The sequence below is a fragment of the Babylonia areolata genome, chromosome 17, assembly GCF_041734735.1.
Source record: "Babylonia areolata isolate BAREFJ2019XMU chromosome 17, ASM4173473v1, whole genome shotgun sequence".
Lineage (NCBI taxonomy): Eukaryota > Metazoa > Mollusca > Gastropoda > Neogastropoda > Buccinidae > Babylonia > Babylonia areolata.
In genome coordinates, this window is record NC_134892.1 from 18214853 (window position 1) to 18359031 (window position 144179).

At 42.1% G+C, this 144179-nt stretch overlaps 3 protein-coding genes and 1 non-coding gene across 5 annotated transcripts; 2 read left to right on the plus strand and 2 right to left on the minus strand.

The window, feature by feature from the left end:
• Positions 1-2731: 2731 nt before the first annotated feature.
• On the plus strand, positions 2732-9652 carry LOC143291704 (uncharacterized). The gene is made up of 2 exons (XM_076601727.1): positions 2732-4182; positions 6831-9652. The coding sequence occupies exons 1-2, from the start codon at positions 3167-3169 to the stop codon at positions 7399-7401; spliced, it is 1587 nt and encodes a 528-aa protein (XP_076457842.1). The 5' UTR covers positions 2732-3166; the 3' UTR covers positions 7402-9652.
• A 7305-nt stretch (positions 9653-16957) lies between these two features.
• Positions 16958-29255, plus strand: LOC143291705 (palmitoyltransferase ZDHHC3-like). Its single transcript, XM_076601728.1, has 8 exons — positions 16958-17773; positions 19787-19946; positions 21065-21174; positions 23854-23915; positions 24376-24463; positions 25383-25455; positions 26703-26811; positions 28288-29255. The coding sequence occupies exons 1-8, from the start codon at positions 17454-17456 to the stop codon at positions 28365-28367; spliced, it is 1002 nt and encodes a 333-aa protein (XP_076457843.1). The 5' UTR covers positions 16958-17453; the 3' UTR covers positions 28368-29255.
• Positions 17329-17401, minus strand: Trnar-acg (transfer RNA arginine (anticodon ACG)). Its single transcript has one exon. It is a non-coding gene; the product is annotated as a tRNA-Arg (tRNA).
• Positions 29256-39654: 10399 nt separating the features above from the next.
• On the minus strand, positions 39655-105554 carry LOC143291706 (amyloid-beta precursor-like protein). Of its 2 annotated transcripts, none has more exons than XM_076601730.1 (11): positions 105408-105554; positions 97125-97274; positions 94958-95081; positions 82179-82394; positions 55090-55349; positions 54449-54544; positions 53766-53918; positions 52141-52369; positions 48251-48361; positions 46116-46342; positions 39655-45561 (listed from the first exon to the last, which is right to left on the minus strand). In XM_076601730.1, exons 1-11 carry the CDS (start codon positions 105459-105461, stop codon positions 45289-45291), a joined length of 1893 nt encoding a protein of 630 aa, XP_076457845.1. In that variant the 5' UTR covers positions 105462-105554; the 3' UTR covers positions 39655-45288. The 2 variants fall into 2 exon arrangements, with proteins under 2 accessions (XP_076457845.1, XP_076457844.1); XM_076601729.1 differs by having other exon boundaries at positions 48224-48361.
• Positions 105555-144179: the final 38625 nt, after the last annotated feature.

Consider the following 144179-nt stretch of genomic DNA (forward strand, 5'->3'; position numbering starts at 1 on the left):
ATTTTGTGTGCTGTCCCAACAGATAAGCTCAAAGTCCTTGCAATGTCATCCACTGTCACCCTTCTGTCAGACTGAATGAGGTCATTGACTGATTCGATCACCTCAGGAGACCTCACTTCTGTAGGCCTTCCAGGCCTGTCTTTATCCTCAACACTGCTCCGTCCTTCTTTAAACAATTTAGCCCACTTGTAGACATTTTTTCGGCTGAAACATGTGGCACCATACACAGTTGACATTCTCCTATGAATTTCAACTGGTTTGCACCCTTCAGCAACCAAAAACTTGATAACTGACCCCTGTTCAATCCTGGAGCATGCTTCTTGGTCGGCCATCTTTGTTAATCGCCAAAACTCTCAAAGTTTTTTTAATCTGCAAAACAAATTAAATCCATGTGAAAAAGAAGTAAAACAAACCCCCCCCCACGCCCCCCCCCCCCCCCCCCCCCCCCAAAAAAAAAAAAAGAAGTAAGCTTCTATCTGTATTAGAAGTCCTTATACCGAAAAATTCACCTTATTTATTGAATGACTCTCGTACATATGCACATACATACACACGCACACACATACACATACACACGCACACACATACACATGCACACACATACACACGCACACACATATACACCCTCACACATACATATCATGAATCAGATACATATGCATTCTTACAAATTGTGTCGCAACCTGTCCCAGCGTAACGATACCATGAATGGTGACTTTGTTGGGGTATGTAAGTTAATAACATCAAAAGGGCGTGTTTTGTATCAGTGGAACAGGGTTTTTTTGTTTGTTTGTTTTTTTAAGTCATACACACAGTATCAGTTGTCACGGGTTTGTTTCAATGTGTTCACAATGCTGCGGTAAAGATTTCTTACTAGTATTCATCCTTGGGCTGTTAATTTGTGTCCTGGTGCCGTCAGTATAAATGAATACCTAGCTCACCTTAATTATTAATTTATCCCGTCAATGGCACGTGACTCACATGTACACACACACCCACATACCCTCACCCACCCACCTACACACACACACACACACGGGTGACGCTCACAAATCTAAAAATAATAGATGGATAGCGAATACCTTCTTTGAGCCCCTTTGCAAAGCCAGTGGAAGTGTTCAGCCATTTTGCTTCTCGTGTCAGTACAGCACGAAGCGGTGACTTCATATCTGTAGCTGAGCGCTCAGCTGGCTTCACGGCAAGCTTTCACTTGCTCGCGGCGTTAGTTAAGCTGACATTCATGTGTGTGGGTTTGCGCCACGAGTCACTGGTAGATAGACTATATATTGGCAGATTTCAATCAAGACACAACATTTGGCATGTCGCAGGGGCAAGCATAACACGATATCATTGAAGATACACAGTTACAGTTCAGAAACTACCACCAGTTAGCAGACGACTTGTCAACGGACTCAGTGACGGCTGGATACGAGAACAAACATGGCGTCCGGTCAGTGGCTTCAGCTTTCCTGGCTAATGAGCTATCCAGGTAAAAAGAACAGTGGGTGACGCTGTTTCAGGAACATCGATCGAACAATGATATCACGCACCCACTATGACTCAACACCGTGTTTCAAAAACAAAAAACAAAAAACCCCAAAAAAACAACAAAAAAAACAGTCGGCATGTTATTCAGGTGTGTGGGTTTGCGCCACGAGTCACTGGTAGATAGACTATATATTGGCAGATTTCAATCAAGACACATTTGGCATGTCGCAGGGGCAAGCATAACACGATGTCACTTGGTCATCACTGACTGATAACACACACACACACACACACACACACACACACACACACACACACACATCCTGGGCCCCCTCCCCCCTTTCCCTGTGAACGCCCCATAATAATAATAATAATAATGGTATTTATATAGCGCTGAATCTTGTGCATAGACAAATCTAAGCGCTTTCGCACCAGTCATTCTCACGCACGCATAACTCCACTGAAAACAGGAGAAACTAAAGACAAGGAAGAGGCAGGGAAGGGGGGCTATTTTGGGAAGAGGTGGGTTTTAAGGCCAGACTTGAAAGAGCTGAGTGTGGAGACTTGACGAAGCGAAAGAGGAAGTTCATTCCAATTGCAAGGTCCAGAGACAGAGAAAGAATGGCGGCCAACAGTCGAGAGTTTGAATCTCCCTACCCCCTTCACCACCTAACACCAGTCTTAGTGAAATGACGTAAATCGACGAACACACACAGACACACTGAGACACATACAGAGACGTGCGCGCGCGCACACACACTGACACACTGACACAGAGACTCTCTCTCTCTCTCTCTCTCTCTCTCCTGCAGTCTAACCCGTTCACTCTCATTTCAAAGTTATAATTATGTACAAAAGTGGTTTTACTCTTGAGGTTCCAAGCTGATGTCTCATGCATGCTCCTCAGTGCAGCAGCAATTATCTGATTGAGCCTTCCTCCCTCACAACAGGTTTCAAAACATTAACAATCAAAACAAACAAACAAACATACACACATACAAACAAAACAAAGCAAAGCAAAATTAACGCTGATGAGTTGTTTCACGTGCCGGACAAACTGCACAGTTCTACTTTTCGTGTGACTCGATTCCTCAGGAATGTACGAGTCAGATCGAGACTGTCCTTAAAATAGACCATGTATGACTGAGACATGGGAAACACCACCAGTTTGCCATATATGGGCACATGACATCATAGAGCGTGCGCGAACGTTCCAGGCGGCTCGTGTAGGATGAGGGAGCGAGAAATCTCATTGGTGCTTTTCTGGTTCGTATAGAAACAGGAAAACAAACAAGGAGAAACAAACTCACGCGAGTTGCTTCTCATTCATTCACAGGCTCAATCTAAACCGGTTGAGTGTTTATCTTGAAGGCAGTCGGTCTTTCGACAAACTGTGTTCAAACCAACAAGTTTTGTGTTCGTCAGCGCTGACTGATATTTGCTGTTGCTCAGTCATCTTTTATATTTGTCAACAGCTTATGCCAGTGAAAGAAAACAGACTAAAAAGTGCTCTGATCGTGATTGCTGAGCTAAAATCGTGTCGCATTTGGACGGAAAAAGAATTGACTCAAAGGCCGACTCATTCCCTTACACTGGTGACACAGGAGGTTTTGGTCAACACAGTGAATGAGTGTCGCTTCCGCCCAATATATTTGGTTCATCTGACGACTTATTCAGAATGAGTCTGTTTGCCGACAAGTGGACTTCGCCATTCAGCAACAACCCTTTCAGGTTGGACGACTTTTACACCACTTCATTCGGGGAGTTTAGGTTGGGATCGAACTGTTCAATTTTCAAAAAACAACCAAAGGTGGAAGAAGACTGTCAACCATTAGAAATGAAGCTGAGAAACGGTTCTATGTTCACTGATCGAGGATTTTACGATCATTTTGATTCCATTTTCCACGACCGAAGCAGACGATACGATTTGAGATCAGCTGCCTCTGACTCCAGCAGACGGTCGCCCCCACCGACTGGCAAAGGGAAAGAGTACATAATTCCCATCAAATTCAAAACGTCGACACAAGATGCAAACCAAACGTCCAAAAATTCAAGGACGGAATCGGCTTCAGCTGCTTCGAATAGTTCGACACCAAGGGCTGCATCAGGACGGGCGATAGAAATTCCGATAGTGGTGGAATGTCCCAGTCCATCTCCAAGTACTAAAACCAGACGGGACAAATCTCGCTCGCCGATTTTGTTGAAAAGTTCTACAGATCCGACGTCAAGCTACAAGGTGTTGACGCCAACAACTGAAGAAATCGGGGGTTTACAAAGAAAAGACAATTCTGGTGATGTTGTATTGGATAGTGATGTCTTCTTCGTGAAATCATCGCACGCTGATCCACAAAAACAGTCCCAATCCGTGAAACCAGAGTCGGATATTGAAGTTGTTGAAATCGAAGATGATGATTCCTTTATGCGATCTCTTCGTCGGAAACCTCTTCGTCATCAGCAAAATTCATCATCAATATCTTTACAAGGACCTGTTTTGGTGAACCGCCGTTCGCGTATCACTGCAGCTAGCACCAAGAAGCCGACAACATCACCTGAAGATAACTCGGTCAACAACAGGGACGAAAGAAGCCAGTCACAGAAAGAACCAGAAAGTAAACGACAATTGTGTAGTCATCCAGGACGATTTGACGTGACAGCAACACCTTCATATCCCATCTACGATTACTTGAAACCAGAGTGAGTACTGACGTGACATTTTCATCAACTATGATTATGTGTGCTGGGACACGGGCATGTGTGTGTGTGTGTGTGTGTGTGTGTGTGTGTGTCAGTGTGCGGTGTGCCTGCGTCAGTGCGTGCGTGTGCGTGTGCCTGTTGGAGGGGCACTGAGGGCGTAGAACTATATATGTATCTACCGGTGTGTGTGTGTGTGTGTGTGTGTGTGTGTGTGTGTGTGTGTGTGTGTGTGAAAGAGACTGAGGTAGAGACAGTGTTATTACTCCACACACGATTTGGAATTTTATTCAGTTTACTCCTTGCTCTTATTTAACTCTTATTTTGATTCATTTTATAGCAGTAAGATATCATGTGTTGGCCTTCGATATTCGTTCAGTCGGTCTGTTTGTCTGTTTCCAATCACTATGTTCCGAACCGCACAGACAGACAGACAGACACACAACTTGAACACACACACACACACCTCACACACACACACACACACACACACACACACACACACACACACACACACACACACACACACAGAGAGAGAGAGAGAGAGAGAGAGGAGGGGTCCGACAGTACTTATGTAATTAATGACTCATCAGGGAAACGCCTACCCACAACTTCGATGGGTTGGTTGATTAAGGAACAGATTACTCCCAAGGGAGTGCATGGCTCGATCAGTTTATATATCTGCATAGGTCGGTGAACTCAATTAGCCGTTGCCATGATAGTCACGGTCACTGACTTACCGCTGAAAGTCAAGTTGGGGTCAGTCTGAAAACATACGCTGGTGATGAGTGTGATGAAGAGCTGAAAACAAAATGCATCATGCACATGTGCACACGAGAGAGCGAGAGAGAGAGAGAGAGGGAGAGAGACAGGGAGAGGTGAGGATATTGGGGAGAAAAAAGTGAAATGTGTACCTGGCTTAGTATGTGTGTGTATGTATCAGTGCGTGCGTGTGTATGCGCGCGCGTGTGTGTTTATGCGCGCGTGTGTGTGTGTGTGCTTTTATTTTCTTTCTAAGTCTATGTGTCTGTGTATATGTGCGTATGCACGCATGCCAGTGGGTGCGTGTATGAGCGTTTTTCCCTCAGTTTCCAGTCAACGTACCAAACCCATCATACTACATTTTATCTGTTCCATTGGTATTCTTTTCTCTTTGAAATTAAGCCGATGTCTGGAAGGAGGGGGATTGGGAGGGTGTGTGTGTGGAGGGGGGGATGGTGCAAATCGTCCCATACTTCTTGCCCTTCTATCTGACTTATTTACAGGGTTCACAAAAAATGAAGGAACACTTGGGAAATTGCACAGTTTCCATCTTGGGGACATAGTGAATTGATGTTAAATTTTCAGCAAACAGCGGTATATGTAGGCAATGTAATTAGCACCAGTCATTACTAGAGGTTCTTCCTTGTACGTGCACTTAATTTTTTTACAGTGAAGATTCACAGTCATCGTTTTTAAACCACTGAATAATTGAAAATGTTCGGCTGAAACATTGAAATTTGCGTATTTTCTATCTGTTCGTGGTGCAAGTGTGCCTGAAACAGCCAATTCAGTGTGTTCTCGATTAATGAGAGGGCATTTTGTAGATCATATGGGTATGCAGCCTGCATGATTTTAATCATTTTCAATTATCTTTTGACATTTTATTAAAACCTGCATGCTTTTATGGAGTGGTCTTTTAACTGTTGTCGTCTGTATTAGCTTTACTCAGCTTTGCTCAGTTTCTGACTGACTGACTCACCCTCCTTCCCCCGGCCACCTCCAGTCACCTCTTCCCCACCCCCTCCCCTTTTCCCCGCTTTAAACACCTTTAACACAAAAACAAATTCATGTTTCGGAAGTGAGGCAGAACGACTGGGTTAGAGAGAATACGAATACGAAATGCTTTATTCAGATTTAGGCCTGAGCCCCTAACAGAAGGGGAATTCCTATATAAATCACACAGTAATTTTTCCAATAAAATAGTGTCAAATATTTACTCTTTATATGATTATTGTTATGAACATTAATTTTATAGTTTATACTATAATCTAAGTTATAGTTGTGCGCAATCGTTTCAGTTGATTCTAAGCAGCATGGGCTTTTATATATCTTAGACTGAATATATATATCATCCTTACATATATAGTCATGAAGAATAGGACAACAAAACATAAAATGAATTTCATCTTTTGAATAAAAACGACACAGTACTTTATCGACTCTTCTAGAGAGTGACGGAGAGAGAGAAGGGGGGAGGACAACATACGTTCGCCTACTGGTACTCCTGGCAAGACAAAGGCTCACAACATCTAACCGTTGATTTTTTTGCAAATAAATCAAGTCAGTGTATTGTACCATTCAATGCTGTTTGTGTGCGTGCGTGCGCTGGTGTGCTTATTTGTGTGTGCACACGCTTGTTCTTGAATGGTGTGGGGTCTATTTGATGCATGTATGTTTATGGATGTATAGCTTTTTTTTCGTTAACGCCACCAGCTCTCTACGTCGGAGGTGTGAGTGTCAATCTGCACTGCTACCACTACCACCACCACTACTGCTGCTGCTACTACTACTATTACTACTACTAAGCTTCGACTGTTATCATTATCATTGTTGCTGTTGCTTAATCATTTATTTATCTGTTTATTTTCGTTTGTTTTGATGTCCACCAGACTCGCCACCCAAGACAGACAGATCGACTACATACGAGGAGACGGCAACTGCTTTTTCCGAGCCATCTCCAAAGCAGTGTACGGCTCAGAGGCCTATCACCCCGAGTGCCGACAGGCCGTGTGTGACCTGATCCACGCTCACCCTGACCTCTTTCGCCAGTACATTGACCACAGCAGCATCACAACGCACATCATCGACATGCGCGTGATGGGCACGTGGGCCACAACCTGTGAGATATATGCTGCGGCCGCCTTGCTGGGCAGAGAGATCTATGTCCTTGCTCCTTCCCCTTCCAGTGACGCCCAATATCATTGGCTGCTTTTCTCGCCGCGCTCTCTCACGGGGCCATCGATTGGAGGAAGCTTGCGTCGGCAGCGGGAGGAGGAGGGTGGGGATCGTGGGGATCCGTGTTACGTGACGCTGTGTCACACCAACGCCAACCACTACGACCACATCACGCCAATAGCCGCCTGCTGCAACTGCCAGCTGCCGGTCCCCAGACTGAACGGCGTGTCCACGGTGCTGGATCTGACCACGTCTGACCAGGAGGAAATCCTCAGAAAGGAGTGACGTCTGACCAGGAGGAAATTCCCAGGAAGGAGTGACGTCTGACCAGGAGGAAATCCTCAGAAAGGAGTGACGGCAAACACCCTGTAATACACAGACAAAGTATGTAAAGAGCCTGAAAATACAGACTGGATAAAGAGAGAGCGTGAAAATACAGACCCTGTACATAATTATGATATACAAAGAGCCTGAAAATACAGACACTGTGTTTACAGATTGGAGGCACTGTGACAGAAGCAGTGAGGCGTTTTGACGTCTGATCCAGTGTTCACCATTGATCAAGGTTCAAGGCCCCGTTTTGGCATGATATTGGGAAAGGCGCATTACTGTTGATATTTTCTCCATTCCACTCAGGTGTCAATGGGTTGTGGGTACTTGACTTGGGTTGGGGAAGGTTAAAACGGTGGGAGGGGAGGACTGGATCCTATGCCCAGCCCTTGACACAGTGGATGTGAATGCACTGCCCAGATGGCAGTATGCGATGGGACCTTCACCCTTTAACTTAGAGCATTTGTCTAGAGTCTTGGTGAAGGACGTGTGTCAGGTAGCTGGGAGAAACAAGAGGTTTACGGAGGACGGGGGTTTAGCAGTACAGTTTGTTCATTGGTTCAGTGACATTTTGGATCTGATTGCAATGAATCTTAAATGAATGAAAGGCCACAGTCTTATGTATGACCTCAGACTGCGAGGGAGTGAGAGATATATTTTGTATGATCATGTCACCAATTGTGAAGAGCTGAGGATGAAGGATTGAAAGATACAGTTTGTATGTGCGCGATGGAGAGTTCATGACACAGGAGTGAGAGAGGTAGGCTACGTTTAGTTAAGGAGGGTGAAACTGAAGGAACGACAATTTTAGAAACGTTTTTTCGTTACTCCCTTTCATAACAAACAAGAACAACGACAATTTAATGCTGATTAATTGTTCATACCATTAAAGCTGACATGATTTTTGTGATATACGGGAAATAAAAGAAACAACACAAAAAGCTTTATTGTTGTTGGAAACAAATGCACCGACAAAAAATATGCTAAAAGAGAAAACAGTTTATTAGCATTGGATGATGAATACCGAGGAGAGATTTTTTATAAATCAAAATATGAGCTGCGTTGTTCCAGGATGGACCTGAGATAAAGTGAATAACCAGCGCGGGCAGAACAATCAATGAGCAATGCTCTGTTCATTAACCCGTCAGTATAAAGTGGGACATACCATCGGATCATATTGGAGCTCCCAAGCGATAATAGATATGTTTGATGCACACAGCTGACTTAACACCTTTGAAATTGATTTGACATGGAGTTGAAGACGGTATACATACTTTAACTTGATTTTGATTTTACGTTTATTGAGTGAGTCGTGGTAGAATTGGTGCATTTAACTTTGTTTTAATCAACATTTACCTTGTGTTCTCTTCGACCGGTTTTAAGAACTGACGGCGATCAGTCCTGTGTGCTGGGCGGGTCATGAGCAACATCGTTTGATTTGAATTGATTCGATTTGATTTAATGCATGTGTGTTAGTCAAGGTGAAAAAAGAGCTCGGAAGAAATACTTCAGGGAAACAGAGCGAAAGATTATGATTCCGCTCTCAGCCAGGGATGGTTTCTGAAAGAATAGTGTGTGCGTGTGTGTGTTTGTCTGTGTGTGTGTGTGTGCATGTGTGTGTATGCGCACGCATGTTAGTGTGTGTGTTTACATGACCACGCCCATGCCCACTTGTACTGAAAGAGATAACTTATTTTGTCTGTGAACGGGTATTGAAAGGCATTGTTCTGTATAAAGTGAATGTAATATAAATGTGCATGCTTTTCATGTTCTTATGATGTATGCACAGCAACCGAAGTCATAGATGTAATTTAATGGTTATTTATTTTTTGATCTTCCATTGTTTCACATTGATGCCATACGGGTGTGTGTGTGTGTGTGTGTGTGTGTGTGTATAACACCTTCAAGTGCCCTGAAGATTATGCCGTGAGATTTGATTTTATGTTGGAAAGATAGGAGCAGGGGAAGTGTGTGTGTGACAGTGTGCGTGTGTGTGTGTGCATGCGTGAGTGCGTGTGTGAGTGCGTGTGTGAGTGCGTGTGTGTGTGTGTGTGTGTGCAAACAGATGACATTGACATATATATCGGCTTTCTAGTTGTAGACTGTGATGCTAGGTCGCTGGGCTTCAATCGTGTTTTCTGTGATTATCTGGTCAGCCGGTAAGTGTGTCAAAACATAAAATGTGCAAAAATAAAACTGACCTGGCCAAGCATTTTGTGTATGTCATTATTCTGTTTTTCGTTTCGATCCTTTTTGTAATCGCACTGAAAAACAAACTTGCCTTGTACCCGATACACAGGTGCATGCATGTAGTGTGCCTGTGTACACATATCTTGCACATTTCTGAAAACATAAAATTTTGAGTGGGAATACGTTAAACTTAACACTAAAAATTCCGAGAGAGTAAACTGACTAATAGCATACACACAAATGCACAGTTGCACGCATGTCAGGCCTACACAAGGACGCACTCACACGAGTACCGCGCGCACACACTCGAACTCGAACTTTAAATAACTAGGCCATTCTGCCGCTCTCAAGCAGAAATATGGAGAAAGGAAGTTTATAAAAGCACACAGTAATGATTGACAAACATGGATGTCAGAGATACTGATATACAAAACTGAGCACATTGCAATGATGTCTCTGATGTCAGAGATATACAAAAGCACATAGCAATTATTATTGACAAAAAAAATATGGATATCAAGCGTGGAAGTGGAGTGGGGGTACAATCACACATTGACAGAGAAAATGACAGAGAGCGAGAGAAGAAGATTTTGAATCGGTACAGGCCACACAATCATATTGTCGAGTTTACACACGTCACGGTTTCTCCTTTGCAGTCTCCACAACCAGTGGAACAAACCAGCTCATGCTTTCGTCAAGTGCACTGTGCAGTGCCGCAACCAGACTTAATGTTGAACACTGAGACAAGCTGCATCATCGCCGGGAAACATAGATTGTCTGAAGGCCATTCTGGGACAATAATGCTTCGAACAAGAGATAAGTGAACCCGGTTGTTTCGCCGGCTTATCGTAGTTGGAGAGGAATGATTCTTTCGATTCAAAATACACCATGTCACATATCATAATCAAGTTGATTTCGACACTCATTTTGCCATGTCTTGGTGGGTGTGCAGTATCCTTAGTTGTGGTCATGTTTCAGTTGCTTTGCCTGTGTTTCCGAGACACCGTACTCAGAACAGATCTCTGTCAGCTGCCCGTGTAGGTGGATCCACACTGTCAAGGAACTTTGTTCAGTGAGACCCACCATCTAAAATGAAGAGTGCTCTTTCTCGAGGTAAGCGGGAGCTGCACGGATCATCAGCAAGTTCAAATAATGTATTGTCTGCAAACGAGGACCTTTTTGCTTCTCGAGGCAACCTTTATGCATCAAACCGGCACTGCACGATATTGAACACTGACTGAAGATTTTCAGGCATGCTCTGTGCAACACTCAAGCCGGGTATACGTACCAGCATCTGGAACAACAGCAAAGGATCAATATTGACAGGCTCTTCTTTGACCCCCACAACCGGTTCTTTGTCTCCGAGAGTGACCACTTTGGCCTAAGTCTTTTCTTTCATTTCTTGTATTGTCACGGTTACCAAGAACACTTCTGTTGGTTTTGTGGTCCCGGCAGATTTTTTTTTTTTTTTTTTAAATACCAATTTCTCTTTAGTTGACTGAATCAGCACTGACACCAGGCTCCATCTAAGACTCTGCCATCGATATTGACTAAAGTAACTATGTTCTGCAGCATCAGCTGAAATGGATATCCTTTCAGCAAACCAGAAACCCGGTAGGAGTACAAGTGATCAGGGTCGAGGTCTCACTTCAGTTATGACTTGACTTGACTTGACTTGACAACGGTTTAGGCCTCTCCCGAGGCCTGTTCGTGTTCCAAAAAAAAACCCAAAAAACTATCACTGAATTGGTTGCATGAGTGACGAGCGCGGCTAGAACAAATCAGTTGCTCTGACAAGATGGGTTGTACAGACCAGGTAGGCCCCTCCAGTGTTTGTCTAGGCGGCTCTTGAAGGCGTTGACTGACGGCGCCAGGACCACGGAATCTGGGAGACCGTTCCACTGTGTCACCACTCTATTAGAGAAATAGTTCCTCCTGACATCAAGGCGAAAGCGTTGTTTCTGGAGCTTTCAAGTGTTGCCTCTGAGGTTTCCACTGAGTGACGACTGGAACACTGGCCTCTGTAAATCATAATGTCCATGGAGGTATTTAAATACTTCTATCATGTCCCCTCGCAGCCTCCGGTGTTCCAGACCTGGCAGCCCCAGTAGTCTCAGTCTCTCGGGGTAAGGCTTCTCTTTCAGTGAGCCCAGGAGTTTTGTTGCTCGCCTCTGGACATCCACGATATCACTACATAGCGTTTTGTGAAACGGTTGCCAGACACAATGGTCATATTCCAACAGTGGTCGGACGAGGCTCTTGTACAACTGAACAAAAGTTGTCTCAGTCAGAAAATCAAATGATCGCCTTATAAGTCCAACCATTCTGTTTGCTTTATATGTCAACTGTGCAACATGCTCTTTGAAACTCAGTTTGACATCAATGAGCACTCCCAGGTCCTTTTCACTTACAGTCTCTTTCAATGTCACCCTTGTACTGTTGCCCTCTTCATTTTTGCTCGTCATGTAGTATGTTGCCTCTGATTTCTGCCCCCCCCCCTCCCCAGTTTCATTACGCTGCATTTCTGTGGATGGAACTTAAGCAGCCACGTGTCAGACCAGTGCTGGAGTTGGTCAAGGTCATCCTGAAGATCTTTTGGTCCCGTCTCTGTGTCACTTCTGTTGAAGACTTTGGTGTCATCTGCAAACATTTTTACTGTGCTCTTTACTCTGGCTGGGAGGTCGTTGATAAAAACAACGAACAAGATTGGCTCGAGCACGCTCCCCTGGGGGATGCCACTGCTCATGTGACTTCCTGTGACTGCGTGCCATTGACAATAACATGCTGCTTCCTGTTGGTCAGAAAGTCCTTGATCCATCCCAGCACTTTCCCCGTGATACCATGGGCTGCGACCTTTGACAGAAGTCTACGATGGGGCACTGTGTCGAATGCTTGGGTTCACTGAATTTTGATAGCAACCCCTGTTGGTGACTGCATGTTTGAGTCAACTTGTGCATGTGCAGGCGTGGACAGAAGCCACAGTGAGCGTTGTCTTCCTTCAATCGTGTGCTTTTTGTTCACTGAAAGACTTGCTTCATTCTGGGAAATTTAAACTTTTAACTGCTTTAGTCACCATTGAATCAATGTGTTTCTTCCAGTTTAGTTTTGAAGTAAATAGGATCCCAAGAAATTTTATTTCCGACTTGAAAAATATTTCACGTCCTCCTAAAAAAATCGTGGTAGTTTGCTGGGATTATAACCATTATTAAAGAGGATCAAATGTGTTTTTTCTACAGAAAACTCAAAACCATTTGATTGCATATAGCTACTCAGTCTATCGAGTTCACCCTGAAAATGTTTCTGTACATAATTGATGTAATGTAGGCTTGTCCTTTTCCTCAAGGATATCTGAATCCATATAGCAATATCATCAGCATATTGAGCCAGCTTGGTAGATGATGAAAAACATGTATGTAAATCATAAAGCATAATGTTGAACAACAATGGAGAAATAATGGAACCCTGCGGGATTCCCATGTTTATAGGCCTAGAGGTTGATAAAGTTACTCCCACTTTTGCCACAATATATCTCCCACTTAAAAAGGATTTAACATAGTCATAAACATGACCCGACAGACCAATTTGTTTCAGCTTAAATAACAGTCTGCTATGCCATACTCGGTCGTAAGCTTTAGTAAGATCGAAGAAGGACGCAAGGATACTTTTCGCTTAGAAAACTGTTTTTTAATTTGGGTAGTGAGACGGGTCAGATGATCAATTGTAGATCTTCCTTCCCGGAATCCAGTTTGAGCTGACGGAATTATGTTATTTTTGTCACAGTAATATACCATTCTAATATTTACAATTTTCTCCATGACTTTCCCAACGTGGGAGGTAACCGAAATAGGTCTATAACTCGAAGCTTCTGTTCGAGGTTTACTCTGTTTTAACACAGGAGTTACAATGGAAGTTTTCCATACCTCAGGGATTTGTCCACATTCCCAGTACTTTTGAAATAATGTATGTAATATATTTATCCAGTTTTCTGGCAAATGGTTTAACATGGTGTAAGATACTACATCCTTACCAACTGACACATTTTTGTTACTCAACAAATGAATAGCGTTCTTGACCTCCTGTAAAGTTATTGCCGAGTTGATTGCATTATCATTTTGTGGGGTAGGATCTCTATATTTGTCACTGATTTCTTCTTCCTCTCTTAAAGTCTTTTGTTTAGTTGACAAACTATCCACACTACCTGTTTTAGAATACAGACAAACAAATTCTTCAGCCTTCTCTTGAGGGGACAGAAACTCTTTATCTTTCGTTTTAATAGGATAGTCTTGCAGAACAATGCCTGATTTCATTTCTTTCATTTTGGCCCACACTTTCTTCATATCCTTATGGTCAGATACTTCATTCAAACAGAATTGTGACCAGTATTGTCTTTTTTCTCGGGCTATGATTCTATTCGCCTTAATTTTCGTGTAACACATTTCTTTATGAGCGGCTTCTTTTACATCTTTGTCAGGTACTTTTCTGAGTCTTAACCATGTTAGGTATGCTAGTTTCTTTGTATTTACAGCCTCTGCACATGCATCATTCCACCAAACATTTCCAGAAAAAGTGTCACTCCTCTTTGAACCTTTTTTGGGAATTGCTATTTCAGCAGCTCCAATAATTGATTTTTGAAAGTTGTTATAAAAAACATTTAAATCTTCACAAAAAATTTCACTTTCAGAAATGTTTGTAAGATAGTTTTGAAATGTTTCCCAGTTTGCATATTTGTAATTGAATTTTGGGATTTCGTCTTCTCCGCTGTATTTAGATATATTACAATCCTTAAAAGACAGTGTGATTGGCACGTGATCACTGCCTAGTGGATCATCCCTAGTATCCCACTGTGCTGTTAAAGCTAGAGATGGTGATATGAAGGTTAGGTCAAGTGCCGATGCTCTATGATGAGCCACATCTGGGATACGTGTAATCCTCCCATCGTTAAGTAAATGCAACGATGAATCAACAATATTTTCAACAAAGTTAGGATGAGATATTATTGACAATCACTATCCCAGAAGGGCGCATGGGAATTAAAATCTCCCCCGACGATCCATCTTTCTTTTGCGCAATTTAATGTTCGCAACCAATTTGTATTTTGCTTACTTGGACCTTTGGGATAGTAGACTGATGCAAAATGTATGATTTGATTGTTAGAGACATGCAATTTTACAAACGTAGCTGACATCTTTTCAGTATAGTTTGAAATAGGAGATGGATGGACACTTGCGTAATTCAAACCACACTGCACGTAAATAGCTGTACTAATCTTGTCAGAATCTTCGCTTATATGATAAACCGGAGGATAATAATAACCTTTCAGATTCGGTAATTTGTTTTTAGTAACATTTAAGGACTGAAGAAGAATATGATGAGAGTTTTCAAAAAGGTAAGCACGCAGATTATCAATATTTGTACTCAAAGAGCGGGAGTTCCATTGCAAGACTGATAGATTCCTACATGTTATTTGCAACTTCTTAGTCATTTATCAGCTAGAATGAATCGTAGAAAAAATATCATTAGATAATGAGATATCCGAATTTAAAACTAAGATAATGATAGATAAAGGGCCTTATACTATCAAAATACAAGGTGATGAGGTGTTCTTCATGTAGACAATGTGATGACTGATTTGATGCAATGTTAGGTATTTAACAAGATGTAGTTTTATCTCCTCGGATGACGACGTAAGAAGGTCTTCATATAGACCAGTCGTTGTCTCCGCTGATGACGACCTCTGGTAGTCATCATACAGTCCAGGTGTTGTCTCCCCAGATGGCGACGTCTGGTGGTCGTCATGCAGACTAGGTGATGACTGCTTAGATGGTGATGTTATGTATTTATGTGGACTAAGTAAAAATTGTAAGTCACTCTCCTTGGGGACAAGACTCCAAAATTCTTTTACATTTAGCGACATCTCTCGTAAGATCAAGATTGACCTACGGTCAAGAAATTTTCTTTTCTGCTCCGCCGACGTTTCTAAAGAAGCTGCGAATAATTGACAGTAAAGCTGTGAAACTGGCTTTAGGGGTACCTGTGCATACTAAGACCTGAGAAGCCTATAAGCTTGCGGGTATTCTACCACTAGATGAAATCAGAAAATTAAGTTCTGCTAAATACATTGTGAGATGTACAGCAGTGGATGATTTTGAGGAATTAAATATTAGGTCTGATATTGATTTTCCAAAAAATGCACAAAATAATTCAAATCTACAAACCATTCGCACATATGTGTCAGATATTTTAAATTCTTCAGACATTGATTTGCATGATATGGCACCTCGTGTTCTGGTGCCACCTGTCCCTCCCTGGGAGTTAACAAAAGCAAACGTCAACATATGTGCTTCTGACACAACAAAAGGAGAATCTCCACATATAATAGCAGCATCTGTCAGAATTGAATTAGAAGAAAATTTTGATTATCATTTAAAAGTTTACACTGATGGCTCGGTCCTGGATGATAGCAGTGCAGGATCTGCTTTTGTCATTCCTGACCTAAAAACAGAAAAATAATATGATTTAGGTAAGGGACATTCAATTTTTACAGCTGAATTGGTGGGCATCCTTATGGCTTTAAATCATCTTGTTGATATACCAATCATAGTAAGTAATATCCTATTTTGTGTTGATTCTCAGTCTGTCTTAAAAAAGTTTGCTCTATTTTGAGAATAATCAAAGAGAAGATTTATTGTTTGAAATTAGGTATTTATTGCACTCCCTATTTGTGAAGGGTACAAATGTTGATTTTTGTTGGATACCATCCCACACTGGATTGGGCAGCAAAAAGGGGAGCAAAAAATCATATAGTTAGTATAAAAGTATATTGCCCATTGTCATACAAGGAAATAAGCAATATACTAGAAAGAGACTTTTATAGGTGCTTGAATTCAAGTCTAAAACCTCGTCAGTTGACTCTCTCAGACTTTGGTCCGATTCGCAGACCAATTCTGAGTTTAGCTCTCAGACTATTATCAAATTCATTACGGACCAAGTATTGTCCTAATGTCAAGTGCATATGCTTTAGTAACCTGACAATTGAGCATATAATTTTTCACTGTGTTTTGATGAAGCCTTTTGTACACGAAAGTGTGTCTTCACAAGTGACTGAGAACGTTGATGTTTTTGACTTTTTGCATTCATTATCAGTTGTTTCGCTTGTCAGTTTAACGACTTCTCTTTTACGAAGTCCTTTTTAAGTAATTTCCTGTAACTCTTTTTGCATTCATTATCAGTTGTTTCGCTTGTCAGTTTAACGACTTCTCTTTTACGAAGTCCTTTTTAAGTAATTTCCTGTAACTGTATTTAGAGTTGTTTTGTTGTTGTTTTTTTTCTTCCAAATTTCACCCACATTTTTACCCTCATTTGCCCAGTTTCTCCCAACCCTCCATTCATCCACATCTCCCACCCCTTCTAACCGATAATACTCAGATGTATTCATAAATACTTTAACAAAATGTCTTCAATCACCGATATGTGTGACGGGACATTAAACAAAATTCCTCCTTCATTCTGGGATGCGGGGTTCGTTCCCACGGTCGGCCGGCGGCTGCACCATCACGTCCCTGATAAATCCGACCATGTCGCGTGGTTTTTGTTTCTTTTTCGTTTTTAATTGGTATATACTGGTAAAACAGTGGGCAATACAAAAACGAGTTAAACGGAAAAATAATATCTGTAAAAAAATATATGTATATACGAGCCTGCCAGGATTCGAACCTGGAATCTTCTGATCCGTAGTCAGACGCGTTATCCATTGCGCCACAGGCCCTCGCTAGAAATCTGTACTTTTTTTTTCTACATAAACATAATAATTTTGCAAAATGTTTCACGTATTTTTTGCACGTTTTCTTTTACTGTGCGATATATTTTGGGAACCGTATAATGAAAATGATGGATATATTGTTGAATACATGTTTTATGATCAACGGAACCTAAATTTACAGTCATCTTTGCAGACGATTTTTAAGGGAGGCTACTCTTACTCGTACCCTGAACACCAAGGGGACGAGCACATTGCGAAAATGGTTTCTTTCAACAGGAATGATCCTTGTGGGGTTATTTGTGTCATCGTGACTTATGCAGCAATCCTATATGCGGACTATGTGATAGTTAGACACCTCATTCCTGTTATGTCCCACACGTAAGCGAAAATGATATTTTGATGCTGCATTTTTATCAGTACATACGTCATAATCATTACTTTCTGTCGCATTGTTGACTCTCATGCTCATTGCCAAATAAAACAGTTGATATGTCAGTAACATAATTCTTTATAATACGTTACGGGGGTATATTTTGTCAGTTGTACCTGGTTGATCTTGTTGAAAACGAGACAAACTTACCAATAAAAATGATTATGAACATTATTTGTCATTGATGTCATAATCCCGAAAACATTTTATTTGTTACATGAAACTTCAAAACGTTGTTTTTTGTGTTTGTTTTTTTAACTATTATTTTATTTCATGATTTTACAAAAATAGATTAATGGAGATAAAAGTTCAGTACTGGTTCTGATTACATTCGCTTCACATGTGTACTATTACTGTAACTTGGCAACAGTATTGTGAAACCAGCATGTTTCCTATTGTTGATTCATGTAAACAAAGGTATTAAGTGAGTTATTTAAGTCCTGATCTTACTCTTTTCAGTCTTTATTTATTTTATATGAATACGGCACATGATTTTAACCATTACTCCTTGTGCTACCTATCAGCTATCTTATTTGTTAATAAGGGGCACAGAAAAATAAACCAATTTCCTGAAAAAAGGAAGCACCAAGTTCGTTTCTGTTTTGAAAAAAATGTTGAATGAATTATCATTATTATTATTTTTCTTTTCTTGTCCTTGTTTTTATGTATATTTTGCTGCCCTGTCAGTATCACCCACACTGTTTCAGTCCTCCATACACAACCACACCCTGGTTCATTTGCTGGCAGTCCATAGGGAACTGACGCTGTTAGGTTGCCAGAAGGCCACACACAAGAGGAGACCCTTTACTGCTGTCAAGTCACTTTTGTGGTGTTTAGTAGTGCCTGCTTTGATTAAACATACACAGAACACCACCTACTAAGCCCCTTCTGATAATCACTAGGTGTCAGAGCCAGACTGAGTGAATTTCTTCTCAAGAGTGGAGACTGTCACAGTGTCCCTCTGATGACAGTCCTCAATATGATCAGTCTTCCACTATCAGATGGAAGACCTTTACAGGAACTATCCCCAAGATTTAAATTGGAGGGGTATCGAAACTAAAAGACGATAAAATCTTGGACATTTTTTTCAACATTGATGATGAATGAGGATGATGATTATAACAATACAGATGCAGAGGTCCATTTTAAGTTTTGGATGACTTTACAATTGAGTCTGAACTATATTTTTCCTTTCATAAAAATTGTATCCAGTATTATCCAGGCAAGAGAGGTGCAGATGCCTTGCAATGTGGGTCAGAAAATTTTACATTCCTTAAGATGCAGTGAACTGTGAGGAGGATGATAATTGACAGTGTGGTCTCAATCTTCCTATTTGAGCCCATAGCACAATCAGCTCTGGATAAGAGCTGGCCACAGGCAACCCCCCCACACCCCCTACACCTCTTCTGGGACTTGAACCAGCATCCTCCTAGTCATCAGTCCATGGCACTAACCACTTTGCCATGGTGGCTGGTCATATGATTTTCTCCTCCCTTTGTCTTTTTGTCATTTCCCCAACATGAGTATAAAATGTAATCACCCAGTCTTGTTTTAAAAGAATATGGAACCTAAAGAAAGGCTGTTAATTTGTCCTCCAAAAATTGCCCAGCAGACAGAACTTCAGAAAACAACTAACAACCTGTGTTTGTTTTGATTATTTGATTTTAAAAAAAATATCAGTGCTTAGTGTTCATTTAGAAGTTTAACACTTCACTGCTGTGAAAGATAAACGTCACACAAAGATAAGCATCACACACACACACACACACACACCCCTAACCCCCCCCCCAAAAAAAAAAAAAAAAACAAAAACAAAAAAAAAACACCAACACACACACACACACAAACAAACAACAACAAACCCACACATACATGTTTATCCTTGGCTTGACAATTAGCTTGAAAATAAAAGCTATCCAATTTCAAGCTAAGACATTCAGTTTTAAAATTGATTATTTCAGATTATGGGGTGCTATAAACGCCGTCATCTTCAACGTCATTGTGTTTCTCATTGCGGCATCTCACCTGCAGGCAGTGCTGTCAGACCCTGGGGTGATCCCCCTTCCCTCCGCCAGCATGGACTTTTCTGACATGCACTCTCCCCAGCCACCAAAGGAAAATGTAATGTTCAGGATTTGTGTTGTGTTATGTTGTGTTGTGTTGTATTATAATATAGTGTGCTGTGCTGTGTTGATATTGTAATGTGTTGTAGCGTACTGTATTTTATTGCATCACATTGTATTGTGTACAGTTGCCAAAGGAAAACATAAGGTTAAGGAATTGTGTTGTACACACACACACACACACACAAACATACATACACACACACACACACACAAACACACACAAGCAAACAAAAACAGACACACCGTGGTGTGCACACACACAGACACACACACACACACACATGCACGGACACACCGTGGTGCGTGCACACACACACGCATACGCACACATGCACGGACGCACGCACACACATACACACGCACACACACACACACATACAAACACATATTTTCTCTGAATCGTTAGAAATAGAATGTATGTAATTATAGAATTTATATAATTGAGTATGCACAGCAGATGTTTGCCTTTATAGATCTCAGATTGTTAAAAAGGATGTGATTCTTAAAAAAATTCTATCATTCATTACATGTGCAAACATTTATCTTCACTGAATAATGAGATAACGATAAGAGGCAACATTTGAATTGCACTCAATTTTGGGTGAACTGGAAAATGTGTAGACTGGTTTTGTGGAGATTTATTTATAAATCAGTTGGAATGATGGAATGATGTTGATGTTAAACGATGTATGAGTAAAAAGTGTTCCTTGCAAGGAAAATAAAGAAAACATAAAAAGAAAATTGAAAGACTTATTTAAAAAATAAAAAAAAGACAGAAAGACCAATAATTCTTAAATTGAAATAGTTTGTTCAACCGGTTGACTGCTGCTGACAAGTTTGCTCATCAGTGAAAGGTAGTGATCTTATGGATATAAGACAGAGCTTAAAGGTCAGGACACCATTCACCATTCTGTATTTAAACTTCTTCCTCTTGAGAGTATGCTACCTAAGTTCAACAGCATCAAATTCAACTCCATCATTCAAATCTGCACAAAAAGCGGAATATGCAGTTAGAACATACACCTCACTGGTCTGATTTCACCCAGGTTCAGCAGTCAAGGGGTTAAACTGTACATATCAGTCATGAATAATCTTATCCTGCTGTTATTACAGATGGACGGATGGACAGTGTGCATGAAGTGTGAAACGTACAGACCTCCCCGCGCTCATCACTGTCGTATCTGTCGTCGCTGCATTCGTCGCATGGATCATCACTGTCCATGGTGAGATGTGCATCAGGCTGTGGGGAGGGATTCATCTTTTGACTCTGCTGGAGTTCCAAATGATGAACTGTGCTGCTGTTGAGTATTTGCATCAGTGAAGGGCTGTCACCTCAATGAGATGAGACAGAGCTTACAGGTCAGGGTGTCAGTGAAGGGCTGTCACCTCAATGAGATGAGACAGAGCTTACAGGTCAGGATGTCAGTGAATGGCTGTCACCTCAATTAGATGAGACAGAGCTTACAGGTCATGGTGTCAGTTAATGGCTGTCACCTCAATTAGATGAGACAGAGCTTACAGGTCAGGGTGTCAGTGAAGGGCTGTCACCTCAGTGAGATGAGACAGAGCTTACAGGTCAGGGTGTCAGTGAAGGGCTGTCACCTCAATGAGATGAGACAGAGCTTACAGGTCAGGTAGTCAGTGAAGGGCTGTCACCTCAATTAGATGAGACAGAGCTTACACGTCAGGGTGTCAGTGAAGGGCTGTCACCTCAATGAGATAAAGACAGAGCTTACAGGTCAGGTAGTCAGTGAAGGGCTGTCACCTCAATTAGATGAGACAGAGCTTACAGGTCAGGATGTCAGTGAAGGGCTGTCACCTCAATTAGATGAGACAGAGCTTACAGGTCAGGGTGTCAGTGAAGGACTGTCACCTCAGTGAGATGAGACAGAGCTTACAGGTCAGGGTGTCAGTGAAGGGCTGTCACCTCAGTGAGATGAGACAGAGCTTACAGGTCATGGTTTCAGTGAAGGGCTATCACCTCAGTGAGATGAGACAGAGCTTACAGGTCATGGTTTTGGTGAAGGGCTGTCACCTCAGTGAGATGAGACAGAGCTTACAGGTCAGGGTGTCAGTGAAGGGCTGTCACCTCTATGAGATGAGACAGAGCTTACAGGTCAGGATGTCAGTGAAGGGCTGTCACCTCTATGAGATGAGACAGAGCTTACAGGTCAGGATGTCAGTGAAGGGCTGTCACCTCAATGAGATGAGACAGAGCTTACAGGTCAGGATGTCAGTGAAGGACTGTCACCTCAATGAGATGAGACAGAGCTTACAGGTCAGGATGTCAGTGAAGGACTGTCACCTCAATGAGATGAGACAGAGCTTACAGGTCAGGATGTCAGTGAAGGGCTGTCACCTCAATGAGATGAGACAGAGGGTGTCTGTTCCCTTCTTTATCTGGACATCTTCGTCTTGCAGTTGCAGAAGTTTTGATTGGTGAAATCAAAGACACTGTTCACACTGATCTCATTTCAGCAAGGTTCAGTGGTCACAGGGTTAAAGATGGGGCAGTTATAAAGATTTTTGTGTGAGGAGTTTGCATATTTGTAAATGTATTGCATACAGTATATCATATTATTGTGTATTGAAAATACATATCACATACACACACACGGATATATATATATAGAGAGAGAGAGACAGACAGACAGACAGACAGAGAATATATTTTATACAAGAAAAGTTTCCAATTTATTTCATTCTTTCAGCTTTCTTGACTTGATCATATGTGATTTTGTAAGCTGAGGATGTGGCTTTTGTTTTTGAAGGCCTGTTCATTTTGGGCTGTCAGCCTGACAGTCTCAAAGGCTTTTCCCTTTCTTTTCGTTTGCTTCATTTATTTCATCTTTTTTTCTTCATTCTGCTTTTCTTTCTTTTTCCTTTTTTTCTTTTTTTTGTGTGTTTTTTGTGTGTTTTGTTTTGTTGTTTTTTGTTTTGTTTCACTGTTCACTGTTCTTCTCACCTCTTTGTCTTTCTTTCTTTCTGTCGTCTCAGCTTTTTCTTTCTTCTCTTTTTTTTCTCCTTCATCGTCATAATTTTTTTCTTCCCTTCTTAATAAACTGTTCAAGTTTTAAACTAATCAGAGACTTTAGCTTTCATGGGATTTGACAAAAAACAAGTCTGAATACAGTGAAAACACACACACACACACACACACACACACACACACACACACACACTCTCTCTCTCTCTCTCTCTCTCTCTCTCTCTCTCTGTCTTGCTCTCACACACACATTTGCTGCTAGTTGCTTGTAACATAATGAATGAATGATAAGTGACTAATATGTAAATAAATTGAAGGATAAAGGGAAACGTAAGAAAAACAGCTATGGAGAAATCATCTTTTGGGTTCATTGGTCTGTCTGTGTTTTTGTAACATAATAATATTGTGTAAATTACATATTTTGTTACACTTTCTATAACTTGTGATGTGTTAGTGAACATTTTCCACATGCTAGGAGGGTCAGTACAGAGTCATTGAAGTTTGGAAAAATGAGTTACATTTCCAGGGTTGGAAAAGACTTGAGAAAATATGTTTTGCCTTTCATGAAACCCTTTCACAGTACCAATCATCAAAGAGTTTAATACATTTGAGAAAAGTTGACCAATGAAAACTGAAGATTGATTAATACTGGAATATATACTGATGTGTTTCATCAGTGGTGTAACAGACACATTCTTATCACTTAGTTTGGCTTTGTGTTTGGAAAATGTTCAGTCTGGTGTGGAAAAGGTCTGGAAGTTATGAGTTTAGTTTGGTCAGATCTGTGTGAACCATACCCTATAGTGGTGATTGTGCTTTCAGGATCAACAGTAGTGGTGACTGTGCTTTCAGGATCAACAGTAGTGATGATTGTGTGCTTTCAGGATCAACAGTAGTGGTGATTGTGTGCTTTCAGGATCAACAACTGTGTTGGAGAATACAACCAAAAGTTTTTTCTTCAGTTCCTGTTCTATGTGGGTGAGTCTGCCTCAGCACATGTGTATGTTGATGCATACACACATGCACACACACACGCACAAACACACACACACATGCAGGCAAGAGCATTTACACACATGTGCAGACAGACAGACACTCAGACACACACACATAGTGACATACACACACATTGATACTACTTTTAAGTTTGTGAATGGCAACATCTGTGTTCGCTTATTTCAGTGAGTGAGTTTTTACACATCTGATAAATCTTGTCTTGCCTGTTACATGTGTCACTTCACGTCTGTTGGTGCAACCAAAACTCTGTGCTGTTGTCTTCTCAAAACTGGATTATCTTAATTCTCTGCTTTCTGCTTCTCCACAATAGATTATTGATAAACTGCAGAAAGTCAAACATACACATAAACACATGCAGTGATGAGTTGTTTTTTGCCCAGTGTGACCTGATGTGAGTGATGCAGGAAAGCCTTACTTACAGGTCTGGCAAGCATTCACGCCCTGACCATGATCATCGTCAGCTGGATTCTGGATCCAGGGATCAAGTCTGAAGGCAAACATGTTAAACTGTATGTCAGTTTCTGTTGGGAGTGTGTGTGTGTGTGTGTGGGTGTGTGTGGGTGTGAGCATGCACATTAGTGTGTGTGTACGCAATGTGTGTGTGTGCATGTAAGTGTGTGTGTGTGTGTGTGTGTATGTGCGTGTTTGTGTGTGTGTGTGTGTGTGTATGTGCGTGTTTGTATGTGTGTGTGTGTAGGAGGAATTTTTTGTTTAATGTCCCGTCACACATATTGGTGATTGAAGACATTTTGTTAAAGTATTTATGAATACATCTGAGTATTATCGGTTAGAAGGGGTGGGAGATGTGGATGAATGGAGGGTTGGGGGAAACTGGGCAAATGAGGGTAAAAATGTGGGTGAAATTTGGAAAAAACAAAAAACAAAAAAAAACAACAACCTCTAAATACAGTTACAGGAAATTACTTAAAGGACTTCGTAAAAGAGAAGTCATTAAACTGACAAGCGAAACAACTGATAATGAATGCAAAAAGTCAAAAGCATCAACATTCTCAGTCACTTGTGAAGACACATTTTCGTGTACAAAAGGCTTCATCAAGCTACAGTGAAAAATTATATGCTCAATTGAGCGTGTGTGTGTGTGCTTGCATGTGTGTGTGTGTTTGTGTGTGTGCGTGCGTGCACAGATTTGTGTGTGTGTGTGTGTGGGTGTGTGTGTGCATGTTTGTGTGTGCTGATATGTGTATGTGTGTTTGTGTGTGTGAGTGGGTGTGAGCATGCACATTGGTGTGTGTGTATGCAATGTGTGTATGTGCATGTAAGTGTGTGTGTGTTTGTATGTGCATGCATGTGTGTTTGTGTGTGTGTGAGTGTGCATGTGTGTGGTTGTGTGTGTGTGTGGTTTGTGTGTTTGTGTGTGTGTGTGTGTGTGTGTGTGAGCGTGCATGTGTGTGTGTGTGTGTTTTCCAGGACTCATTCCATTTTGCTGGTGATTGAGTCATTGCTGTTTGGTCTGTTTGTCATTGGCATTGGCTGTGATCAGGTATGTTAACAGTTATTATATTCAGTTAAATTACATTGTATCATACTTTATAGTGTATTGTATTTTATCTTGCTGTATTGACATTGTATTGTACTGTATTGTGATGTTTTGTATTTTATTGTATCACTCTTTGTCACTACAGATTTATCTGTGTGAAATTCAAGTTACAGTTCCCAGGGAGAGTATGTCGCAACAGTGCATCAGCACCCATTGTTTAACTGTTTCCTTGCCTGTGCTGATTACACACACACACACACACACACACACACACACACACACACACACTGAGCACTGAGGATGATTACCAGGACCCTTTTTCACCTTGTCAAATCTCTGCACTGCTCTTTCAAGTCTGGCTGTAAAACCATCTCTGTCAAAGTAGCTCCTCCCCACCCTCCATTTTTCAGTCCATGGTTTCTCTAGCTTTCTCTCTTCTTGCTTTCATGAGTGATATCTTTAATCCTTTGTTTCAGAGTTTGGTGCCTGTGTATTGTCAGTGATTGAATAAACCAGTCCTGAGTCTTGGCACTTCGATGCATGTTTAAGTTGGGTGTGAAAGCACTTTGATTTGTTTCCGCACAAAATTTAGCACTATATAAATGCATATGTTGTTGTTATTATTGTTATTATTTTGTTGTCATTTTTTGTTTTTATTATCATGATGACAGTGATGTTGTTGATGATGATGATGATTAATATAGAGTTTCTTCCTTCTTGCAGATGATGATGATGATGATTAACATAGAGTTCCTTTTTTCCTGCAAATGATGGTGATGATGATGGTGGTGATGATGATGATGATTAACATAGAGTTCCTTTCTTCCTGCAGATGATGGTGATGATGGTGATGATGATGATGATGATGATGATTAACACAGAGTTCCTTCTTTCCTGCAGATGATGGTAATGATGATGATGATGGTAATGATGATGATGGTGATGATGATGATGATTGACAGAGTTCTTTCCTTCCTGCAATGATGGTGATGAGGATGAGGATGATGGTGGTGATGAAGATGGTGATGGTGATGAGGATGATGATGGTGATGATGATTAACAGAGTTCCTTCCTTCCTGCAGATGATGGTGATGATGATGGTAGTGATGATGATGATGAGGAGGAGGAGGAGGAGGACGATGATGATGATGATGATTATTAGAGTTCTTTCCTTCCTGCAGATGATGATGATGATGATGATGTTGAGGATGAGGATGATGATGATTAACAGAGGTCCTTCCTTCCTGCAGATGATGGCCATTCTGAGGAACACAACGCTGGTGGAGCAGGTGAAGAAGGAGGGACCACGTCGACAACACAAGTCCAAGATGGCGCTGTGCAGGGAAGTCTTTGGACGGGGTATGTTATTTTTATTTTCAAACCTTCTTGTTATTTTTTATTTCTATTACCAGAACCACACCCCCACCCAAGTCCCCTCCACACACACACTGCTTTGAACAGCTCCTGCCTTGTGACTGGGTAAAATGCTGTGTAGGGTTGTACACTGACTTCAGACGTTGATCCATAAGGGGTTGAGAATCTCCAGTCATTTTATTCCGTTAGAGGACAGAATTTCTCATTAACCTTTCATTGTTGAGGTCATTGTCCTATACTTTTCTTTGACAGCTCAGACATTGCATGTGGCAAATTTCAGTGACAAGTTGATCCTTCCAGACTTACCATCATCGCATATGCAACCTCAGCCAATGTTTTAGCCATTGATAAACCAGGATGTAACGTCTTCTGTGCATGCAGGAAAGTGTCTGCTTCTTTTCTGCCATGTTTCCAGCCATTTCTCCATCTTTCAAAAAAAAAAAAAGGCACTTCTGGGGATCAAAGATTTATGGCCAGATTTTCAGGACAAGGACTGGAGGATACAGTGCAATGAAAGTTCAAGCCAACAGTTCGGAGCAGAAACTGCTGTGATCATGACAGCGACTATGAGTGTCATTGTTGGCAAACCCTAAATGAAGTCTTTCAGTTCATTGTCAAAAGTCTTTAAACGTGAGCCATTGACCTCAGCACCCCACATGACAAGCTAATCTGCATACATATAAAAAATAACGTCGCAGGCAATACAAGTGGAAATTTTTGGAGCAAACTTTATCACAACAGTGGCTTTTTACTGCTGCTGAAGTGATTGAAATGCTTTAAACTGAAGGTTTCGACATCAACAAGGATGATAAAGACGTTGAATAAAGTATCTACAGTGAAGAAAGCTACCAGCAAGAAGGTACTGACAGTGACTCAGCTTCTGAGGGCTGTGAAGAGGGAGGGGGTTGGGCAAACACATCGACGTGAGGAGAGGGGTCAGTGGGTCAAGTACAGCGAGTTTTATTCAGTTATTTTATGTTTTGTAATTTTTGTGACTTTTTTCCTAACCCTAACAAATCGGTCATCTGTAGGGAAAAGCAAGGGAGAAAACTATTCATCCCGAGTGAGTTGAAAGAAAAAAAAAAGGCCAATGAAAATCGCTCCAAACCGCACAAGAGTTGGTTCAACAATGAGAAGGATATTTTCGGTTCATTAGCAGGAAGTGCTGACTAAGTTTAGTGTTAATTTTGGAAGAGTAGCGCAAGTTTGTTAACTCTTATACTTAAGATGCCAGTTGGCGCCAGCAGCATTCTCCGTACAAGTCACTGTGCGGCGACTACGACCAAAGGGTTAACTTTAGATGTGATCTGGAAAAATATGCGGACTGATTGTTTTCATTGTCACATTATCTCAGCATGAAGAGGACAAATATCCCACTATGTTTGGGTCAGAACATTTGTCCTGGTGCTATCTATGTGGATGTACACTGCTGGATGTATGTATTGTTTTTTTCTGTTTCAGGTCATCCACTCACTTGGTTATGCCCCTTGACGCTGTCGCGGTCTCGGCCCAGTGTCTTTCGACAGTCTCACATCATCTGACCCGCACACAGCGCGCACACTTCCTTCATGTGGCCCTGTGTGTCTGTCAATATCCCAAGAAACCTGTTAGGGCTGCTCCTTCAGGGAACATCCCCCCACAAACCTCCCCACAAACCTGTTAGGGCTGCTCCTTCAGGGAACATCCCCCCACCCCCAACATCCCCACAAACCTGTTAGGGCTGCTCCTTCAGGGAACATCCCCCCACCCCCAACATCCCCACAAACCTGTTAGGACTGCTCCTTCAGGGAACATCCCCCCACCCCCAACATCCCCACAAACCTGTTAGGACTGCTCCTTCAGGGAACATCCCCCCACAAACCTCCCCACAAACCTGTTAGGACTGCTCCTTCAGGGAACATCCCCCCACAAACCTCCCCAGAAACCTGTTAGGACTGCTCCTTCAGGGAACATCCCCCCACAAACCTCCCCAGAAACCTGTTAGGACTGCTCCTTCAGGGAACATCCCCCCACCCCCAACATCCCCACAAACCTGTTAGGACTGCTCCTTCAGGGAACATCCCCCCACCCCCAACATCCCCACAAACCTGTTAGGACTGCTCCTTCAGGGAACATCCCCCCACAAACCTCCCCAGAAACCTGTTAGGACTGCTCCTTCAGGGAACATCCCCCCACCCCCAACATCCCCACAAACCTGTTAGGGCTGCTCCTTCAGGGAACATCCCCCCACAAACCTCCCCACAAACCTGTTAGGACTGCTCCTTCAGGGAACATCCCCCCACCCCCAACATCCCCACAAACCTGTTAGGACTGCTCCTTCAGGGAACATCCCCCCACCCCCAACATCCCCACAAACCTGTTAGGACTGCTCCTTCAGGGAACATCCCCCCACAAACCTCCCCACAAACCTGTTAGGACTGCTCCTTCAGGGAACATCCCCCCACAAACCTCCCCAGAAACCTGTTTGGACTGCTCCTTCAGGGAACATCCCCCCACAAACCTCCCCAGAAACCTGTTAGGACTGCTCCTTCAGGGAACATCCCCCCACCCCCAACATCCCCACAAACCTGTTAGGACTGCTCCTTCAGGGAACATCCCCCCACCCCCAACATCCCCACAAACCTGTTAGGACTGCTCCTTCAGGGAACATCCCCCCACAAACCTCCCCACAAACCTGTTAGGACTGCTCCTTCAGGGAACATCCCCCCACCCCCAACATCCCCACAAACCTGTTAGGGCTGCTCCTTCAGGGAACATCCCCCCACAAACCTCCCCACAAACCTGTTAGGACTGCTCCTTCAGGGAACATCCCCCCACAAACCTCCCCACAAACCTGTTAGGACTGCTCCTTCAGGGAACATCCCCCCACCCCCAACATCCCCACAAACCTGTTAGGACGGCTCCTTCAGGGAACATCCCCCCACAAACCTCCCCACAAACCTGTTAGGGCTGCTCCTTCAGGGAACATCCCCCCACCCCCAACATCCCCACAAACCTGTCGGGGCTGCTCCTTCAGGGGGTAAGCACATCACCACAGTGCAACACTACCTTTTTTTCTGAAGTCTGCAAGTGTATTTGTTTTGGTGTTTTCCACAGAAATTTGCTGGGGACAACCTTTTTGTTGCTGTTGGTTCTTTTACATCTATGTGTATATTTAACACAGGACCTTGGTTTATCATTTCGTGATTAGCACCCAGACCTCCACTCAGGGTATAGTGGACAGGGCAGGAGAAGTAAAATTCCCAGTTTGTAAAGGGGACTGGAACCCATCCATACTCACTTCTTAATAGGGTGTGTCACCACTAGGCCACCTCTCCACTTTGACCAGCAACTCAAGTCTCAAGAGAAGAATGAATCACAGGGATCTACAGTACATCACTTCAGTGTTTCCACCTGAGTGGAGTTGTATTTGCTTTGTACATGAATCAGACCCCTGCAGGAATCTGCGTCAATGGATCACTGTAAATATGTTGCATTACAAGTAATTTTAGTAAAAAATTATTTCATTTTTAGGGGAAAAAGAAAAATCAGGGAAGAAACAGATACAGAAAATATGGTGAGTTCAGAAAGTGAGTGAAAAAGGTTGGTAGCAGAACAGATCAGTGTCATCCAAATCAGTGTTGGGGTCATTTCATTTTTTAGTATTATAAATTCTGGGAACTGTTTTATCATCTGTTTTGTGTGTAACTGAAGCAACATTATCAATAGTAAATGTTGTGCTTTTTGACACAATTTTGAGGGTTATTTGACCAATTTTGCTATACTAATGGCAGGTCCACAGAATTGTCTTCAATGATGTGTTCTTCAGTCTGTGCCAAACAGAGAGCCTCTTTTTCTTTTTTTCTTTACCCCCTAAATCTTGCAAACATGTAAATAAAACACATGACAGCTTGAGTTGACGAGTGTCAGTTTGCATTCTTGATACCGGTCATTTTGTTTCTACTTGTATAAAGCCTCTGATGAGAAAAGTGGATTTCATGTGCCACATATCATTTCTCACATGCCTGCATTTTAAAGCGCACAAAAATATTTGTTTCAGTAGTGCACAGAATTTTGGAAGCTTCGGAAATTAGGAAATAATCCAGAGTTGGTCATAGAATGTACTGGTTTGACACAGTCCACATGGGATGTCAACCCACTGGGGATAACCACAGGAGTAAGGCTATGTTCATATTGAGCCCAGCCAGGTTCTGACAGCCAGTTGCCATCAGCCTGACACACAACACATGCACAGCCAACTTTTTGTCAGCTAGAAACAATACAGCACTCTCCAGATGGAAGAAACAAATATTGGGATTCACGCAGCTAGTACATTGAAGGATTCGGTCCCTTGACCCATCGATCTCATCTGTCCACACGAGACAAACAGTTGGCTGGAGACCGCTGGTCACCAGTGTGAACATTTACATGGCGGGAGAGCACAATTCTCAGCCATTTGCTGTCAGCTGCTAGCAGCATCTGTCTGGGCTTAGTGTGAATGAAGCTTGAGGGAAACTGTAGACAGACATCTGTCAGTCTCAGGGAAAGCATGGAGTTGTGTTGGGTCGTGTTGATACAGTGTCAGGTGTGGCAAGATCGCCCAGGACAGGAGTCCCCCCCACAATGTGCACAGGTGAAGTCTGATGCTGATTTGTCTGTCTGTCTGTATGGCTTTGCGACTTTCTCTTCAAGTCTTTTACCTCCACAGAATGTTTTTGAGTGAAACTAAAACAATCCTCATTAATTTTCACTGAACTTGGAACTGTATGTCTTTTTTCCCCTGATGATCAAACAGGATGCTCCCCTCCCCCTTCCTCCCTTGTTTATGTAAAATGTCTGTGCTGTCACTGATATTTATGGCCTCTGTGACGTGTGCCGAGTATTTTGAGTCGGACAAACAACACTAGAACACTGGCAATGAAGTTTTCTTTTAACTATAATTAACACAGCTTGTAACAAAACACAACCAGCAGACCGTTGAACTAACTCTCGAAACGCGATCTCGCATGCGAGACTCGAAAGCGAAAGGACGACTCGTGTCGTCTGCAATGTGACATCATCTTACATCTCCCTCCTTTTAAATGGACATAAAGCACGTTCAAAGTGTGCTAGTAAATTATCTTTTAAAGTCTTTGGAAATAACCGAGGGGAGACTTAAATCAATAAAATTAGCTCATGCACCAAAATTGAACAATGTCATTTTCTTTTTCTTTTTTTTTCCTTATAAATAAAAGGAAATACAGTTACTGAGTTAGAGTAACTTCATGCATAGTACAGGTGCAAGAACTGTCTCAGTATCTGTAGCGGGCAGGAATGTTGACAGCACTTCCACTCCGCGTTGTCCGGACTGGCATTGCTGCTGGATGGGAATCAGGTTGACTTTGTCTCTGGGTGTCAGCCTGAGGTTGTCCTGGAGGTTCTGGGTTGTCTTGAGAACTTGGAACATCAGGACTGGGACTGTCATCAGGCGGCTCAGCAACAGGAGTTCTGGGAGTGTCAACAGCTGTTCCACTGAGGCCACTAGGGGGAAACATAGATGATGACAGACGAAGGTGTTTTCTGTTTCGTCTGTACTGGTTGCCAGAAGAAGTCTGTATAACATATGAACGTTCAGCAACTTGGTTCAGGACTGTTGCAGGGTTAGACCACTTTCGCTCATGATCTAACTTCTGGAGGACGACATCGCCTGGACAAAGTTCTGGCAAGACTTCGAGTTCCATAGCTTTTGTCGAAGTGTCTTTTGTTGTTTCTCTTTGCCCTAGCATCATTCTTAATGACAGTGCTCTTCTTGAACAGTTTTGGTTCAAGGTTGGATCAAAGAGTTGGGAGTGTTGTACGTAGACATCGACCCATGGCCAACTCTGCTGGACTCACTCCTGTCGGTGCTGTTGCTGTGGCACGGTATGAGAGTAGAGCTAAGAATGGATCCTCTTGTCGCAGAATGTGTTTGGCAATCTGCTCTGCTCTCTCTGCCTCTCCGTTTGTTTGTGGAAAGTATGGACTGCAGGTAGCATGTGTAAAATTCCATGACTCTGCAAAACCTTTGAACTCAATTGATATGAACTGTCGGCCATTGTCTGTCACAATCAGTTCTGGGATCCCGTGATGGGCAAAGATGTTTTTCATGCTCCCAATGACACTTGCTGTGGTGATATCTGGGAGATGTGAAATCTCAAGGTATCTTGAAAAATAGTCCATGAGCACTAAGAATTGTTTGCCCTTGTGTTCACATAAATCTGCTCCCACCATCTGGAATGGATAATCTGGTAGTGAAGTTGGAATCAGAGGTTCTCTCTTTTGGGTGGGTTTCTTTTCTTCACAGTGCCTACAGGTCTGAATTTTCTTCACAATGTCTTGACTGATACCAGGCCACCACACTGAAGAGCTGGCTCGTTCGTGACATTTTGTAATACCTTGATGTCCTGCATGAATGATTTCCAGAGTCTCTTTTCGCAGTGATGTCGGGATAACAATTCTGTTGCCCATGATGAGTAGACCTTTGTGTGTGCTCAATTTGTTTCTTATAGCAAACAGCTCATGTAGGTCTGGACTGACCTGACTCTTGTAGATGGGCCATCCTTTCTCTGTGTATTCAAGTGCTTTTTTGAGGACTCGATCTTCAGAAGTCTTGGACGCAATTTCTTCAAGACGCTTGTCTGAAGCTGGCCATGATGATCGAACAGTCGAGGTGAGCTTCAACATCGTCCATCATCTGGTAGATTCGCTGACTTTTCCTTCCTTTGTCTGTCTGTGGGCTTCTTGAAAGCGTATCGGCAACCACTAGCAATTTTCCAGGAGAGTACTTTGCTTTTGGATTGAAGCGCATCAGTCTTATGAGCAGTCTCTGACATCGTAGAGGAGCCTCATGAAGATCTTTTGTGTTGATTTGTGGAATCAGGGGTTTGTGATCAGTTTCAGGTTGAAACAACTCAAGTCCAACCAAATATTTTTCAAACTTTTCGCATGCCCAGACAGCCGCAAGGCACTCTTTCTCGATTTGAGCGTAACCACGCTCTGCTGGTGTCAGTGTCCTTGAGCAGAAGGCTATCGGCTTCATGATCCCATTGTGCTCTTGAAGAAGGACTCCACCAAGTCCGTAACTGCTAGCGTCTGAACTAACAGTTGTTGGTTTCATCAAGTCAAAGAATGCAAGTGTAGGCTCTTGTGACAACTGTTCTTTCACTTTGCAAAATGCTGTAGACTGTGGCTCATCCCATGACCATTCTCTGTCATTCTCAAGCAGCTGACTCATTGGTTGAAGTGTCGGAGACAAATTTGGGATGTAGCGGCCCAAAAAACTGATCATTCCGAGAATTCTCTTCAATTCAGTGACATTCTGTGGGTCAGGCATGTTCTGGATAGCCTCGACTTTGGCTGGATCAGGTCTCACGCTCTCTTCACTGATATGATGTCCTAGGTACTCAGTCTCCCTTTTCCGTAGCTCTGCTTTCTCTTTGTTGAGTTTCAGTCCAACTGATTCAAGTTTCTTGAGTACGCTGCCAAGATGCTTCTCATGGGAGACGTCGTCTTCACTGTATATTAGAATGTCATCAAAGTAACAGATGATGTTTTCTTCACCTGCCAAAATTTCCTCCATAGTCCTCTGAAAGATTTCTGGGGCTGATGAGATTCCAAATGGCAGTCTCTTGTGGCAGTCTCTTGTAGTAGTATCGACCACAGGGTGTGATGAACGTGGTCAGCTTTGCAGTCTTTTCATCCAGTGGTAGCTGCCAGAAACCCGACGTTGCATCAAGTTTGCTAAAGATTTTAGCTTTGTTCAGTTTGTGTAGAACATCATCCAGGGTTGGAAGCATGTATCTCTCACGTTTGACGGCTTCATTTAAACGTTTGAAATCAGTACAGATTCTTACATTGCCATTCTTCTTCAAGACTGGTACCATGAGTGCACACCAGTCAGTAGCTTCTGTGATTTCTTCAGTGATGCCATTTTTCTTCATCCGTCCCAGTTCTGCCTTCACCTTCTCAATGAGAGGTATAGGAACTCTGCGTGCTGTGCCTAAACTGAAGGGCTCTGCATTTTCTTTCAACTGTATTTTCACTGGTTTGCACTTGACTGGTTGGTCATCAAGGTCTCCGAAAACTGATGATCTGATGTTGTCTAACTTTTCTGTTCTCTTGACAAGTCCAAGACCACAAGCTGCACTGTGACTAAGAAGATTGTCAGTATCTGCATCCACAACAAATATGCACAAATCAAAGTTCGCAATATCACCATGCATCACTGATGTCATAAACTGACCATGGCATTTCATTATACCACCCGGTGATTTCAGTGTTGCTTTACTGGGATTGAGAGAGGGTCTGGGGTAAAGCTTGTTGTACTGGGCCAAGGACATGACAGAAACATCTGCTCCTGTATCAATTTTAAACTGACAGTTTTTTCCACAAATGTTCAATTGTGTGTGCCATGGAGGTTCATTTGAATCAACAGAGCCAAGAAAGTATGTAGCAGTATCTTCAACAGAGGCAACATTGTGGTTGCGGCTGCAGCAACAAATTGAGAAATGGTTAGGCTTACCACAGCTGCGGCATGTCTTTCCCCGTGCAGGGCAGTCCAAGTCTTTTATGTGAGAGTCTCTACCACACCTGTCACACTTGGGATGATATCCACCTCCACCACGTCCACGTTGAGTAGAGTGTTGACCACCACGAGCACCACGATATCTGCCACGATGTTCATTGTGAAAAGAACCACGACCAGCATGTCGATGACCACCAGCGTTGCCATGGGGATTGCCCTGGTAACCACCTGAATGACCACCTCTGGAGTTGTCCCGGACTGCATCTACTGCTGAAGCACGTTGTTCTAACATCTGTGCCTTGACTTGTTCATATTGACGGGAAATTTCTATTGCACGCTTCAAAGTTAGATCTGGTTGCAACTGTAGTTTTTCTGAGAGTTGTCTGTCTATCAAGCCAACAACCAGTCTATCACATATAGCCGACTGTTTATCTGGAAACTCTGCATGTTCAGCAAGGTCATACAGTACTCGTATGTATGTTTCAACATTCTCATCAGAATGCTGACAACGTTGGTGAAAAATAGCTCGCTCATGAATAACATTCACTTTCGGGTTGAAATGTTCGTCAAACATACAAATGACGTCATCGAACATCGTGTCTGCTTCATTTGGTGGTGGATCTTGTCTGTCACGATGTCCAGAATGAATAGTAAAAGTACTGTAAATCTTTTCTGCATCTGCACCCATGCTATAAATTAATGAACTGGTCTGCACATCAAATGTTTCTCTCATCAACTTGGTTGCTGTTCTGTATTGTAAAAACCTTTGACGCCATGTGGGCCATTGCTCTAGTTTGCTAAAATCAAAGTCAGTCAGAGGCTTGAAAGACATAATTTCTTGCACTTATCTTTTAACTTCTGACTGATTCCGTTGACCGCTGCCACCATGTGACGTGTGCCGAGTATTTTGAGTCGGACAAACAACACTAGAACACTGGCAATGAAGTTTTCTTTTAACTATAATTAACACAGCTTGTAACAAAACACAACCAGCAGACCGTTGAACTAACTCTCGAAACGCGATCTCGCATGCGAGACTCGAAAGCGAAAGGACGACTCGTGTCGTCTGCAATGTGACATCATCTTACAGCCTCATTTTTGACTCATGTGCATACAAGTGAATCCATGTAATAATCTTGTTTCAGTTGTCTGTGTGTTCATCTGTGTGTGTATGTCTGGTCATCTGTAACATTGGCATTTTACCAGTAACCACCACCTTTTTGAGGATGCTGCCTATCAAAAAAAGTCATAATCTGTGTCTGAATAAGATTGTGAGGCCTAGAAATCACTAGGACCTTTTTTCTTTTGATTTTTTGTTGTTGTTGTTGTTTTATGAATTCAGTAGGTCTCTCATGTGAATCTATATGGTTCTATTGTTGCTTTTCTTTTTAGTTTAGTCATACACTCTTACAAACATGTGCTAATTTTGTTTGTGACCACTTAAAAAGTATGCATCCTTTACATTGTTGTTTGTTGTTTAATCACTCAAACCAGACTAAATTTGTTTGTGGCCATTGAAAAAGTGTGTGTGTGTGTATGTATATATATATATATATATATATATATATATATATATATATGTGTGTGTGTGTGTGTGTGTGTGTCTTAAGTGTGCAGCAATGCTTGTGTTACACACTGATTAGGTTTTTGTTGTTGTTGTTTTTTTTGTCCAAAGAGTGAAAAGCCTTTTACACTGTTGACAGATAATCACATTCAGAGGAACTGTGATGTGTATGAGGAATACAGAGCAAATGAAACTGCTTTCAGCTGGATGACTGCAGTGTTGATGTGTGAGTGAAATAGAACAACGTGAGGAACTGTTCAGAATACATTCCATTTGGCCATTTACTTTGTACCACATTTGGGCAGTGTGAAAGGGAAGCAGTATACTGCTGTGTGGATTACCAGCATTATAGTGTCAATCACAAACATGCTGTTCATATTTTATACTTGGCTTGTGCTGGTGATATATTTCTAATCTGTACATTTTTTGTTACTAAAAAGAAAGAAGAAAAAAAGATGAAATTCTTTCATGCTGACAGTGGATTTGATGTACATTTTTTTCAGAGCTGCAGTTTTTAGTTGTTTAAAAAAAAAGTTTATGAATATTATATGAGAAAGGAAAAAACCTTGCTGAGTTTAACCTCCATCATTCCCTCATGGGATGCCTGGGTCTTTCACTGTCAGCAGTGCCCCTGCACTCTGGAAATTCTGTGTTAGAAATTTTTATAATCCTCTTTCTGTTTCTGCCCTTTTTCTTCTGTCACTTTGCCTGTTATTCTGCCTCCCGTCCATTGGTGTTTCTGTTCTTTCCAGCAAGTCTCCAACTTTTGTGTTCTTCTCTTTTCCAGCCTGTGATGTGTTATCTGTACTGTTTTGCTCGGGTGATTAGGTAGTGATATCATGAACACTGGGGTGGGCACTAGGTGTCCATTCTGCAGTGTTATTTGCCTATATGGGTTTTTTTTTTATGGCTTTGAAGTATTTTTTATCCTTTTTTTGGAGGGGGATTTTTTTTTTTCTTTCAGGGGATGATAAATTAAGCAGACGAGCCGATGTCCTGAGTACAGCCTAGTTTTATTTAAGCCTTAAGGAGCTTAATGGTTTTAAAGAAAGTATGTTTTGAACTATTTCAGTTTGCAGTTTTTTTTTGTTTTGTTTTTTAATGAGACATGACAGAGTTTTGTGTTTAACGCAGTCTAATGATTTAATTTGTTAGGCAGTCCTGATATGGCTCTGTGTGGTCAGCTGGACTGTAACCAACAGTGTGCACCCTGTCAGAACACTTCATTTCACACAGTCTGAAGTGGAGTGGGGGCCTCATTTGTCCACTCAGGAAACCAGGGAAATATGAGGGATTTAATCAAATCACACACTCACCAGTATTTTCTCCCCCTGCACTAGACCTTTAGCGTTGGTTTGGACACAAGTCATTTGGATATGATAAGCCGAGGTCCCGTGTGCAGCATGCTCTTAGCGCATGTTAAAGAACCCATGGCAATAAAAGAGTTTTCCCTGGCAAAATTCTGTAGTAAAATCCATTGTAATGTGTGTGTGTGTGTGTGTGTGCATGACTGAAGCTTGAAGTGTGCAGGACAATAAGCAGTAATGTCCAATGTGAGGTCCTCCAAGTGCATGGCTTGTGATACAGTTCAGACACTGCACACCTGATGGAAGCCATGGACAGGATGTGCATCCTCCACAGCTTGTGTTTTGTTATGTCCTTTAACTGGACCACGGTTCATACAGGTCTTCAATCACAACATTATCGTTTTGACCAAAGGCCAAAAATTTAACTCTTTAAGTGATAAGCATATTTTAAGCTCAGTGTCAACTATTTGCCCAGGGGTGTTTTGGTCAGAGGGAAATAATTTTAAAAATTCTAGCATGCAAGAAAATATATATAAATATAACCCATACTTTTCTGAAGGAAAGTAAACACACTACCCAATTTTGACAATTTCACATCAATTTGATGGTCATGTGATGGGAAAATTCCTTCAATGATGGAAATGGAAATTTCCATCCTGGGGCAGTTGTGTGTGTGTGTGTGTGTACACTGGAAGGGGACAGAAAATTCTCTTGGAGCACTTAAGGGGTTCAAACAAACGCATTGTGAACCCACAGGGGAAAGCACAGTATTTTGAGAGCTGGCTTATGCCCCTTGCATGAATCTGCTGCATGTACGAAGACCCAAATTTGTGTCCGAAATATCCTTTCAGGATTAGTTTTTCTTTCTTTTCTGTTTTCTCATGGCTATTTTCTTTCTTTTCTGTATATTCATGGTTACTTTCTTTCTTTCTGTACATATTGGATTCTGGATACAGTACCGTCAGGGGAAATCTCCCCTTTTTTGTCCTTTTGTTTTTTTTCACAATCCTGGAAATGTTACGTTAAGGAGAGTGAGAGAGAGAGAAAAAGTTCCATCCATTGACTTTTTGGGGTAATTTGTATGAAAGAATGTATATATATATTGGTTGATAAAACACGAAGGCTGTTTGCATGCATTTTTCTTATTTGTAAGTTTGCTGTTTTCAAATCTGTAAAATGCTGTGTTTTTTTACTGTGATAAAAGATTTTAAGATATTTCCCACCTGGAGTTTTTAGTTGTTCAATAGTAGTAACGCTCTGTTAAGCTCACTTGAACCAAATGATTTGTGTGTGTGTGTGTGTGTGTGTGTGTACGCGTGCGCACACGAATATTTGCACCAATACACAGTATTCAAGCACTAATCAAATATTCATCCACATATGGACACGAACACACACACATGCATATCATGCAGTCTGAACACTTGAGACCAGGATTAAGTGGAAATGGCTTTTATTTCTGAAAACATTCTGTACATGTGCACAACATGAATATTATCTGACAACTGAATCGTCACCAATGTATATATTTAAAAGACAAAAAACCGAAAAATTCTACAGAACATGAAGCGATCTGTGGGTGAACTGCATGATCACGAACTGAAGACAGAGCGGTGAATACAGCCTATCAGCCATTTCCATGTCTAAACTTTGGGATGTAAAAACCAGAGCCTAAAAAAAAATTAAAAAAATTTTTTTAAATTAAAATTAAAAACTCTCTCCAGCCCTTCTTCGTCCTAGCCAGCTCAATGAATCACAAGGACCCAACAACCAATCACAGTTCAGGTGTCAAAATACTCTCCACCGTCAGTCCAACCAATCACAACTCAGTTCACACACGCCTTGCTGTGCAGCAAACCAACACAATGCTGTCAGTTGACCACTTGCAGCTGGACGAAACAATTCCATGTCCACAACTCCAGTTTTGAACCATGGAGAGGAAAGAAAAAAGAGTGCTCTTTTTATGGAATGTATGTTGTGGAAGTTTCCACACCAATTGGTCTGTTCAAATTTGTTCACATGCTGGGAGAGAGATGAATCAACAGAAAAGGAGTCATGCCACTACACAGTGAAAAACAAGTTAACTGATTGATCGCCAAGTCTCAAGCCAGTGAAAAAAGTGACAATATGTCCAGTATGATTATCGCACTGTCAAAACCAAACTCTGTCCACTTTTCCACCTTACATGTATGAACATTTTTGTTACTACTTAGGAAACACTCATATTCTGAGCTGTTTATTAAATCATAATTTATAAAAAGTTTTGAAGATTACTTTTCACTTTTGATACAGCAATCCGCAATGCTAACAATAACTTCAGTTTTAATACAGCAATCCGCAATGCTAGCAATAACTTCAGTTTTAATACTGCAAGTGCAACCCGCAATGCTAGCAATAACTTCAGTTTTAATAAAGCAACCCACAATCCCAGCAGAGAATTTTCCAAACTTTTCATTGTTATTTTTTTTTTTTTTTCATGTGATTTTTTTTTTTTTTTTTTTTTTAATATATTTATTTATTTTTTTAAACATTTTATCAGAAAGCTTCACACATTTTGATCACAGTAAAATTTTTGTGAATTTTCTTTCCTCACAAAACCTTCATGCATTTTATTTCACTAATTTGTTTTCTTTCTGAATAATATTTCAGTTCTGACCACCTCATTTCTAACAAAAACAGTTTTCAATATTCAAGTATGCTGACCTTCCAAATCTTTACCCTGATGATCCTTTATTAATCCTGCATCATTTTTGGACCCTTCAAAAACCGGACATGCAACACCCCAACCATGTACACATACTAATAAAACAAAAGGCCTATGATCTACAACAATTAAAGATCAATGCAGCAAAATGGTTTCCACACAACACATGTATATCATGGGCTACACAAGTTCCTTTTCCAATACTACAGTGGTACAAATGCAGACAAAGTTGGTGTATTATAGTTTATACAGTGTACATTCCATACACAGACAAAGGTGGAGAAATGGAGGGAAAGTAGACAGACAACCGTTTAAATTCATGGCAACAATCAAGAAATCAAATTAAAAAAAAACACACACAGACTCCAGTTTGCATTCTCCTCTTTTAACTCTTTAAACTTAGTAGTGACAACAGAAAAGTAATGTATACTACAGTACTAAAAATACGAAATGTAACGCTGATTTTAACATAGAATGAACCACAACAAAAACCACTTCTTTAAACATAGGAAATGCAACACTGATTTTTTTTTTAAACATAGGAAACATAATCTTCCATTTAAAACAGAAGCCCCTGTCTACTACATGAGAGGAAAAGTCTAGAATGTCATCCACCTTTTCAAAGTAAATGAACTTAATAATAATGAGTAAATATAACAGAAATAATGTTACATAAATACTTATAATATCACTGGCCTTGGTATAAACAATTAAAAACAAACAGAAATACAGTGGAGAATGAGAACCAAACCATAAAAAACAAAAAAACAACAAAAAAACCAAAACAAAACAAGAACTACAGAAAATAATAAACAAAACCACACACATACTTAAAAAAAATCAAACAAACAAAAGATAATGAAAATGTAAATACAGACAAAAGCTATGTACAAAAAGAAACCAGGTCAGTCAGGTTTAGCTCTGGAAACCAAAACACACACATTCTGAATAACTTGCTATAATGAATATAATGAAGTACACAGCTTTTCACATAAACAAGACTTTCATATAAAAAAAATCAGTGGTTTTCAGTGGTTCTGTACACAAGTGTCTCACCAAAGGACAACAGAAGTCCACATCCCCAACCTACTTTTTATTAATGTGAGAAGGGAAATAGGGGAGGGTGGATACTTAAAAGAACAGGTCCAAGGGGGTGGATATTTAAAAGAATAGGTTTAATTCTAAGGAATTGCAACAATGTATTTTTTTTTTCCTAACTTATGTTAGTGATTTCCCCCCTTTCATTACTGAAAAGAATTTTACATATATATTCTTATTCCTAACACATGATTCCCCCCCCCCCCCTTTCCTTGATAAGTGAATTTCCCCTTTCCTTATTCAAAAGAGAAATTTCCCCCTTGCCAAAAAGTTCTGTTAAGTTCAAGATGTGTGATGTTCACTTGTAAGAGTGTCATCAGTTCCCCTTTTCCAGCACATGTGTGACAGAACAGCTGACTCCACTCACACCCTGCCTCCCTGACCCTGACACAGTGCCAGGATACAGCAGCACAGACACTGTCCAACCCAGTCACACCCTGACCCTGACACAGTGCCAGGATACAGCAGCACAGACACTGTCCAACCCAGTCACACCCTGACCCTGACACAGTGCCAGGATACAGCAGCACAGACACTGTCCAACCCAGTCACACCCTGACCCTGACACAGTGCCAGGATACAGCAGCACAGACACTGTCCAACCCTGACCCTGACACAGTGCCAGGATTCAACAGCACAGACACTGTCCAACCCAGTCACAAGTCAGCATCCTTGTTATAGATCTTGGACAGAGTGGTATTCTTCACATGGAGAAAGAAAAAAATTATGAATAGTTTTATTGTAGCTATTGTATGCCATCTTACAGAGGGCCAGTAAAAGTCTATCCAACATCAGTATCTTCAGTGCTTAAAGTTGTAATTTATTTATTAATTTATTTTCCTTAAGTAGAAATCCATGATTCATTATTCACTTTTCCAATCTACATTATCTGTGTGGGAGCTTATTCACTGACATAAGTCTGTACTGAAATGATTGAAATGCATCAGGTACAGGTGGTGGGGGAGGGGTTGGAATGGGTGGTGGTGGGGGTGATGGAGGGGGAATTCAGGAGGGGGGAGGGGGGGCAGGGCATTTCCACATCCACTAAGACAAGAGACATCTGCCGATCTACATCTATTAATTTTCAGACAGGTGTGCAAGAACTCTGAACACATCCAACACAGAGACCACATAGTTGTTTTCAGTAAGAACTGCTGTCTAGTGTTCCATTTCCCTCCACACACAAAGTCTACTTGTCAAAACACTTTGCAGAAACCTATACAGACAGGCAGACTGACTGACAAATTTTGTTTATCATTCTGTACAAGGAGGAAAAACTACATTCTTTGTCTACAAAATATATGCATGTTATAGTGCTATCATTTGTTCTTGTAAAGTGCTGGAAGAAAATCTAGATGGCCAATAAAACCTCAAAACGATCATGTTGTACCGAGTGCATGGCAACAACTAGAAATGGATGCTCAAAGAAAATCCTCTTGTGTCCTCAAACACAGGCCAATGAGACATAAAAAAAAAAGACCATCAACCTTTTCTCCTAAAAATGGCAAGTACAAGCTGGTCAGAAATCTGATACAATTTCAAAGGAAAAAAAACACACCAAAAATCAACAGGAAAATTCCCTTGCTATGTGGCAAGCAAATGTTGAGCAAGGAACAACAACAGCCTGGACTGTTGCTTCACAGAACTGCAGAAAGCCCAAGCCTGGTGGTCTGTGACGCCTTGTGGACACAGGGGGAGAGACCAGGTTGTCTGGCACACTGACACCATGCTGTACTGTCAGACATGACTGATGACCAACACTTTACTTTTAGTTTGTTCATCACACACCTTTGATCGTTAGGTCTCCTACACAAACTGTGTCATCACAGCACACAGTGAGTCGCTCATTGACAGGACAGATTCTCTGATCAGCTTTTGTTTCCAACACCAAGTAAATACCATCTTCAAAGCAAGTTATTTCCATGTCAGAGCAGTCAAAAAGTGAATATTATTTTCCCATATTCCAAATAAAAAAGGATGTGAATTTTGTTAGGAATTCTCTTGTTAAGCCTAAAAAAAGAAACAATAAATAACCAGACACTTGAAATAAACAAGAGGGAGAGGAAAAAAAAGAGAAGAGATAGATACTACTATCCAGCTTGTTTCAGAGTTGTGTGTGTGTGAAAGCTGGGTACAGCACTGTGTTTCCACAAAAGATTTAGCACAATATAAATGGATCATATATTCATAACCTGATTCTGTCTGTTTCACAGCACTCACAACCGGAAATTTGTTGACTGCAATGGTTTTTTGTTTGTTTTGTTTTGCTTTTTTTTTCTCTTCTTCTGTCTTACTTTGGTGCTTCATTGCCTGAAAACAACTGGTCAAAGCCACACACTTATCTTACAGCTGAAGCAATCATTCACTGTGGTCTTGGCTATAATCTGGGATTGTTAGTTTCAAAGAAATGGCTTCAAAGCCAATGTGTGTCAAACCCTGTAATTTGTGTAAATCCTTGCATACACTGTCCGTGACAGATAAAACTGTGAGAGCTGCTGAGAACAGAGATACTTGAGAAGTCGACAGGGGACAAAACTGCAGTGATATCGGACACACTGCCTCTCTCCCTCAGAGAAAATTCACTTGCCCCCCAATTCCAGTTTCTGAAGGTTTCTATGTTTCACTTTTAGGTTTAATCTTTGCAAAGTTATTTTGAAATGACAGAAGGGTTGTCTAGTTGTCACACGCCTTGTTTTCCACCCCTATTATACTGTGTGAACTATATTTAGAACAGTGCAGTGACAGGTGTTTTCATAACCACTACTGTGCGCATCATTCAACTTCACAACACTTCTTTCCTCCATCAACACTTCTTTTGAGTATCTTTAACTAAAAAAACCCTATCAAATCTTTACTTAGATGCTAAACAACAAAAAATGAAGACATTCTGTATAACTGCAAAAAAAATCTGATCAAATTTTATAATTTCACTTTTATTTAAGCCAAGATTTTCCACATGCAAAAAATCCAATCAACCAAACTTCATCATGATTTCACTAATAATATCTGGTTTGCACCCTGAAATCTCGAAGAAAGTAAAACACGGATCAATAACTGATGATTGGAATTCGCATCCCCACCACCCCGTCTCAAAGAACTATTCACAAAAAAAAAAAAAAAAAAAAAAAAAAAAAAAAAGAAAAAAAAAGAGAAGAAAAACAGGGACCCCCCCCCCAAATTTTTTTTTTTTTAAACCCAACAATGACCTTCCCTCCCTCCCTCCAACTCAGTGTGTGAGAGAAGAAATGGTTGAGGTGACATCTTCAGTTTACTTGGTAGTTTGTATCTCGAAGTAGCGGTAGGTGGGGTTCTCATAGCCGTTCATCTGCATGTTGGCCACGTGGCGTTCCTCGGGAGAGGCTGCAGGGTCCACCTCCACATAGCCATGCGTTGTCACGTTGTTGGTGCCCGCATTGACAGAGCGCCGTCGCATCATCACCACGGCAACGACCAACACCACAAAGATGGCTACAGAGCCGATAGCGATGCCAAATGTGGTGCCCAGGCGAATGGATCCACTGGCTGAGGATCCTTCCAGGTTCTGGACAGAAATCATGGGGGTGTGTTAGTACACACTGAAAGTGATTGTTTGGTGTTTACTATTTGGAGTGATATTTTCCTCTGTGTGTGTGTGTGTGTGAGTGTGTGTGTGTATGTGCATGCATGAGTGCATGTGCATGTGTGTGGTGGAGGGCGAGGTGGAGGGGGGGGAGCGGGAGGCATGGGGGCAGGTGTATGTGCACATGTATGTGCTATGTATGTGCACATGTATGTGCTATGTATGTGCAAGTACACAGACGATTTATTGCATTGTATTATTGAAGGTGGTTCCCAGGCAAACTGAGCCGCTGGCTGAGGATCATCCAGGGTCTGAGCAGAAATCATGGGGGCTGTCTGTCAGCACACACTGACATAAAGCGAATGTTTGGTGTTCACTATTTAGAGTGATTCTTTTCTCTGTGTGTGTATGTGTGCGCGCACGGGCATGTTTGTGTGTGTGTGTTCATGTGTATGCCTGTGTGCATGCACAAGCCCTGTATGCATGAGTCAGTACAAGGACGGTGGTATCCCCTGTCCCCTTCCTCTCAACCTCACCTGTTCCACGTGCATGTTGCTGTGCTGGTGCAGGGCGGGGCGCGGCATGTTGCTGTGACGCTCATAGTCATGTTCATCCTCCCTCACATCCTCCTCCTCTTCCTCCTCCCTCACAGAGCTGTCGTCATCGCTCCTCTGCTGCTCCTCTCCCCCCACCTGGTTAGTGTCCTCCTCCTCACTGAGCACAGGGCCCTGGGCAGGGGCCTCGTCCATTGTCTGCTGTTGGTCTGTGGACAGAACACACTGACATCACCCACTGTCTGCTGTTGGTCTGTGGACAGAACACACTGACATCACCCACTGTCTGCTGTTGGTCTGTGGACAGAACACACTGACATCACCCACTGTCTGCTGTTGGTCTGTGGACAGAACACATTGACATCACCCACTGTCTGCTGTTGGTCTGTGGACAGAACACACTGACATCACCCACTGTCTGCTGTTGGTCTGTGGACAGAACACATTGACATCACCCACTGTCTGCTGTTGGTCTGTGGACAGAACACACTGACATCACCCACTGTCTGCTGTTGGTCTGTGGACAGAACACATTGACATCACCCACTGTCTGCTGTTGGTCTGTGGACAGAACACACTGACATCACCCACTGTCTGATGTTGGTCTGTGGACAGAACACACTGACATCACCCACTGTCTGCTGTTGGTCTGTGGACAGAACACATTGACATCACCCACTGTCTGATGTTGGTCTGTGGACAGAACACACTGACATCACCCACTGTCTGATGTTGGTCTGTGGACAGAACACATTGACATCACCCACTGTCTGCTGTTGGTCTGTGGACAGAACACATTGGCATCACCCACTGTCTGCTGTTGGTCTGTGGACAGAACACATTGACACCACCCACTGTCTGCTGTTGGTCTGTGGACAGAACACATTGACATCACCCACTGTCTGCTGTTGGTCTGTGGACAGAACACATTGGCATCACCCACTGTCTGCTGTTGGTCTGTGGACAGAACACACTGACATCACCCACTGTCTGCTGTTGGTCTGTGGACAGAACACATTGACACCACCCACTGTCTGCTGTTGGTCTGTGGACAGAACACACTGACATCACCCACTGTCTGCTGTTGGTCTGTGGACAGAACACATTGACATCACCCACTGTCTGATGTTGGTCTGTGGACAGAACACACTGACATCACCCACTGTCTGCTGTTGGTCTGTGGACAGAACACATTGGCATCACCCACTGTCTGATGCTGGTCTGTGGACAAGCCTCCCACCCCACCCCACCTCCCACACCCCCATACCCCCTCTTCCTATCTGTAGTTTTTCCAGCTTTTTATTTACATGTATTTATAAGTTTTGTTTTTCATCTCTGTGAATGAAGAGTTATGCATGCGTGCGAATGACTGGTGTGTAAATACTTCCATTTGTCTGCATGAGATTCAGCACTATGTGAATCATACTTATCATTATTCTTAGAAGAGAAAAGCATCCTCTGTCCTCTTCAAACAAACGGTTGTTGCTTACACTTACAGTCCATGCAACTAAACAGGGCCATATCAGAACTACCCAACTAGAAATTTTTTTTTTTTAAATCAACCATTATAAACACAAAACCTGCCACATCTCAAAAAGCAACAAAATGTAAAACTCTGTTTCATCTTAAAAAAAAAAGAAAAAGAAAAGAAAAACAACAGTCATGACATATTATCTTTCACCATTTAAGCTCCTTTAGGTGAATACAACTACACTGTGCTGAGAATGCCAGCCCTTCTGCTGAATATATCACCCACAGATTACAAAAGAATCATGAAAAATGATTAAAAATATTGAAAAGCATACATATATGCATACACTAAGGCCTGACTAAGTGCATTGGGTTATGTTGCTGGTCAGCCATCCGCCCAGCAGATGTGTTGTATATGTTTGGATTTGTTCGAACGCAGTGATGCCTGCATGAGAAACTGAAACAGCGTGCTCAGCTGTTGTTGGGCTGGTCAACAGAAACTAGTGCAGCTGCACTGATGGTGTATGTGTTAGTGCAGGTACACTGATGGGGTATGTTAGTGCAGCTGCACTGATGGGGTATATGTTAGTGCAGGTGCACTGATGGGGTATGTTCATTACCCAAGTAAAGAGGAGGAGAACTCTTACTGCTGACATCGTCGTCCTCAGAGTCAGAATGGATGTTGGAGGTGGAGGGTTCGGGCAGCACCACACTGCGGATACGGGCAGCTACATCCTCAAACTTCTTCATGAACTGGTCTGTTCACACACACACACACACACACACAGAGCGTTATTAACTAGTCTGATCACAACACACACACACACACACACACACACACAGAGCGTTATTAACTAGTCTGATCACACACACACACACACACACACAACCTCCTCCACCTGCATCCTCTCCTCCCATGGATTGTGTTGGATCCGCCTGTTGATGTCAGATTATCTCATATGCACACAAAGTGACAAACCACCAACACACACACACACACACACACACCACAAATGCACACACAAACCACCAACACACACACACCACAAATGCACACACAAACCACCAACACACACACACACCACAAATGCACACACAAACCACACACACACACACCACAAATGCACACACAAACCACCACCACACACACACACCACAAATGCACACACAAACCACCACCACCACACACACACCATAAATGCACACACAAACCACCACCACCACACATTCACACACCACATATACACACACAGAAACCACCAACACACACACACATACATGACATATATATATATATATATATATATATATATATATATATACACACACACACAAACACACACACACACACACAGACCACCAACACACACACACATACATGACATATATATATGTATACACACACGCACACACACACACACACACACACAGACCACCAACACACACACACACACACCACATATATACAAACTACACGTAAAAGAAACTGGATGCCAGAAAAGAAGTGAAGAAACGCCATGTAACACACACACAATTCCCTTTTTACTGACCGATGTTGAGTCAGACTTCCCTGTTGATGTTGGGTATCTCTGCACCATCCACCCAGCCACATACACACCATCCACCCAGCCACACACACACCATCCACCCAGCCACAGCCACACACACACCATCCATCCAGCCACACACACACCATCCACCCAGCCACCCACACACCATCCACCCAACCACACACACACCATCCACCCACACACCATCCACCCAGCCACACACACACCATCCATCCAGCCACACACACACCATCCACCCAGCCACCCACACACCATCCACCCAACCACACACACACCATCCACCCACACACCATCCACCCAGCCACACACACACCATGCCACCCAGCCACACACACACCATGCCACCCAGCTAACCACACACCATCCACCCAGCCACACACACACCATCCACCCACACACCATCCATCCAGCCACACACACACCATCCACCCAACCACACACCCACCATCCACCCAGCCACACACACACCATGCCACCCAGCCACACACACACCATGTCACCCAGCCACACACACACCATGCCACCCAGCCACACACACACCATCCATCCAGCCACACACACACCATCCACCCAGCCACACACACACCATGCCACCCAGCCACACACACACCATGCCACCCAGCCACACACACACCATGCCACCCAGCCACACACACACATTCCACCCAGCCACACACACACCATGCCACCCAGCCACACACACACCATCCACCCAGCCACACACACACCATGCCACCCAGCCACACACACACCATCCACCCAGACACACACACACCATCCACCCAGACACACACACACCATGTCACCCAGCCACACACACACACCATCCACCCAGCCACCCACACACCATCCACCCAGCCACACACACACCATCCACCCAGCCACACACACACACCATCCACCCAACCACACACCCACCATCCACCCACACACCATCCACCCACTCACCTCAGAGACACCCCCATCCCCTCACACACCACACCCCCTCCTCTACACACCTACTTCCTCCATATTGACCAATGCTGGGTCAGACCTCCCTGTTGATGTTGGGGTAGCACTACTAACATCTCACCTGCCCCCACACCCCACTCAATAATAAATGCAAAAAAACAAGGAACAACTGAATGCCACACACAATCTCCGTTAGTTCCATGAGCTGATGTTGGGTGGGACTTCCCTGTTGATGTTGGGGAATACATACATACATACATACATATATACATACACACCTTCCCTCCCAAACCCTCCCCACAGTCCCCTTCCCACATACCAATGTTGGGTCAGACCTCCCTGTTGATGTTGGGGTATACATACCTATACACCTCCCCTCCCACACCCCCACATACCAATGTTGGGTCAGACCTCCCTGTTGATAATAATAATAATAATAATAATAATAATAATAATGGATACTTATATAGCACACTATCCAGAAATCTGCTCTAGGTGCTTTACAAAAACGCTTTGTTAACATAAAACATTACATCTATGTTACATACACACACCAAAATATGACCACACACACACACGCACACACACACTGCGTACATACATTTTAACAATACATGTGTATCTAACAGCTACCCTAACACATACACACACACAGGCAGGCACAAACTTACATAAACGCACGCGCACACAATACACATTCATATACATGCATGTAGTTATGTACACATACATATGTATACATACATAGTCAAGCACAGCTAACGCAAAGGAAGTGGACCTGCCACAATTGAACTTACTGCTGAGGGAAAAGGTGAGTTTTGAGACGAGATTTAAAAGATGCGAGGGAATCAGAATGATGGAGGTTATCAGGGAGCTTGTTCCACGTCTTTGGCGATTGAAAAGAAAACGATCTGTGTCCATAGGTCTTACTTCTGATGTGAGGTATCCTGAGAAGTCGAGTATCAGAGGAAGAACGGAGCTGGCGAGACGGGGTATATATATGGAGGTGTTCAGAAAGATACTTGGGGCCAGATTGACTGCAGAAAAGGTCAGAGTGGATAGCTTATAGTCTATTCGATCAGAAACAGGCAACCAGTGGAGAGACTGAAGGAGAGGAGAAACATGGTCAAATTTAGAAGCTCTGCAAATGAGTCTGGCAGCGTTATTCTGAATTCGTTGGAGTCTAACAGATATTTGGGAAGGCCGGCCAAAAGAGAGTTGCAGTAATCCAATCTTGAGAGAACCAGAGAGCATACAAGTGTCTTGGTTGCATCGGTTGAGATATAGTGGTGGATAGAGCTGATTCTACGCGGTTCCAAATAGGCAAATTTACAGATATTTGAAATGTGCTGTTGGAAGGAAAGAGACTGGTCTAGGATTACACCAAGACTGTGAACAGAAGGAGAAAGTGAAACAGGTGTGCTACTGATCAGAACAGAGTCAGGAAAGGAAGGGTGTTGACGAAACTTCTTTGGACAGGTTATCACAAATTCAGTCTTATCATCATTTAGTTGCAGCTTGTTGAGAGTCATCCAGTCCTTTAGGCCAGCAATGCACTCCTGTGTTTGAGTCACCAGTGCATCAAATTCAGCTATGGAAGCCGACTGATAAAGTTGTGTGTCATCAGCAAAGCTCTCATGCGACATCGCATGATGACTGATGACATCCGACACAGGAGCCGCATACAGCACGGAAAGAACAGGACCTAGGACGGACCCCTGTGGGACACCGTATTTCAAGGCAGATACTCTAAGAGTATGTACCATTTACACACACTTTCTGTGTACGGTCTGACAGGTAAGACGTGATCCATGCTAGTGCAGTGTCACGAATACCAAAGGAAGATTTAATTCTGTTCAAGAGGATAGAGTGGTCGATGGTGTAAAAAGCTGCTGACAAATCTAACAGAGCGAGAACAGATATTTTATCCTCATCAAATCCCGAAAGCAAATCATTCACTATTCTAAGAAGGGGTATACATACTTATACACCTCCCCTCCCACACCCCCACATACCAATGTTGGGTCGGACCTCCCTGTTGATGTCAGGGTACCTGGCCAACATCTCCAGGGCCTGCTCCATCCTCTGCTGACACAGCTTAAGGTGCTGCAGCACATGGGCGTGGATCCTGGTGGCCTCCTCACGGCTGCTGCTCTTCACATGGCTGTAGTGGTTCACCGTGTGCACCACATCCTTCTCCTCTGCCTTGATGTAGTTACGTAGGTTCTTTGTGATGTGAGCCACCTGGGGGGGAGGGTGCACGCTTTGTCAGACCTCAGTGTAAGTATGATTACCATGACAAAGGGAGGGGGAGGGTGCACGCTTCGTCAGACCTCAGTGTAAGTATGATTACCATGACAAAGGGAGGGGGAGGGTGCACGCTTCGTCAGACCTCAGTGTAAGTATGATTACCATGACAAAGGGAGGGGGAGGGTGCACGCTTCGTCAGACCTCAGTGTAAGTATGATTACAATGACAAAGGGAGGGGGAGGGTGCACGCTTCGTCAGACCTCAGTGTAAGTATGATTACCATGACAAAGGGAGGGGGAGGGTGCACGCTTTGTCAGACCTCAGTGTAAGTATGATTACCATGACAAAGGGAGGGGGAGGGTGCACGCTTCGTCAGACCTCAGTGTAAGTATGATTACAATGACAAAGGGAGGGGGAGGGTACACGCTTCGTCAGACCTCAGTGTAAGTATGATTACAATGACAAAGGGAGGGGAGGGTGCACGCTTCGTCAGACCTCAGTGTAAGTATGATTACAATGACAAAGGGAGGGGGAGGGTGCACGCTTCATCAGACCTCAGTGTAAGTATGATTACCATGATGACAGAGGGAGACAGGGAGGGGGAAGGAGGTGAGGTGGATGCTTCATCAGATGTCACTGTGAATATGATTGTGATGAAGTGAGTGAGGGGAGGGGCACATGCTTTGTCAGACTCATTCAGTCATTGTAACTATGATTTTATGATTAAGATGATGACTGGGGGGATGGGGGAGTGCATGCTTTGTCACTGCATCATGTGTTCTATGAATTTTTTTTATGATGATGATGCGAGAGGTAGAGGGGTATGCTTCATCAGACCTGATGATGATGAAGGTGATGGAGGGAGTGGGGAGCTGGGTTATGCTTTGTCAGAACTTAGTGTTCTGATGATTGGGGACAGGGGAGGGGGGGAGGAGTGCATGCTTTTGTCAGACTTATTTTTTCATTTAGCTAAAAAAAAAAATTAATCCATCAGTCACATTTATGGCAAGTGAGGTTTTTTTTTTCTTCTTCCAGATTACTGAGAGAAAAAAGGAATGGAAACAGCACAAAAAAAAAAAAAAAAAAAAAACCTGAAGAAAAGGAGACACAAAGCACAACAACCATACAGCACATTACCTAAAATTATTGAAAAAGAAATTCACAAACATGAAACAGAAACAAACAAAACCCACAAAAATGAAGAATGAAAAAAAAAAAAAGAAAAGAAGAAAAAAAGAAAAGAAAAGAAAAGAAAAAAGAGAAAGAAACCAATAACAATAATAAAACAAAAACATACACAGTATACTGGACTTAGTCAAAGAATAAGTTTCATTCTGCACAAGAGCGGTATGGAGAAGAAAATGAAGGAATGAAGCGGAAAAGAACCCACGTCTCCCTTCTCCAGGGCCCTCATGTACTTGTCCATGGCCACCCTCTTCCGCTGGTTGAGGTCTGCCTGCACTCTCTGCTGATGCAGCGCCACGATCTGCTGCTTCTCTGCCTGGTCCTCCTGCTCATAGGCACTGTACAGCCGCTGGAACCGCTGTCAGGGACACACAGTGTGCCACTCACTGAGGCTGTGTTGTGTGAAAGGGAGTGTGTGTGAGAGAATGTGTGAGAGAGAGTGTGTGACACAGAGTGTGTGAGAGAATGTGTGAGAGAGAGTGTGTGACACAGAGTGTGTGAAAGAGTGTGTGTGTGAGAGAGTGTGTGTGACACAGAGTGTGTGAAAGAGTGTGTGTGTGAGAGAGAGAGTGTGTGACACAGTGTGTGAGAGAGAGAGTGTGACAGTGTGTGAGAGAGAGTGTGTGAGAAACAAAGGAACTCGGAGAGAGAGAGAGAGAGAGAGAGTGAGTGAGTGAGTGAGTGATGGAGTGAGAGAGAGAGAGTGTGTGTGTGTGTGTGTGTGTGCGCGCGCGAAGTGCAAACAAGCATGCGGGTGCGAAATGATCTGCACTTCTAAACTTAAAACCTCTCACAATCTCCTAAATCCGTAAAACTTCCCCACTCCACCTGGTATAACCCCCAAATCCAGCCAGTCTGGATTTGTGGTATGTACATGTTCCCACTCACCTGTGCAATTTCTTCACTCAGTTTGCTGGCAGTCTTGGGGTCATTCTTTCGCACCTCGGCCACATGGTCCCTGGCTGCTGTCCACTCCTTCATCAGCTGTACACACACAGACACATATTTGCATGCACATCATCATACACACACACACACACACACACATATATATAGAGAGATACAAACAATATACACACACATAGATACATGTATACACAGCACACACATACATCACATAGACACACACATTCAACACATACACACACACACACACACATGCACACACACACACACACACTACTTCTACAACACTGCCTCACGCCTGCCAACTCCCTTTCATCACCTTTGTATTATGAGGAATGAGAGAAGGGAGGGCAGGGGGGAGCCAGGCTGCGAAAGAGTGGTCATGACTGGTTCATTTTCTTTCTTTGTGTTTTATGTTTTTTTCATGTAAAGCATCCTGAGCTCTTAGAAAGGATGCCATACAAATGTAAAAGCCCCTCAAGCTCTTTGAGAGAAAGGGCGCTATACAAATGTACATTATTATCACTGTTATTCTCATTTTGATTATTATTATCATCATTATAAGTATTTTCATCAATATTATTATGATGATTATTACTATTACAGCTGTGTGGCCCACCAACCTGTGTATTCTTGGCCTCCTGCAGTTTGTGCATGTACTGGCGGGCGGCCTCGAACCTCTGGTGCTCGTTGACCAGGTGTGCAGGCATCTGCTCTCCCTTCAGGTACAGCTCGTACAGGTTCACCTTGGATGTGTCAGTGTCCACCTCCTTGCTCTCCCACTCCTCACTGTGGTCGTCATCATTGTCATCATCACTATCATCATCATCGCTGCTTGCTGGTGCCTGTGCTGTCATGGTGACAGGATGCATGGTAGTGGGAGCTGTGGACAGAGGGGACATTAGCCATGACATGGAGGTTACCTGAACACTGACAGTGGCACAGGCAATGATTGTAATTAACCCCTTGACAGCTAAACTTTGGTGAAATGAGACCTGTGTGGCTAGAGTTTGAAAGGCAGTCACTGTATTTGTGTACAAGTTTATCAACGGTGTGATTGATCTGCTTGAAAAAAATAACACAGTCCCAAGAGGAAGGAGTCCACATACAGAGTGGTGACAGATATTGCGGCCTGTACGCTCTGCCTTCTCAATGAGGTGACAGACATTCTAGCCTGTACACTCTGCCTTCTCAGTGAGGTGACAGACATTCTGGCCTGTACACTCTGCCTTCTAAATGAGGTGACAGACATTCTGGCCTGTACACTCTGCCTTCTCAATGAGGTGACAGACATTCTGGCCTGTACGCTGTGCCTTCTCAGTGAGGTGACAAGACATTGCGGCCTGTACGCTCTGCCTTCTCAATGAGTTGACAAGACATTGCGGCCTGTACGCTCTGCCTTCTAAATGGGGTGACAGACATTCTGGCCTGTACGCTGTGCCTTCTCAGTGAGGTGACAAGACATTGCGGCCTGTACGCTCTGCCTTCTCAATGAGTTGACAAGACATTGCGGCCTGTACGCTCTGCCTTCTAAATGGGGTGACAGACATTCTGGCCTGTACGCTCTGCCTTCTCAGTGAGGTGACAGGCATTCTGGCCTGTACACTCTGCCTTCTAAATGAGGTGACAGACATTGCGGCCTGTACGCTCTGCCTTCTAAATGAGGTGACAGACATTGCGGCCTGTACGCTCTGCCTTCTAAATGAGGTGACAGACATTCTGGCCTGTACACTCTGCCTTCTAAATGGGGTGACAGACATTCTGGCCTGTACGCTCTGCCTTCTCAATGAGGTGACAGGCATTCTGGCCTGTACACTCTGCCTTCTCAGTGAGGTGACAGGCATTCTGGCCTGTACACTCTGCCTTCTAAATGAGGTGACAGACATTCTGGCCTGTACACTCTGCCTTCTCAATGAGGTGACAGGCATTCTGGCCTGTACACTCTGCCTTCTCAGTGAGGTGACAGACATTCTGGCCTGTACACTCTGCCTTCTCAATGAGTTGACAAGACATTGCGGCCTGTACGCTCTGCCTTCTCAATGAGGTGACAGGCATTCTGGCCTGTAGACTCTGCCTTCTCAGTGAGGTGACAGACATTCTGGCCTGTACACTCTGCCTTCTAAATGAGGTGACAGACATTCTGGCCTGTACACTCTGCCTTCTCAATGAGGTGACAGACATTCTGGCCTGTACGCTGTGCCTACTCAGTGAGGTGACAGACATTGCGGCCTGTACGCTCTGCCTTCTCAATGAGGTGACAAGACATTGCGGCCTGTACGCTCTGCCTTCTAAATGGGGTGACAGACATTCTGGCCTGTACGCTCTGCCTTCTCAATGAGGTGACAGACATTGCGGCCTGTACGCTCTGCCTTCTAAATGAGGTGACAGACATTGCGGCCTGTACGCTCTGCCTTCTAAATGAGGTGACAGACATTCTGGCCTGTATGCTCTGCCTTTTCAGTGAGGTGACAGGCATTCTAGCCTGTACACTCTGCCTTCTAAATGGGGTGACAGACATTCTGGCCTGTACACTCTGCCTTCTAAATGAGGTGACAGACATTCTGGCCTGTACACTCTGCCTTCTAAATGAGGTGACAGACATTCTGGCCTGTACACTCTGCCTTCTCAGTGAGGTGACAGACATTGCGGCCTGTACACTCTGCCTTCTGAATGAGGTGACAGACATTCTGGCCTGTACACTCTGCCTTCTCAATGAGGTGACAGACATTCTGGCCTGTACACTCTGCCTTCTCAGTGAGGTGACAGACATTGCGGCCTGTACACTCTGCCTTCTAAATGAGGTGACAGACATTCTGGCCTGTACACTCTGCCTTCTAAATGAGGTGACAGACATTCTGGCCTGTACACTCTGCCTTCTCAGTGAGGTGACAGACATTCTGGCCTGTACACTCTGCCTTCTCAGTGAGGTGACAGCCCTTCACTGGTAAGCATACTTATCAACAGCATTCAAGTGACCATGCTGATTTCCCCTGACAACAAAGTCAAATTGTTAGGACAACGCATGAAAGTTTATCTTGTTTATTGTGAATGAACACCAGCATCAAATGCATTACAGTGCTTTATGTGTGTGTAACTGTGTATATTGTGTGTGTGACTGTGTATATATTGTGTGTGACTGTGTATATTGTGTGTGTGACTGTGTATATTGTGTGTGTCACTGTGCACATGTTCACACTACACATACCAATTTCCATCCATGAACATCCTGGATCATAACCCTAGTAATTTAATTCTAAAACTTTCTATCAACAATAAAAATTTAAAAAAAAAACACCTTCAAAACAGACTTTTTAATGTTCCAAGGAAAACTGAGCCACACACACCAGGCATGGCCTGCAGTAACAACACAATGGAAAACGTGGGGCTGTTAAAATCTCACATCACTGGAGTCAACACAACCCCATGCCACTGGGAAAAACACCACCTCCATTTCCTGTCCATTACCGGTAACTTGTCCCCTGGGAAAAATTTTCCACACAAAATAGCTGATGATAGGAAAACAATCTCTTCCCTCTTTCTCTGTCTGTTCTCTTTTGGTTTTTGTCTCTCACATCTTTGCATGTGTACACACACACACACACACACCACACACACACACACACACACAAATTACTCTCAAGTATAATGCACACACTACCCCTCCTTTCCATGTAACTTAAAGGTTGAAGGTTCCATAGCCTTTTACGGCCAGCCATCAGGTCAGTGAATTCATCTCCACCAATCCAGAGCTCAGCATAGGAAGGAAGGGCCCAATTCTCTCCTTCGCTGTTTTACCTTTCCCCAACCAAAGTCAGACCTGTACCAATGCACAACGGTGTGGAGTGAGAAGTATCACAGTGCCATTCCCAAGGACACAACACCAAGCCAGGATGGAGCCTTGAACCCTGATCACTGGTCAACAATGGATCAGAAGTCCAATGCCTAACCCATTCTGTCACCTCATTCCTTTCCATTCACTCCAGTTCATCTGTTTTCTGCTCATTTTGCTTCCCACAGCCCCTCACTCTGATCCTGTCTCACACAGAACTGTCAGCCTTTTTAGGATCAATTTCCATATTCACAATCACCTTACCTTGTCTCAATATCATCTTCCTGATTCAGTTTAACCTTTGTGAAATGATCTAAGTACCATCATCATTTCAGTTTATGTTGTATATCACCATTTATATATGCTAGCCTTTTGCAGCCTCCCTCTTTCCGTTCCCCTACCTTCTCCTCTCCCCATTTCCTGGTTATCTTCAGCTAAGGCAAGGTCAAGGTCTGATGGCCAAGGAACTGTTGAGGAAGGGAGACGGATGGAAAGATAGAACAAACAGGATGGACTGACAACTCTGCGGAGACTGGGGATTTAGTTTGACACAAACTGACAGATCTAGAGGAATCTGGTGAACAGTTCTTTGTGTGGCACTGCAATGACTCTTTACAGAGTTACCCTCAAGGGAGAAGTGAACATCATGTCATTGTCTACCCTCAAGAAGTGAACATCATGTCATTGTCTACACCCCATTCCCTTTTCTCAGTCTGTAGAATGTCTCCTCCAGGATCAATCCCTCCATCTCCCTTCTACTCCCCCCACCACCCCCTCTTTTTTTTCTTTTTTACCCTCCTTTTTTCCTGAACATTTCATGCAACAGACCCTTGTGATTGGCAAAAATGCCACAGGTGTCCTCAGCAAAATTCCACCTCCTAAAATAATAACCAAAAGGAATTCCTCTGTGCCATGAACTCTGATTTTTACAGATGGGGAAGGGTTTTCAGGAGCAAAAATTTAACTATATAATAGGTAAATAAATAATCACACAAATATATATAGATATATATATATCATACACTGCACACAACCATGGATTAAAGAAAACAAACTGTGTGTGTGTGTGTGTGCGCGCGCGCGCGTGCGCGCGCACGCGTGCATGTGTGCATGCGTGCGTGTGTGTGTGTGTTTGTGCGCAAGTGCGTGTGTCTGAATGTGTGCACACATGCATGCATACTGAAGCTCAGCAATGGCAGACAGACAGATGGACAGATAAAAGAGAGACAGTCCACAAACAAGTTTCCTTTTTTAAGCAAGGTTATAAGCCTAGTTTGTTGTGCTGCATACTGTTCTATAGCTGCATTAGTGTTTCTTCGAATAAAGAAGGTTGCCAAAAAAAGAAAGAAGAACAACAATTGGAGAGAGAGAGAGAGAATCACAGAGATATATTGAGAAACGGATATGAACAGATAGATAAGAGTGCATTTCCATAAGACAGACTCAGTCTGTTGTTCATGTTGTCCATATCCCCTTGGAGAGAGAAAGAGGATAATATGAGGAAAGGTTCCCTACTGACTCACACACAGGCCTTACAGACAGGGGATGGGGTGGAGGTGGGGGAGTGTCAGACAGTCAGACAGAGAGAGAGAGGGAGACTGAGAAACAGAGATGAACAGATAGAGGGTCAGATCAAGTGCATCAATTTCTCTGACAGCCTTGCAATAAAGATGGTCTGGAGATCCTTTTCCATTTCTACCTTTGCAACTTTCTCAAACACACACACACACACACCAATCTCAAACACTTAAAGCACACACACATTATACCCTTGCGGTTGCCTGTTGCATTGTGTGCACTAACACTCTCTCTCTCTCTTTCATTTACACAATCAATGAATTAGTACAACTATGAACATAATGAGTACGAACATGCTATGTATTTTTCATCCAGTTATCGGTTACTCACATACAATACAGCTTTTTTTTTTGTTTTGTTTTGTTGTTGTTGTTTTTTGTTTGTTTGTTTGTTTGTTTGTTTGTGTGTGTGTGTGTGTGTGTGTGTGTGTGTGTGTGTGTGTGTGTGTGTGTGAAGAGCAATTTTTTTTATTTTTTTTTAACTGCCCCATTGTATCCCCCACCCCTTTGTGTATGGGCTGGTGGCCTTCACAATTAAACCTGTGTCAGTGTCAGTGTCTCTCTCTCTCTCTTTCTGTGCACATACTGTTTCTAATGTGACAGTGCACACACCCCACACAATTTATGAATGGAGTGTGATTGATTTTTCTGGAGAAGCATGGTTTGGGGGCACGGAGTGGTGATCAGTGCCATGATACAGAGAGACTCCTATGCCCCTTGTTTCTCTAGTTCTCTGTCTCTGTCTCTCTCCCTGTGTGTGTGTGTGTGTGTGTGTGTGTGTGTGTGTGTGTGTGTGTGTGTGTGAGAGAGAGAGAGAGAGAGAGAGAGAGAGAGAGAGTTAAGTGTGCGCATATGAGTGTGTGCAAAATGTACAAGCAAGCATGTCATAATGTGTACATGTGTATGTTTGTGTGTGTGTTCATTCTTTAGTTTAGCGTCTTTTCACTATTACAGTATTAGTGATGTTTGACGATAAAAAAAAAAAAAGAAAAAGAAGAAAAATGGGGTGGGGTGGGGAGATGGGGTTGGGGAGAGGGGAATGAGAAGTCAGGATAATACAGAAAAGGTAGAAAACTACTAAGAAATGCATAACTAACATGAAATTAGCTTTAACAGTAACAATTCAATAATGATGATAATAACTAAAACCATTAACACAATTATGAAGTACAGTAAAGGAATGTAGAAATAGGGCTATGAATTAATGCCTTTGAAAGTTCTACTAAAAGAACCTTGTTAGAAATAACTTCCCCAAAATCATCTGCAGAATAGTTGCTCTCTATGAAATACTTGGGCAAGAAGGTAAGTGACTGCTGACAGTGAAACAAACTATGATGCAAGCCGAACTGATTACCACAAATGCATATCACAATTTTACTATATTTTGTCTTTAGTGCATCAAGTTTTATACAGAAGAAAGTAGTGGTTATTAATCTTGTATGGCAAACTGATGAATTGGTGTGTGTGTGTGTGTGTGTGTGTGTGTGTGTGTGTGTGTGTGTGTGTGTGTGCACGCACATACGCGTATGTGTTGTGTATTTTTATGTACGTGCGCGTGTGCATGTGTGTGTGTGCACGCACATGTGTATGTGCCAATGCAAGTGTGCTTTTGGATTCTCCGGTTGTGTTCGCGCAAGTGTTCATACACATGGTGCTTGTGTGCACACGTTTCGCTCTCTCGAACGACAACTGGTCGTGGGAGAAGACAGATATGAGAAGTCAGTCAGAGGACAGAACCCCCCCCCCCCCCACCCCCACACACACACACCCTCCTCCCTCCCCCCAATCCCAACCATCACCAAACCTGCCTTCCTCCCACCACCATCTCCACACCCCTGCAACCGTCACTCCCCCTCTCCCAACCCACCCCTTTCACCACACACCAAAAGACACTGGCCTCAACAGCGCTCTGTGCTGGTTGTCCGGGACGACACAGAGAACAAAGCCCACATCATCACGACCCCTCCCCTCTTTCCAGCCCTTCACCCCCTTCCCTGTTGTCCCTGGCAACCGGCTGTGTGCCAATGAAGCCGGGCCAAACACTGTGTGGTGGCATTGCTGTATGGCACTGCCAGTGATGGATCGACAGATGTGGTAACCTTGTGTTTGTCGTTCATCCTCTGTGTGTGTGTGTGTGTGTGTGTGTGTGTGTGTGTGTGTGTGTGTGTGTCGCGCACACACAAATAACTAGTTTTACCACACCATTTAAGCAGCCATTCTTCGTTTTCAGATGAATTTAAATGTCACGACCCAACCCCCTCTTTTCCCAGGTTTAACATGCATTGTGCTGTTGGACATAGCTGGGTTTGGGTGGTTTACTTTAGGACTTGTTGTCATCCGTATCAGAGCTGAAAACAAAAACAACAAACACAAAAAGAGCAATCCCCTAAACAACAATCAAAACAAAAAACAAAACAAAAACAACAACAACAACAACAACAACAAAAAAAAAGATCCCTTATCACATGGCCATACTATCTCATTTTCCTTTTTTTTTCAAAATGGTCAGGTTGTCTTCAGTCTTGCCAGCGCTGTTGCAATCTGCGCAGCTCTTGTCAGTATTTCGGGCTTGGACCCTTCTTCACTGATGATGGCACTACGGTGCTTAAACTGCTTCTCTGTTGCCAGCTGTACACCACTGACATTGATCTTTGTCTTGACTGGGTTTTGCTGTTTGTCAAGAGTTTCAACTTCTCGGAGCTTATCTCCATTCCGTACTTCATTGATGTTTCGTCCAGGTGGTTCACCAGTTTTAGTAGTTCTTCCTCACCGCCTGCCAGCCCACCAATATCATCAGGGTGTTCATAGGGTGTTCTTCCATAGCATCAGTCATTATAATTTATACATTCCAGGAATGTGTTGAAAAGTTTACGAGTTTACGAGCAAGAAAACAGCCTTGACAGACCCCAACCGACGTGTAACCAATCACAAACAGTTCCTTGGACAAGGACTGCACTGTTGGCTTTTGCGTATAGTTGTTTGATGGTGTTGATCTGCTTTTGGCCTAGCTTGTATTTTTTCATGGTTGACCAGACAGCATTATGCCATACTCGGTCAAATGCCTTCTTAAAGTCCGTGAAGGCATGGTAGTGTTTTGCTGGTGTTGGCTATATTTCTTGCACAGAACAAGGTTGAAAATTTGTTCTGTGGTACATCTCCCTCTGCAGAACCCAGCTTGTTCTTCTGCAATGGCTTCTTATGACCTGTGGTCCGAGTCTGTTGAGGATTACTCTGAGCGCCACGTTTTTGCCTGCATGGCTGATCAGACTGATTGTTCTGTAAATCTGACGTTGTTGCAAGTTGCCTTTCTTGGGTAGGTTAATAATTAGAGACTTTGTCCATGCTGTTGGCCACTCTCAAGTCTACCAGATTTTGTTGCTGATCCTGGTAAAGACATCTGTCACTGCCTCTCCTTCTTGTTTTATCAGTTCACCAAGTATGTTGTCGATGTCTAATGCTTTTCTATTTTTCAGTGATATCATTTTATTTTAAGATAACTAAAATCAGACATACAAAACCAAAAATTGCCAGAAAGCACCTCAATGGTCCTGGGTGCCAAAAGAACACAACATTACATAGTAAGAATGCCCAATTATCAACTCCAGAATAAAAAGTTCAAGGTTTTACTGAAAAACTTTTAAAAGTAAATGGACCAGCAAGATGGAACAGTAAAAGAAAAGAAAACAGAAAGAAAATGGAAAAACCAGAAACAAAGACAGTGACAGAAAGAGGAAATTTCTAACACAGAAAATTCAATGTAACGGGGATACTATTTATACTGAAAGAGTCCCCAGCATCTGAATGGGGGGAAGCACAACTCTTCATCAAACTGATCGACTGATGATGGTCAGCAGCAAGGTACATGCTAAGCCATTTTGGACACACATACACAGACTTATCCCCCTTCCCCACTCCACTATTCTCTCTCTCTGCCCAATCCTAAATCCTCATTCCTTCCATCCCACCCCTCTCTCTTTGCCCAATCCTAAATCTTCATTACTGTTAATGTTACTCCACCCCTCTCTCTCTCTCTGTGCCCAATCCTAAATCCCCAGTCTTTCTACCACCACTTCTCAACTCTCTCTTTCTCTCTCTCTGCCCAATCCTAAATCCTCATTCTTTCTACCCCTACTTCCCAACTCTCTCTCTGCCCAATCCTAAATCCCCATTCTTTCCACCACCACTTCCCAACTCTCTCTCTCTCTTTCTGCCCAATCCTAAATCCCCATTCTTTCCACCACCACTTCCCAACTCTCTCTCTCTCACCCGCTCTCTCTCTCTCTTTCTGCCCAATCCTAAATCCCCATTCTTTCCACCACCACTTCCCAACTCACTCTCTCTCTTTCTGCCCAATCCTAAATCCCCATTCTTTCCACCACCACTTCCGAAATCTCCCCCCCTCTCTCTCTCTCTCTGTGCCCAATTCTAAATCCTCATTCCTTCCAACCCACCTCTCTCTCTCTGCCCAGTCTAAATCCTCATACCCCCTCCCCCCTTCACCTATCACAGAATGATTGATATCAATCCCAGTGGCATTCCAGTTATTTCCATGGAAACCAGTGGATGTGGGCCCCTAAAACCTTGGCTCTGCCCTCAGACAGGCACAGAGGGTTGGAGGGGAATGAATGGAAATCTGATGAAGGGGAAAGATCTGGTGTCGCTGGCTGCTGGGTGCATTCAATAAACATCCCTTCCTTCAAGCTTCCCTTCTGCATCCATCAAACATTCCGATGTGTACAGAAAATCACTGGAAGAAAAAGAGAATGAGAAAAATTGCAAATAAAATAAAAATGAACGGAAAAGTAAAAAAAATAAATTAAAAAAAGAGAAGAAATTAATTCAGTTGGAAGAAAATGAAAACAAAAGTGGAAAGTGAAATAAAAAGAAATGACCCCCCGCCCCCTCCCCAACCCCCAAAGGATAAAAAGGAGTAAATATTAATGCTCTGAACTGGAAGAAAACAAAAATAATGTCGTAACAGATATGTGAAATAAAGATATAATGCAACATGAAAAAAAGAAGGAATAGATAAACAAGCCAACGAATAAATAACTCTTAATAGGAAGAAACTGAAAAAAGTGGTAAGTGAAACAAACAACAACAAAAATCTTAAATAATGATGATGATGATGGTGACAATATATAATTTTTTTTACAAAGAAAAAAGGAATAACAATGTTCTGAATTTGAAGAAAATGAGTGAAAAAAAAGTAAAGTGAAATACAAATAAATGAAACATTAAGATGAGGAAGATTGACTGATTGATTGAATCTTTAATGGGTAAAGAATTAGGCGCAGTAAAGGCCTTTTTACAATTCTGCCCATTTAACGACACAAAACATAAAGAACGACACAAAACAAGAAAATAAAGAAATGAAATAAAATAATAAGAACAACGAATAAGAATTTGTAACTGGAATAGTCTATCAAAAGTAACAAAGCAATGAAAAGAACAATCGGTACATTATCACATACGTACGTACGTACGTACATACACACACACACTCATCATAAAACAAGCAAACAAAGACATATGTACACATTCACGCCCACACACTCAAACACACGCACTTACTGTTCATTTGCAAGCACGATCACACATGCACTGATGCAGACGAAGAAGAAGAAGAATGAATGAAAGAAAGAAATAAACCCAACAAATAACTCTGAATCAAAAGAGAATGAAAGAAAATGTGGTAAGTGAAATATAAGTACACAAACTAAAAACAAAACAAAGAATGAAATAATTTGTGAATCCAACAAATACAAAATACCTGACTTGGAAGAAAATGGAAGAATTAAGTGGTAAGTGAAAAATAACTAAATGAAATCGTAAATACAAACAAAAACGGATTATCTAAATAAATCAAACCAATAAACATAGCTCTGAACTGAAGACAGATGGGAATAATTTATCTGTCTTTATTTCTCTTTTCTATGAGTGCAACTCGCACCCTCTGTGTCTTTCTCTGGTTTCTTGTTGTTGGTTTTTACCATGCTTATTCCTAAATACCATGTGTAATGTAATTCTCTTTTGTCTCTTTTTTTCCCTTGTGTTTACTTTTTCCCCTTGTATATCTCTGATGACTTTATTTTTTCTTTTGTGGCAGCAGAATGAAAACAGGCCACTGTGTGCTTTGTTCCTTCCCCTGTGTAAAAAATTTCTATCTTTATTTTGAAGTTTCAGTTCCACTCTCTCTCTCTCTCAATATCTCTTCTAATTTTCTCTGAAACTAGTAAAAGTTTCCTTTTCCCCCCTTTAAGTAAAGACATGATGAATTTTTGCTCCTCTATAAAATTGTTTTCTGTTTCCTTTTTTAATATCACGTTTCTTCTGACTCTCCTCAAACAAAAGTTAAAGTAAATTACCCCTTCCCTTCCTTTGTGTCTGTGTGTGTGTGTGTGTGTGGGGTGGGTGGGGGGTGGGGGGGGGGGGGGTAGGGTATGGAGGTGGTGGTGGCTGTGCATGGGGTGTGTGTGTATGTAAGTGTGTGTACATGGTGTGTGTGCATGAGTTTGTGTGAGACTCTGTGTGTGTGTGTGTGTGTTTGTGTGTATGTGTGCAGGGTTTGTGTATGTATGCGTGTACTGGGATTGATACTCTTTCTGTGTGTGTGTGTGTGTTGTGTTGTGTTGTGTTGTGTTGTGTTGTGTTGTGTTGTGTGTGTGTGTGTGTGTGTGTGTGTGTGTGTGTGTGTGTGTTTGCACGAGTATGTGAGTGAGTGAATGAGTCCACATGCGCCTTGAGATCAGTGTGGCATGAGGTCAACTGATTCAAGCGCAGCAACTCCTGATTCTCAATGTAATTTTAATGTTTCAATAGATTTTGCTGAGCAAAAGTGACGCTATCGTCATGAGGAAGAAATCCCAATAAAGAACGGTGACAGACATCCTGACATGTAAGCTTCGTTTTATTTCAGTGAGGTGACAGCCCTTTACTGACAAGGTCATTTGTCAACAGCTGTTAAGGGGTTAATTCTCCCCCATTCATGTGGTGTTTCACTACTTTTCACTTCTGCAGGACTTCGATCCTGTCACTCTTTTTATTTTATTATAGCCTCCATTCAGGTCTTTCTTTTTTCTGTTATCTGTTATTTACTGTATGAGGGTATTTCATATGTCACACGTGTTCAAAACGCACACCTGCGCATGCATATACACAGTCCAACACACACACACACTGTACATGCACGCACGCACACCTTGTACATGCATGCACGCACACACACAGAGTCCCACACACATTGCACCCTGCAGACACAAACACACACACACACCGTGCACAGGCACACTTTCTCCTGTGCTCCAAATCATAAGACAACATTCTATACACACAGCAGACAGGCAAACAACATAGTGCGAGCGACAAGCCATATCACAGCAAACAGCTCCACACAGACCCGCTGGCTACCTAATAGCGCTGAAAAGGTTACACCGGTCCTGAAAATGATGATGGGCCCTACTTAAAGCTGGAGTCCCCTCCCTAAAATTGACATAAACGCCACACTCGGAATTCCTCATCATGAAAACAAAGCTCTGGCCAGAATAGACAGACAGAACCCTGTGCTTGTGAGAGGGTCGGGGTAGAGTGAGATGAGGTGGTGTGTGTGTGTGTGTGTGTGTGTGTGTAGAGGAGGATAAGCCATGGCTGGACATAGAGTGAACTACGAAGGAAGAGGGAGGGTGGAGAGAAATAAGTGGGGTTGGGGGGTGGGGGTGGGGGGGGGAGTGAGGAGGGGGGGGGGGAGGGGGGTGTAGACTAGCAGTGAACAGTGGTGGGAAATGAAGAAAAACAGTGCACTCCAAAGGAGAAAAAGAAAATGAGAGAGAAGGAAAAAGAAAATGGGGATGGGGTTGCAGAAGCAGACACGTTGACAGAGAGACAAGTGACAAGAGAGACTGAGACGCTGACAGAGAAACAGACGGACTGGTTGATGCAGACACAGAGAGGTACACAGACAGGTTGACACAGCAATATCCAGAGGGGATAAAAATGGCCAATAAAGGGATAAAAATGGCCGATAAAAACAAGAGGGAAATCATTAGAAGGGCCAACAGAAGGATCTGCACATCCACAGAATTCGTCGCCGTCATCGTCACCCTCCACATCATCATCATGTATCTACACAATTTCAGTTTTTCAGTTTCTGTTTCAAAAGGAGGCATCATTGCATTCGGACAAATCCATATGTTATAACACATCTGCAAGGCAGATGTCTGACAGCAGCATAACCCATGTGCTTGTCAGGCCTCGAGTGCATGCATATATATATATATACACACACACACACACACACACACACACACACATATATATATATATATATATATATTATATATATGAGTGGATTTGTTTTACATAATTTTGCCCGAGGACAACACTTCGGTTGCCAAAGGTTCTTTTTCCATGTGTCAAGTGTGTGCTGTACACAGGATCTCAGTTTATCATCTCATCCAAATACTAGATGCTCAGTTTGATTTTCCAGTCAATCTTGAGAGAAAGGGTGAGAGCAGGATTCAAACCCGGACGCTGTATTTGCAGATAAACATTGTAACCATTCTGTCACCTTGCTCCAATGTACACACAGAATGTACACTGGTTGTCTCAGCGATACATCAAACCTTCAGGACGTTGTGCCACATACAAAAGGGTTTACAACATTTTGAAAATGTCTGGAAGTGCACTTGATCATTTTTCAAAAACACACTCTTGTGTTTAAATCGTTCTGTACAGAAATGCCCCCCCCCCCCCCCCCATTCCCCCACCACATCCACTGAATATGGTAGGTAAGTGATAATTTTTTTTTTTTTTAAATCAAACACATCATTTGGTGAACTGATCCATCCATGCCTATTTTCAGATTGAAAGCATTCACATGGATTTGCATGAAAAAATACCTCAGTCCCCCCCCCCCCCCAAAATTGCTCACAAAAGCATGGTCAGTCAATCATTGCATTCCAGCAGAACTGATAGAGAGGGGAGAAAGGGTATAGGGATTTGCAGAGGTGAGGGGCAGGGAACAAACTGTGTAGGGGTGGGGGAGTGGGGGGGGGGGGAGGGAGGAGGAGTTAGTGTTGAAATGATGGGATTTAAGGGATGGTTGCATCTAGCCATTGGGCATTGTGTCGACATGTCAGCAGGAGAATGATATTTATCATGCTGGTGTGTGTGGCTTCAGAGTGGAAATATTGATTTTATTTTTGGGGTGGGGTAGAGGGTGAGGAGGGGAGATGGGGGTGGGGGTGGGGTAAGAGCTCTTCAATCCATTTTGTTATGTCTGTGAGTGTGAGTCTCTTTCTCTGAGTTGCATGTATGTATGTGTCCACACACACATGTATACATGAATGTGTTTATGCATGGGTCCTTCATCTGTTAAGCAGATGTGGTGTAGCTCATAAAAAAAGATGTTACACTGATCAGTCCGCAAAACTTTGACACCACCTTGAAACAGAAAATGCATCTATACCGAAAAGCCACCGTGTATTTCACGTGTCTGGTAAACTAGTTGGGTACCCTGGGTGACTCATCCAGTCTGACTCATGTTGTATCTGAGTCGACCCATCTATGACAGAAAGTAGTTAGTTGATGGCAGACAAAACCAACGGCAATAGAAGAGTTGTCCCTCCCTGGAAAAAATCTGTAGTATAATCCACTTCGACAGGAAATGAATAAACTTGCAGACAGAAAAATGGGAGTTGCTGCAATGAAAAAAAATTGTGACAAAGAGGAGTACAATACAATATGCTTTCACACCTCCTTAAACAGGAAATGCATAATTAAAAGCCACCATATACATCACATGCCTGGGAAAGTGGTTGGTTACCCTGAGTGACGATTCATCCAGTCTGACTAATGCTGTATCTGAATCAACCCATCTATGTCTGAAACAAGTCAGTTGCTGCTGCAGCTTATGATGATGGTGGTGGCAGTTGTGTGTAGGGGATGGGGCAGGAGTGAGAGAGAGAGTGCGTGTGTGTGTGCATGCATGCGTGTATGCATTGTGCATGTGTGTGTGTGTGCGCGCACACATATGCGTGTGTGTGTGCATGTGTGTGTGTGTGTAGCACATTCATGAGTGAGTGAGTGAGTGAGTGTGCGTGCGTGCATGCGTGTGTGTGTGTGTGATATTAGTTTGTTTCACAGTGTGTGTATGCAAGCTTGTGACCTATTTCTCTGTGTGTTTGAAGACAGGGGGATTGATTGATTTGTCACATCATTATTACCTGCTGCCCTCTTGTTCTCCCATCAAGCTGGGCTAAAGCTGTTATGCCAGGACAATGGCGGGTGGGCGCGCGTGCATGCATGTGTGTGTTGTGCGTGTTGTGTTCATTTTCAATAATACAAAAAAACAACAACAAACAAACAACAACAAAAAACCCCAAGGAAAAAAACAAACAAAAACCAAGGAAAAAAACAACAAGGAAACAAACAAAAGCACCAAAAAACACCACAGGTGTTCTAACAGTCACTTGTGTTAATATACAAACAAAACAACTACTTCATTTTATTTTCTGAACATTGCATAAAAGGCTTTTAATGCAGAAGCTTCGTTTTTCTTTATAATCAGATTAAAGCAACTGACACTGTCACTGATCAAATCATGGTTTGGTAACCCTACATGTAATATATACATGTCATTCCTGCATACACAAGTGTTCAATAATTTATCTAAATTACACTGTAACACAACTGGTACTCACTGACCAAATCATGGTTGTGTAACAATACATCAAATTTACTCGTACATGCATACACAAGTCTGTGCAATGTTTTATAAATTCAGTTCTATAACACAACTGACACTCACTGACTGAATCATGGCTGGGTAATCATACATGAATACATCTCATACATGCATGCAAACAGGTGTCTGTGCTATGATTTATGAAACAAAATAAGTTTGTGCAATCATATCCTAAAATGACTGCACTGCAAGTCATGTGCCTCGCTGAAGATGTGAGGCTCAATATATCATTGCCCAAGTAAGTTGCAGCTTCTGTTTCATCCTTTTGATTGGACTGTGACAAGTTATCATGTGATTTTATTTCAGCTTCACAAGAGCTGGGAAAGAGGCTGACTCACTATGCAGCTGATGAGTGACTAGAGGTTTCTCCATGTTCTTTTCCACGTGTTCGCTACTATATAATTATGTGCTGACGGATGTCTTTCCACTGATATCTCTTATATATCACTGTGTATGCATGCTGCAATCGGGAGGAAGGGTGTTATATCTTTTGGGGGTTTTCTATTTCTATTATTATTATTATTATTTAATGATGATGATGATGTGGTTGATGATTTTTCACATAAATAAACCAGCCCCCCTAGAAAACATAATATATATATATATATATATATTATGTGTAATATGTCATGCAACTTTTGCAAGACAAAAACCCACCCTCTATATAAACTATGCCCAGCTCCTTAAAACATATTTCACTCAAGACAAAAAGATTTTTACAGTGTCTCTCTAGTCCCCAGCACATAATATGATGAAACTCCCTCCAGCCTGGAGTCAGCCCTGGGCCTCTCCCACTTCCAAAGCCGAGCTCCCAGCTCTGTCCTATAGTCACAAAGAAAAGCCTGTAGAAAATCCTACTCCTCGCCTAACTCCCCTCTCCCCTCTCTACTCCCCAAGAGGGTTAAAACACCATGGCTGAGTGAAAGCCACTTCTGGCCTAAAAACTGTCTGTCCATGGGCATAAAAGGTTGATTGATCAATGTTTGACCTGGGAAATCTCTGAGTGAAAGTGGAGGCATCCAATTCAAAAGACTGGGAGGATGGAAAAGGGGGAGATGGGAGGACAGGGAGGAGGGTTTGGGGAAAAAAACAAACAAAAAACAACAACAACAAAACAAAACAAAAAAGTGTATTGTATGTGAGTAACCGATAACTGGATGAAAAATACATAGCATGTTCGTACTCATTATGTTCATAGTTGTACTAATTCATTGATTGTGTAAATGAAAGAGAGAGAGAGTGTTAGTGCACACAATGCAACAGGCAACCGCAAGGGTATAATGTGTGTGTGCTTTAAGTGTTTGAGATTGGTGTGTGTGTGTGTGTTTGAGAAAGTTGCAAAGGTAGAAATGGAAAAGGATCTCCAGACCATCTTTATTGCAAGGCTGTCAGAGAAATTGATGCACTTGATCTGACCCTCTATCTGTTCATCTCTGTTTCTCAGTCTCCCTCTCTCTCTCTGTCTGACTGTCTGACACTCCCCCACCTCCACCCCATCCCCTGTCTGTAAGGCCTGTGTGTGAGTCAGTAGGGAACCTTTCCTCATATTATCCTCTTTCTCTCTCTAAGGGGAGGAGGGGGTTGAAACAGAGAGGTGAAAGAGTCTATATAGGCGAGCAACAGAGACTGGAGACTCACATGCATTCAGTTTTCATGGCATTAACCCAAAACCTGAATTGTCACGTGGAAAAACACTCATCTCACACTCCCCTTTCCTGCATGTATTCATTCATGCTATCTGTCCATACTGACTCTCTGTACATAAAAAAGATACAAGAATAAGAAATATTTGCGCAGAGAGATAGTGCATCTAAGCCTGTATACATGTGTCCGGTTTGACCTGTGCCCACTGTGTGTCTATACATCAGATGCAATTAAGCATTCATAAATATTTGAACATTTATACTGTCTAGTCAAACAAAAATGCCTGAGCATCCTCCATGTAAAATTTACAACCCCAATCCACCCAAAACCGAACTAAAAAACCAAAGCACACACACACACAAGCCCCAATACCCACCCCTCACACATTGTAGCGTGGAGTTTAATGAAGTACTGGCAAACAGCCCAAAAGGTCTAAGTTGTTCAGGGCTTCAGTCTCAGTCTGGAGATGTTGCTTTTTTGCCACATGTCCTCAACTCCCCATCCCCACATGTCCTCAACACCCCCCCCCCACCCCACATGTCCTTAACCCTCCCCCCATGTCCTCAACCCCCCCCCCCCACACACACACATGTCCTCAAGTCTCCACCCCCACATGTCCTCACCCCCCCCCCCCCCACATGTCCTCAACTCCCTATCCCCACATGTCCTCAACCCCCCCCCCCCATGTCCTCACCCCCACCCCCACACACATGTCCTTAACTCTCCCCCCATGTCAACCCCCCCTACCCCCCACATGTCCTCAACCCCCCCCCCCCATGTCCTCACCCCCACCCCCCCACACATGTCCTTAACTCCCCCCATGTCAACCCCCCCTACCCCCCACATGTCCTCAACCACCCCCCCCACATGTCCTCAAGTCTCCACCCCCACATGTCCCCCCCCCCACATGTCCTCAACTCTCCCATGTCCTCAACCCCCCCCCCCCCACATGTCCTCACCCCTCCCCCCACATGTCCTCATGTCTCCACCCCCACATGTCCTCAACCCCCCACGCCCCCATGTTCTCAACCCCCCACACCCCCATGTCCTCAACTCCACACCCCCACATGTCCTCAACCGCCCACACCCCCACATGTCCTCAACCCACCATGCCCCCATGTCCTCAACCCTACACCCCCACATGTCCTCAACCCCCCACCCACAGCCACTCCTGTAATCCCCCACCACCTTCCCTCCATCCCCCCTTCCAAGACCAGACAAAAGAGAACCCAGACGAAGACAGCCGCTAATCACACCTCAGGGCTTTTAAGCACAACAACAGTGAGGCCAACATCAGTAGGGTCCACACTGCAGCCTGGATGCTTGCTTTACCCTGCAGACAGTCAAGGCGATTAGTTCCACCCACCACAACAAATTGGATCCCAGCCACTGAATCGACCTGTCTAGGATTCAATTTGTGGAGAGGGGAATCTAACCAGGCTTGATACTACAGCACACCCACTTACAAGATACACACACACACACACACTCCACTGTGAGCCCCTGAACTATGCATATGTATGCATGTGCACTTCTGTTTGCGAACACACACACAACCCCTTGATCACTCCCTCCTTCGTACTGCAAAGCTCTTTGTGAGGTTTGAAAGTGCTGTTTAAATGAATGATTATTATCATCTATTACAACTGAATAATTATGATAATAATCATAATAATAATAATGATAATAATAAGACACGTAATAGCACCTTACAGTAATAAACCCCCAAAAACCTGAGGTCAGGCTACAGTGAACAGACCTGTATGGTCTCCTTACTACTGGAGACAATGGGACAGAAAGAGTAGAAGCAGAGCATGAGAATGGAGTCCAGAAAGGATGATGCCAGAGAGCAGAACAAACTCATCAGGCTGAACAAGCACGGCAGGGCAGGGCAGGGCACAAAGACACAGAGGAACACAACTTGGGAAGCCAGTGAAGCAAGAATGTGACTTGACAGTAACACAAAGTTCAGATCCTACTAATTCAATATGACCAGAGCAGAGCAGGAGAGGCCTGATCCCATCCTTACTTCATACTGGTCTGCAAAACTACCCCCAAATCTCACGGTATAGTGGTTCAGATCCTAACTCAATATAACCAGCGCATGGGGGGCTGATATCATTCCAACTTCACAATGGTCTACAAAACTAAGACATCACTGGTTCTGTGTGCTAAGTTTGTTTTGCAGACATTTTTTTTCCAAGAAAAACAGAGGTGCATGTGTGTGTGCGTGCGTGTGCATGTGAGCGCACGCATAAATGCTTGTGTATGTGTGTGTGTAGGGGAGGGTTCTCTCTGTGTGCAAGCCTAAACGCCTATGTTAATATGTTAGTGTGTGTGTGTGCATGTGTGTGCATGTGTTTGTGTACGTGTTATTGGCTGTGTGTGTGTGCATGCACACACGTATCAGGAAGGTGGGTGGTTAATTTACAGCAAGGACATCCCCCCCCCACCCCCCGTCTCACCCCTCCCTTCCCCTTTCTTAGTTTCTATTCCCAAAAAGAATTTTTTTTTTCAGTGCCGAGTTTCCCCAGACGCAGATCCAATTAAAACCCAATCGAGCATTGGGCTGCGTGTGTCTGGAGCTGGGTCTGATCGATTCGTGAGCAAAGCCTTCCTCTCCTCTCTCCCAGCCAGTGCAACAGCCCACAGACCTTAAAGCTTCAATCAAATGCAGTGGTGGAACTGAATACTCCTCTCATCTAGGCCTTTTTCTTGGACTTGGAATTCCAGTGTAACATCCTCAAACTAATCCCCCCCCACCCCCCACCCCCCTGACACCTCCTCCTCCCCACCTCCAGCTGGGTTTTAGCCTGGGGTCACTCTGTGCCAGCCTCCAATTACTAGTCAAGATGCCTTGCTCTCCATTAACTAAATGGAAGCAAACATGGAGGATTTCTATTTCAATAATGATAGCCTGTATTGATTCTAACTGGGCCAAATTTTCTCCCAGGGGTCATTTTCAAGCTAGCCTAGAATAACCCCCATGTCCACCATGTGGGGTGAGGAATGTGAATCCAACTATGGTGATTGGGGGAGGTCAGTTTTGACTAGTTGAAGTTCATCCCCGTGGGTCATTCCAGGCTAGTCTACATGTATAGACCTTTGGGTTAAATTGGGCTAGCCAGATTTTTCCCCCGGGTAAAAACAAAGGGGAGTACGAATAGGCCTGGAGACCAAATCCGGGCTTCCTTTCCTTTTTTCATCTTCCATTTTATGTTCCACTTACCCAGTAGCTCACATCTATACTAACCTACCTACCATCCTTCCCTTTCAGCAAAATGGACAATGATTTACATTTAGTAAGTATCCACAGATATTGATCATACATCTATTCAATGTCTGGAAATAGCTGACATTCTGTAACCCTTCTCCTCCACCCCCTCCAATACTCACACCCACCACCCTTCCTACCCTTGCAGAACCTGTTAGACACTAACGCAATTTTCTTCCTTTTGCCATGCAAAGTGTGTGATCAATAGAAGCCTGCAATGACGTCAATGGAAAGAGAAGCTGTTTTTATCTTTGTAACAACTGTCAGCCATAGTCATTCTGTTGATCATCTGTTTGTATGATGACTGGTGTCTGTCAGAGTCTGTCAATCAGTTCATCAATAACACCCCCCCGCCCCCATGCCATCCCCCACCCCCCTCCACCTTGTACTCTCTCTCTCTCTCCATCATGTGCGAGTTCTTTCTCATTTTTAGGATACATTGATGTAATTTACGGAGAGATATATACATAGATTGTATTTGTATTTCTCTTTTTTTGTTACAACAGATTTCTCTGTGTGAAATTCAGGCTGCTCTCCCCAGGGACAGCGCATCACTACACTGAGAGCGCCACCCATTTTTTGTTATTATTTCCAGTATGCAGTTTTATTTGTTTTTCCTATTGAAGTGGATTTTTCCACTGAATTTTGCCAGGGACAACCCTTTTGTTGCCATGGGTTCTTTTACGTGCGTTAAGTGCAAGCTGCACATGGGACCTCGGTTTATCATCTCTTCCGAATGACTAGCGTCCAGACCACCACTCAAGGTCGAGTGGAGGGGGAGAAACTATTGGTGACTGAGCCGTGATTCGAGCCAGCGTGCTCCGATTCTCTCGCTTCCTAGGCAGACACGTTACCTCTTGGCCATCACGATCTCTGAAATTGTTTGTCTGCACCACCACTTCCTGAGGGGCCAAGGACTATTAAAGTATTATTGAATAAAACAAGTGTCCATGTCTCTCTCTCAATCTCGAACATACTGCAGTGTACTGACATGTATGTGAATTTGCTTGCACATAAGGCACATGCCTGAGCAGAAACACACACATACACACACAAACTCATGCTAATTTATCCTGATGATAAGGTAAATTATACAGAAAGGAAATATTACTCCCAATCAAAGCAAAAAATTGCAAACACCTAAATATCCGTCCCATCCTAAACTGTCTTCTTCCTCACATGCTTCTTTTGGGTCCCTATCCCCTCCCCTTCCTCCCACCCACCCCACCCCACCCCCACCCCTGGGACTCCCCCTCCCCTCCCATCTTGGCTACAGATGGACAGCAGTGGTCTGAGGAAGAAGCAGCAGCGAAGAGGAGTGGAATGGGCAAGGGGGACTAAATGTTGTGCTGAGAAAGGCAAGGAGGCAGGAAAAAAGGCTATCGACCCGCCAGACCTAGTCATTCCTATTGATCCCCTGTTTCTGGCTGGGCCCTTTCTGCTGCTGCAAGCCTACCAGCCTGCCTGCCTGCTCCCTTTGTTTCTGGGTGACACACTGTGTATACATCTCTATTCCTGGGTCACACAGTGTATGCTGGGTACATCTCTGTTCCTGGATGACAGTGTATGCTGGGTACATCTCTGTTCCTGGATGACACAATGTTGGGTACATCTCTGTTCCTGGGTGACATGCTGTGTATACATCTCTATTCCTGGGTGACACAGTGTATGCTGGGTACACAGTGTATGCTGGGTACATCTCTGTTCCTGGGTGACACAGTGTATGCTGGGTACATCTCTGTTTCCTGGGTGACACAGTATATGCTGGGTACATCTCTGTTTCTGGGTGACACAGTGTGTGCTGGGTACACAGTGTATGCTGGGTACATCTCTGTTCCTGGGTGACACAGTGTATGCTGGGTACATCTCTGTTCCTGGGTGACACAGTGTATGCTGGGTACATCTCTGTTTCTGGGTGACACAGTGTATGCTGGGTACATCTCTGTTCCTGGGTGACACAGTGTATGCTGGGTACATCTCTGTTCCTGGGTGACACAGTGTATGCTGGGTACATCTGTTTCTGGGTGACACAGTGTGTGCTGGGTACATCTCTGTTTCTGGGTGACACAGTGTATGCTGGGTACATCTCTGTTCCTGGGTGACACAGTATGTGCTGGGTACATCTCTGTTCCTGGGTGACACAGTATATGCTGGGTACATCTCTGTTTCTGGGTGACAGTGTATGCTGGGTACATCTCTGTTCCTGGGTGACAAACTGTGTATGCTGGGTACATCTGTTTCTGGGTGTTCAGGGAAGGTGTCTGTATCATACTGTATTGTATTGTATGATAATGTAGTATTTTGTACTATATTGTACAATATTGTAGTGTACTGTCTTTCTAATTCTACTGTATTGAATTTTTTTTTTTTCTCACAACTTAAAATTCATTTCTGTGTGAAATTTTAGGCTACTCTTCCCGGGGACAGCTCATCACCAAGTAACACCCACACTGAAGACACTGCCCAAAGTTCCAAAATGCTACAGTGATGTAATCACAAACTGGTCAGTCTGAACACTGAAGGGAGCATGCAAATTAATGTCAGCCTGAGAGCGAACACTTCCCACTTTCTGCTGATATCTGTTTATTTAACACAGCATGTTGAAGCAGGTGGATCCATTCACAAGCCAGTCTACAACACAGGTCTGTCAAAACCCTGTTTCCAGTTAAAACATGATCATCAACTTCTACAGATATTTTCACACCAACTTGTGATGACATGTGCTGCTGAAAAGAGAGGAGTGCTACTTTTCACAACTGTATTCCATATTAATAAAATCAGACTGCTGCACTGGTTCAGCACAATCTGGAAAGTGTTCCCATCAGTAACAAGAATAACCATGAGAAAACCTCAGGGAGTTTCTCATTTGGAACATGAGTATCAAGAGGGAAGTGTTCCCACTGAAACAAGAATATCAGGAGGAAAGTGTTCCTGGTTGGAACGGGAATGTCAACAAGAAAGTGTTCTTGTTTGGAAACAGGAATATCAATAGGAAAGTGTTCTGTTTGGAATGGGAATATCAACAGGACAGCATTCCTGTTTGGAACAGGAATATCAAGAGGAAAGTGTTCCCATTTGGAACATGAACATTAACTGGAAAGTGTTTATATTTGGAACAGGAATACTGCTCAATAGGAAAGTGTTCTCATTTGATACAGGAATATCAACAAGATAGTATTCTCACTGGCAACAGGAATACCAAGAGGAAAGTGTTCCCATCTGGAACTGGAATATCAAAGGTTCCACACTGACTTACTTGGACCTGTTAACAAAAACAGAGGTGGATCAATACCACTCAGGAAAGTGTCCAGCAGAGCAGAATCTATTTACGGAACCCCTGGCACAATAACTTGACTGGCCACCATTATTTCTCCCTCTGCAGGAACGCTTAGAACTGACTGCATAAGGACCATGCACAAGAAAGAGACAAGAGTCTGTGATAGTTAAACTACACCCACCTACACTCTTTCACTGCAATAACAATTCTCTGGAGAAAAAAAGGAGCACGAGAACACCAACCTTTAAAACATGCTTTATCTTTATTTTCTTTATAAAAAAATAAAAATAAAAAAAAACTCCCAGAAATATAATAACCAAATACTGGCAGAAAAAAAAATCTAGAAAAAAATATATATAGAAGCTGCTATTCAGTAATGTTAGGAACAGTAAATAATCTATAATATTTAAACATGTGACGAAGAGGAAAAGCAATCAATAAAAAAAAAAAAATTAAAAAAAAAATCAATGAGTAGGAATCATAAAAAATCTACAATTAACAGAAGATTCCTATGGGTAGCATGAAATAACAGATACAAATACGAGCTTCCTATGAACAAGAACAATGAAATCAACAAACATAAAGAAAAATCACTCAAGCAGTAGAATGATAGGAAGAGTAGGATAGTCGTCTTTCAGGTGAGATGACAAAGGTCACAAGTGCAGCACACTCTTGGTAAAAAAAAAAAAAAAAACCCCCCCAAAAAACCAACCAACAACCTGTGGCACCCAGTGAGTTGTCGAACAAACAGGAACAGTGAAACCGTAAGTGACAACAAAAGCTCTGCAGGAACAGATTTAGTACAAATAATGTCAATAAAAGTTTCCTTCCATGCAAAAAAACCCAAACTTACATTAACAGAAAAATAACAACAGAAGCTTCCTATGTATGAACAGAATCCATAGAAATAGCAAAAAAAACAACAATCATCAAATGCTTTCATTGAATAGACATTTAGAAATGACAATCATCAGAAGTTTCTTCTTAAGAGAATGATAAATCATAACATTCAGAAAAAAGCATCTTATGAATAGAAATAGCACAAATGACAAACAATAAAAGATTGCAAAGAACAGAAACAGTGACACCTTCTGAAGGACACAAACAATAACAGCAGCAATCAATAAAACTGCTCCAGCCAACAGAACAAAAATCTAGCTTAAAATGACAACCATCTAACCCCCTGTACCTGACTGATGAATGGAAACACACACAGGCAGCAAAGTACTTGTTAAAGTGGTATCTAACTTTCTTCAATCCCTTGACTGCTGCTGACGAGTGCTCTCCTCACTGAAGGACTGTTGCTAGTAACTGGTGGCCTAGTGAAGCACTGGCACAGTGATAACATGTCCACCTGGGAAGTGCGAGAAAGGGAGGCTGTGGGATAGAATCCCACCGTCACCAGATTTTCCTCCCCTCCAAAAGACCTTGAGTTGTGGCCAAGACACTTTGACCAGTAGATGAGACAATACACAGAAGTCCCACGTGCAGCATGCACTTAGTGCATTTAAAAGAACCCTGGCAAAATCATATATTTATACTGTAAAATCTACTCTAATATACTATACTTGTGTGCGTGTGCACATGACTGAAGCCTGACTGAATGACACCGGAAACAAATGATGAGTGCATGAAGGCAGCTGTCAGTCCACTCTACCCTGGCAGGCAGTCTGTTGTGCATTTGTTAAGTATTCTGTGTTCATAAAATACTTTAAGCTTGGTCTTTGACCAAAGATATGCAACATTTAAGTATCAATAATAATACAATTAATAACTGAGATAGGACTGAGGAAAGCAATCTGGATGTCTGTCACCATTCTTCATTTGGACTCCTTCCTCCTGGAATTGAATTACTTTTGTTCATCATCAAATCAACAGCACCACTTGTAAAAGTACACGAGAAGCAGGAACTCTAGTTCTTACAGTCATTCCTGCCACACTGATCTCATTTCACCAAGGGGTTAAAAGAGTGTGTTCTCCCTCATTCTTCCCACCCCGTCTCTCCCTACAAGTCCCAGTGTCTAACTATGAATAAATCACCTCACACCACTCAATAGTGGCTGCAAACAGTACAGTACTTCAGCAATCCTGTTCAGAAGAGGTGGTTCTATTCTGTGTAAACTTGCCATTCCAACTTGTGACTGAAGTTTGCAGTTGAAGATCAACAAATCACTGGAGTAATTCTGCTGACAGGAAGCAGGAATTTTTGTTTAATGTCCCGTCACACATATGGGTGATTGAAGACATTTTGTTAAAGTATTTATGAATACATCTGAGTATTATCGGTTAGAAGGGGTGGGAGATGTGGATGAATGGAGGGTTGGGGGAAACTGGGCAAATGAGGGTAAAAATGTGGGTGAAATTTGGAAGACAAACAAAACAAAAAAAAACCAAAACAAAAAAACAACAACCACAAAACAAAAAACCCTCTAAATACAGTTACAGGAAATTACTTAAAGGACTTCTGCTGACAGACTGAACTGGTTATGCCAAGACATCATCAAGTGTTGAAGACACCAACTCTCACTCCCCAAACCTCCTGTACTCTCCCTAACCACTGATGATCTTCTGCCCTGCAGTTTCTCTCTTCCCCTCCCTCCCCCCTCTCTCTAATAATATAAATGTCTTCAATTTAACGTCTTTCCGCTTAGAGTAACATTTGGCTCTTGCGTGTGCGTGCGTGCGTGCGTCTTGAGTGTGTGTGTGTGTGTGTGTGTGTGTGTGTGTGTGTGTGTGTGTGTGCGTGCATGTCACTGTGTGCATGTTGATGTGCATCTGTGTGTCTGTCTATTCTGTTTCAGAGTGTGTGTTCACATACATATATATACAGGTGAATATCATTATATGCATACAAAAGTATGAACCAAAGAATGTAACCAGCAAAGGCTGAACAAACAGCATTTTGCAGCAAAGAACATAACCAGCAAAGGTTCAACGAACAGCATTTTGCAGCCAAAAACAACCAGCAACAGTTGAACTTCTTGAAGAAACAGGATTTATGTAATCTTATTTTGTTTTATTGGATAGACTTGAGGAGAGCGAGTGAAACTTCTACTACTCATGCAAAGATTTTTTTTTTTTTTTTTAAGTTAAAGGTCCCTTAGCCTTTTAATAGTTTATAACCATGAATTTCAATCCACTATGTCTAAGGCTCGGCACAGGAAGGTGGGTTCCAATCCTCCCCTCCTGCCGCTTTGACCTTCTCCAACCAGTCAGGTACCATTCATACCTGAATGAAAGGAGGAAAACTGGTATAAAATGCCTTTCCAAGGTGAACACTGAATCAGAAATGGAATGCCTAACCAATTCTGCCAGGGCATCTTTCTGTCTGTATCCATGCAAACAAATTTCATCAAAAAATACTCACTCATGTTGGGGCAGCAGACGTACTCCACACCGCTGAAAGTTCCCAGTCCACAGTTGAGCAGCATGCCGAAGCTCTCACAGTGCATCCCGTCCTTGGCGCAGGCGTCGCGGGCAACTACCTCCCAGTGACTGAAGCCCTCACACACCTGGTCATCATGGTCATGGTCAAATTTGCAGTGCTGTGGCACCAGCAGGGCATCACTCTGGAAGCTGTCCACTGCACAAAGGGAACCCCGCCCATCCAGCAATTCACCAACAACATCAATGGTGAAATTTCATTAAAAAAAAAAAAAAAAAAAATTTAAAAAAACTATTGTGAAATCCATTTGCAATCTTTAGTGAAAAAAAATCAATATTTCTGTCAACGCTTAAGCTCATATGGATTTCACATGAGCTTCTGCTACAAAAGCACTGAAAGAAAACATTAATCAACATTTTTGTCATTGCGTAAACTCATAGACCAGACCACAGCAAAACATTTCTTTTGCAAAAGAAAGTGAAACTTTTGAATTTGCATACATGCATGTAATTAATCTTTGGACAGATCCCTTCTTGACTGAGCCAGTATTTCATGAGATCCCCTATTACCATGCAAATTCTTAGCTGCATGTATTTTTTGAAACAATCTCCATCAAAACCAATCTCCTTGATCAGGTTGTTAAAAGCATCCTCCTGCTGCTGAGCTTCAGAATGCTGTTCACCTAAATTGGATGTTTCCTCTGTGCTTCAATCTCTTCTTCATATATCATTGTAATGATAAAAAAAATTTTTTAAACCCTACCAATATCACATTATTAATAATAATTATTGTTATCTGCTCATTACCATATCATATCCATATTCTTATCATTGCAATATAATATTTTATTATCTTTTCCTTTTTGAAACCACCACCAGCATCATCATTATATTTATAATTTTTTAACATCAATTTATAACCAGCAGAACACTATATTGTTGAATCAGTTAATATTCAGTGAACATATTACATAATAGTTAATACTATATATTCAAAGCCTTTCAGTGCTTCCACCCCACCTCCAAACCCTTAACGCCCTCTCAACCTTGCTGACTGCAACAACTCAAACATGTTTTTTAACATTCAATGATTCACGGATGTTTATCATGCTGATCAACCCGAAGTATTCCAATCCTATACATGTACTGGTTTGGTGTGTGTGTGTGTGTGTGCGCGCGCATTTTGTAAGTTTGACATGGTTGCATGTGTGCCCATGTACTTCTGCACATATGGGGTGAAAATATGGAAAGAGTGAGAAATCCTGTTTCATGAGAATACATGTGTGTATGCTGACTCATTCAATCAGTGTGTAAAAAAATACAAAGTATGTGCTTGTATGCAATGCACATTCATGAACACTTCCCCAGTTGTCACAGAAGTCTGAAATACCTCAACAGCGGAATCCTACAAAAAGAATACCAACACCTGTCAACACAAGTCACCCAATCTGTCCAGCCACATCTGATATAAGTAATAAGTTAAATAACAGTTGTTATTAACACACTGTACAGGTGTAACAACCTCGACCTACCTCCTGCTGAATTTTATCCCAGTGTCCCAGGTTCATTTGTTGCCAGTCAAGACATAACCCCCCTTAACCCCCAACATGAGTTGGAAATTACTTTTCTACAAGTTTAATTAAGCTACTGAAAAAGGTATTGGCCTCATTCTGGGCTAGCTTTACTAACCCTCCCCTCACCAAATAATCATAACATTCCAGTGACAAGCCTGAATCGAAAGTGGAATAGGGAAAGATGGTCCCCCCCCCCCCCCCCCCCCCCCCGGTCACATCACAATCATCAATTAAATAGGGGAGAGGGTTAATTCCAATTGGGCCAAATTCATCTCCTGAGGTCATTTCAATCCAGGCTAGAATGACCACGCATCCACTAGGAGGGGTGTAAAATCAAACACTGGATGAAGAAGGGGGGTGGGGTGGGGGGTGGTGGTGGTGGTGGTGGTGGTGGTGTGTGTGTGTGTGTGTGTGTGTGTGTGTGTGCCGGTTCAGACTAACTGAAGTTCACCCCTGGGTGTTTTGGGGTGAGGGGTAATTCCAGGGTAGTCTATAGAGCTTGTTCGTTAGAAAAAAAAATATAGAGTAATTTGCCCTTGATTAAGCCAGAAAGAGAATTCGTGGGACGTCTCTAAAAGTGAAAGTTGCAAGTTCGTTGACTGCACTTGTGTAAATGCTTCACAATGGGTCTGGGGGAAAACGGGAGGAATGAAGTACTGTGTGTGCTTCAAAGGAAAAGAGATATCGCAACGAATACCAGCCATGAACCGACTGCATAGCGCGATTCTGGCGATCTCAGAATCACATCGTGAACTGAACTGAAGCCAAGGACCGCACCCTCAGTGGCGATGATATTCCTTCACTTTTTACGAACAAGGTCTTCAAAACAAGCACAGTATGTGACATTTTGAATCGAATATTCATTTTTATGTTTCAAAATATATTTGTTTCAATTCAACAGCCAAGCCTAAGAATGTTTGAATGTTTTGAGTCTGATTTCTCAAAGAGGGATGATAATAATGTCTTCATTTCTCACACACTTATCTGCCTAATGTTTGAATCCAAAAGCACAATTTAACCTTTAAAACAGAGAATTACAGTACACCAGTTGGCCTGTCTTTTTCAACTTCCAGTCACCAATATTGTATCATTCAACTGGATTTGTGTGTGTGTGTGTGTGTGTGTGTGTGTGTGTGTGTGTCAGAGGTAGGTGCATACGCCTGTATGATCGTGATGTTGAATGGTGAGGCTTTGAGCCGAATGGTGATGATGCGGCTTGAAACTGGGCGACATCCCAAGATGCAGTTTGTGATGTTCTTGAGGACGAGGAAGCCTACCCCATGCTCGTGGCGGTCTTCTTTGCCACTGTAGTACAGTTTGTGACCTTCTTCAGTTGTGAGATCTTTAATGTTCTTCAAGCGTACTTCACAAAGCCCTATGATGTTCCAGTTGTATCGTTCCATCTCGTATGTCAGTTCTTTGATTTTTCCTGCTGCACGGAGAGTTCTGATGTTCCATGTGCCAATCACGATGTTGTCTCTGCTTCTGATTTTTGCTGAGGTGTTACCAGTAGCATATTTTTCGCCTCTGCCCTGGTGTGCAGCAGAAGATGCGTACGCAACTGTCAAAAACTTGACAACAACCAAGCAAGGACGAGTCAGCACCATCCAGGACAAATCAGGGAAATGCCTCATTGAAGAAAAAGACATCCTACAGCGCTGGACTGAATATTGCTCCGAGTTGTACAACCATGACACCAAAGGTGACACTTCAGTTCTGAACTGTCCCCCATCAACCAACAACGACAGCCAGCCAATTCTTCGGGAAGAAGTAGAGGCAGCAGTGAAGACACTGAAAGCAGGGAAGTCAGCTGGCGTCGACAACATTCCCGCCGAACTGATTCAAGCTGGAGGCGAAGCAGTGATTGATGCCCTCACCACCATCTGTAATAAGATCCTGCAGACGGGGGAGTGGCCAACCACCTGGACACAATCATTGGTCATCACAATCCCCAAGAAGGGCAACCTACAACAGTGCAAAAACTACCGCACTATCAGCCTAATCAGCCACCCCAGCAAGGTCATGCTAAAGGTCCTTCTCAACTGACTGAAACCGCAAGCAGAAATGATCATCGCCGAAGAGCAGGCCAGCTTCAGAGCAGGGAGAAGCACAACAGAACAAATCTTCAACCTGCGCTTGCTGTGTGAGAAGTATCTCCAGCACCAAAGAGACCTCTACCACGTCTTCATTGACTTCAAGAAGGCGTTCGACAGGGTATGGCACGCTGCCTTATAGGCCACCATGCACAAATTCAACATCAGTGAAGACATCATCCAAGCCATACAGAACCTATACGAAAGAGCAACCAGTGCAGTCCTCTTCAATGGTAGCATGGGTAACTGGTTTAGAACCACGGTCGGAGTCAGACAGGGATGTCTACTCTCTCCCACTCTCTTCAACCTCTTTCTTGAAAGGATCATGACTGACGCTCTGGAAGATCATGTGGGAACTGTCAGCATTGGAGGCAGAGTCATCACCAACCTGCGCTTTGCCGATGACATTGATGGCCTGGCAGAAGAGAAAGAACTCGAAGAACTCGTGCACAAACTTGACAAGACATCACCAGCCTACGGCATGGAGATCAGTGCACTGACCAAGGTTATGACAAACAACAGCCAAGGCGTAACGTCCAACTTGCACGTAAACGGTGAAAAACTGGAAGAAGTCTCCTCCTTCAAATACTTGGGTGCCATTGTGTCAGACGAGGGTTCGACAGTGAGATCCTTGCTACTTCCACAGGCAGTGTGAATGTTTACACACACACACACACACACACACACACACATATATATATATATAGAGAGATAGAGATAGAGAGAGAGAGAGATAAGGCATAGTTATCACTTATTGTTGCAATTTTAAACAACTCACTGGCTTGCGATTCTGCACAAGCATAACGCAGTGAATAGATCTGACACATTTTGGGGGTTGTATGCAGTTTGACTAAAAAATGTGTAACTAAAACAAATGTCATAACATTCAAGCTATAATTATATATTCTTTTCTTTTTTTGTCACAGCTGTCAGATGTGCAAGTCCAAGAAGACATCACTACTACTTCTGCATCAGCAGTGGAAACCAATGCTGCTGACAGTAAATTGAGTAATATTACAAAATTTAACAAATTTGGAAGTGAAAGTATGCAATGATCTGACATGTTTTTCATCATCTACCAAGCTGGCTCAATATGCTGATGATATTGCTATATGGATTCAGACATCCTTGAGGAAAAGGACAAGCCTACATTACATCAATTATGTACAGAAACATTTTCAGGGTGAACTCAATAGACTGAGTAGCTATATGCAATCTAATGGTTTTGAGTTTTCTGTAGAAAAAACACATTTGATCCTCTTTAATAATGGTTATAATCCCAGCAAACTACCACGATTTTTTTTTTAGGAGGACGTGAAATATTGTTCAAGTCGGAAATAAAATTTCTTGGGATCCTATTTACTTCAAAACTAAACTGGAAGAAACACATTGATTCAATGGTGACTAAAGCAGTTAAAAGTTTAAATTTCTTAAAAATTGTAAGTCACTCTCCTTGGGGACAAGACTCCAAAATTCTTTTACATTTAGCGACATCTCTCGTAAGATCAAGATTGACCTACGATCAAGAAATTTTCTTTTCTGCTCCGCCGACGTTTCTAAAGAAGCTGCGAATAAATGACAGTAAAGCTGTGAAACTGGCTTTAGGGGTACCTGTGCATACTAAGACCTCAGAAGCCTATAAGCTTGCGGGTATTCTACCACTAGATGAAATCAGAAAATTAAGTTCTGCTAAATACATTGTGAGATGTACAGCAGTGGATGATTTTGAGGAATTAAATATTAGGTCTGATATTGATTTTCCAAAAAATGCACAAAATAATTCAAATCTACAAACCATTCGCACATATGTGTCAGATATTTTAAATTCTTCAGACATTGATTTGCATGATATGGCACCTCGTGTTCTGGTGCCACCAGTCCCTCCCTGGGAGTTAACAAAAGCAAACGTTAACATATGTGCTTCTGACACAACAAAAGGAGAATCTCCACATATAATAGCAGCATCTGTCAGAATTGAATTAGAAGAAAATTTTGATTATCATTTAAAAGTTTACACTGATGGCTCGGTCCTGGATGATAGCAGAACAGGATCTGCTTTTGTCATTCCTAACCTAAAAACAGAAAAATCATATTATTTAGGTAAGGGACATTCAATTTATACAGCTGAATTGGTGGCCATCCTTATGGCTTTAAATCATCTTGTTGATATACCAATCATAGTAAGTAATATCCTATTTTGTGTTGATTCTCAATCTGTCTTAAAAAGTTTGCTCCTTTTTGAGAATAATCAAAGAGAAGATTTATTGTTTGAAATTAGGTATTTATTGCACTCCCTATTTGTGAAGGGTACAAATGTTGATTTTTGTTGGATACCATCTCACCCTGGATTCCGTTATAATGACCAAGCAGACAGGGCAGCAAAAAGGGGAACAAAAAATCATATAGATAGTATAAAAGTATATTGCCCATTGTCATACAAGGAAATAAACAATATACTAGAAAGAGACTTTTATAGGTGCTTGAATTCAACTTACCTCATCAGTTGACTCTCTCAGACTTTGGTCCGATTCGCAGACCAATTCTGAGTTTAGCTCTCAGACTATTATCAAATTCATTACGGACCAAATATTGTTCTAATGTCAAGTGCATATGCTTTAGTAACCTGACAACTGAGCATATAATTTTTCACTGTAGCTTGATGAAGCCTTTTGTACACGAAAGTGTGTTTTCACAAGTGACTGAGAACGTTGATGTTTTTGACTTTTTGCATTCATTATCAGTTGTTTCGCTTGTCAGTTTAACGACTTCTCTTTTAGGAAGTCCTTTAAGTAATTTCCTGTATTTAGAGGGTTTTTTGGGGGGGTTTTGTCGTTTTTTTCTTCCAAATTTCACCCACATTTTTACCCTCATTTGCCTAGTTTCTCCCAACCCTCCATTCATCCACATCTCCCACCCCTTCTAACCGATAATACTCAGATGTATTCATAAATACTTTAACAAAATGTCTTCAATCACCGATATGTGTGATATGTGTGACGGTACATTAAACAAAATTCTTCCTTCTTTGCTTCCCCCTTTTCACCAGATGACACAGTGAAAGATGACTTATTAGGGCTTTGAAGACTGTTTTGTCATAAAATTTAGACTTAAGGGGGCTTACAGTAGTGGGTGTCAATTTGTAGTGTGTGTGTGTGTGTTAGTTGAGAGCAGACCAATTCAGAAGGATCATTGGTATTGACAAATTGTGTAACACAGTCAGATTATCATCTGTGTATGAAGATTTTTTTTTTTTTTTTTTTTTTTTAAAGCTTTCTTATTGGGAATTGTGGAGTTTGAATGCTCCTGATATGTTTTTTTCTTCATACTGATGTGAACTGTAGCTGTGATTTTTCTTCTCTTTTCTTCTTCTTCTTCTCTTTGAGGGGGTGGGGAGGTGCAGTATGCTTCAAGTTCAAATCAGCTGAGATAACACTGATCATGGAAAAAAAATCAAAACTTTGTAAATATAGACACTGCACTTCAATACAGATGTAGATCACACACACACACACACACACACACACACACACACACACACCACCCAAAACCAAATGGTGCTCACATCATAAATAAATCAAATTGTTTAAACAATTATTTATTATTTAGTATTTAGGTATGAATGAATGGAAAAAAAGGGGGGGTGGGGGGGGAAAGAAAAAAATAAAAAAAAATAAAATATCTTATTGAAGTGATTTTCTTCAAGTCTGTTTGTGTGTGACTCAGACCTGTTTACACTGCATTTTGTAAACAGTCCAAATTTGATTAGCAATAAACAAATGAAATATATATTTATGCTTTTAAAAGAAAATAAAGTAAATAAAAAATGGGAGGTGGGGCATGCATATGTAAATAAATGCAAATATTTACACAAAAAATTTACAGCACTACCAGTTTCTAAAAAATGGCATCAAAGAGAAAGCTGGTATGTATGTGTTAATCCTATGGCCAGTTGTTAGATACAATGAACTTAGTTTTCCATAAAAGAAATACGTATTTTAACCTGGTGAAAGTACAGACATATCCATTTTGGGTGAACAGGTCAGCTGATTGTACCAGACTGGTGTGCCTGAATGTCTGGGAGTCTTGAGAAGACTTATCAATGCATGTCACTTGCAATGATGTATGAGTACTGTATGCACACATGCATGTGTGCTGCACCATAAGATGAAATCATTCTTTACTTACAGTTAATCATCAATGCAACTGTGATAAAACACACATGAATCAGTCTTGATGATTATCAATATCATCTTTAATCAAATTCCATGCACAGCTCCACCACTCTTTTCCCCACAGATTTCCATGCTCAACTCCAACACTCTCCTCCCCACAATATATATATATATATATATATATATATATATATATATATATATAAGCTACTTCAATATTTTTTTTTTAAAAGTAATGTGATAGAAAAGCCAGAAAAAGATCAAATTCATTGGAACAGCACTGCCCATTTTCTCAAGTCTGAAATCTGTTCTTAGAAGGCACACACACACACACACACACACACATACACTAATACTATGTAGCAACAATATGAAATGCTGCAATGTATGCAGATTCTGAGTGAATGGGTCAAAAACAGGAGCGATACTTTTTTCTTCAGTTGTTAAAAATGTGCGTGAGGTTGATGTCGCTGTGACAGCAGAAATGTCTCTGTGACAGCAGAAACTGACTTGACTTCGCCTTCTTGTTTCTGGGTCCGTGACAGTTTCAAATTTTTGCACGAGGAACAAGTTCAACTTTCATGCCACTTATCAGTTGTCCCTTCTTTTTGAAATACTCTTTCGGTTCTTTAACTTTCAAGGAGTCAAGTGCACTTTCAGTTTCAGCGGACAGAGTCGCCATGTTGCCTTATCCGGACGTCCCAAGGTGAAGGGGCTGAACTTTTCACTGACTTCCTGTTTCTTAACGAACAAGGTCTATACTGACCCTGGGGTTAATGTGGGCCAGCCAAGGTAGAGAGGGGCTGAGAAGGGGTTGGGGTGGGGGGTGGGAGGTGGGTTGACTATGCTGTTTACACTGGAAAGCTGAAACCCCTACCCTGATACAGACCCGGGTTTCACATTTTTTCAGCTTCACTGAGCAAAACCTCTCAGACCAATTGTCCTGCCCACTCCTTTACACTGGGTGACCAGTTCCACTGTGTCAACACTTCTTTCATGTTTTTGCTGCAGCCTATATGGGTAGAATAGACCTACCCTGCTCTCTGTGGGTAGAATAGACCTACCCTGCTTCACTGTTCTGTACTAGCAGCACTGGAATTGGTCATGTATGTAAGAAGCTATATACACAAGCTGGATGTTGTTTTGTAGATGATGTGAAGGTTCTACAATCTCAGAATTTGAAAGCAGGAGTTAAAGATCTCATGTCCCTAGCATGACTATTCTTTCACAAGATAATCCAAATATCTGTGACGAAAATTATCTGAGAAAATAAGTTCTACCCCATGAGAGTGTAACACCTCAGAATCAGGGTTTGAGTGTGCAAACTAGCTATCTGAGGTAATCAGTTCATGTCTCCCTTGTTTGGGCGTTGGTCGCCAACATCACAGCTTGTGTCACTCAGTTGATGTGAGATTTTGTTCACTGAACTATTTCAGTTTTAAATTCCTTAATGGGAAACCTCTTGTATCATACAGTACAAAGTATATGAGACAATAAGTTATTAAGTACTAAACAAAATTTTAAAGTATATCAGATAATAAGTTATTAAATACTATTAGTATTACTAAACAAAATTTTGTATTAGTTGACACTTTTTTGTTATCATATTTCTTGGAGAAAACCCTCACTCACACTAAAATCATTCTATATAAATTTACATGGTTAATTGGAATAAAACATAAAAAGTAACAACAGGACAAACATCAACGTCACAGAGTTGAGTGTGTGGTGAATGTGTGTACTCTTGAACCAAGACTACACTGCAGACCTGTCAAACTGCAAAGACACAGGGTGTCTGAATGTGGGGGAGAAGAGAGAACCAGGGATGGTGTGTGGGAAGGGGGAGGAGCGGTTAAGGGCAAATCAACCAGGTTTCTAACCACAAAATAAAAAGAAAACGTAAAACCCTTTAAAAACCAAAGGCCAAAAAATGTCAACACAGGAACGCAGATGAAATACACGCATTTTGAGTGCCGACATTTCAGTTAAAATACTCTTTGGGGATTTTGCTTACAACATATAAAGAGGGCTGTCATAAAAAAATTTTTAAACCTTAAAAACTATTAAAATCTGTATGCAAGATTGAAACCTGTGGACAGGCAGACTGTTGGGTGGAGTGTTGTGTGGGCATGGGGAGCGGGGGGGAGGTAGTGGGAAACTTGTGGGGGAGGAGGGAGGAAAGGGCTTGATGAGTGGGGGACTGGGGAGGGAGGGGCATGAGGCAAATAACACAAGCCCACTCCATAACCTGTAAGCTATTTCCGCTCCACTCCCCGTCACCATGAAATGACAGTTGGGCTGTTCCAACTTTTCAACTGGCTTGGTTTAACCTGCATCAATCCTCACAGTCATGTGAAGTAGACAATCACTATTGAGCTGCATCCCCCCTCCCACCCCTTCCCCACCTGTGCCACTGTGAGAACTTTAGCTTGGATTAACCGGTATCAACCCACCAACCCCCCTCCACCCCCCACTCACATGATGAAGTATACTACCATATTCTGTTGATTTTAATTTTATTCAGTTAGTTGGTGACATCAAATATGTCTCCCCCCTATTAAAATTATGAAATAAAAAAACAACATTACACTGTACATGAAATTTTAAAAATATCATAACATTACATTGTATATTTCATGACAATAAATCGTAGTAACTATTATTTGTATCCACAATACGTGTCCAGAATAGTGCATATGTGTGTGTGTGTGTGTGTGTGTGTGTGTGTGTGTGTGTGTGTGTGTGTGTGTGCTTGCATGCATGTAAAAAACAGAAACTTTATGCATGCCTGGAATGCTCAGGAAAAGGCGCATGCTTAATAATGTTGTCTGTGTACTTGTGCTATGTGCACGTTTCTATTCCTTTAAGTGTGCATGCTTGTGAGGATAATAGAATCAGATACATGTGTGGGGACCTGGCTGGTTAGGATGGGATGTTTGTGTGTGCAGGTTTGTGAAGTCCTCTTCTGTAAGTATTTGACTGGAATGGTGGCTTACTGTTAATGCATCCCAACAGGTAACAGTGTCCATGGGTTTGAATTCCATATATAAAGACCAGGATTTGTAGTCCCCCCTCAACAGATCTTAAGTGGTGGTCTGGGTGCTAGTCATTCAGATGAAGCGATTTTATAAACATAAGTCACGTGTGCAGCGTGCACTTAGCACTTATAACTTACAAGAATCCACAGCAACAAGAGTTGTTCGTGGCAAAATTCAATTGAAAAATCCACTCTGATCATAAAATTAAAAACAAATACACTTGCATGCGGAAAAAAACACAAGGGTGGCACTGCAATGTGGTGACACACACTACCACTATTACCATAAAGAGAAGCCTGAATTTCACACAGGGAAATCTGTTGTCACAAAACATATTACACTTAATCATTTAATGATTTATATTATCTACAGTTCATGCTTTTCACGTCCAGCATGTTCATTGCTTAGTTATAATGTATTACATGTACAATCATAAATTTATGGGATGGGTTGTGTGAGTGCCATTTGTGAGAAGTCCTGTGCCTGTGTGTGTGAATCATTCCTGTGGAGCAAGACTGCCTAACCACCTCTCATTTCCCTGTCATGATTCACACACCACCCTTCCTTTCCTGCCTATGTGATTGTGAGTATGTCACCTTCTGCTCATGCACCATTGTGATGTGCTGTTATAGGATGCAGTGTGGTCTTCAACACCACTATTTCTAGTGTTTGTACTGTACTTATATTGTAATTTGTATACAGTGCTGTACTTGAAATAAAATGTTTTATAGTACACTCTTCCACAACAATATTCCTAGTGTTTGTACCATGCTTTCATACATGTGTACTGTACCAAAACATAATACTGTATACTTATACTAAAGTGTACTGCAGTAATGTAATGAACAGAACAATCAATTTACTAACTGAATAATAATGAAGTTAACCTCACTGTTTCTTTGCTACAGCCATTTCTGCACATACAACCATACATGTGTGCAAACACACTCAAATATTAAATATGTGCACATACACGAATACACACACACACACACACACTTTCCATGTTAAAACTTTTTCACTCCTGTTTCAGTGTTTATACTGAGCCTCATGACACTGCCTTGAAATATCTAACCTTGATGGTCAACATTGTCTCTTTGTAGCCTTTTTTATCAAGTGCCTCTCCCTTTCAAGTGTGATGGACCACAGGGGAAAAGAACAGACATACCAGTGACAGCTTGCAGACATGAGAGTCACACACACCAGCTGGTGAGGACAGGGTATGTGTCAGCTGTAGTATCCAAAATCAAGAGCCCTCTGCACTTTGTCTGGGCTGTGTCATGACCCTTTCACCTTTGATAATTAATTAGGTCTACTTGGTTATAACTGGTTCCCCATGTGTAAATTGCATGAGTGCATGTGGAGTGCTTGTTTACATGTTTATCATGAGCATATGATTTACAGAAATTATGTATACATGTACACGCATGCATATGCATGCATGCGTGTGTATACTCTGCATGAGTGTGAGTGCGAGTGTGAGTGTGAGTGTGTGTGTGTAGTCACAGAGAGACAGACAGACACAGAGAGAGAGAGAGGGGTATGCCAATAAAATGAATAAGCACAGAAAAAATCAGTCAACAGTGAAGGACAACGAGTCAGCATGGAGAGAACAAAACAAAATGAATGACTTCCTCAGGAAGTTCCTGGGAGACCACATGTTCAGTTTACTCATTACTCTGGACTGGATACATCATATAATCACAGAACTTTCCACAAACAGTGAAACACATGCACAGAGTATAATTTTTTTCTCAGTCAATCCAAACTACTGCTGCTCTCCCCCAACATGAGAATGAAGGGGGTGGGTGTAAAAAGTGAGGTCACAATCAGACACAGTAGGGCATGAAAGGCCACAGACTATGGGAAGCTGTCCCAGACTTACCTATACATCTGTAGGGACGAACACGATGCTCATGCAGAGCATCCCCGTTGAGAGAGGGCCAGCCAGGGATGGTAACCAGGTAGGAGGTTTCCACCACATTGGTGATGTTGTGGTTGGGGTACATCTACCACAGAATTTATACACCATCGTCACTCTGGGTATGATCTACCACTGAAATACATCATAATCATTCGGTACATCTACCACAAAAATTATTTAAATACACCATTGTCATTCTGGGGTGCATATTCCACAGAAATACACCATCATCATTGTGGGGTAGATCCACACCAAAAATACACAATCACTGAATCATCACTCTGGTGTGTATCTAACTTCTAAGATCTGGTGATGTACCACTACAGACATATAGAATACAGATATACACCATGGATCATCAATATGGCGTACATCTAACTTATAAGATCTAGTGATGTATCACTACAGACATACACCATGGATCATGACTGGGGTACACAATCATTGAATCATCACTCTGGGGTGCATCTAAGACCTAGTGATGTACCACTACAGACATAACCATGAATCACCACTCTGAGTTTTATATATATATATATATATATATATATATATATATATATATATATATATATATATATATATATATATATACACACACACACACCACAGAAATTAACATAATCATCACTCTGGGGTACGTCTAAAGAAATACACAATCATCAATCTTGGGTAGTCCACACATCAACTCTAACACAAAATGTACACAATCATCATCACTTTGGGGTACATCTAACACAGATAAAAACTATCAGTATCACTCACAGAATAACACCAGCATCACTCACTATCCAGAAATAAGCCAGAAAGCTGAATGGTTAAAGCACTGGACTTTCAATCTGAGGGTCCGGGGTTCGAATCTCGGTGTCGCCTGGTGGGTAAAGGGTGGAGATTTTTCCGATCTCCGCGGTCAACATATGTGCAGACCTGCCAATGCCTGAACCCCCTTTGTGTGTATACACACACAGAAGATCAAATACGCATGTTAAAGATCCTGTAATCCATGTCAGCATTTGGTGGGTTATGGAAACAAGAACATACTCAGCATACACACCTCCAAAAACATGGTGGGGTAAATAAACATAAATGGTCATACACGCAAAATGTCACGTTTGTCTGAGTGTGTATGTGTGCGTGCCTGAAATATGATTGAACAACACAGGAAATGAATGATGAGCGCCCAAAGGCAGCCATCAGTCGGCTCTACCCAGGTAGGCAGCCGGTTGAGTAAATGACGCTGTTTCTAAAGCGCTTAGAGCTTAGTCTCCGACCAAGGATAGGTGCTATAAGTATCCATATCAATCAATCAATCAAAAAATAACAAGTCAGTTGCATTGAGATGAATCACTTATACTCCACAGCCAAATTCCATAGACCCCACCCCCAACCCTCCCCTCAAAAAAAAAAAAAGAAAGAAAAAAAAAAGAACAATACCAAAACAAAACATGAAAAATTTGATGAGAGAAAAAAAGAAAAGAAAAAAAAAGCATCATTCTTTTGTTGTTACATAATTTCATAGTCATGATAATGTGATATACCAAAATTTTGCACAAACCTCACATGAACTTTGTTATGAAACCTTTCTCTCACATAAGGAAACCAAACTTTTGACTTTGCATGCAAATTTTACTAATCATTGGGAAGATCCCCTCATGGCTGAAGCACTGTTTGCTGAGAACCCCCTCTACCAGGTCCATTACTTGAGCACAAACAAAGCTCCCTTGTTTAGTTGTTAGCTGCATGCATTTCTTGAAGAAATCTCCATCAAATTCAAAACCAAGCTTCTTGATCAGGTTGTTGTAATCTGATAAAGGAAGCTTAGAGTTTTATGTCCATTGTTTGCTTTAGTTGAACTTTCACTCAAATACTGACGAGATACACTCATGATACAGGTACCATGTGAACTGATAGAACAGGGAGGAGTGGCAGTGAGTGACAGATGTCCTTATCAGAATCAGCAACAGAATCTGGCAGAATGTTGAAAGGCTGACAACATGAACGAAGTCTTTAATTATCACCCAACCAAAGAAAGGCAACTTTAATTGCAAACAATGCCAGAATGAGAATTACAAAACGTTTTATCAGTCTGATCAGTCATGCAAGCAAGTGATGCTCAGATTTCACTCACCTTCTTGCAGTAATCCAAAATAGCTCGTTTATTATCCCAGCATTTCTTGGTTTCCTTGTCGCTAATCCATCCATTAACACCGCGGTGCATTGCAGGCTTGCCGCAGACAAAAGCCACCATGGGCTCATGGTCATTCTGCGTGGCAAACACCTGCCAGACCAAAGAAATAGTACAGTCAGTCAATTAACTTATAAAATAAAATTTAAAAAAACACACACTACAACTGTACAAGTACAACTGAATTACTCTAAAAGCTTTTAGTTGGCAACCATGTGAAAGACAATAATGATTTTAAAAATCAATGATTTACAATAATTTATAACATTAAATGATAACCACAAATTTATGCACACAATAAAAACTAAAGCACTACAACATGTCAAAATGATACATGTATGCAGCCTTCAAGACTTAAATCTGATCACAACAGTCAAGCCATAACCAATCACTACGAGTATGAGAGACTATCAGTATCACTATGTTCTGTTTATCACATTTGTTGAGATTTTGGTGAAAATTCATCAAGAACAAACTGTTACAAGTTTGTAATTTGAATGCTTAAAAAAAATAATAATAATAAAAAATAAAATAAAAAACCCAAGGCTATGACCTTGAACTATGACCCTGATCCACAACCATAGGTCATGTTTTTGTTTTTCTCACCATTACCAATCTCCTTAGGATACTAGTATTACTACTATCCCGATATCCAAGGAAGATTGGACACAAAAGTAAGACATGGACAAGATGAAAGTTAAATATCTGGTCTTCTGACATAAGTTCTAAAGTTGTTTTCTGTTTCAATGTCTTCACAAGATTTTTACATGCAATAACACTACTACTTAACAAACATGCTATGTTTGACCATGACCTCTTGTCTTACCTTGAATTTCAACAGAGAACATTTTCGTGTTGCTGATAGTAATGTATAGTCAGTCACTACCAAAACTGATGCGACCTGAGCTCAACAACAAAGCCTTGTAATTTAACAAGTCAGTTCTCTGCTCTGCCTAGTGATTGACCACTCACCCTGCTTATCTTGCCACCACAATAAAGGGGAGTGACTGGACTTAGTTGAATTTGGAAAGGTCTTTCTTTGTTCAATCATTTAACACTCTACAACAGAACAAGTTACAGTGAGGTTTGTATCCTATGATAGTAGCATACCATTTGAGTTGTGGCAGCCGCAGGTATGAAAAGGGAGAGATCTTCATCCTACTGGCCTACAGATACAGAGCTAGAATTACAGACAAATTTTTCACAGATAATTTTCAGCTGTCCTGGGGACAAAATGTGAACAAAAACATTTACTTGCCCTCCCAATCCCTCCCCTCCCCTAATTTCTACTTGCCCTCCCAAAACAAACAGATAGTACTTAATCTAAGTAAAGTACTAGCAGAGAACTAACAAGTCAATGGACACAATTCATTGTACTGAAGTTGTACTTTGTAAATTGTAATACACTGATAAATCATTTACATATTACAGAAAAACAAAACCAGTGTAGGGGTGGAGATGCTCAAGTGAAAAGGGGAGGAGGGAAGTGTGAACCCTCCTCTCATCATTTCACATGCTGCCTTAATTAACTGTAGATTTGTACAGGTAATAAAGGGTAGGGTTAATGACTTGGAGGGAGTTAGGGTAGGACTACTACAGTACTAGGCTCCTGGAGGGAGGCAAAACAAATTAGGGGAAGGTTGCGGTGACTGAGATTGGCAGAAAGGAACAAATGGGATGATGTGATCATGATAATGTAATGTAAAATTATGTAATGAGCTGTGCTGTATTGTATTATTTGTATTGTGCAATTTTACTCTTCAATGTTTGTCAAACAAAGGCTGTTTTCCCCAGGCTGTGTCAAGTGCTACAGAGCTTTTTTTTCTTCTTTTTTTTCTGCCTGCAACTACTGCAAGCGAAATCGTTTTCAGGACTTCAAAATGGACCTTTCAAAAGAATGTTGCCAGGGACTTATAACCCTTTTACTGTGTGTGTTTTAGTTTTGTTGACATAGGACTGACACCAGTGATAGTCGACTTAGGTTAAATGTGTTTTAACATATGATGCCATGCATGAGACCTCTGTTTATCATCTAATCCAATTCCAAATGACCAGCTGAAGGAGGCAACGACTCGAGTCAAGGTCTTCAAAACAAGACCATCTTGTCTAGGGGGAGAAAAAAGCTGCCGCGAGTTGGACAGAATGCACAATTTAGCATAATCAGGCTTGAAAATTGTTCAGGAGAGTTTCCTCTGAAAATCGGCCGCGGTCCAGGGGCTGCCTTTGGCCAGTTGGTGGGGTGCAGGCAAAAACAAAATTAGTGATTTTTAAAAGGTAAAACACAAAAGCTAAAACAATAATTCAGTTTCTTCTCTGACCCCAAAAAACTTTTTCCTCTGAAAATTTTTTTCCCCTCTGAAATCATCTGCTCTCCCACTGAAAATAGTGGATCCGCTGAGAGTTCCCCAGCCTGATAATAAAGTGATTCCACAGGCATAGTCCACAACTATAAAAGTATTTAATCACCCTGACTGCGCTTCCCTAACTGGGGTGACAATGGCAGGATGGGGAAAATTTATGCAGAAGGGCCAGACTGTAACACAGACATGTCTCAAAACTGTAGCCATCAGAAAACATAAGCTCTCTCTATTTATAAAATTATATACCATGGAGAATGGGATCCCTGCTGGTGCATACATTTTTCCATTCATTTTGATTTTTTTTCCCCTTTGTATCCAACTGTAACAACATAAGGGCACCTCTGATGACCTGACAACACAGTCTCTCCATTTGAATTATGATCTCTCAATTGATAAAGTTTGAGTGGACTTTCTCATGAGAAAGTTCTGTGTGCAGACATATCTATAGATCTCTGAGTCTGAGTGCACTACTGTATAGTATCTGCAGTTCAGGGAATTTTTACTGAAAAAAAAAGAATTTTTTTGTTGACAGATGATTAAAAAAAAAAAAAAAAAATGTATATAAAATATTTATATTTAATTCTAATGTGTAATTTCTGTATTTTTGATTATAAATACAATCATCAATAAATTCGATTATTTATTACAGAAACAGTCATATATTATGGAATGTGAAGTGTTCCTTGTGTGTGTGTGTGTGTGTGTGTGCGCGCGCGCGCACGCGCGAGTGCGTGCGTACGCATGTGTCAATTAATGTGGGTGCCCATGTGAGTAAAAATTATGTGTGTGTGTGTTGTATGTGTGTGTGTGTGTGTGTGTGTGTGTGTGTGTTGTGTGTCTGAGTAGAAGATCTACAGAATCAAAGAGAGCTCTAGAGAGTGAGTGAGTGAGTGAGTGAGTGTGTGTGTGTGTGTGTGTGTGTGTGTGTGAGAGAGAGAGAGAGAGAGAGAGAGAGACAGACAGACAGACAGAGAGAGTGTGTGTGTGTGTATGTGTGTGTGTGTGTGTGTGAGAGAGAGAGAGAGAGAGAGAGAGAGAGAGAGAGAGAGAGAGAGAGAGAGAATGAATGAATGAATGAATGGTTTATTCATTTATAGGCCATTGCCCCTTATGAAAGGGTGTCACAATTTCTTCATAAACATTGCATCGTGCATTGAAAAATGACATTCGTTCAGATAATATAAATATAACATACTTTAATTTTAAGTAATATTTATGTCCTCACCTTAGTAATACATAATGCATATCATGAAGCATATTGTATTCAAATGACATTTATACACTTAAATGATATATGATATACGCTAAATGATAACTCTTACATGCGTAGCTAATGACACTCAGTTACGTTATACACATCGTCCGTATGTAGTCGTTACTGGATACACTAAGACATAAGAACAGATCGGAGCTTAAACGATTTATACAGATAAATTGATAAGTTTCTAATAGTTTGTTCATGCGCTGATGCCATAAGTAACGACAGTCTAAACTGACTTGGGAACTTAAAATATTTCAATGGTATGTACTGTACTCTTAAATTATACAAGACAGGGCAGGACAGAACAAAATGCACCTCATTTTCTTTCTCCATCTGGCAAAGTGGACATAATAAGTCAGCCTCGTTCTGCATTCTATAACGATAACTATGTTCAGCAATATCGGAAATGCCCAGTCTGAATCTTGTCATTGTATACCTTAAATATCTATCTAGATTCATTAGTAAATATGTTTTGATATCAGGTATAGTGCAAAAAGTTCTGTAAACATTAAATCTTTCACTATTTTTTACATGAAAGTCCCATTCTTGCCATCTACACAAAATTAACCTTTCCTTGAAAACCCGAAGAAACTCATCAATCCCTTCCACACCTTGGTTAAGCCATACATAACCAAAACCAAACATGAACAACTTAGAACGTATGTTAGTAGCCCAGTTTGTTTTACCACGTGCATCAAGATCGAATAACATTTTGTAGGCTTTGTGAGGTAATCTAGACTCATGCATTCTTACTAATTTTAGCCAGTACTTAATGCACTTCATAACTGAATTTATATAAATAGGATACCTGTTTGTTTCTCCATATACAAAATCATTAGGTGTTCGTGTTTCTACACCCAAATATCTTTTTAATGCAAATAAATGAACCTTTTCACAATTAAATGCTGCTCTGTCAAGTCCCCATATCTCAGCACCATACTGTACTACTGGTTGAATTTGTGAGTCAAATAATTTCAAATAAGTATTTAAAGAATTACATTTTAACTTTGATAACTTTTGCAATATGCATAATAAAGCATTTTTTGCTCTGCTACAAAGATTGTTACAGGCTGCCACAAAACTCAGTCTAGTAGAGAAGTAAATTCCTAAGTATTTATATGCATTAATAACTGGCATAACAATACCATTATATGTCCACCTTTCCCTAGCGGCTAAATACCCCCCTTTCCTAAATACAATGATATTACTTTTATCCATGTTTACTTTCAAGTGTAGAGCTGAAGCTGCATGATATAGACTATTAAGCTGTGTTTGTAAACCAATAATAGTTTCTGATAATAAAGCAACATCATCAGCTAATAATAATATAAACAGTTCAAAATAATTAGGCATAAACATAGCACCATGTCTACCCTCTCTGATCACTTCTAATGCTAATTCATTAATGAATAATGAAAACAGAACAGGACTGCAGACATCGCCTTGTTTGACACCGCGGGTACAACTAATATAGTCTGTTAGCTTAGCACCACATCTAATTCTGGTTTTAACATTGGTATACATACTATAAATACAACGAAAAATCTTACCTCTGATACCGTTTTTCAAAAGAATAGGCCACAATAAATTTCTCTCAATGGAGTCAAATGCTTTTTCGAAGTCAATAAAGGCAACATATAATTTGCGATTAAAAGAGAAGAGAGAGAGAGAGAGAGAGAGAGAGAGAGAGAGAGAGAGAGCTCACCAGAGAAAGAGACAGAGTATACAGTGCCTGACTGTCTGTCAATTACACACAGAAATTTGTAAGTTATATCACATGAGTTATTACTTCATCACTCTGATAGCAATCATTTAAACCAATTCTTTTAATCATTTAGAAAAACTGTACCTTATAACAGGGCAGACTCACAGAAATCAAAACAATTAAAGAATCCCCCAAAAACTGAACATAGCAACTGGCATTTTAATCCGTAAGTATATTATATATCATCTGAATGATAATATTCAGACACGCACACACACACACACACACAGAATGAAAAGACGTTAAACTAAAGAATGAACGAACACACACACACACACTACGTCTGAACAAGTTCCAGTTAGTGCTGAATGTCATTATAAAGAAAACTGTCTAAAAACATTAATTTGAAAAATCTATTACAATAAAAATATATATACTAATATAGAAAATTAAAAAAAGGCAGACATGCATAAAAGAACCTGAATGTGAAATACTGCACAGGTGCTATTGATTTTTGCACTATGTTCTTACTTATAAAAAAAATATCTATATTTTATCTCCTGTTAGAAAATAGAAACACTTGGGTCTATTTTATTCATTTTACATTATTATCATCCAGCTTCCTATGCTTGTGAATGTTTGCTCTTTGGAATCTGAGTTCATTGTGAACTGTAGCAGTCATTAATTAATAAGTAAATAAGTCTGGTACATGGTATCTTGAGTCCAGCAAGTTTTTTCAGAAAATTGTTCTTAACTTGTGTGTCACATCCAGAACTCATAATGCTTGCAAAGAGGATTTTGCCTGACAAAAGGGCAGGTTTACTGTTAATTGAGTTACATGACTGAATTACATACCTGTGATAACTCCAAATCAATCAAAACAGTATTTATTGTGTTCAAACTATGTCCACAACTGTTGATGTCAATCCACAACCCATATTGCTAAAGAATGACTTGAGACCAGAGAGTCAATGTTCATTGTAGTTTACAGATTAGAAAACCTTACTCTATGAATGAAGAGAGTGTGCTCAGAATTCTTTTGTCTGTTTCCTTGATGCTAGACATTTGTTTTTGATGGCCCAGTGGCAGACGTGACAAGAGACATGAAAGACGGTTAATTCCTGAAAATTGTGAAATGCTGCAGGGTTAAATGATTGATGTTAGTGAACTGTAATTGAAGCTCCCCTAACACCCTCTCAATTCATCTAAAAAGTAAAATAAAAGGCTTGTGATACATTTCTCTTTTGTTACACTTACACTTACAAATTACTATGTCTGTTGTCACATCTGCAACTCAATGCTACTGCTAGGCAGAATTATTTGTTGTATTACAAAAAAAACCTTTCAAATGAACTATCTTTTCCCATACTGTCCCACTTACTAAATAAGTTAAGCAGCTTACCATGTAAGAACTAAAGAAGGAAAAAAACAGTCCATGTCAAACTTTCTTTTCATGCTGATGTCCCAATTCTGAGTTCACCTTTTGGCACATGTTCATTTACATAATTTACTAATTAACAAATACAAAACTTTCTCCAGAATTATTGGTGAGACTATGCAAAAATAACTCATTCAGGCATTTTCACCCAGTTTGTTCAATTAATTGGTTATAAATATCACAGGACATACAGGTATCATAATTTCATTGTTTTTACTTTCTTTCTTCATAACTTGTAACTTTTTTCTTTGTTCAAATTCAAGACATTACAGAAATGAAAAAAATCACACACAAAACAAAGTATGCACAACTTTAGCTATAGATCTATAACTGCATACATAAACATGTATTCATGATGCATTATTTACACATACATAGTATACATGCATGAATACATACATGTATACATGCATGTGAGCACACACTGATACATACACACAGATCAGTTAATGATGTAAAATGTAAACATTGAATTTTGAATATATGTGATTATAATACAACGAGACCTAAGTCTGATAATCTGTAAATGAGCATTAAACTGTAACTGTTGCAAATAGCCTCAAGGTAACAGGTAGGTTAGGCTCTGTTTTACAAGTTCTGGGTACTCGTATTAGTCTTAAGAAGAGCTCTGGAGATCTATACAGACTGTCTGACTCGTTACTCATCTGAACCAGGTACTGGCACTGATATGAGTGAAGGAGAAGGCTATCACTTCCTATGTCAAGTGATTAAAAAAAAACAACTGCATGCTGATGCATAAAATTATAAAATACTGATATATCATAATAAAATAATCTTCCATTGGTACAACTACAACTAGTACTAGTACAATGCAGTATCTGAAAGTTTAACCAAATAATAAAATTGTAATAACAAATATAATGTTCAGGGTTTCTATTTACCTGAAACTCCATATTCCATATCCTCATTACAGTTTGTATATTTATTCAGGTGCCTTTTGACTTTAGACTTCAACAATGTGTTGTTTTCCTAGTGGTAGTTCTACATTAAATTTTCACAGAGATTGTGATCTGATCTGATTAAATGAATTATTGTCTGAAGCTCAAAGCATTTGAGGTTTTTGAGTTACCGTCGATACAAACAAAATGTGTGGTATTTAAATAGTGATTTATGATTATATTCGTATTATTCTAATCAAATTAGGAATTTAATAAGATTGATTGCCCGCTTCCGATGGTTTGCCATCTCGCAGGGCCTGATCGTCGTGTTCTCTTCTGAATTGTGGCTGACTTTTCATAGCAGTATATGCCACATGATCATGAAAATAGCTACTTCTGCCTAATGAATTTCTTACCATCATGAACGCACTGATTCGATGATTCACAAAATTACTATCGGCTGGCCATCACTATTTCAGTATTTGGTATGAAATCAGGAGTTGATTCATTCCAGAATTTCGATACGTAAGGCTAATTAATACACATTGTCGATCAAGACATACCTGTGCAATGCTACATAAAATCGTTAAAACAGTGTATCCACTTAAAGTGCCCATGGTTCTCGATCGCAACTCCACAGCTAACTCCGAAAACTGGAGACGAAACCTGGATGGCGTCACGAGGAGAACTACAGACAATGTCGGATTCGAAGTGAGATCATTAGGCCAATGCCGTTCTTTCGTGTCCTCTTCTGCGATTGGATAATCCTGCAATGCGCCAGGCTGATTATGCTGATCAAGGAAAACCCAGACACGGTGATTTCGGTCTTGTAAATCAATATTATAGTTCATATTTATTTAGTTTAAGCCGAATATTGTTTAAGGATTTGTGTGGAATTGTGTTGCTCGAACTGCTTACTCGAAAAGTAATTACACTTAATATTGTGAGCAGGTGCACTCAATGAAAATTGACCAATGGGAAGCCGTTTCACATAGGGTCTCGGGGGGAAAAAAAACACACGATGGAATGTGCGGTGGATGAGTCTTTCGAGCGGGCGGTGACTGCGTCCAAAAATGTTACCACAGACGCTGCAATGTCTCACTTCACGCTTGCACAGATCAAGCGTTGTGAAAACGGTTTCTGGAAATGTCAGGTGTTTTTTCGTTTTTTTTATATATATATATTTTTAAACAGCATCATTGGCCTATGAATGGGGAAAGTTTGAATAAAAAGAAACGGAAACATTGCATGGTCAGTACAATATAATAGTTTAATGTTGATACGTTGATATATACCTATCCGGCAGCTGCATCGACACACAAACACTACACACGCACCGGGCTGACTGACGCGGCAAGCACACACAACACACACACACACACGTGACACTCTGGTGACACACACTGACACACACACACACGCCCACACACACACACACACACACACACACACACTGACACACACACACACACTGACACACACACACACACACACACACACACACACACACACACACACATAGGCTACTGACGGCGGCCCGACACACATTGCACCCAGTCTGACGGTCACACACACACACACACACACACACACACACACGCACACACACACCGGCACACACTGCACACACACGGACACACCCATTGGGTTACACAATCAGTTAAATGCCCTTAAGCGAGAAACAGACATACTACAATTAACAGTAAATCTCGATAAGACCAATATCATAGTTATCTGCAAAGGAGGTCACCTTTCGACTCAGTGAAAAATGGTGCTATGGCAATAGAGAAACTGATAAAAGTAACCAATTCACATTCACGGAATGTTATTCACAACTAAATTGAGTTTGATGTCTGCGTCAGTGGGATGAACTCGCAAATACAAAAGGGAAAAAAGGTGTAATCCAAATAATAAAATCACTCAGGAGACTGACTACGGTCGACTGACTGACTCGCGATTCACAGCTTTCTGGAAACTTTTCGACACACAAATTGAACCAGTTTTGAACCATGGAGCGGAAATATGGGGACCCATGACAAATAATCAAATGGAAAGAGTACATACTTTTGCAATGAAGCGCTTTATTGGTGTCCTATTACATTCATCAAACACTATAATGTATGGCGACACTGGCAGGTACTCATTGCATATTAAATCAATTGTAAAATGCATGAAATATTGGCTCAAACTTACTAGACTGCCAACATCACGATTATGTAGGCAAGCATACGAGATGCTGCTGCTGCAAGAGGAGAAGAAGGCAGCAAACAGAATTGGGTATTCCACATCAAGAAAACCGGCACTAACAGAACATCAGTAGATTCGGTCTGGTTTGGTTGTGCCAATGAGTTGGGCATCTGATGAGAGCGGCATTACAGTTTAAAGATAGACTGATAGCATGTTACAAACAAAACTGGCATGTAGAAATAGAGAGCAATGACAGATATAATGATGGTCTTATTCATTTAAATCAATATTTCAAACAGAGAAATATATCAAGATCGCCGTAACAAACAAGTGGCATAAAATCTGCTTTGCGAGGATCAGATTGAGAACACTGTTGGACTGAATGCCAACAGAAGATGGTCCGATTCAGACGAAGCAACATCTCCTTGCCCAATGTATGGCGAAAGCCCAGAAGATGAAAACCATTTAATATTTAACTGCAAAAGATACTGGCGAACAATTGCGAAAAAACTGTACCCTTTTCAATACAGCTCCAGCACAGAGAAAAGACTTGTTCCGCATACTGATGACGGGAAATGAAGATATAATACTCTCACTAGCAAAATATGTATCCGAGGCAGTAAACATATGCAAAGTGTATACTAACGGTCCAAATACTCATCACGTTAATCAATTAAAAATTTAGTATCATGGGTTCTATGAGGGGAAAAAAAAGGCATAGACAAAAAGGAAGGGTTACATTTAGATGGTCAATTTCGACAATGTATTTTTATGATGTGTTCGTATTGGTATGACGTGTTTTGGTGTTAAACTGAGGCTTAAGTAATCATTATGTTTTATATGTGTAGCGAAGCGCTCTGCTTGCTTCAAAAACTGTTTCGCACACAAGCTGTTAGCAGACGTCTTTTTCGAAACTAACCTGCCGGGCCGTTTCAACAACCAGCGCAGAATGTCTGACGCCATTCCCGGTTTGAATGCAAGCCCATTCTAAACCTATTCTCTAAACATCTATTAAATCAAGTGTCTGTATCGTTCACTGTAATATTATATCTGTTGTGCTTACATACACACTTTAATCAGTTAGAAGCATGCTTGATTTCAGTTTAATCCTTTGCCAGTCTAAAGATTTCAACTCAGTGACGCTAAGCTTTCGTCATTTTGTCTTTCCGTCACACTTAATGCTACAGTCTACAGTTCTGCATGTGAGAATAGATCAGGCATTTAGAAGATACAAAGCTGGTTTTCATTGTCGACACTTAATGACATTCACTCCACAACTAGCGTCGCTCGACGCCATTGGGTGAGCAGAAACTTGTGTTTGTGACACAGCGTATTTAATTAAATATCTCTTTTGTCGGATCAGTGAACTGCAAGTATTATATACTGGCAGAATAATTGCAATTCCATCTTTAAATCTATTTCACTTGTGTTTGCCTACGTTAAACTGATTTAACGCAGTTTGTAATTTTCAGAGACAAGCTCGCTAAAACTGACCCTTTTCATGTGTCTTGAATTAAGATTATAAATTCATCTGAAATAATCAACACTTCATTTTATACTCATTAGAATGTACGTGTTAAGCTCTGTTGGGTTATTTCCTTTGATGACTTACGAGAGGTTACGAGATTCACTTGGCTGGAAGAAATGATAACAACCTACTGTGAGTGTGATTAATGTGTGTTCATTTGAGGCTGAAACATCCCAAAGGACTCATGCAGGGAAGTACCAAAATACATTTCTATTTGCTTTCCATGTAATAGTTCTCACAAGATAAACAGTTCTTGGAGAAATATGTACTTGTTTGTTTCATGCTAGAAAGAGATGGTGACGCCATTTTGTATCAGTCAACAAACCTGCAAATTGTTTTTCCACTGTGACATTAGAAATTGTTGTGTTGTTGTTTTTCTCCAGTCATAAACTTTGCTAGAGTGTAATCCACAATTCAGAATGACACACACAAATAAGTTTCATGAGCTCAATCCTGCTGCTGAAAATTTTGATTGTATATTGAACGCCTTACCATGTACTTTGAAGCAAACGACATTGCTGAAGATAAACAGAAGACTAGTGTATTCTTGTCAGTTATAGGCGTCAAATATTATTCACTGCTTCGTTCACTGTTCTCACCTGACACACCAACAACAAAGAATTATGATGACCTCATTGCTATCCTCAAGGCACATGTGTCACCCAAACCACTTATCAGTCATAGGTGAAAGGTTCAAATTTCACAAGAGAAAGCAGAATGAGCTGGAAACTGTGAACGACGTTGCAGCAGAACTGAGACGATTAGCATTCACATGTGACTTTGGATAGTTTTTGCAAAATGCACTGAGAGATAGATTTGTATGTGGCCTTTTTGATGCCACAACTCAGAAGAAGCTGTTATCTGAAAAAGATATCACCTTTTCGAAGGCAGTGGAAATCGCCCATGCTATGGAAACAGCTGCAAGCCACTCTGCAGCTCTTCACCAAGAGTGCTCTGCTGAACTACCATCTGCACCCACTGTGAACACAGACTTGCTAGTGCCTGAACCGCCTTCCTGTGTATAGGCACGCAGAAGATCAAATACGCACGCTAAAGATCACGTAGTCCATGTCAGCGTTCGGCGGGTTATGAAAACATGAACAAACCCGGAATGCACCACCCTCCCCTCCCCGCCACCCCAAGAAAAAGGACTACCTACATGCAGGGAGTAGAAACGATCATACTCGTAAAAGCCCTCTCGTGTAATATACGAGTGAACATGGGAGTTGCAGCCCACGAACGATGAAGAATAAGAATTAGAAGACTGCGGTTTTGATGAAACACCTAGCGAAACCAGTAATGAGCAAACTCAAAACACCAAGTGTTACCACTGTGGTAAGGCACCTTTCGCTGCAAGCTATCCTTTCAAGAACTTCACTTGTAATCACTCCAAGTTTCCCATCAAGACAAGTCTGAAATGCTACCTCTTATTGTGGCCAGTGGTGGTGGTCCAAATCTACTGGGCATAAACTGGATCCAGGGATTGGACCTGGAAGCAGCTATTCTAGTGAACCAAGTAACCATGAAACCACCATCTGGGCTGTCAGAATGTGACCAGTTTCTCAACCTGTTCAAGGATGAATTGGGTTGTGTTAAGTCATGTCCAATCACACTTCACATTGAAGATGACTGCAAACCAAAATTATACAAAGCCAGAACGGTGCCTTTTGCACTCAGGGGCAAGGTTGAGGCTGAGATTCAGAGCCTTGAAGACCAAGGCATTATTGAACCAGTAAAACACTCAGCTTGGGCAGCACCAGTGGTCCCATTTCTAAAACCTGATGGAACTGTGCATTTGTGTGGTGACTACAAAGTAACGGTGAACACTGTAGCAAAGGCAGATGTGTACTCCTTGCCTAGAGTTGAAGACCTGTTCAACAAAGTTGCTGGAGGGAAATCTTTCACCAAACGTGATTTGAAGCACGCATACCAACAGTTACCACTTGCGGAACAATCCAAAGAATTGACCATCATCAATACACAGAAGGGTCTTTTCAGATACACACGTTTGCCCTTTGGAGTCTCAGCTGCACCAGCCATCTTCCAGCGAACTATGGACTGCTTGTTGCAGGACATTCCACAGGCTGCAGCGTTTCAAGATGATATCCTGGTCACTGGCTGCATCGATGAAGATCACACTCTCCACCTGCTGGTAGTATTTCACAGACTTGAAGCTGAAGGTTTCTGGTTGAAGAAGGAGAAATGTGAATTCATGCTACCAGAAGTCACATACCTAGGTCACTGGATCAACGCAGACAGAGTCCAGCCCACACCTGAGAAAGTGAAGGCTGTTCAGGATGTCCAAACATTGAAGTCATTCCTTGGTCTCATTAACTTCTATGGGAAGTTTTTGCCTCAGTTGTCTACAGTGTTATCTCCACTGAACAATCTTCTTCGCAAAGGTGTTTTTTTTTTCAGATGGGGAATTCAGCAGGACCAAGCTTTCAAAAAGGTGAAGGAAACGCTTCTGTCAGCCGACCTTCCGGTTCACTTCAATCCAGACATGGATGTAACCTTATCCTGTGATGCTTCCACAGTGGGCCTAGGAGCAGTTCTAGCCCACAAGTTTCCTGATGGCTCAGAATGCCCCATTGCCTATGTTTCCAGGTCACTGAACAAAGCTGAACGGAATTACTCCAACATGAGAGAGAAGCTCTTGCAGTCGCCTTCGGAGTGAAGAATTTTCGTGACTATCTCTTTGGCCACCATTTCTGGTTATACACTGATCACAAGCCCTTGATAACATTGTTCAGTGAACATACACCCATTCCAACAGAGGTCTCTACCAGAATTCAAAGATGGGTATTGCAACTGTCAGCATATACATACACAATCTGCTACAAGTCGGGGGCCACCATGTCACATGCTGATGCTCTCAGCAGGTTGCCCACACCAACCACCAGTGCTGAGCCTGAGATTCCAGAAGAATACATTTTCCCAGTGGATCATCTTTCGACGACCCCAGTCACTTCTACAGACATCCAAAAGAGACTGATTGTGACTCTGTTCTATCACATGTCAAAAAATACACTTTAGTTGGCTGGCCATCTGAACTTCCAAGAAAATGGCAGTCAGAACTGAAATTATACGGGACCCATGAAACAGAACTGTGTGTTCAAAGTGGTTGTCTTTCTTTAAGGATCAGGGTTGCTGTACCTCCAGCTTGCAGGAGGGCAATGCTGGAAGAACCTCACTCTTGTCATCCAGGTGTCTGCAAGATGAAGTGCCTTGCCCGCTCCTACGTGTTGTGGCTAGGACTTGATAGTGACATAGAAGCCACTGTCAGACTATGTGAAGCCTGCCAGCAAGTTCGCCACATGCCTGAGAAAGCTTCACTTCATCCATGGGAGTGGTCTGAAAAACCATGGTCAAGACTTCATGTGGACTTTGCCAGACCCTTCATGGGACATATGTTTCTTGTGGTTGTTGATTCCCACTCTAAATGGATGGAGATAAAGATGATGACCAAAATCACAGCAGAAAGGACTATTGGCTGCCTAAGAGAACTCTTCGCCACACATGGATTACCAGATACCATCGTCTCTGACAATGGACCTACGTTCACTTGCACTGAGTTCAAAACCTTCACTCAGTTCCTAGGCACTCGCCATGTGCTATTCTCACTTTACCACCCAGCTTCCAACATTCTGGCAGAAAGCTGTTCAAACATTCAAGGACGTCATGAAGAAGATGTCTCCCCAACTCACTATGCAGCATAAGTTGGCCACTTTTCTCCTTGAGCAGCACATCATACCTCACTGTGTACCTCCTGCAGAACTCTACATGAAACAAAGGCTCAAAACACATCTGGATTTAACACAGCCAATGCTGTCTCGCAAAGTGGAAGAAGTCCAGGCAAAGCAGAAGATGTATCATGATTGAAGTGCTTAAGACAGAGACTTCGCAGCTGGTGACAAAGTATATGCTCGTAACTTTGGGTCTCGCAAGTCCTGGCTGCATGAAACTATTGTTGAAGTCACTGGCCCTCTCTCTTTCAAGGTGCAGTTAGGAGATGGCCGTATGATAAAACGCCACATAGATCAAGTTCGCAAATGCTGGACTGAGAACAAAGGACAAGAGAACCTCCCTTTCCCCATGGTGGCTGACCCTACTGTCCCCAGTGAAAAGCCAACAGCCATTAATGCCCCCAGCCATGTGGACCCACTTTCTGGTTCCTCTCCCCTAGAACCAGTCCCTCCTGCAGCCACCCCTGGTCCATATCCAGCCATTCCTGTCTGCTCCAAACCCACACAGGTCGACAGTAAATCCCCAGCCTGTGCTGCACCATCTCCAGAAGCTCCAGACCCAGGCACATCTTCCAAGAGCGCTGCAGTTTTCGAAAGACCCACTCCTGCCTTGGCTGAACGTCCCAGAAGATTCCGCCAAACTCCAGATTAACTGGACCTGTGAACTCTATTCTTTTCAGTCATCATGTATCAAGACCCCTTCAAATTCAAGGACAAAAAACAAAACAAAACAAAACAAAACCAACAAAAGAAAACAAAACAAACATAATAATGATTTTTTCCTTTTCTCTTTCGATTGATTTATATAATTGCAACAATTTTTTCCATTGAACGAATTGAAGTGACATTTATCGTTCATTTAAACGGACAAATTTTGTTCTGCTCAATGACACTTTTATTTACTTTTATGTTAAATAACAAATTAAAAGGGAGGGTGTTGCGTTATTTCCCTTGATGACTTACAACAGGTTACGCGAGTCGCTTGGCAGGAATAAATGATAACAACGTAATGTGATTAGTGTGTGTTCATTTCAGCCTGAAACATCACAAGCTCTTTCTTTTGCGACCTATCCGACTTTAATCGAATCAGGAATCATTTAGAAATCTATCACTGAACACCTTGAAACAAACGCAATGCTAATCAAATTTAGGGGGATTTGAGCTGATTCGCTTCACGGGCCACGCAAGCACCTTTGCAGTTCGCTTGCATAAATAGACGGAGTGGGTGATCACTGGTCACTGGGCAGCCACTGGCCAGAGCCGCTCTCTCTCTCTCTCTTTGCTGTGTCACAATCTCTCTCTGTGTGTGTGTGTGTGTGTGTGTGTGTTGTCCCAGAGGCCAACATCTCGCTACGTATCGCTTGCACTATTTTCTCTATTCTCTTCTTCTCATCTTAGTTTTCTCTTTATCTTCTCACAACTCAGTATCGTAAATAAAACAATAGAAAAACACTTTTGTGACTGGCCTGCTATATGTCCCTGGCCTGTGCGAGGAACTTTTCTATCCTTTAATACAGTAAATCATCAATAATTATTTTGTACCATCCCCTGCTTAATAATACCACTCGGGTTGATAGCACGACTACATATTGACTTTGTTATGTGTTCGTATTGATATGACGTGTGTCGATGTCACATGTTTAAGTTTCAGTTTCAGTAGCTCAAGGAGGCGTCACTGCGTTCGGACAAAACCATATACGCTACACCACATCTGCCAAGCAGATGCCTGACCAGCAGCGTAACCCAACTGCATGTTTAAATAATTATTGTATGGATTATATGTACTTTGTTTCCTGTGTACTGTTCAAACCTTGGAGACGAACGACTGGGGCAGGGGGTGGGGGGTGGGGGGGAGGTACAATACCCGCCTGCCACATGGACTTTTAAGCAAATGATAAAGATGGTACCAAAGTGCCGTTTATCCTTTAGTAGTGTAGCTTGCTTTGATTTTATTTGTTTTGCACCGTTTTTGTTTTGATTTGTACCTACTATGTCACTAGAGCTTTACAGCTAATGACATTAAACAGTTCAGTGTTCAGTGTTCAGTGTTCTCTCTCTCTCTCTCTCTCTCTCTCTCTCTCTTAATAAGGGAGACGAGGGGTATTTGGTACTTCAACATGCTTTCTTCATTGGTTATTCCCCCTGAACGATACCTTCACTGATTACATTATACTTTCCAAACATTGGGAAAGAAAGTGCTATTTTGAACTTGTGGGAAGCTCGTGTGTAGCAATATCAGTAAGAAACACACCACTGCGCAGGCAGCTGGGTGAGTCTGTATTTTAAAACAAGACTCGTCCAGGCCTCCATGGCAGTGACTGAGTCATTTCTTGAGTCGTTTGTCTCGAACAGTGGCGCGCGCGCGCGCGTTTGTGTGTGTGTGTGTGTGTGTGTGTGTGTGTGTGTGTGTGTGTTATGGTGGTGATCGAGTAGGTGTATGCGGTTTTTCGTTGGTCTTTTAAAAAAAATACTGAATTGATTCAGACTGAAGCTCTGCCATTCTCACTGTTTTCCCTTGCAGTCTGCTTCTCGTTTATTATTGTTATCACTGTTGATCATCATCGACTCTGGCTTCAAGGTGTGTGACCAAATTTGTGCCCCACCTCGAATTCATTGTAAGTGTATCATCATCATCATCATCATCATCATCATCATCAGTCATTATTATTATCTTCCGAAACCGACATGAACTCAGCAGTAAATTGCAGCACACAGTTTTAACAAAGACTATCTACAACGTATTTACAAAAGCGCTACCCATTGGTCTTCGAACATTTATAAAGACATGAAGACCAGACAGGTTTTGTGACGAAGGGAAATGTAGCCTCTCATTTAATACTGATGATCTGGTGACATGCGGCCTCTTCAAGAACCCCAGTTTTGTGCGTGTGTCATATTTTGTGCTCGTGTGTGTGTGTGTGTGTGTGTGTGTGTGTGTGTGATAGTGCAAGCGCGCGTGCGTGCTTGTGTGTGTGTGTGAGGCGGGGGGTGGGGTGGGGGGTGGGGTGCGTGCGTGCGTGTGTGCCTGCGCGCGCGTGTGTGTGTGTGTGTGTGTGTGTGTAAAATATTATTTCACGTGAGGCGCTTAGAGTCCATTATATATCATGTGGAGTTTGCGCCATTTAAGTAGGCGACCCCATTATAAATGTGTGTGTGTGACGGTGTGTGTGTGTGTGTGTGTGTGTGTGTGTGTGTAATTATAATACAGTGTGTATATATCATATACATATAATAATATAGATATATAGGCAGATAGATACACATATATGGACAGACAGTTAGATAGATGGATAATGGATAATAAACACAAGTACTAGTGTGTAGAATGTGTTGATTTGTAAATTGTATTATTCGATACAGTACTTGTGTTTATATTAGTATGTTCAGTTATTGCTTTGTTCAGTTAATTCTTTGTTCAGTTATTGCTTTGACATGTTAGTCACAGATCGGCTATGATTGATCTAAATAATCGCCATGTCGTCATATGCTCGGAGCAGTATTCCATTTGATTTTTCTTAACGTCACAGTCAGTGACGTCTCTGGACACAGATAGTTTGTTCCAGAATGTTCTAGTGAGTGCGTAAAGTTCATTCACCACTTAATGGTTAAGCCATAATGGTGCTTCACTTACTATCTGGTCTATCAGTTTGCCAGTATAATATCAAAGCCACTGATTCTATTATCTTGTTTATTATTCATGTATTATTTTACATGCTGATATCAATTGTACTGCTACAGTGCGCTCAGTACTCTAAGATGTGTGTAGTATTCTGCTGTTGTGATTACAAGATAGTGTTGGATTAATCGCTTCAATCACTTTAAATGAGCTATTTAAATGTATTAGAAATGTCATTTGATGTCAGCGTTTGGTCTTCACACATATGCATTATGTTGTTGCGTATCCCAAACCCCAGTGATAGTCTTTCCATGTAATATGTATACATGTGCTTTACTATTCACTTGTGTTGACATGTTGTACTTATGACATTTGTTTGTGTCATTCCAGGCACTGTCTTCTCTTAGTTCTTGTCTTCTATTCTTCTTTATTTCTTCTCCTTTAGTTCATAACTATTGTAAATAAAACAATAGAAAACCCCATTTGTGACTGGCCTCTATATGTTCCTGGCCTGTGCGTGGGATCTTGTCTATCCTTTCATTCAATTAATCATATTTAGTTAAGTCTTTTGTGCCGTACCCTATTAGAACCACTCGGAGCACGGCTACAAAAAGAAAGGTTAAGCTGTCGCCAAGGTGATTGTTCGGGTGTTATGAATATTGGCTTCTTCAGGTGTTTTACCCACCCATCATTATTTTATAACACCTGGAAAAGCTACCTTGGGGAAGGATTTTTTTTTAAAAGGCATACTATTTTGGGGAAAAGGTTATACTGTGTTTGGTGTATGTTACACAATGAAATATAACGGATTTTTTTTCCGGTATATGAAGACTTCTGATTCCATCTGGGTGTTTCTGCAAGATACAAAATCAGACACTCTGGGCGTTGGATGCATTTTGGCATTCCAGTAGTTAATACAAATGCCCGGTTTTTGTAATCATGCGGCAGATAACATTTTGTTTAAGTTATGTATTATAAATACTAAAAAATGCACAACAATGTGCTTAATAAAATGTATCATTCAATATCTACGATGTCATTCTGACAGCTGATGAGTCCTGATGTAATCAGTTTACATGCTCCTGACCTGGAAGTGTTCAGTTTCACTTATCTCTGGTCACTTGCGACTTTGGCATCAATCTTCATCAACAACATCTTCTCTAAACGTTGTTCACGTGCTCGACGTCTTTTCTCAAGCAAAATGTTTAATGTGTAGAGGAAGGGATTGATGGCAGAGTTCAATGGCATCACCAACAAGGCCATGGCCACGTTAACTTCACCAGGAAGGAGGATATCGTTATAGGCCATCAGACCTAACAGCCCTATGGGAAACCAGCAAATGAAATCACTGATAGCAACAGAAATTAACCGACGAGCAATAGTGAAGTCAGTAGATTTTTTGTTGGACTTTCCTGCAGACATACTGTTGACACGCACGGACCAATAGATGAAGGCCTGGCCTGCTGCAATGAGCAGGAAGAGGACAAAGTTCAGACAGACGATGACACCAAAGGAATAGGTATGTCCAGGGGAGTCATTCCGGGTGATGGGCAAAGGAATGCAAATATTCTTCTGTCGGTAGAACTGCCAGTTGTTCACCAAGGGCAGCAAGGGAATGAAAGCCAGTACAACCCCAGAGCACCAGGCCAGCACACAAGCCACGTGAGCTGACCATTGTCCAAAGTGTACAGAACTGAAAGGAAAGCGGAGAACTAAAAACCGATCCAAGGTGATCAGACAGATGGTGAATGCTGACACTTCACTGGATACAAAAGAGAACAACCCAGCCACAGTACATGTCACGCTGTTTCTCCAGCTGACGTCATTCCACAGGAATGTATCCTTGAACATCCTGTCTGCCACGCCTATCACAGACAGGTAAAGCCCCATCAGGAAGTCAGAAACACACAAATGGATAACAAAGACTCCATAGCTCTGTGTGGCACCAGTTCTATTCACAAATACTCGGAATATAAAACTGAAAAGATTGCCCAGCAATGTAAGAGTGGCGAAGACGGACAGGACTACACGGTACAGGACAGATCGCAGCATTGCTTTACAGGAGGAAATTTCGTCTGAAGGAGCATGACAGTTCAAGGGGTTGAATCCCACTGGGAGCACAGCTAGGCAACACAGTTTGTAGTTGTCAGCATACACAACTTCAAGCAAGTTTAAAGAATGGAACAGATGCCGCGGGAATAGTTCTATTTGATTGCCTCGGATATCCACACTTTTGAGTTTAATCAACTGGAAACTTTCTTGCATATAATCTATTCCATTATTAGAAAGATTTAGATATTGAAGATGTGGAAACGTATCTAAAATTCTAGTGTCTGTTTCATCCATGATTACATTCGAGATATCCAAGTTTCTAACTGACCCAAACGACACACTTTCATTTGTGTGTAAAACGAAAGTTAATGGATTCCATGCCAGAATCAAAGATCGCAACTGCTGAACATCATTCAGGATGTGCCATTCAACAAAGCCTAAACTATTATGGCTTAAATCTAAAAATAGGAGGCTTGGAAAACTAACGTTGTCAAGATTAACGAGACCACAGTTCTGAAGACTAAGATAAACTAGCATGGTGTTATTCAACAAAACTGAAGGCGATGCACCTGAATCGCTGGCATCCAGATACCGAAGATCAGTCACATTTCCTATTTCAAAATGACGCTGACAGAAGGCGGCCAATCCATAGCAAGTGCAGAGTGATGGGCAGTGAAACTGACAGTGTGTTTCATCGTCCTGCTGTGGACACTGGGGAATACCATCACACAAATTTTGTGAATGGACACATACTCTTGAATTACGACACCTGTAAAATTCTGGACACGTATATTTCTCACACTCTGCTTCATCCTCAAATCCTGGGCAGTCTCGTACACCATTACAAAGTAGATATACAGGCATACAATAAATATGCATCCCATCACAGGCAAAATGATTCTCTGGGCATGTTTTGTTAAGAATGTTTATAGGAACTGCATTGAAATTTCCTTTTCCATTGTAATGAATGATACTATGTTGCAAAATCGATCTTGATAAAGTATGTGCTTCACACCAGAAACAATGCTGTTCGTCTGCTTGGTTGTGGCAATGAAAGACCCGATCACAGTGTTGACTTTGGGGTAAACACTGGTGTAATCATCAATGAAGATGGTGATAAAGTCATGAGCATAATCTCTTGTTGCAGTCAGCACTTTTATGGCATCTCTATAACATGTCATATCTATTTTCATATTGTATAAACAGTTTCATATTGTTGTGTTGCCGTGTGCAGAAATAATGCAGTAATTTGTTAATAATCTTCCACACATCTGAAATAGTGCAAATGATCTACTGTCTGATGCAGTATTTACTTGAAGAAAGGAAGCAGTAGTGACTGGCCACTGTGGCAAAGTGGTTAGCGTTGCAGACGGATGGTTGGCAGAACGCGGGTTCGAATCCCAGCGGAGGTGAGTTTTTCGGGCCGCGACTGGCTCCTACCCAGAATTGAGTGTACTAAAAGCTTAAATGGGTGGACTGGTATCATCCACTTCACGGATGCGTCTTTGGGTGTGTTGCTCTAATTTCGTGACCAATACTGTTAAGTGTCTGTATCTCTTGGGCCTGGTTAAAGCTGGGATATCATTATGACAGGAAGCGTAGAGTACGGCCTTGTGACGTAGTTCTAAACCTAAATGGATCTCCATAGCAGCATTGTCACCATCATCATCATCATCATCACCGTCCTCCTCCTTCTTCATCAATTTTAAGAATGTCACAAATTATGTGGCCTTTCATGTCCTGCTCTCATGGCGACCTGACTTTTGACACCCCTCCACTTAAATGTATTGAGTGAGTCCTGTCAATGTCTTCAGTGTCAGCAGATACATAGCGAACTGTTGTTGAAGGGACGTAGTGGTGGCCTCCACTCTGTGAGGGACTCCTAACTCCGTCAGACTGAGCCACTTAGCCATTGTTAGGGGGACTTAGTAGGTGGTGTCCTAAGTTCGTTAAATCAGAACAGGCACTACTGAACACCACCAAAGCGACTCACCAGCAGTACAGGATCTCCTGTGGTGTGTGGCATCCTGGCGACCTATGGTTCCTTGCAGACTGTTGATACTGGGAATCTGACAGATGTAACTGAATGTGACCGTGTATGAAGGATGAGTGGCGTGTGAATAATGCCACTGAAATGGTGCAGATGATAGAGCAGGAAAAAAAGTAGCAGTTGTGGTAGTGGCAGACTCTAGCATAGAACAAAAGGACCTTAAGGGTGCAAGCCAAAAGGTCGTTAAACATAACACTGCCTAGTAGTTGCAGTAGTAGTAGTAATGATGACCTCTATCTGTCTCGTAAGGTGGCAGATTTTTGCCTGTTAATATTCACACATATTAAGACATCAAAAGACACAACAGGCATCCAAAGTGCTCCATTCTCTGCAGTCCTCAGTTTGCTGGTGTCATCCCATCTTCTGTTGACAAGTCTGAGGTGTCTCTTAATTATTCACCAGCCTTCCTCTTTTTCTTCTTTCTTCTTTTTTCTTCGACCTGAAGGTGTCCAAGTCAGGGCTTGGCGTACAATTCTTGTTGCAGGGAGCCTCACATTTACAACACAGAGATAAAAAGTATTCATGTCACCCTTTTGCTGACTGTGCATTGAATCGCAAAAGGTAAAGTCTCCTCTGTATACATTTCTATAGCAAAGACACAGACATCCATTAGCACAAATCTGGTGTCTAGAGGCTTTTGGGGTTCATACTGGCTCCCTCCTTCCGACATGGCCTTGCCATCTGACATATTGCTGGCTGATGACTGATATCAGAAGCAATATGACTTTAGTCAGTCTCGTATTGTGCAGATCAACAGCGAGTTCGTGTTGTTGTTTCCTTCTACCCCATCTTCAGTGGTGGCACAGCTGTATATGGCCATAGCCTCATTTCCTTTGTGTCAGGTTTGCAGCAGCAGTCCAAAGGAACTATCAGTGACAGGTTGCTTTTGTGCCACAAACCTTTACACTGTCGTTGAGTCATTAGTGTTCAGTTGTGCATGCTCTGATTCAACATGTGACGTCGCATACAGAATCCGCACTGACGACAAGAACCATTTTGATAGTGGAGTCTGATACTAAAGACATTGACACGACCCTGCTATACACATGGAACAGAAGGAGATATCGAAACTGATGTCACAATGACAACAAAGAATAACATGCTTCAATATCTTATTATTATCCTCATTTGCTATGGAGAGAAAAAACGAAGATAAAAACAGAATCACACCACCAAAATCAAATTGTTTTTGATACAATGTAAAAGGGCTATACACGAGACACATTTTCATATCATATAATTACCCACCAACCAGGCCTCAGATATAGACACCGATGGTGGTGGTCAGGAAAGGTTGCACATGTAAAGTGAACAACTCTTGATTAAACCAGTTTTCCTATTCAATTTTGTGCAGAAGCTCTTCACAGGCCAGAAAATCCCAGTGGTAAACCCCCAGTGAGGTTCAAACCTTCAACCTACCAGTCTTCAGTCCATGACACTGACAATGTCATTAGAGAGGTTTCTTTTCTCCCACTTCTCCTTCTTCTCCTCCTTTTATTTCTGCTTCCTTCCTCCTCCTCGTCCACCTCCTCCTTTTCTGTCTTCTTTTTGCCCATCCCCCTCTTCTTTGTTTCCTACAGCTTATTCTTCTTTTCCTTCACACACACACACACACACACACACACACACACACACACACACACACACACAGAGAGAGAGAGAGAGAGAGAGAGAGAGAGAGAGAGAGAGATTGATCAACAAGAACAGGCTCTGCATGTCTTAAAAATTTGTATTTTTAGAAAGCAGCAAAAGTTTGCTGTAAAAAATGCTTCTTTAGGCAAGGGCACAGAAGAAGCTGTTTTTACAGCGAAACTTGCTGCCTTGTAAAAATACAAGTTTTAAAGACATGCAGAGCCTAATATTGTTGAGATTTTTATATTTTACAGGTTTCAGTGTTTACCTCAGTGCTTTTTGCAAGGAGCGGACACCAGGACATGAAGAGAGTGTGAACTATTTGTATATATATGTATGTATATTCAGTGGTGACTGACATTTAAATACAATGGTATCTACATTGAAACCTGTAAAGAAAAACGATGACAATAGTGATCCATGAAGAAGATGGAGTCAGTGGCTGGGCATGTTGATTACACCCATTTTATCATTTTCCCCACAAGATCTTACTGTATAACTTGTATACAGAAGTGTATGCTAGAAATGCTATTTTATCAGTGGGGCAACTTTATCTATGATGATAGGTTTGTGTATGGTATTGTCACCAGATAACAGAAATTTACCATCTTCAGTATACAATGAGTAAGTGTCTGTAATGATCTTAAAATGTATGTATAATGTTTGTGATAATTGAACCAGTTTCAAACAGTTTTCATATTACATTCAATTTTTGTTCTTTTATTTTCCCTTGGTGCTTATAGATGGGTTGCAACATAGCCTACATGCACTCATTCACACAGAGACAACACATTTGATACTGACCTGTCCATTACCACAGTGAAACGTCTTTGCTCCCACACAAGGTGGAAAAACACAAAAGTCTTCATCACTCCCGTCACTGCAGTCAAACTTAAAATCACACAGCAGTGTGTAAGGCACGGTGTATAGCGTGCTGGTGCATTGATACGACGGGGGAAGTGGCGTCAAAGGAGCCAGGCACGAGTCCTCACGAACGCCCTCTTGAAGCCAACAGTCTGCGCGGACGTCACAGGCTAAAAAGGAATGTGTGAAGTGAGCTCGTGGACACTGGATGAAGTGGTGATGGTCTTCAGTGTATTGCTGTGTGGTTGTGACAAGCTGGGGAAAGGTGCGACCTGAATTGGTGCTACTTTTTGAACGATATTCACAAAGAATGTTCGCTGATGTTCTTTTATCACATTCTACTGTTTTTAGAAAAAATAAATCAGATGGTGGCCTTTGTGCATTGTTGATGAATCCGGAGATGCACACAGATAAAGACACAGACACTCACTCACACAGCCATACTACATGCACAAAATATGCCAAAAGAGGAATACGAGGAGGATGGTGGGAGGCAGTGGGTCAAAAAGATAAAAAGGGAAAGAGAAAAAAAGTGGCAAAATGAAAATAACTGTATTAATTGTTGATGTTGTATGATTGTAATATTGTCCTGAGTTTTGGACAAGGTTGCAGCAGACTTTGAGGGAGGGGCGCCACCATTGTGAAAACTGTGAAATAGATAAGGAACCTGTTTTATTGCTCTTCTAGAAAAAAAAAAAGATATACTGAAGAACAGTACACAGCAAATATTAACAGTTCAAGAAGATAGTTTGAGGAATGCTGGTACGTCTACCTTCCTGTCATTTTTCCCCACTATAGTTTTTGCTGTGTATATATTTATCCTTACCTGTTCCCTTGTTGCTTCCATGAAGGTGCTAAACCATACATGTTTACCTATAATGTGTGTTACCAACATTTGAGGCACTTGCTAAAGTACAGTAAGACTTTTCTTTTTCATCTTCATTTTTTTTGTGAACATCCGTATGTATAAAATAAGCATGGAATGACGAGACAGATAATAGGAGGATCCATTCACTGTGGAGGTGGGGGGAGGGGAGGGGGGTGGATGACTGATAAGGAAGCATGAGAGAGAAGTGGATCATGAGCCAGAGGATGGGAACTGAAAGCATACTTCTTTAACATGTATGTTGATGATGATTATGATGATGATGACGACAATGCGCGCGCGCGCGCGCGTGTGTGTGTGTGTGTGTGTGTGTGTGTGTGTGTCGATTTGTTTTTTTCCTCATGTTTGAATGTACGTATTTGTATAAAGGAACTTTTTTTTTAAAGCGTTCAGTAAAAAAGAAGATTGTATCAACTATTCATTTGTTTTCTTCTTTATTCCAGTAGTAGTAGTAGTAGTTGTTGTTGTTGTTTTAGCAGTTGTAATAGCAGCAGCATTACAATCATTATGGTCACTTGTTTGGAATTTTATACACGTGTATGGTAACAGTTTGAAATTGATTCTCATCATCCACTGAATGGACAAAAACAACCTTCCATGAAAGAGTAATGGTGGTAATTATAAACGTCAGAAGAAGAATATCTGACATTATTTCTATTAAAAAGAAGGACTGGAATGAGCATTTTAGAAGAAAAAAAAATGTCATGAATATTATCCTGTCAATATTGCAAAGTATATCTTTATTTTTGTTTTATTCACATTGGTTAATGCTTTTAAATAAAATTATGTGTGAACCCCCCCTCCCCCCACCTCTCTCTCTCCAGAGAAGATGATTGACAGGATGACTCACCAGGTCATTATTGCTGGTCTGTAGGTACAAAAGGGCTTCGGTCTTCCTGTTCTGACTGATGAGAAATAGACAATATTTTCCCAGGCCCATTGCAACACCTCTCGGTACCTGTAAAGGAGAAAGAAGTAAGTACAGCAACGATTCCGTCAGTCACTGGCCTGTTCACATAGCATCAAGTCCGACCATTCAAGTGATAGTCTGTTCATCACACTCCTGGCATTTTGACAGATGTACATTCCATTTATCTGTAAACATTTAGGGGTTATATCAGAAGATCTAGCATTCATGTTTCAACACACCAATAAATCAACATCAGTTTCAGTTTTCAGTAGCTAGATGAGGCGTCACTGCGTTCAGACAAATCCATATACGCTACACCACATCTGCCAAGCAGATGCCCAACCAGCGCTTAGTCAGGCCTTGAGAAAAAAACAAAAAACAACAACAAAAAAACAAAAAAACAAACAAACAAACACACACACACACACACACACACACACACACAAAACAAAACAACAACAACAACAAAAAAACAAAAACTACCACTACTAATAATATGTATAAGGCGCAAAAACTTGATGAAGTCAGCTATAAGCATACATAGATAAATAAATAAATAAATAAATAATAATTATAATATAAAAAAGTAGTAGTAGTAGTAGTAGTAGTAGTAGTAATAATAATAATAATAATAATAATAATAATGATAATACTAAACAAATAAATAAATAAAATAAAAAAGACAACAACGATGATAAATAAGCAAATAAATGCAAAACATGGAGACACACATCCACACATACACCCACACATGCACAACAGACACGCACCAACCATGCAGCTTCAACATCATCTGAAGCTAACTTCTCCAAAACAAACTCTTTTAACTAGAAGCCAAACATGGAAAATACGTCATATTTCCAGGACGAACATGTAAACAAACAAATAGGAGAATTTTGCTGAAAACAAAAGAAATCTATATCCAGCACAAGCATCAAGCAATAGCTACTGTCTTAATCAGTATGATGCATATAAGGAAGTAAAGTTTTGGAGACAATACAAATTACTCTTCATCTCTTTGTGTCATCATTTCAAGTGCTGGGTTAGCATAGACTTTATGGTCTTTGAAAGTAAAAGATTTTGACAAACGTTTCTATGGGACAAGCAAAATCAAGCCATGAAACACATTGAACAAAACTCGAATCATCCATTTTAGGAAACAATCTACAAATGAATGCAATGGAGGAATGAAATAATAGATGATAATAAATATCTTCAAGTTTTCCAAATTTCGACTTAAAGTTATATTATCGTCTCTCACTTCACTCATCTAACTGCAGTGATTATCTTCCCCACATTCATTCACAAGAACAAGGTTCTGGGCCCTTAAATGGATACTTGCACAGTGACTGACCAATTTGCCTGTTTGAAATTAAAGGAGGCAAAGACTGTAACAAAATGCCCACAGACAAGACAAGAAGTCAGTGGTGCTGACAGCATAGTAGTTTACCAATGCAGGGTTGATTCAGTCCACAACCAGTGTAACACAGCCAAGAAATGCAGAGCTCACCACACATCACCCCTCAGCTTTGTGTCACAGCACCCCTGTGCTCAGAAGATGGAGATAGAAACCAACAGGCAGATGGAGACAGAGACAAATATACAGAGAGAGACACAAAGACAGAGAGAGGGGGCAGATAGAGAGGGGGGGCTTACTAACATAACTGGAAGAAATGGGTCTGCAGTCTTTAATCCAATGTATATCTCATGGCTGAATTTTACTTGCAACAGTTTCATGACGTCAATCCACTTCTGCGGTGTATCCAAGCTCCCCAGATGTCCTCCACGCAGACGACATTGATCTTCCGCTTCCAGCCACGTCATATAGTAATCCGGAATGACGTATTCATAGCACGCACCACCAACAGAAAACTCTCCTTCTCTGCAAAGAGATGTATCAGTATATGGGCACAGCTCTTCATCCTCTCCCCCGTAACAGTCCTTCTCCAGATTGCAAGGGAAGTGATGCGAGAACTGTGACCAGAATGGCACGGAACAATTCCACAGCCCGTCAGGTCGTTGTGACGGGACCGCTGATTGGTTGTGATGGGAATACAGCATACGGAAACCCTTTCTCCCACGCTCAGAGTCGAATGTATATCCATTAAAATACACGCCAATCTCCACCACATGTACAATGAAGGGAGGTTGCAGATGTTTAGAACAAGGAGTCCACAAAAACGAGAACGGTGATGACGTTCTGTAGCGATGTCCCAGGCTAAAATCTACTTCATCACAAGTCAAAGGAGCTTCCAAAGGGGAGTGTGAGAAACTGATCATGGTTTTGTGGTCTCGTGGCACTGTGAAGCTGACTAAATTGTCTCTTTTTACAATGACATGGAGTTCTCTACTTCCCCATGACTGTGTCTCCACGAACCCTAAAAACAACAATAGAACTGTTGGTTTTTTTTTCAGTTTATATAATCTTTCAAACAACATACATTTGTCATATAGGAAAGAGACAAAGAGGAAGACAGACAGACAGAGAAAACAACACATGACAGAATTCTTTATTTTAAGGATATTTGATAAGCATTGGCACGTTTTCTTTTTACATCCACTCCCCGCCCTGAAACAGGGTCTACACTACAATGCTACATATGTCATAACATGTACTACACAATACTCCATAAAGTCATAATATGCATACACAATACTACATAAAGGCATAGACATGGTACTAACACACACACACACACACACACACACACACACACACACACACACACACACACAGAGGCACAAGCACAAGCACAAAGATGGCGTTAATGAGATATATAAGAAAAAGAAACACAGAACACACACACACACACACACACACACACACACACGCACGCACGCACGCACACACACACACACACACACACACACACACACACACACAATCATTCATCTTCCTCTTGAAAAAGCAGCAATGGAATACCACTATCTCCAATTCTATTGTCCTGTTCCTAACTGAATTACCTAACTTCAAGCTGCTCCACTGGCGCGATTACATTGGAGGAGAGAGACACAGAGAGAGAGAGAGAGGGAGAGGAGAGAGAGAAGACTGACCACTGAAGAACACTGAATGATTTATTGATCATGGCAATATCATTGGTGTGTGTGTGTGTAACAGACAAACAGATACACAGAGGCAGAAATAGAAACAGAACTCGTTTATTTTACGACCAAAGCCCAATTTGAATGGGCGTGAACAAACAAGTAAATAGATTGTTTTCTGAAATCTTTGAACAGTCGTGTCACCTTACTAACTGAAAACAACCTGAAACAAAATAATAATGCAATTAACCTTATTCGGAATATAAAAAACCAGAGAGACAAATAGGTAGACTGACAGACTGACAGTCAGAAGGAAAAACAGAAACTGAGACAGAGACAGAGAAATAGAGAGACATAGAGGTACATGTACACACACAGTTGCAGTGACAACCAACTACAGGATATAAAGTCACAAAAGCACATGCTTCAGATGGGGCACGATTCTACGACCTCCCAATTCTCAGTCCACGACTCTAAAGCACCACTACATTGAGAATACGCACACGGTAAAACACTCGAATGTACACAAGCATACACACACAGGCACGCGCACACACACTCATGCACGCACGCACACACACACACACACACACACACACACACACACACAGAGAAACATACACCCATTAGCATACCTTCACACATTCATACACAGCCATTCACAGACACACTTATACACATACCCAACCACACACACACACACACACACACACACACACACACACACACACACACACACACACACGCACACACACACACACACTGAGCGCTCAGACAACGAAATGAACAGATAGATAGACAGACACAAAATTAGTGTATATCCTGAATACTGACCATTCATTTTTGATGTCTGGTGGTGTTGGAGAGTATTTCTGCGTTTCCGTTTCTCCCAGTAAAATTCTATATGTGTGTCTTTATCAACCTTTGAGGCATAGTAACCATTGGAAGTAAATTCTGCAACTGCATTACTTCCAAATGTCAAAGAAGCTATGTGGTAAAATGCCTCACAATCAAAAATTGACATACCTACATAAATACCATCACAGTCCATCTTCATCATACGAAATCTGAAGAACAGTTCGTATTCACTACCGACTTTCACTTCAACTCTGCAATTTACCCTACCCAAAGAAGAAATATCATAGAATTCAGTTCCAAAAGTAAATAAAATGGATCCTGTTCCATCACTGATTTTCATAACACCGTCTCCACCCAAACATTGCCATATGTCAGTAGAAGATATATTCGTACCTGGAGGAAACTTTCACTGTTTAGCAACGGATATATATATATATATATATATATATATATATCACTGTGTGTGTGTGTGTGTGTGTGTGTGTGTGTGTGTGTGTGTGATTTTGTTGAATATATATATATATATATATATATATATATATATATATATACTATAATATAGTAGTAGTAGGCCTGAACGCGGTGGACAAGTTCACATACCTGGGCAGTACCCTCTCTTTCACAGTTGTCATCGACGACGAAGTGAATGCCAGACTCGCCAAAGCCAGCGCTGCCTTCGGCAGACTCCATAAGAACGTTTGGAACAGGAGAGGCATCTGCGTCAGAACCTTCCGGGCGCGGATTGGCCTGACCAGTCATCTGCGCACCCACAGAGCCCAACCCACCCACCCCCGGGATGACTAGATAGTCCTCGTCGATCCCGACGGACGAACCACATACTATAATATAGTAGTAGTAGGCCTCCGTCGGTCATGGCTGACCATGATAGAGTATATCCGACCTAATGTCTAATTGGGCTGTCTGCTTGGACCAAGCAGCGTTGCCTGTGACTGTAGAGACCGATGCGAGAGAGACAGTCTCTGTCGCAGCGATCACATGTGTAAGCTGATGCTGGTCTGTCGGCTGCCGTCCCTTTTCTGCAAGCTCACTTTTCTGCTGCAGCAGCTAACAGTTTGTCCTCACCAATCCGTAGCTGATTCTTGAAAGTGCTTCTCCATCTGTTGCGGTCACCTGCAAGGTCCTCCCTATATATAGTATAAATAATATATATATAATAATATATATATCTATATATATGTGTGTGTGTGTGAGTGTGTGTGTGTGTGTGTGTGTGTATTTATATATATATATAAAATCTATATGAGTGTGTGTGTGTGGTGTGTGTGGTCTTTGTGTGTGTGTTTTGGAGGGGGGGGCGCGGGGGGGGGGGGGGGGGGGGGGGGGGGGGAGACTTGTTCCAGCTTCTAACCAAACCAGCAAAACCAATTAACCAAGGCCAGAAAACGCAGGAACGCCTCAGCACCTATCCCAGCGTCATTCCAGTGCCCACACTGCTCAGGGTAATGCACTTCTGCACTGTGGAGGGAACACTCTTCTGCACTGTGGAGGGAACACACTTCTGCACTGTGGAGGGAACACTCTTCTGCACTGTGGAGGGAACACTCTTCTGCACTGTGGAGGGAACACACTTCTGCACTGTGGAGGGAACACTCTTCTGCACTGTGGAGGGAACACTCTTCTGCACTGTGGAGGGAACATTCACTATACTAGTTCCACAACTTAACGTGCATTGCCATTGACAGGACATATTGCAGCCAACAGGGAGCTTATTAGGCGCTTATCAGGTGGTATCTTGCGTATGTTGAATCAGAACATGCACTACTGAACACCACCGAAGTGACTCGAAGAAGGTCATCTCTGGTGAGTGGTCAGCATCGATAGTTCCTTATGGAGTGCTGTCGTTGAGGCTGAGTCAGATGAAAACGTCTGCTGGATATCGCAGGTCAACATTTATAAACTGATTACGTGCTATGTCATTTTCCTGATAATAATAATAATAATAATGAAATCAATAATCATAATCTATGAAGCAAACTATAAGTACTTTACAATCCAATACTTAAAAAACAATCAAACAAACACATGCAATTATATATAAGCATATTCAAAGAATTATAAACTTCATGAGCGCTCAATCATGGATACGCATTAACACAATGTACAAGAACCACAAAGTAATACATACCCCAGATGCAACAGCCCTGACACACATACATGAAAACCTTCCTAAAAAGTAGGATAACAGCAAGCACAGATAAAATATGTATATATCAACAAAAGAGGAGTGGTTATAGTTCACATACAGTGATCTCTAAAATGAAATAAAGTGTAAGTAAGTAAAAGGTCTTCAACCATTTGAACTACACAACCACTCCTTCACCCTGCCCACCTTCAAACCTCCCATTCCTCACATGTCCATCACCTCGTCTTGTCCATCACACATTGTTCCTGCTTTCCTTATCACCTTGACGGGTGCGGTTGTCGCAAGTGCATGGTCAAATGATTAGAGCGCAGGATTTTCGCCCGAGTTCCTTGAGTTCGATTCCCCGTCGCACCTGATAGGTTATGGTGGAGATTTTCCCGATCTCCCACGTCAGCAAATGTGCAGACCTGCTGGTGACAGAACCCCCTTCGTGTGTATATCCACGCAGAAAATCAAATATGCACTTTAGGTATACTGTAATCCTTGTCAGAGTTTGGTGGTTAATGGAAACAACTTGCACACACCCAGTGTGAAGCGATGGCCTAGACGTAACGCATCCGCATAGCAAGCGAGAGAATCTGAGCGCGCTGGTTCGAATCACAGCTCAGCCGCCGATATTTTCTCCCCCTCCACTAGACCTTGAGAGGTGGTCTGGACGCTAGTCATTCGGATGAGACGATAAACCGAGGTTCCGTGTGCAGAATGCACTTAGCGCACGTAAAAGAACCGACGGCAACGAAAGGGCTGTTCCTGGCAAAACTCTGCAAATAAATCCACTTTGATAGGAAAAAACAACTGCACGCAGGAAAAAGCAGAAAAAAGGGTGGTGCTGTAGTATAGCGACGCGCTCTCCCTGGGGAAAGCAGCCCGAAATTTCACACAGAGAAATCTGTTGTGATGAAAAGAAATACAAATACAAATATAGTATGACTGCTTACATGGGAGGGTGAATAAAGAAAACGGTCATACACGTAAAATGTTACATGTCTGTGTGAGTGTGTGTGTGTGTGTGCGTGACTGAAACCTGATTGAATGATATAGGAAACGAATGGTGTGAGCCCAATGGCAGCTATCAGTAGGATCGACACAGGTAGGCAGCTGGTATGCAAAGGACTCCGCATTTGTGGAGTGCTTTGAGCTTGGTCTATGACTAATGATAGGCACTATATAAATATCCATATCATCATGATATCATCAGTGCAGCACTAAGTGACACGATCCAGAAAGCATCAAATAGTAATAACGATAATAATAATAATAATGATAAAAGATATATTTATACGGCGAAAACTCCCCATGTAATGGGTTCTAAGCGCCTTACATGAAACACCACATACACAAAAGTGTATAATAACATACCTCTACACATGAAAAAAACAACACACATGTGTATCAATACACCACAATAATACTACAAATTGCACATGTGAACAATCACACACACACACACACACACACACATACGCGCCCGTGCGACAAAAATACCCTACACACGCGCAAATACACGCTCGAGCACACACACACGCCCGCGCACACACAAACATCCATCCACAGACACACACACTACATGATGACTTCAGTAGATGTCAAACTGGGTCCCACTTGGATTTACCCATGTTACTTGGAGACAGATAGTGAAATCCCTCCACGCGGGACTCCCCACCCGAGTTTGACCCGTTCACCACTTGACAAGACAGGTGGCCACTTGCAAGACAGGTGGCCACTTGCACAACACACTGGCCAGTGCCATGGAACCTAGAGCCAAAATGACGCAAGATAGCCATCTGGTAACCCAGTAGTTTCCAGTTTAGTGCGGACAGTTGCTTGAATTTCATTTTGTGAGCTTTATTTAACATTGTTTTTGTTTTGTTTTGTTTTGCTTTTAAATATATTTGCCACTTGGTGTGTGCATGGATGTAAATGTGCTAACTCAATCACAAAATGATAGATAAAACTATACTCTAGTTTTTTTTACACGTAGACCTCCGTCCCTCTCACTTCTGCATGTGTTTTCTTCCCGTCTCCCATCCGATCTCTGTCTCTCTCTATCTCTCTGTCCCTGTCTCTCTCTCTCTCTCTCTCAACGTGCATATTTCCAAGGTCAGTACTGATTCCAAGAATGTGTTCTTGCAGTCATTATCACAAATGATGCACTGATGATATCATGATGAGAGCCAGTGTGGCTTCTGGAAAGAACGCGGGACTATCGACATGGTGTTTGCTGCCAGGCAGCTCCAGGAGAAGTGTCAGGAACAGAACGCCGACCTTTACTCCACGTATGTCAATCTGGCCAAGGCCTTTGATACTGTTAGCAGAGATGGCCTTTGGAGAATCATGGCGAAGTACGGGTGTCCCAGGAAGTTCATCACCATCATACGGCAACTACACGATGGGATGCTGGCCCAAGTCCAAGACAACGGAGAGACTTCAGAACCATTTCCTGTCTTCAACGGAGTCAAGCAAGGGTGTGTTCTTGCCCCCACCCTGTTCAGTCTCATGTTTTCAGCCATGCTGACAGATGCCGTCAGGGACGCTGACGTAGGCATTGGCATCAGGTACCGCACAGGTGGCTCACTCTTTAACCTCAGGAGGCTTCAAGCAAAAGCCAAGGTGAGGACAGACACCGTCAACGACTTCCTGTTTGCTAATGACTGCGCTCTCAACACTGCCTCTGAAGCTGACATGCAACACAGTGTCGACAAGTTCTCTGCTGCCTGTGACAACTTTGGCCTCACAATCAGCACAAAGAAGACTGAGGTGATGCACCAGCCAGCTCCAGGAAAGCCTTACGTTGAACTAAACATCTTCATCAACGGGCAACGACTGAACGCGTTGGACAACTTCACATACCTGGGCAGTACACTCTCTCGCACAGTTGTCATCGACGACGAGGTGAATGCCAGGAGAGGCATCACCCTGGAGACGAAGCTCAAAGTATACAAGGCCATAGTTCTCACCACACTGCTCTATGGATGTGAATCATGGACGGTCTACAAACGCCATGCCAAAAAGCTGAACCACTTCCACACCACCAGCCTCAGAAAACGTCTCGGCATAAAGTGGCAAGAGAAGATCCCTGACACAGAGGTGCTCACTCGTGCAAACTTGCCCAGCATCTACACCATCTTGATGCAGGCCCAGCTGTGCTGGGCAGGCCATGTAGTTTGCATGCCAGACCACCGGCTCCCCAAGAAACTGCTGTACGGCGAACTCCAACATGGCAAGCGCTCCCATGGAAGCCAAAAGAAGCGCTTCAAAGACACTCTGAAAGCTTCTCTGAAGGCCTTCAACATCAGCCACGACACATGGGAGCTGAATGCAATGGAGAGACCAAAGTGGCGTTCAGCTGTCCACAAAGGCGCCAAATCCTGTGAGGCCAACAGAATCGCTGCAGCAGAGCAACGCAGACAGGCCAGGAAAAGCAGTGCCAGCAAGTCCCCGACAGCCGCCACCATCCCCTGTCCACACTGCGTCAGAACCTTCCGGGCGCGGATTAGCCTGACCAGTCATCTGCGCACCCACAGAGCCCAACCCACCCACCCCCAGGATGACTAGATGGTCCTCGTCGATCCCGACGGACGAACCACATCACATTTGATAAGTGCTGTGGTGATTGTCTTTATCATGCCAGCGCCAGTGTGAACGTTTTGTGTCTGGAAGCTTGGACTTCAAGAAAAGCTTCAAATCCAATTTAAAAAAAAGAGATTTAGATCCAAATTAGAACGACCTTGAGTTGAGAAAAATGCAAAGGAGCACTGTATCTTTTTCATTTATTTTAGACATATAGTTTTGACGTTTTGACGACACAAAAGTATATAGAAAAAAATCTATCCTTCCCACCAGAGACTAAATCCAGAAACGATTTCTTTGTTCCAGTGAAGAAGTGATCTTCAGCAATTTGTGAATCGACCATTAGGTTTGAAACTACCGATTATGACGTAAATGGTTAAGGCATTTCTACCATAAATGACCCTCCACCAATTCCTGCACAGACTACGTTTAGCCTACACTGTGGTTCAATGAACTATCTCTGGGGGGTTTTGCCAATTATTCTCGCGACACTGTACTTTGTCAAGGCAAAGAATGTGGAAACTGGGATCACCTTGAATGTGAAGTATTGAAAACATTCGTCTCCACATTCCTGGAGACTATGGAATAGAGCAACTCAGTCCCTTTTGACCACGCCAATTACATTTATTTGGTGATGATGATGTTACGAATGATTATGTATCGAGGTTATATGGAACTCCCCTGGCACTTGGTCTTTGTCATCCCTGCTGTGTGACGATGTACAGTTTGACAGCACTTCAAAAAGCAAGGCTGATTATCCATATTCCAACTCCCGTGATGATGAAAAAGGTTATGACAGAAAGTCTGAGGCGACCCATGGCATCATGAGGAAGAAAAAAACCCAAAACAGCTGACATAAATGAACTGAAGAGTACAAAGAAACACAGCATACGCAGATGTGTGCACTGTTGGACATCAAAAGGAAAAACGCTTTCACCCAAATCCATGTCCCCTGTTTATGAAATTCGATTGGATCGTATCCAACAAAAAGTTGAAACACTTCATGCAGCACATACCGAAATAGAAAGTAAGACAACAGTTCCTCACGAGGATGCAAAAGTATATGCAAAATAATTTAAAAAAATACTCCGTATGTTATGTAGAAATGATACGGAAATGATGAATAACGACACAGAAGATCTGGAATGATAAATAATCGATCTAAAACAGAAAACGGTCTTATGGAGAAATGGATCAATTCATACACAACATAAGACAGCACCTTGCAATCTGAAATTTAAAAAAACAATGGACAAATCAAAACAGTCAGAAGATGCTGGGGTTTAGACCTCAATGACAGCACCCATCACTACAAGTACATCACTACAAGTACATCACTACAAGTATCATCACTACAAGTATCATCACTACAAGTATCATCACTACAAGTATCATCACTACAAGTACATCACTACAAGTATCATCACTACAAGTATCATCACTACAAGTACATCACTACAAGTATCATCACTGGTACATGCCAACAGGATCAATCCCAGCATAAGTCTTCCCAAAATAACGACACTGCCTCTCTGAAGCCAGAGGTGGATTTTCAGTCACATGCTCATACCAATTCCAAAATCATTCATGACAGAATTCAGAACAGGCAGATGATCAACGTCGGTACGCCATAATTATCAACTGAAAAAAAAATTAATGAAACCCAGAGAAAATAATGCTCAAAAGCATCAAAATACATCCCAGATGACAATAAGACGCACTAATTTCGGAGACTCTCATAGACCAACAAAATAACTTCCCGGGACATATTTAGACAGTTATCACAATTCCTGAAAAAGCAAAGATGCTTCTCATTGGGGATTCAACCCTTCAGTTTGCCAATCCTAAAAGACTTGCCCCACAAAATAAATTCATGTACAAAATTTGTGTCCCAGGTATAACAGTAAAAGATTATTTTGTAGGTAAAGCATCTGCCCATCCTCACAAGATATTGAGCTCGTCGACGTTCACGTTGGAGTGAACTCATCAAACTGCAACCTACGGGCAGCGTGTGACAAACTGCGTGCTTTACACGTGGATGAAGGCTCCACCTTTACAACACCAACAGGTGCCCCTCAGATTGCCCTGCATTATAACTTGATCCACCCAAGCACCAAAGGAATAGCAAAACGCGCATGCAACCTAAAAGCCACTTGGCACATGGGTCATGAAGACGAAAAAGACACTTCCTAACTCTTCCCAGAAGACCAACCCAGAAAGATGCCAAGAAGCTATGATTACCAGAGTTACCATAGAGTGGTTTATGAAAGCAATGCATGAACTATATTCCCCAGTGACAAAGATATAGATGATTCTGATCTCTCATAATCAAGTTCCACCACCACATTGTCCACACCCATCTGCCATCTTTCATTACCCACCTCTAAACCCGAGCTCTAGACCAGTAAACAACTCTGTCACATCATTCTCCTTCACCAATCCTCACGAAAATAAGGTGAACATGGCTGGGAGAAACTGACCTGCATTTAGCAGTTTCAGACAGGAAAGGAACCATTTGAATGAGCATTCCCCAGCTTCCTCAAACAACCAACATCCATCCAGCAATCCCATTCTAAGACAAAATGATCACATGATAAACATGATAAGTGTAATATTATCCCCTATGCCCTTCAGCTGCTTCACATGGCATCCAGATCATGTCCCAGCAACGTTCAACATTCTCTTTCCACCTTCCCATGTGTGGATATTCATATCGCCATATATTGTTCAAATATGCCTGTGAAAGGATGCGCGTGTATGTCACACACACACGCGCGAGCGCGCGCGCGCGCGCGCGCACACACACACACACACACACACACACACACACACACGCCGCAGAGAGAGAAAGGCAGAGGCAAACATAGGGGAGAAAGAGAGAGAGAATGACAATGACAATGTTTATTTGAGGGTGGAATGGATAAGCTGGAAGCTTCTTTACACCATGCCCTCACACACGCATACACACAAATACACACAGTATAATAAGTGATATAAGTGTGAATAGATAAATTACATAGAACAAACCAAATAGATAATAATAGACACATAAACGGATGAATCAAAGACTACAATTACGGAAATATCATGAAAATCATACAAAACATTGCCGCATGAAAATCTTCAAACACACACATGTGTGTGCACACACAGGCATCACACACATGTACTCGAACACACAAGTACACAGGCATGCACACGCATACATACACTCGCTTAATTCCTTGTTTAAACACTGTTGGAGAACAATTTATTAAATTTTGTTGGCTTACTAGGATCTTATCATATGCTTTGATTTTGCTGGAACTAATTACATTTGCTGCATCACACAGAGAGAGAGACGAGGGAGGGGGGTGTGGGGGGGGGGGGGGGGGGGGGGGGGCGCGGGGGGGACAGACGGACAGGCAGACAGGAATGTAGGTAGGCAATTACAATCAGGCAGACACACATACAGAGAGCAGTGGAGGGGGGATGGGGGAGGCAGAAACCCAGACAGACAGACACAGAGGGGAAGAGAAGCAGATGACACAGAGAGAAAGAGAGAGAGAGAGAGAGAGAGAGATGCATACGTGGCATGCACAATATGTGTTATTAATTAAGAGCTATACATATTTTCGGACGATCGAACGTCGAACCAATGTGTCGGACGAAAAGAAAAACAGAGTGTTGGACTGATGACACGTCGGTATATAGCCCTGTTGGATCATTGCTAGGCAAGGCCAGGAAATTGTTTCATGTACCCCCTGGGGGCATAGAAACTGCATCAGACCATCGCCACGTCAAACATTTAAACGTCGGACTTCTGCCACGTGGGATTGTCGGACGGATGTCACCGTTTTTGATGGGCTGCACATCACACACATGGGCTGACACAGAGGTAGGTCTCATTGCGAAACCCCATTGCGAATCTTAACGGGGGCCCACCTGTGTTTGCCCAACTGGCGTCCAGTTGGCAAATCATGCAGGACCCATGCATGACCCGTGTTGCTTTGATCGACACAGTACTTCCACGTGATATGAAGCCTCAGGCTGCTGAAACAATAAATTTCAATGTGTGCCTACTGAATTCTGAAACACTCACCATAGCGTGAATTTGGTCAATTTTTGCGAAGATTGTTCACCTTGATAAACTCCAAGTGTTCACTCTGCTGTAAGCGAGTATAATTATTCACAAATAGTTTCAGTTGTACTGAGTTTGGAGTGAGTTCGACTAATACCATGGAGCAATTCTGTGATGATCTTGCAAAATGCCTATACATTTCTTGTGCAGTGAGTATGCTCAATCCTTAAGAATTAATACTGCACTTTGCTTGGTGAATTTCACACACACACACAGACACGCACACACTTTTTTTTTTTTTTTTTTTTTTGCTGTCCCATCATCTGCACCATTTCAGTGGCATTACTCCCACGCCGCTCATTTAGACATGGCCACACCCGGGTTCGTCCGTCACAGTTCCAGTGTCGGCAGTCCACAAGGAACCATCGATGTTAGGTCGCCAGGAGGCAACACACCAGAGGAGACCCTGCACTGCTGCTGAGTCACTTCGGTGGTGTTCAGTGGTGCCTGTTCTGATTTAACGTACTTAGGACACCACCTACTAAGCCCCCTACTAACGACAACAATGGCTTAGACGCAGAGCCATACTGACTGAGCATCCCTCCCAGAGTGGAGACTGCCATCACGTCCCTCAAACAACAGCCCTCCATGAATCTGCCGACACTGAAGACATTGACAGGACTCACCCCAAGCACAGAAGTGGAGGGGTATCGAAACTGAGGTCACCATGAGAGTAGGGCATGAAAGGCCACAGACTTTGAGACTGTTTTGTCTATATTGATGATGATGGAGAAGGAGGATGACGATGACTACGACGATGTTGCTATATCCCCTAAGCCAAAACCTCAATGGGCTATGAATCCAGCCAAAATACTGGCTGAGCATCACAGTTCCTTGCGACAACCTGTGTCGCCAAAGTAAGACTGGTCTAACTGAGTGTCCCTCTCTATAGGACCCCACACTGACCATTGTAGACCTGGCCAAGTCTTGCTCCACTGTCAAACGGTGCCGTTTTTCCCAACGAAGAAAACTCACATAGCTCACAAAAATCAGAAATCTGCCACGTCATGCTTTCCAGTGCAACACGTACATTCCATAGACTTCATATGCTACAATGAGCACGCAATGCATAAGTGCCAGAGTGGGTCTACTATAACTGGCAGCGTCCACACACACACAAGCTCCTTGTCCGTGACAAACACACTACCTCATATTCATCAAAAAGTTACTAAAGTCACTGTCACATCGTTCGGTCAGAAGTGCCAGATCAGAAACTAACAACAGTTACCAGCTGGGTGTTCTTGTACTGACTATACCCGGGGAGGCTGTGGCCTGGTGTTATCACTGTTATGGTCACTGTAGCAGGCTGTCGATTCGTCCATGCATCCTCCTGCCACCTGTCGTCGTCCTGTAGCCGGTGCCCGTGCTCTGTGACTGCAGCCTGGTCCTGGGACCTGACACCTGCCGGTGAGCGCCGCTCCTCCGACTTCACGGGACTCCTGGTGTACACACAACCTGCTGCTGTGTGGCGTGTCGTCACCCCGATCCACAGCAGAACGTCTGGCATAGGTTCCACTACTGCCTCTTCTTCCACCTTCTCTGTCACCTGTACCGTTGCCACTCTCCTCATCGCCACTGCCTCCTAGATCCTCCTCCTCCCCGCCCCTTTGGGTCAAAGGACAGACAGCGAAGCGGAGCTGGTTGACTGCTGTCCTGACCATGCTGCCGCGGTGAAACACCTGACTGGTCCCTGTCACCGTTTCCACCACTGTTGCTGCCAGGGCCCTCGCCACTGTCGCCATCACCACCATCGTTGGGACCTACATCTCTGATTATCTGGTTTGGAGACGTGCATGGAGTGGCCAGTCTGTCGTCACAATGCTGCTGGCGCTGGGGGAAGAATGGGTCGTCATCCCAGACGGTAACTGTCGCCGGTTCCTGTGCAGGTAGGTCTTCGTGATCTGAGATCTGTGCTGCAGGTGCTGTGTCCCGATGACCGTCCCGACGCTTCTTGGGAAAGCAGTGCAGTCTTATCCCCCTGTAGAACGCCACGTTGCCCTCCTCCATCAGCTGGCAGGAGTGTGTCACGCTGTTTCCACGTCAGGTCGTCGTTGATGCTCACACCCTCCTTCTTCAGCACCTGACGGAATGTCTTACTGGAGACCAAACATCTTTTGTCTCTGTTTCTCACCATCTTCACTAAAAGGGGGCGTGGTCGCTATCCGTCCTCATTCTTCTTTCCGATGCGATACGAGTTGGCAATGTTGTCACTCGACCAGCTTTTCTCACTGCTGCACTGATTGAGAAGTTGTGTGACGCTGTTTAAACAGTATCCTCTCTGCCCCTTCCTTTTCCTTCTGGTACCCCATAGAACACAAGATTGTCTTGTTGGAGTCGTATCTCCAAACATTCATTTTATTCACAGTTCTTTCAGTCTTTCTTCTAGTCGTTCAGTCTTTTCTTTCATCGCAGTCATATCTTCTCCTCTTTTCCTGAGTTCTTCACTGAAGTCCTTCATCTGACAATTTATTGATGCTATGCCTGTGGAAATGACATTCAGTCATGTGCTGAGTGACTGTCCAAGTCCTTTAATTAATTCTTTGGTGGTTGCCTCCGGATTCAAGAGAGAGACAGAGACAGAGAAACAGTGAACCATGCAAAAACATGTTGGTTGCCTTCAGGTCCTAAGAAGACTTTTCATTTCTGTAGTTCACGTCGGAGGTGGTTCAATGCCTTCAGTCTGAAGGCGCTGAGTGTGGAGCTGGTGGGGCGCTGGAAGTCAGCTGTGGTCACTGCCAGTGTTACACTGTGGCAATGTTCTTTTGCAGTGCATAAGCTTTTGATGCTGAGCCTCTACAAAACTGGCAGAGGCTTGATGGACTATGGCTCGCCAGCGTGATCGATCCTCAACATACTCCACCAGTTCCTTTGGTTAGTCTTTGTTGTGGGATGTGGGCGATGATTACTTTGAAGTCAGAGCAACTGCCTGAGGGCTTGTTAAAGCAGACACTCCAGTGTTGTGTTCCAGCTATTAACGTTCCTGGTTTCTGATTGGATAGTATTGTGAATACTGGAGTGAGATTTGTTTACATGCAACTAAGAACCATTGCTCTGCTTCCCCCTTACTGAGGTTAAAATATTAACACGCTTAACAACAATAATAACACTTTCACTGGTGCCAATGTTCATTCTTATCTTCCTTGTTGAACTCGTTGTCTAGACCAAACACTTTGAACAACTATCTCAATAAAACACAAGCAACGATAATTGTCCTTGTCTTTGTACAATTATCCAACTAACAAACTATAGATGATCTACAATTTGAGTGGTTCTGTGGGATTCCAAATGTTAGCCATTTATAAAAACAGCAGTTGGTGGTTGTTAAGTATTTCCACAAGAAAGTAGATCATCATGAAAACCAATGCAATTCTGACTCAGTAGACATGTAGTTTCCCATGCCCCAGCCAAACATCACTATAGACTGGTCAGCTGAAGTGCATGGAGAACTTAAGTACATGCCTGGGCAGCATAATCTCCACAGATGGTTCACTGGATGAAGAGATCACATCCATAACCCAAAAGGCCAGCCAAGCACTTGCAAGACTGAGAGTGAAGGCTTTCCAGCAGAAAGGAATCAGACTGTCTACAAAGATCTGGGTCTACAATGCTTTCGTCATTTCTTCGCCCCTCTATGGGTATGAACCATGGACCCTATATCGTTGGCACATCAAGTAGCTGAAACAGTTCTATACGAGATCACTGCACAGGATCATGAGCATCCACTGACAAGACAAAGTACAAACCAGACCAGCATGTGGGTAGCTCATTTCCGAAGTGAGAACTGCCTTTGAAGAGGACCAGTGACTATGTCTTGCAAGAAACAGACTTCACACACCATTGTTCACCTTATTTCAGACAGCAGAATACCAGAGTGACACCTGTATGCTTCCAGTCTTGGACTGCACTTCCATCCTTTAGAACACAGACTGGTTCATCTCAGAATGTTACAGACTACCACGGAAGAGATGGTGCCTATTTTCCTGAACTGCTGACTATTTCTGCATTGTAGATGTCAGCTGTTTGGTCTGTATATTGTAGGACCTACTGCACTGAACTGATGTTGATGATGACTGCCTCACTACTATTGTTTCAGTGTCTGTTGAAGTTTTGATCCAAACAGGTTGTCCTGTCTGCTGCGGCAATGGTCTTGCTTCGTGTCGCCGGTTTCAGTCTCTGTCTGTCTGTCTGTCTGTCTGTCTCTCTCTCTCTCTCTCTCTCTCTCTCTCTCTCTCTCTCTCTCTCTCTCTTTTTCTCCAGTTTTGCATTTGACTCCTGACACTGCTTCGCATTACTTTCTCCTGGTACATGATGCATTAGAATAGGTGGTCTTCTCGTTCTGAGTTTTCTTCCCATCAGCAACTGCAGGACTTATTCCATGTTGAAGTGGCGTGGAACAGTGGTTCAGAAAGGCCAAGTATGCATCTTGTTCACCAGCATTTTGATAGCTTTAGCAGCTCTTGTGGCTTCCCTGTTTTCATGTGGATACATAAGTAATGCAGTACATTTTTTTTTTGGCAAACTATACAAAATCCCAAGAGCTAAAGTTGAGATCCATTGTCTGAGACTACGATATCTGTATTTTGGTAACAAACAAATAATGATTTGGTGTGATAATTTGAATAGCATTGGAGGAAATTGTTTCTTTCAAAATGGAAATTTCAATCCATTGGAATAATCATCTGCTAGCCGCCCGCATAGATGATTTTTTCATTCAAAAGGGTCCTTCATAACTTCCTGCCATGAATAACCAGGAATGTTCATAGGTTGTAGTGCTTCTGGAAAACTTTTTTCTCCCTCACAAACTGAGCAGCCTTGAATCGTTTTTTTCAGTTTGCTGAGATAACCTTCCCCACCAAACACATATTCTAGCAAGCATACCACATTTGTCCTTCATGCAAGCATCATGCAACATCTTTTTTATCTCCATGAATGACCAGACGAATACCAGTAGTCCATCTACCACTGCCGGTTCATTTCGTACTGTGCAGTACTGTTTAAGTGCTGGATCACGTCTACCTTTTTCCAGCCACTGTGTATGGCAGCAGTTTTCAACTTGTCTGAAAACATCTTGATCCTCTTTTTCCCTAACCTCCTGTAGTTTTTGGTCACTTGCAGAAAATCACGCAATGACTGCTTTGACGTACACTTGAATCTTGAATCCAATGTGATGTTCGTGCTTCGGATTTGAAGATGACCATGGCTTCAAATATCAGATGGATGATCGGTGATGCGCCTGGCTTCAGCTGCATGGGCTACTGTGGTAATCTTGCTGCACCAACCTGGACGGTCCAGAGCAAGCATCTCCCACGTGTTGATGTCGACACCCAGGTTTTTGAAGGACGCTTTCAGGACTCTTTGAAGTGTTTCTTCTGCCCTCCAACTGAGCGCTTGCCCTGACAGTTCTTCATTCAGCAGCTGCTTAGGCAGTCAACTTTCTGGGATTATGACCACAAGTCCAGTCCACCTGGCTTGGGCTTTCTGCAGGAGGGTGTAGATGCTGCAGAGGCCAGTTCGTTCCAGGACGTCTGCGTCGGGAACTTTGTCCTGCCACCTCATGTGGAGGAGTCTGTGGAGACAGCTCAGGTGGAAGCAATCAGATTGTTTGGTAAGTCTGCTGTAGAGAGTCCAGGTCTTGCTGGCTTAAAGGAGGGTGGTAAGGACCACTGCACAGTAGACCTTCAGCTTGGTGGTAGCGTTGAGTCCTCTCTGCTCCCAGCCGTTCTCATGGAGTCTCCCAAAGGCAGCACTGGCATTGGCGATCCTGTTGTTGACAGCGTGCTTCCCAGGTAGGTGAAGTTGTTGACTGCGTGAAGGTTCTGCCCCTTCACTATGATGTGTGGCTTCTGGTATGACTTTCCCGGGGCAGGCTGGTAAAGTTGTCGCAGGCTTGTGAGAAGCAGTCCATTTCACACTGCATCTTCTGATCTATGCTGGCGTTGAGTGCACAATCATCAGCAAACAAGAAGTCTCTTTCACCTTTGTAACAGCCTGCAGGCACCTAAGGTTGAACAATCTCCCGTCAGTCCTGTACCTGACGTGGATTCCTTCTTCGCAGTCAAGGAAGTTATCTGTCAGCCTGGCAGAGAATACCATACTGAACAGTCAGGGCG

Excerpts from the sequence above, each read along its gene's own strand:
- LOC143291706 (XM_076601729.1), bottom strand. The coding sequence starts at position 105,461 with ATGGGCACTTTAAGTGGATACACTGTTTTAACGATTTTATGTAGCATT. Across the intron at positions 54,545-55,089 it reads AGGAGGCCAAGAATACACAG|CTGATGAAGGAGTGGACAGC; the intron begins GTTGGTGGGCCA and ends GTGTGTGTACAG. Across the intron at positions 53,919-54,448 it reads TGAGTGAAGAAATTGCACAG|CGGTTCCAGCGGCTGTACAG; the intron begins GTGAGTGGGAAC and ends TGTCCCTGACAG.
- LOC143291704 (XM_076601727.1), top strand. The coding sequence starts at position 3,167 with ATGAGTCTGTTTGCCGACAAGTGGACTTCGCCATTCAGCAACAACCCT. Across the intron at positions 4,183-6,830 it reads TACGATTACTTGAAACCAGA|ACTCGCCACCCAAGACAGAC; the intron begins GTGAGTACTGAC and ends GATGTCCACCAG.
- LOC143291705 (XM_076601728.1), top strand. The coding sequence starts at position 17,454 with ATGTTTCACGTATTTTTTGCACGTTTTCTTTTACTGTGCGATATATTT. Across the intron at positions 24,464-25,382 it reads GAAGGCAAACATGTTAAACT|GACTCATTCCATTTTGCTGG; the intron begins GTATGTCAGTTT and ends TGTGTTTTCCAG. Across the intron at positions 26,812-28,287 it reads CAGGGAAGTCTTTGGACGGG|GTCATCCACTCACTTGGTTA; the intron begins GTATGTTATTTT and ends TTTCTGTTTCAG.